The sequence below is a fragment of the Epargyreus clarus genome, unplaced genomic scaffold (genome assembly GCF_041222505.1).
Source record: "Epargyreus clarus isolate Ecla_fem2 unplaced genomic scaffold, WU_Ecla_fem_2.2 ptg000002l, whole genome shotgun sequence".
NCBI classification, from domain to species: domain Eukaryota; kingdom Metazoa; phylum Arthropoda; class Insecta; order Lepidoptera; family Hesperiidae; genus Epargyreus; species Epargyreus clarus.
The window spans coordinates 4,309,315-4,453,493 of record NW_027332210.1 but is presented as its reverse complement, the minus strand read 5'-3'; the positions used below and the strand labels follow the sequence as shown (position 1 = coordinate 4,453,493).

Sequence of the window (144,179 nt, the reverse complement as noted above, 5' to 3'; positions counted from 1 at the left end):
CATCACTTAGAGGTATGAAAAATATATAGTAGCCGATTCTCAGACCTATTGAATATGCATATAAAATTTGGTGAAAATCGCTAAATCCGTTTCTGAGGAGTACGGTAACTAACATTGGGACACGAGAATTTTATAAATAAGATTTTACAAGAAATAATATTAAAGAATTAAAGAGTAATTTAGACCTTCACTGATGATTTCCAGCACTACCATTTAGACATTTAATTATTAAAGAAACATGACAACAAAGGTACCTGCAAAAATATATTCTAAACCTTTCAAAATAACCACTTTATTTATAAGGAAAATATCATACGTTTGAAGTACAAGAATTCTACACACAAGTCAGCATTCTGTCACAATTCTGCGGATTTAATATGACGTTATGAGAAGATATTATGTAGTATGAAAAGATTTCCGACTGTTATGAGGTTTAAGTCAGTATTTGCGGTATATTTTGCCTCATAAGAAGTTTACCTTTTTTGTCAAAAATAACAAAAAATAGAAACTGACTTGAAATAGCTACAAAGTGAATAATTTTAATTTTTAATATGAAGCTGAAATTATGAGCAGATATTATGTAGTATGAAAAGATTTCCGAGTGTTATTAGGTTTGAGTCAGTATTTGCGGTATATTTTGCCTCATAAGAAGTTTACCTTTTTTGTCAAAAATAACAAAAAATAGAAACTGTCTTGAAATAGCTACAAAGTCAATTATTTAAATTGTTGGATGTTTAAAGGTGGTAGAACCCTTTGTTCGACTCCGACGGCACCACCGTCACGCATATTTCTACCTAATAACAGCAGTGTTAACCTCTGCTGTGTTGTCGTTTGAAGGGTGTGGTAAGGGAGACTTTTCCGAGGCGTTGCAACTTAATCCTTAGAGGTAGCGGCGCATCTGTGGTCAACCTAAGGTAGGAATATCTTATTCTATGTGGGTTTGATTACAGATGTCCATGGGTGGTAGTAGCCACTTACCGTCAGGTGAACTGCATGCTCGCCTGCTATTCCTATATCGACGGGTCCTACGTAAACTGGTACAAGTGCGTTTTTACAACTTTATAGTAGAGCGATTTGAATGTTCTAATGCGTGTAACTCTAACATTATTCACGTATAATGCAGTTTTTTTTTTCAAAAGGATTCAATTATACAATTTTAAAATTTTAACTATGTACGTTGAATAATTTTAAAGTTACACGCATTAGAACATTCAAATCGCTCTACTGCAAAGTTGTGAAAACGCACTTGCACCAGTTTACGTAGGACCCGTCGATATTATATAAAATAAATATAGTTTAAAAAACTAAAAAACACGCTTTTATGTTAAAATCAACTAAAAAGCAAAAAATAATCTTCAATCTAGGAATCAATTAAGGAACAGTAAATAGTATAATTGTGGAAAAAGTGTGGGGTGCTCCATTTGTCAGGTTCGAAAAGCGCCCCACACTTTTTCCACAATTATACTATTTACTGTTCCTTAATTGATTCCTAGATTGAAGATTATTTTTTGCTTTTTAGTTGATTTTAACATAAAAGCGTGTTTTTTAGTTTTTTAAACTATATTTATTTTATTATTTTTAGTATTTGTTGTTATAGCGACCACCATCATGCATCGTTTGTAAAAAAATCAAGTGTCTATCTATTACGGTTTAAGAGATAAAGCCCTGTGACTCAAGAACAGACAGCGGAGGGTTTCGTTTTATCCTTTGAGTACGGAATCCTAAAAATCATTCTACAAGATGGCATTATAGATATGTTTCAGTACATTTGAGTTATAGGGAAATAATATTATTATTTTCCAAAGCTAAAAATCAATCTAGTAACTTTGCCTGAACGCTCCATAAGGCGCTTTCTCTCGCCTCGAAAATCGTTAATCCTGAGGATATTGATAAGGACAATGGTACAAAATTATTAAAATCGTGTATTTTCATCGGTCCTCAATAAATCTACAAAGTTTGAACGAAATCTGGCCGTTTAAAGTGGGTCAAAATCGCGCCCAAAGAAGTCGGTTACAAACATACAAACAAACATACAGGTGAAGCTAATAAAAAGCGTGTAATAACTAATATTATGTATCTTTCTTAGAAATGAAAATAAATTCACTGTTTTATAAGATTGTAAAGATTATAAGATAGGTTTTGTAAGCTGCGGTACACATTGGCGGCTTAGTGGTAAGCTTGGAGCTTACAGATAAGCTCTGCGCTATCTGTAGCACTACCATGAGTTTACAAAAGTATTACTCGCTAGCGACTGCGTAAAATAAATGTATGAAAAATTGTACAGCGCCTCTGGTGTTTACTCGTAGAACTAATTTCCGTAGTGTGAGCCACTACGTAACTCGATACGTAAAAAACCTATCGAAATCAAATCGCTAGCGAATGTCATTATGATCTATTGCCATACAAATTCGGTCCCATGAGTCATTAATTTGACAGACGTTGTCAAGAAATACCGTAACGATAGTAGTTATGTTTTTCACTAGCAAAATGACAATAGTTTTCTATTTACAATTTCTATAGTGGCGTTTCTATGCCAACTCATGGTAGTGCTACTGTATCATATTCTTGCCATTCAAAGCTCTGTAGCTTCTGTTTCAGAATTTTCATACTTATCTATAATGCTTTTGGTTATTAACAGTTAAATAAGTAAGCTTCAAGCTTGCTTTAAAATAATTTTTATAATATTTATTTATTTACATGCCAACAGCAACACACACAATACATTATATAGGACTTAGAAGTCCACTATACTAGTACCTACATATAATAATAAGGCTCGTATGAGTGCCAATTATAGGAACAACGTTTGTATATTTGTCCGTAGCAGACATGTAAGTACTATTATAAATGAAGTGTGTACTATATGTCTGTATTTTTTTAATAATTAATTTAGTTATTTGTGTGTATCACAAAATATTCATTTCATTTCAAATAATGTAAAAATTTCATTTTTATGTCGTAATGCGCAATCGCCAGCGTAATGGACTATGGCTTAAATCCTTCTCATTATGAAAAATATCGTACCCCAGCAGTGGGAGAACAACAGGTTTATGTTGATGATAATGTAAATGAGTTTTAAAACTGATATCGCGAGTTTTAAAACTCGTTATTTTGAATTATGGATGATAAGTCGCCGAGTCTGACAGAGCATATTTTATAGGAATTTCTGAATTTCTGCTGTTGTTACAATGTTTATTTTAAGATAAATGGTAAATCGTTGTGCTATCTTATTCTGAAAGGCATTTAATGTTTATATTTCTGTACGTAGCTATTATATAGCTTTATTTATGATGAAAGGGAAGGTGGTTGTCTTTTGTGGTTCGACTCCAGCACCACCGCCACACTTATTTCTGCCTAGTAATAGCAGTGTTCCTGTTGGAAGGGTGTGATAAGGGAGACATACTTATCCGAGGCATTCCAACTTACTACTCATGGGTAGCTTCTCATCTATGCTCAACCTCAGGTTGATTACAGATATCCATAGGTGGCAGTACACTTCACCCACATATATATTATAAATATAACAATTACAATGAAACTTCATTTATGTACAGCACACGTTTTTTTATTTAACCTTATGTGGTCTCATAACTATCTATTTACAATTACCCAAAATTTCGTGAAATAGTGAGAAACTAGTTTTACTATAAACATTGTTGAAGTATATTCTCATTGAACATCGCAAAATTTTCAGTCTGAACTGAATTCTCGGCATTTAATCCAACTTTTTAATATTACCGTTTAAGTACGTGATTATTAATTTCTAGTACGCACATAACTTTGAAATAATTAGAGGTAAGTGGCTGGGATTTGAACCTGGGACCCCACGATCAAGTAAAGTTCCACTAAGCTATCACTACTTTTTAACTTATAATACTCGGTACATTTAGTCCAATTTTAATATCACCTCGCTTTTCTTTCATCATTTTCTGTAACGTTAACTTTTTCTAAATGTATTCTACCAAGGACGACCGCGACGCCCACAAACTCAAATAACACTATCAAATAATAAGATCCTGTCTTCTATTTCTAAAAATAAATATCTATTTTCATTTCCTTTTAGGGATGTAAAGTCCTTCATATATTTTACATCAAGGAGATTTTAATAAAGGTTTCAAAAGGGTATGTTTGCGTTGGGATGTTAATTTAGATCATATTGAAGTCCTCTAAATAAAATAGGTTTGCTAAATAAAGCCGCTGTGCGATGAGAAAACTGAGTAGGTACACTTCATGTATTTAAATCATCAGCGAATTCTGCGAAATAATAACGTCGAGACTCTTACAATCATAAGCTGTTCTACCATCTTCATGATTTTTACGTTATTATTGCTCGTTGCTCTATTTTTTACATTGAAGATAGTATCACAATAGATATGATGCCTTTCTGAGCGTGGAGCGTTTTTGAGAGTACTTTACGACCAAGTGAATATTAGCAGGTAGCATCGTAACACCGCGGACGAGTGTTAGCGTATCCGTGTTCCCGACAAAAGGCGTCCCGTGGAACACTGTGAGGTTTTAGCCGGTAGGAGTCCGGCATATCCTCTCCGCTGCCCCCGCAGCTGAGAGGAACCCATGAAGGGTTTCCCCACGAAAATAAGACAGCGTCGTAGCTAGAGTTATGAACGACCCGCAAAATTTAAAATTTACGCCCCTCGAGATCGAGATCCAAGTTTTAAAATGTTTACGACTAATTACAAAGCTTTTATTTAGTTTCACCTGTCCCGGTGTCTGTAATGAAATCTTGCAAGCTAAATTTCATCCACTTCCCATTATCCGATTGAGCTGAAATTTGGCATGTATCTTTAATAGATATTTACATAGAATCATTTATACATAGAATCTTTTCGTATATTAGTACGATCTGTTTACTTTCTCAGAAAAATGCATCCACCTGATGGTTACACACCTGGTACCATATGAGCTAGCAACGACGCTGTGGGCAAATGCCTTTTTAATGAGGTACCAAATGAACTGTCATTGGCATTCAAGGACATCTGTAACACATAGGTACTGCACGTGCACATAGCAAACACTATCGCTATTCAGCTATTCAAGGTGGTAGAACCCTTTGTGGTTCGACTCCGGCGGCACCACCGCCACACCTATTTCTACCTAATAACAGCAGTGTTAGGCGCTGCTGTGTTCCAATTTGAAGGGTGTGGTAAGGGAGATAGACTTTTCCGAGGCGTTCCAGCTTAGTCCCCAGGGGTAGCGGCGCATCTGTGGCCGACCTCAGGTAGGAATATCTAATCCTATCTGGGGTTGATTACAGATGTCCATGGGCAGCAGTCACTTACCATCAGGTGGACTGCATGCTCGTCTGCTACTCTCATATTATAAAAAAAAAAATCTATGCTAGATTTGTTTAAATCTCATTTATTTAGAAGTATGTTAGATATTTGTGACAAATATTGTACATCTACAAATACTACTATTCAGCTATTAGACAACATATAACATATCTGAGCTATATCTGATGAAACTTCCAACACACCACGTTAATCAGCCTAGCTTCTCGTACTAATCGAATTCAGTTCCATTATGCGAGTTTTCCCATTATCTGCAATTTATTATCTCCGAACGTACCGCGGTTGGGACTTGCGAGTTGCGAAATCAGGCCTTTTGTATGGTAAATCGATGTCTTACTGTATTTTTGCCTTTTAGCAGAAATCATTCCTTTATTTTTGAGGATTTTATCAGCTTCTAAACTGGCATTTTTAAAACTCGTTTCTAACTGATGTCGGTCACACGTGCAGTAACTCCTTAGGACTAAACTAGATTAGTCTAGGTCCCCTAAGTTAGTGTCTTTTTACCTGATGGTTAATGAACACTGCCGCCCATGGACATGTGTAAACAACTCTACATAGAAAATTGGTCCTACCTGAAACCAAGGCCGGATTTAAGGGAGGGCAACCGGGGCGACAGCCCTGGGGCCTCCACAAAAGGGGGGATTATTATTATTATTTCACAGTTTTAGTTTCTATCAGCTACAATTAATATTTTCCTATTTCCTACCTAATATTTTACAATACGTATATCTTTGTCGTAAGCGTAAAAAATGGTGGAATAATAACTGAATCCTCGCCCTCACGTGTCCATGCGTCATTCACGTTGTTTTGTAAATAAATACGCAGATAATACTCGTATGAATATCTGGAGATGACGTAAACAGTTCAGCGGTTCACATTATCTGAATTAATGGATTGATGGCCAAGTGCGTTCTGTACCCTTACCATGAGTTTTTACGTTTTGACAAATATGACTATTTTGGTATTTGTTTACGTATTGGCCCATACTATTTCCAAGTTCTGACACAATCCGCTAGGGGCGCTGATTGGAAATAGATAGTATGGGCCAATACGTAAACAAATACCAAAACAGTCATATTTGTCAAAACGTAAAAACTGAATAGAATTTGGTGTCAATAAAGTGGTACGCAAAGAAGCAGTGATAGGCTAATGGTTTAGAAACTCGGCTTCTCCAACGAGGGGTCCGAGGATCAATTCCTAGGCACCTCTGATTTTTCAAAGTTATGTGCGTATTAGAAATTAATTATCACTTGCTTAGAAACGGTGAAGGAAGACATCGTGACGAAACCTGCATACATGAGAGATTTATATAAAAAAAATCTCAAAGGTATGTGAAGTCTACCAATACCAATAATACGCACTTGGCCAGCGCGGTGGACTATGGCCTAATCCTTCTGATTCTGAGAGACCCCTGTCCAACAGTGGGACAATAATGGTTGATGACGAAAGTGGTACGTACAATCATACAGAGAGTTTTGTTGCCAACAAATTACTGTCCCACTGCTCGGCACGGATCTCCTTTTAAAATAAGAATTTTAAGCCATAGTCCACTACGCTGGCCAAGTGCGAATTGGCAAACCTTACATTCACTTGTGAACTTTTTTATTGAGAACTCTTAGGTGTGCAGATTTCCGCCCGAAATTTCCCTTTACTGTTTAAGCAAATTAAAATGTAGTTCTAATACGCACATAACTTGAAGAATCTAGTGCGTGGAATTTGAATCGCAGATCCTCGATTGAGAGGACAATGCTTTACACGTCTTTATCTTATATATAAAATTCTCGTGTCACAATGTTAGTTACCGTATTCCTCCGAAACGGCTTTACCGATTTTCACCAAATTTTATATGCATATTCAGTAGGTCTGAGAATCGGTTACTATCTATTTTTCATATCCCTAAATGATAAGGGTTGTTCACCCTTAACATTTTTTTATTTATAAGGCAACACAACGTTTGCCGGGTCAGCTAGTATAAATATAATTAATAGATACTTTTAAGCTCGTAACACAAACGAACCTCATACCGTGCGACATTATTTGATTGATGTGAGCTGTTAATAACAGAGTCAATAAAATAAAATTAGTAGGTACATGGGGACAAGCGCTAAATTAAAAATCAATACAGCCTGAGAGGTTGTAACTGGTGAGCCGTGGATTCATCAATTGAGACAATGTTTTGTTTTCAAAGTAATATAAAAGTAAGAATATAGTATACTAAAGTAAATAAATATTCTAAATCCGGGCACGCACGTCTGATTTTTCAAAATTATGTGTCATCATTATCAACCCATTACTGTACCACTGCTGGGCACGGGTCTCCCCTCAGGATGAGAAGGATTAGGCCATAGTCCACCGCGCTGGCCAAGTGCGTAATGGTAGACTTCACATACCTTTGAGATTTTTTATAAATCTCTCAGGTATGCAGGTTTCCTCACGATGTTTTCCTTCACCCTTTAATCTAGTGATAATTAATTTCTAATAAGCACATAAATTTGAAAATCAGAGGTGCCTGAGATTTGAGCTTTGGACCCTTCAATCGAGAGGCCGCGTTTCTTAACATGAGGCTATCATTGCAATTATATGTATTAGGAACAAATTATAACTTCTTATAACGGTGAAGGAAAACATCGCGAGGAAACCTATATGTCTGAGAGTTGTTTCAAAAAAGTTCAAAGGTCCGTGAAGTTGTCTTTCCTAACCGCACTAATTCGTATTACAGGTTCCATGTAAGTCGAAATCCAAAACACCAGAATACCAAAAAAAAAACCAAACACAGAACCTGCTTCTATCAAATTTTCTTTGAAAATCTCCAATCAAAACCCATTTTCAACTGCTCCCTAATTATTCCATAACATAATTGTGCCCACAAAATATCATAACAGAGTCATTTTTCTTGAATCTAAGTACCTCAGCACGCGTTAACCCTGTTTTTATGTTCTAATTAAGATTCTAGTATCCATTAACAGACCTATAACTGTACTGGATCATGTAAACGGACCATAAAATTAGTTGCTATTAATTCAGGGCTTATTTTTACACAAATAATAAATGTCTTTAACATTGTCTTTAACACTTAACATTGTTAATAAGGATTACATGTGTGTGTGGTTGCTATTTACACATATGACACACAGAATAACTAGCTAACACTCAGACCAATTTTAATTAATCAGTATTTCATACCACGACTAAAACACTGTTTAGAGATGTCTAAGTCCAGCGGGGAACTTTAAGAACTTCAATGGAAAGGTAATTTTTTTATAATAAAATTCATATGACTAAAGTCATTGCCTGGAAAATAAAAATTAATATTATAAAGTTGACGAGGCACAAAACACCTTACCAAAAACACATTTTCTGGAAAAAAAACATTAATAGTATATAAATAATTAAACAACAATCTCGTAATTCATTGACACGTGCAGTTAAAAGAGTATTTACAATCCGTAAGGTTAATTCATAGATAAGTATAGATATCTCACCGCCTAGTAATTAAAGGAAGCCATTGACTGACACTTGTCAGCCATTGAACGGCTGTCATGGTGTAATTTACGCGGAACAATGCCGACATGTGCAGTTAAGTGGTGCAAAAACATGAAATCTAAGAAAAAGTGCGGAGAAATATCGTTTCATTCGTAAATGCTCTAAAACTACATTTTTTTAATATTTTTCAAACACGAAAATAGATGACAGTGACGACTTCAATTGTAAAAACTGGTGACATTTTCTTGTTAGGAAAGAAGAAGAACAAAGAAACATTTATTCGGATAATTGCAACACAAATGAGATACTATAATAGAGAGAGACAAAAAAAATAAAAATAACCTAACACAAAAGAAAAAAGAAAAAAATAATAAATAAAACAACAACAAAATGACAATAAAATGTACAATCAGTTATTACAATACTATGTGTTGCAACGACCACGAAAAGGGACAATCTCAGCATGTGACACGTGCAGGTAAACTGCGTCATGGCTCTGATTTTCAGTTTGCCCCCTGCGTCTGGGCTGCTCGGACGGCTGACTCACACATGCCGTCTGTGCCTTTTTATTTGCTAGTCTTTTTTATCGTTATGATTCATAGAATTTGTGTTATTTGTGAATTGTTAGGAGTGAGTAATCTTTACTAATCTATGGATTAATTAGACGCAATATATGTAACGCATCGTCATCGTGATGATCATCAACTCATTATTATCCCACTGCTGGGCACGGGTCCCCTCTCATAATGAGAAGGATTAGGCCATAGTCCACCGCGCTGGCCAAGTGCGGATTGGTAGACTTCATAAACCTTTAAGATTTTTTTTTATATATCTCTCCGGTATGCAGGTTTCCTCACGATGTTTTCCTTCACCTTTTAAGCAAGTGATAATTATTTTCTAACACACACATAAATTTGAAGATATGTAACACAATACGTCTAAAGGTATAATTTCTAACATTTCCAGTAGGATTAACTCATTCTTAAACTCCTTACAAATTTCATGTTAAATATTCAGGAAAGGTATTAGCAATTAATTAGAAAATCAGTCTACCATCCTCTTTGGATTCTTAATGAGAATTTGTTAATACGAGCGACGGAATCCCTTATTCTATATGTATGTATTGTTTAACTTGTATTTACTGTGGTACATTTATGTGATAAATATGCAAAAATATTTTTTAAACACAGACACGTATACATTTTACAAATAAATAAGTTTACGCAGAAATTTTAGACAAAATAATAAATAATAAACGCTTTCTACACTCACAGCCCCACACTAGGATTCCCTGTGTCGTGGGTGCCATGGACACACACATAGACAAATACACAAACACCCGGACCCAGAAACAGAAATCTAAATTCATAATTTTAGATATCTGTCTGGCCGGGGATCGAACCCGGGACCCTTTGCGCCACAAACCGGTATGGTGGCCGCACCGACACGCGGGTCGTCAAAAAATAAAAAAATACTTATAAATAAATACAGAGCGAGCATTGGCGTGACTCCTACTATTTTCAATATCTGAATCTACTTCCAGTATTGGTAGACAAACATATCGACATAGTCTGAGCTCATTTATTTTATCTAGAAAATTTCGCAATTCTATACTTGAACATTCAGCTGTTTCGATTAAACCGTTGGCTTCCCAATAGTTACCAAAATGACATTGCAACCAGGGCCGGATTTAGAGGTCTAGAGGCCTTGGGGCAACAAAGGAGTGGAGGCCTCCTGGCCCCAAATTATTTTCCGAATAAAATGTACAATTTTTTCAGTTGAGTTTTTCAATAAATATTTTATTGTGAAACGCAGGTAGATTCTTCTAGTATTCATGTTTGTACAAAGTACTGTAGATAAAGGTAAAATAGCGAAAAAAATATCAAAGGAAAATATTTTTTTATTTTTTTTACTAGTGTTTACTAGTCGGAATTAAAAAAAAATCCGACGTCTCTATTGTGGAGGCCCCTCTTTTGTGGAGGCCCCGGGGCTACCGCCCTGGTTGCCCTCCCTTAAATCCGGCCCTGATTGCAACTCATCTTCCTTATAATATAGTACCTATAGAAAACGTGTGTTAATTCGCAACAAAAACTTATCTTGCTTTACCTTTGTACATAAGGCTGACAGCCCATTGGTTACTTACTGTCACCTCTACGATAATTGCATATACATAATTATTACATATACAGGGTGAATTTTTGAAATAAGCCTTCAGGGCCAAATCCAAAACTATAAGGATTAGCGAAAAATGCTGAAAGGAGTTACGAGGCCGATTTTGATAAAAACTAAAACTGCATCATTACTTTTTTAAAATAACTTTTCCCTACCCGGGAAACGAACGAGTTCATTTTGAAAAAAAAATACACCCTCTATATTATTCCACTATCTCTTAGTGTTGCAGTGATCAAATTCTGGAAAGTAATGATAAATGACAAAGTAAAGGAAAAGCCTCATTTTTAAGAAAACCACCTGCGTATACCTATAAATAGTCGCCGAACTACTTTTGATAGTCGTGTAATCGCTAAATCATGTTACTCAAGCAATAGTGAACACTGCCTAAAAGGTTGTCCTCTACAGGTGACCTTCTAGGAAAGGTGTTACTTTGCACACAGGCAGACGTAATAGCTTTTTACGACACACACACTCAAAGGTCTAAGTAAAGATTAGCCTGAAAAGTGTTCAGGACACATGTACATAATACTGTAGATCAATGACAGAAAGTATACGAGTACGGAGTACTAATGGTACTAATGGTATCAAAGTGCTCATGTTTAACTAGTGAATTTATTTTTTGAAGTATAAAAAATTGCTAACAAGTAATTTAATTAAAGAATCAAAAACCCGACTGCACTAAAAAGGCTGAAGTAGAATTTCCAAAAATAGTGAAATAGGCGTTTCATTATTTTTATCCAGAAAGCCAAATACAAAGTTTCATAGTAGGAATCTGTTTCGAAAACATAAGATGTTCAAACAAATAAAATAGGATAATACTATTTTATCCTCGTAGTGCTCCTCGTAATAGTATTTACGCTATATAAAGAACCTATGTGCAAAATTCCAGCACGCTAGAGTTCAGCGGTTTCCCCTTACGTTGATGTCTGGCAGAACAACTTACTCATTTAGTCTGACAGTCATCTCGATATATATTTATATGTAATCACCTTTCAATTTGTTTTATTTTAATACCCTACTCTATAGGCTAGGTTAACTTTTTTAAAACGTGTTTTAATATTTCGGAAAAAAATCCACCATTTACTCTATATAGAATATATAAATTCAGTAATTCAAAGTTCCACTCATTATTTTACCTCGTTCTACCTCTAACGAGGTAATTTCAGTATTTTTATCCAACAAGTCAGATACAAAACTTCAGTGTTTGCTTCAAAATTGACGATTGTTCAAATGAACTTTTTACCCTTATTTTACCCTCTACGGGGTTGATTTTTCGGTAAATAAGTGTGTCCTTGTTCCTATCCAGAAAGATTTTATAGTAGTTGCTTCAAAATTAAAGGATTGCAAAAAAACTGTCATTCCCTATTTTACCGTCTTAGGGGTAGAATTTCCAAAAGGTCTTTCTTAGTACCCTAGATACCCTACTCGATGGGTTCGGTTAACTTTTTTTTGAAATAAGTTAGTATTTCGCGCCAAAAATCCGCCATTTTGATTTTTTCTAATGTGGCGACCTCCCGCTACTTGACAAGAGATGGCGCCACGAGTATTCTGAATCACGCTATCGAAGTTTTCTAAGAATCTGGCATATATACAAGTTCCGAACCGAGACTGTCGGAGCACGGCCGCTCCCCGGGCATGATCACCTAGCCCGGTGGGAGATCTCCCTTTGCCAAACTAACATCGATCTAGGGACACTCGGGTCATTGAGACAAATATAATGACACCTTAATTGTCGACATTCTCCAGCCGTTTGTAAGATTCGACCAAATAAAGAAAGACAAACATAACCCTTCCTTGGCAGTCGGGTAAAAATGACTCGCTTAAATGGAAGAAAAATTCACGGAGAATAATCTTAAAGTTTTTATTTCACACAATTTAACATCTCTGTGTCATATGTAGTATTTAAGGCAAGATTTGCTACTTATTGCATGAGCGGTATTCTAGGCATAGACTATAGACCAATCTCTTTTTATGACAATTTTGCAAGGCGGCAGAATACTCTGTGGTTCAACTCCGGCGGCACCACCGCTACACCTATTTCTGCCTAATAAGAGCAGTGTTAAGCGCTGCTGCGTTCTGGTGTGAAAGGTGTGGTAAGGGAGACACACTTATCCGAGGCATTCCAGCTTAGTCCTCAGTGGTAGCGGTGAATCTGTGGCCGACCTCAGGTACGAATCTAATATTATCTAGGGTTGATTAAAGACATTGTGCGTCAGTAGCCACTTATCATCGTACATGCTCGTCTGCTACTCCTTTATTATAAAAAATGAGTGTAGGTAAATCTGTCCACAACAAAGTGATAAAATGGGCTTATCATAGCCCATAGCGGTAGAAAATATTCTTCAGACATATTTCCTCCTTCATTAGTATTCTGCGCCCGAACGAAGTTCAATGCCAGGCATTCAACCCCAATGTGGATGCCACCTGATCACGCTCGTATCCGAATTATATCCTAACTAATATTATAAATTCGAAAGTAAGTTCGTTTGTTTGTTACGTTGTTATGCCTTAATTACCAAATTTCCCACTGATTCTCACGAAATTCTCTACACACTTTTTGGCGAATAGCTGAGTCGCGATATCGAAAACGCACGGTTTCGCGACTTCTTTAATGCTACATCGCGTTTTTTTATCTTAAGTTACTGTTTTGATTGTCCAAAATGCGACAACATTCAAATCAACGTCTTCTTTCTGGACAGCAGATAAATCGTCAATTGCCTATGTACACGCATGTCTGTTGAGGGCCTTAACCAGTGAATAAGTCAACCAATAAATAGTCGTACGTCTGCTCCAGACCTTAACCAGTAAATAAGCCCAGTTTTTCATAAACTCATAAAAATGCCATGAAAAGTTACAGATACCTTCGAATTTACGAATGACTGAACATTGCTTCGTGCGTACAAAGTCCAAAGTGAAAAGGCCGTCTTAAGGCCCTTTGTGAATCTGCGAAAGGGATTTTTGTAAGGTTTTATTGGAAGCTGTTTGGGTATGACACTTTGAATGATTTAGAAAATACGTGTGAATGAAAATATATTAAATTAGCTTCACCGCCGTAATAGTCCACCTAAACCCTTCGTACTCTGAAGGGTCTGTATCCAGCAATGAAGATAAGTCTTTAACTAGAAGGTGGATTAATAAAATTGAAGGTGGTAGAATCCTTTGTGGTTAACTCTGGAAGCACCACTGCCACACCTATTTCTTAATAACAGCAGTGTTCAGCGTTACTGTATTCTAATAGAAAGTGTAATACGGGAGTGTTTGTCCGAGGTGTTCCAGCTTAGTCCTCAGAAATAGCAACGCATCTGTGGCCGACAGGTAGGACTCTTGTTTTATTGGATTGATTAGTGATGTCCATCAACGGCTGAAAAGTTTGAAAAGCCATGGTGCCCGGAATTTGATTTTCGGATCCCAATGGGAGGCTGAGTTTCTAATCACTAGGCTAACCTTTTTATTTTTTGATGAGGTTTTCGGGATCTTTCCTGGTGAGCATAAGGTATGCCACATCATCTGGTGTTCACGACGGTATGCGACCACATATACCGCCGTCCTTCCCTGGGTCGCTGGCCGGGCGATTCGAGCTTCCATTCTTGCCGCCCGCTATCCCGAAAACCCCCCTTTAGTCGCCTCTTACGGCAGGGGATACCGTAGTCCTATTCTAATCCCAGAACTACAGGGAACACTAGGCTAACCTAGGTCCGTATTACTAAACATTATTATCAATCCTTTGTTAATCCATGTGAATACTAGAGAAGGGCTTTATTGTAAAGGGATGAGGTTGTCAATTATGCAGGCGGGATAGACTACATTGCGAATAATGGATTTATGTCTAGATATATAACGTTAGTAGTAGAGATGTGCCGAGTCAGGTCGACTCGAGTCAGTACTCGAGTACTTACATAATCTCGCATACTCGAGTACCAATAGTGATACTCGAGTACCAGTAATACTCGAATACTGACGATACTCGCACACTACAACTACTACTCGTATAAGTAAAAACTTGTTTAATTTTGTGTAGTGAGTGGCGTTTTTTTTTTTTGCTCTTCCGTGCTATTGGACTGTATGTTGTGCAAAGTACTCGACTACTTTGTGAATACTTTGGACTCGAGTACTGACTCGATTCTTTTTTATATGAGTACTAAAGTACTCGAATACCAAAAATGGCCGACTCGGCACATCATTAGTTAGTAGAATTGATGCTGCTGTAAATCTTTGTAAGCAACATCTTATTACACACATAAATATGTCAGGATTTACTTTGTGTTTGTATTTTTTTATAATATAGGCTTAGCAGACGAGCATGAGGTCCACCTGATGGTATGGGCTACTGCCGCCCATGGACATCTGTAATCAACCCCAGATAGGATTAGATATTCCTACCTGAGTTCGGCCACAGATACGCCGCTACCCCTGAGGATTAAGCTGGAACACCTCAAAAAATATGTCTCCCTTACCACACCCTTCAAAACGGAACACAGCAGCGCCTATCATTGCTGTTATTAGGCAGAAATAGGTGTGGCGGTGGTGCCGCCGGAGTCGAACCACAAAGGGTTCTACCTTCAAAATTATCAAAGCATAGTAGAAACCTCTTAGCCATTAGTCCTTTGCAAAAAAGTAGAAAGATACGTCCTTGGCAACTTTTTGCCAAAGTTCGCATAATAAATCGAAAGTCCTTTTAAAAGGAGTTTTATTATTCCCGACCCGTCTCAAGTTCAGTGCCAGCTCGACCCCGACCCGAATAGCCACTTCCTGTCCGCGTATACAATGATTTACGACCTCCCTAAAATAGACTAGGCTAAACCCTTTTTATATCTTTTAATAAATCTACCATTTATCTTTAAATGTATTCGATCTGGTAAAATTCTAGCGTTACTGTAAGTTACTAGATTTACTATAAGTTACTGGGTTTCAATTTCTAGTAATTACTAGGAAAACCATACTGTTAATTAACAATTGCTAGTAAATTACTTGTGGCAGGGTATATTTATGGCCGTTCCTGTAGTCTCTAGACTAGAATATTGTAACGACAACCTCTGCCTAAAAAGGTGACTAAAATAGGGTATTCGAAGTTGCGAGTGATAAAAGTGGGAGTCAACCGCTTAATTTTATTACAACATAGTAGAAACCATTTAACTATGAGGGCCCCCATAGAATAGAACAAAATACATTGCCTAAAATGTATGCAACGTCTTACCAAAGTTCGCATAATAAATCGAAAGTCCTTTTAAAAGGAGTTTTATTATTCCCGACCCGTCTCAAGTTCAGTGCCAGCTCGACCCCGACCCGAATAACCACTTCCTGTCCGCGTATACAATGATTTACGACCTCCCTAAAATATATATTAGGCTAAACCTTTCTTTTATATCTTTCAATAAATCTACCATTTATCCTTAAATGTTTTCGATCTGGTAAAATTCTAGCGTTACTGTAAGTTAGTTTATGTAATCTTGGAACCAAATGGTGTGGTCTGAAGTAGTTCCAGCTCCACATTTACCATTAGGTTAAGTTTAACATTGTAAAAATCATCTTTTTTTAAAAAGATGTGTTATGGAGTTTCTTTCGCCGCTTTTTCTCCATAACGAATCACCTTGTGAAGTGGTGGTAGTTGTATTGACATTCAAAAAGTGCTCTGTAAAGAACGTATTTTGAATTAAAAAAAAATGATTTGATTTTGATTTGATTTGAACCAAAATAGAGTTACGGTATCCCCTGATTTGTCTTGAGAGTGGATTTAAGTTATATATCAAACTCGATTGTTATAACCATTGCATAATTTCTTATAAGAGAATACATATTTGGGGTATAATTTGCGGGGTGTTACTATTCGGGATACGCAAATAAAAGTCGCTTTTGAATCTCAACGTTTACTCGACTTGAGTTTTGTGCGAAGTGAAAAAAACATGGAGGTCTCTGTGTTGCCATAGACAGTGGACAACAAATGGAGACTAACCATAGACAGACACAATACAAATGAATATTATAAATCAACTAGATAATATAATTAATTACACAATAACACTCTAAATTAAATAATCAGTTGTATAATAAACATTTATAAATATCTGTAAAATAATATAATAAAGTTAAATAATTCGGTACTACAGGTGTTATATTATTCTAGATCTAAATCAATTTCACACAGGCCCAGCTGCGACCTTAATTTTCACTTTCTGCTCACGAATATACTGATTTACGGGCTCCCTTGTAACATGTATATTAGACAAAAACCCTTCTTTTGTATAATTTAATGAATGGCCAATCATATCGTTCAGAATTAGAAAAGGGTTGGGTTTGAACATAAATTACCGTTAGTAAATAATCTTTGCAAATAAATTACAAATAATAATGATATATTTATAAACTCTTTAGTGTCCTAAAGCTGGGCACGGGACTGTCCTCAAAATGAGAAGGATTAGGCCATAGACCACAGCGCTGGACAAGTGCGTATTATTAACTATTAACTACACATACTTTTGAAAACTTTTATTTTAAAAATCTCTCAGGTGTGCATATTCAGGGTGGTTTGCAGGGTGTATGTTTTTTTCTAAATTAACTCGTTCGATTCCCGGCTAGGGAAAAATATATTTCAAAAAACGAATGATGCAGTTTTAGTTTATATCAAAATCGGCCTCGTAACTCCTTTCAGCATTTATCGCTTATCCTTGTAGTTTCTGATTTGGCCCTGAAAACCTATTTGAAAAATGTACTTGTACCACCCTGTATTTTATTGTACCTACTCGGATATATACGAAATACATTTTCAAATTCCTAATTTTGCTGGATACTTTAGTATTTTTGGAGAAAAATAGGCTTTGCCATCGTTTACAATAGTTTCATCCTAAAAGGCAATGTTCAAGAATACCTAACATCTGGATGTATACAGAGTGACCAAATATGCCGGAAGTCAATAGTTACTGGAGCAATAGCGCCGGAAGTCAATAGTGTGTTCCGGTCAATGGAATCAAATTAATAACGCTTCTGCATTAAGGCCGGCTTCCTCTTATTGATGTTTGATTACATATAGTGATGCTCTGGATCCGTAACTGTACCCGCGGATATCCGAGGAAAAGGAAAGATCCGTATCCGTTACTTTTCTCGCGGATCTTTTACCTTATTTATTTTCAATTGATAGGATGAAAAGCTATCTACGTGATCAGGTATTATAAACTATTAAATGCCATTCTGAGTATTTTTTATTCCTTAAAATCTAATATTTTACACCTTTATATTGCACACAATTATCGTAGTAAGTTACCATACCAATCGACAGTATGTAACTTAAAGATATTAACTAAAGTAACTATCTTTATAATGAGAAGAATATTATAGAAAGTTACATATCTTATTGAAAGAAATCAAAAGTGTAAGTAGATTCAAATACTGGACCTTTAGAATACACAAAAAATACTTTGAAAATTAATCAGACGAAGTCACGGGTAACAGCTTACTTGTATTATACAGGGTGGACACCATCATCTACACTAATATTATAAAGAGGAAAGCTTTGTTTGTTTGTTTGGTTGTAATGAATAGGCTCAAAAACTACTGGACCGATTTTAAACATTCTTGCACCATTCGAAAGCTACATTATCCACGAGTAACATAGGCTATAATTTATATGAAATATATTTGATAAATAGATTCTGAGGTGGTACAAAGTTTGTCGGGTCAGCTAGTACGACAATAAATGAAAACACAAGTCCTACTCATTTCTTTCTTCCTTGTTAATAAACATTATATAATAATTAAATAATTAAAAAACACTTAACATGGAATTGAAAAAATCAAAGAAACTTAACAATAAATGATGGGGTAAAAAATTTAACGCCATTTATAAACATCTGTTCACTTTTACCTTTGATAAGAGCGGCAACACCGCAGTGTCATCACGTAAAATCTTTTGCTGCGAGTGTGATCCTTGTCCTAGGAATAAGGTACAATATGCATTTCGTTAATTTGACGAATTTGCAACATTGAAGTTTTATTACGTCTTGATTTATAATGTTTTTGGGATAAGGCAAAGCGTGTAGAAAATTTGAAAAATGGAAAAAGATCCTGTGTCTAAAGTACTAAAGATATTTGATTGAAAATGTGTTTGGAGGCTAGGGAGATAGATAGGGTCATGTGGTTAAATTTACTGTCAGATGAAAGTATCCACCTTGTAAATATTACCAGGAAGTGACTATTCGGGTCGAGGTTGAGCTGACACTGAACTTGAGACGGGTCCGGAATAATGAAATATCTTTCAGTACTTTGGACATGTGGTCACATAACTCATGTGACATAAACTAAAGGGCAAATAGACGGCATGTCCCAAAGTTAGGTAGCATATGCCTCTGTCCCTGTAGTTTCGGGAACAGAATAGGGCTACGGTATCCCCTATCTGTCGTAAGAGGCGACTAAAAGGGGCTTCCGGGGTTGTGGGCGGCAAGAGTGGGAGCTCGAACGGTCCATTAAGCGATCCAGGGAAGGACAGCAGTATGTGTGGTCGCATACCGTCATGAACACCAGATGATGCGGGAGGAGCGAAAACTGCTCCCCCAGGGCAGCGCCCGATCGGGGTATCGCGCTTGGAGGACTCCGGTTGCGTTCCTCTGGAGATCCCGGAGTCCTTTACGCAGCGCCGAGGACGGCCACCGGGGGGTTTTAATGCGGTAAGAATCCCACATAACTCTGTGTCGCTCCCACGGCACCGGGTACATTTCAAAGGTATCCCCTCAAAAAAAAAAAGGTAGCATATGCCTCTATTTCAAATTATTTACACAATCGTCATCAATCAATTATTGTCCCACTGCTGGGCAGGGGTCTCCTCTCAGAGTGAAAAGAATTAGGCCATAGTCCAAAAATGAATTTATGCATTTTACGTTAAAGATACAGTCACTATATATTTGTGTGTGTTTGTATATAAAGAAAAATAATCATCTTTACAAACAGCTTCCATTATGTAATTAAACATGAATGAGAGGAAGCCGGCCTTAAATAACACATATTCATTGACCGGAAGACACTATTGACTTCCGGCGCTATCGCTTCAGTAACTTGACTTCCGGTATGTTAGGTTATTCTGGCGTATACAGCCATATGTTACATCCTAGAACATTGCTTAGCCTTTGGAGGATGAAACTAGGTAATATACATATTACATTGGTCTTTATTTAAACGGTTATAATTACCTTTGATAGGTGGTGCTAAACCAGATCGGAGATATCCAAATTTCGGGCCAGCAACTTTTAAGCTTTTAAAAAACCGCATTCAAATCCATCCATCCGTTTGAGACCACCAGTGTACGACACCACAGTATCGTAGGTCTCAAACCTTTTTTTTTTTCGTGGGGAAACCCTTCATGGGATCCTCTCAGCTGCGGGGGTAGTGGAGAGGATATGCCGGACTCCTACTGGCCAACCCCACGGTGTTCCTCTGGACGTTGGCGTTTGCCCACGTCGTGGCCCGTCTCAGTTCGGGATGGAGCTGGAGCTACTCCATCCGCTCATCTTTGAGGTGCACGCGGGAACACCGCGCGCGCCACCTCGAGGCTTAATGGTGTTTTTGACGTAGGACACCCCCCTACCTGTCTGCGAGGCATTGGTGTCCTACACCAATGCCTCGCAGCGTACCGTCGAGACACTACTGCCGCCCGACACGGGGCAGACGCAGCGTATCCCACCCGCCACTGGAGCGCTTTGGCTTCACCCGCTGCTGGATTACAACGGGCTACTGAGCCCCCCCACCACGACAAGGCGCACTCCAATTGGGGGAGGGGGGGGGGGGGTCTGAAACCTAACCTAACCTAACAATACCTAACATCTGGCTATATTTTTTTTTTTTTTTTTTTATATTTGAACCTGACGATAAAGCAGACGTGCTACCTGATGGAAAGTAGTCAACGTCGCCTATGGACATTTGCAACACCAGAGGAGTCGCCAATGCATCGCCGGCTTTGAAGGAGAGCTCTTTTTGCACCTTTTTTGAAGAGCCCCATGTCATAGCGCTCCGGGAATACCTCAGAAGGAAGTTCATTCCACATTTTGCACGTCCGTGGCAAGAACGTCCGCGCAAATCGAACCGTGGAGGACCGCCACGAGTCCAGTTGGTGTGGATGGAACTTCATCCTTCGGCGAGTGGTGCGATGGAGGAACGGTGATGTAGGCACCAGGTCAAATAGTTCCTGGGAACACTCACCATTGTAAAGCCGGTAGAACACGCAGAGGGAACCTATGTCCCTCCGTAAACTTAAAGGTTCTAGCCGATCGGAAATCCTCGGATCGTTGACGATTCGTACTGCGCGTTTCTGTACGGAGTCAAGTGGGTTAAGTTGGTATTGGGGTGCTCCTGCCCAGAGATGCGAGCAGTACTCCATGTGGGGTCTCACTTGCGCCTTATAAAGCAGAAGGAGTTGCCCCGCAGTGAAGTACCGCTTCGCTCTGTTCAGAACGCCCAGCTTCCTTGATGCCAACTTCGCCTTAACGTCCAAATGACCCCGGTATTGCACATCACACGATATGTCAACTCCTAGGATCCCTATACTTTTATCAATGGTGAGTGGAATTCCCTGGAACCGTGGCGCTATGACGAATGGGGTTTTTTTAGCGGTGAACGCGCAGACTTGCGTCTTCGTGGGGTTGAACTCAACAAGGTTAAGTCGACCCCATGTCGAGACCTGCTCCAGAGAGTTCTCGATTTCAGACACAAGTCGGATTCTGCTTTCCTCCACGAGAGTCCGAGAGGTGTTTGCACGGCCTGTGTACACAGCATCTCCCGTACTATCATCTGCATAGCAATGAATGCTGCTAGATTTTTGCAACATGTCATTGATATGCAGAATGAATAGCGTGGGAGAGAGGACAGAGCCCTGGGGCACGCCAGCATTAACAGGCTTCGTGTCTGAGCAGCACCCGTCAACTACGACTTTGATTTGCCGCTCAGACAGAAAACTGGCTGTCCATGTGCACAACCTCTCGGGAAGACCGTAAGATGGAAGCTTCGCGAGAAGGGCCCTATGCCAGACCCGGTCAAAGGCCTTTGCGATATCCAGGCTAACCGCCAACGCCTCACCATTACTCTCAACGGCTTGCGCCCATCGGTGTGTGAGGTACACCAGAAGATCACCAGCTGAACGGCCCTTGCGGAAACCATATTGGTGATCGCTGATCAGCTGGCGATCCTCGAGGTACCTCAGAAGCTGGGTATTAACCACACGCTCCATTACCTTTGAGAGCAAGGAGGTTATCGCAATAGGCCTGTAATTAGCCGGGTCACTGCGGTCACCCTTTTTAGGAATCGGGTGAACGAGGGCTACCTTCCACGAAGACGGTACTTCACCTGTGGTATAGGAAAGCGAGAATAAACGCGTTAAGATGGGAGTCAACTCGGGAGCACACGTCCTCAGCACCACTGCGGGGATTTCGTCCGGCCCACTCGACTTCTTGACATCAAGGGACAATAGAGCTCGCCTGACAGCTTTCTGCGTAAAGCGTATATCAGGCATAGAACCCTCACACCGCGGGATGGTAGGCGGTGTGGCCCCCTTGTCATCAAGAGTCGAGTTTGAGGCAAAGAGGTTGCCCAGAAGATCGGCTTTCCCCTTTGCCGTGTGGGCCAGAGAATCGTCTGATTTCCGCAGGGGCGGTAGTGAGGAGTGACAGAAATTACCCACGACAGCTTTGGCCAGCGACCAGAAGGCTCGACTCCCGGAGGGGTAACCAAGTAGTCGCTCGCCAATTCTGCCAATGTGCCTAGACTTCGCCTTGGCCATATACTTCTTTACTGAACGGGAGGCAGCGTTAAGTGCGGTTCGTAACTCGGGGGTCTTCGGATCCTTGCACGCGTGTGCTGATGCCCAGGCTTGGTAGGCCTCTTGCTTATGACGTGAAGCCTTAGCGCAAGGCCCATCAAACCAGGGCTGACTCCGCCCACCGACGGACACGACAGAGTTTGGAATGAAGCATTCCATACCCTGCCGTATGACGTCGGCCACAGAGTCAGCGCACGTGCTAGGATCACCCGAGACGAAGCATAGCTGCCTCCACGGGTACGAGGCCAGGAATTCCCGGAGCCCGTCCCAATCTGCTGACCTGTAGTGCCAAACTTGTCGCTTCCCCGGTGGTCGAGCCCCCGTGGGACGCGACAAGGGCACAGAAGAACTTACCAAGCAATGGTCAGAAGATCCAAGAGGAGCCTTGACCATCACTTGGTAGTCATCAGGATAGTTGGTTAACAGAAGATCCAGCAAAGACGCAGTATGGGTCTCAATATCAGGTACCCTAGTATGACCGGGTACGACCTGGGAGAGCCCATATGCCAAGGAGAAGTCATACGCAGTTCTTCCGGCGAAGTCCGTGATTCGGGAGCCTAGCCATTCAATATGGTGGGCATTGAAGTCACCCAGAATGACCAACTCCGCCGAAGGGCACTGCTGCAGCATTTTGTCAGTCCCCCACTGGACGTGCTCGAATAGTCGAGTTGTCTCAACATCTCCGCTGTAGGACCTATAAAGGCACGCGTAGACGCGGGTCTGCCCCCCAATATCCACGCGCACCCACAACAAGGATAGGTCCTTGTCTTCGAGGCAGCTGAGACGGCGGCAGCAGATATCATCCCGAACATACACACATACCCCGGCTCGACGCCTGAAGGCATGTTCTAAACTGTAGCCGGGGTAATTTAAATACGATGTTTCGCCCGAGGGCGATATCTGCGTCTCCGTCAAAAAGAGAAAAGCCGGCTTTGCCGTCTCAAGGTGGTGATGGACGGCATCCAGATTGGAATGGAGCCCCCTGATGTTGCACATGTCCACAGTAAGTGTGGAGGAGGTCGCCGCTGAGTAAACGTTTCCCTTATTATTCTGCCTTTTCATTCTGGTGGTATAAGAAAAAGAGGAGGAATTTGAAAGGACTTGCGATGCTCCTTCGACGCCTCTCGGGACAAGGTGCGGATCCCGTAGCGCCGTGCTCACAGTGGTAATGTGGGATGCTGGCGCGGGGGACGGAAGGGCCCCCGGTCCCCCCCGTGCACGACTACCCGGCTCCACTCCGGTCTCTTACTCCGGCAGGGTAATCGTGCAACGGGATTTTTCGCCGGTTGGCGGGACAGCCTCCCGGGCCAGAGGTTATATACGACACGGTGGTGTCGTAGCTCATGATGATGATGAGATGATGGATCCTAGTTATCCTACTCATTAAACTTATAACACCCCTCTTTTTCCGTCCGTGTTAAAACAAATATACTCCACATAACATAAATAATTCTCTCCTTTTAAAAATACATACAGCCGAACATAGAACCTTCTTTTCGAAGTTGGTTAACAAAAGAGTACCATCTTCAGTATTAGTTAAGATAATAGTCATTTTATTTAGATTAATTGCTGCACCTGCGCCCCACTATCCATTATATCCTGAAAGTAATTAAGAAGAACCTTCCTTTGCATCACTAATAAGCTTTTTGGTTCATTAATCAACTCTTAAGTTGCTTTTGCATGATCCAAATGCATCGTAGATTATGCCTGATAAATTAATTATGATTGAATTTTTATAACATCTTAATCGACAGATTAATAATTATTCTTCTCTATATTCCATTTTATTTATTTAATATATAAAAGTTACCAATCGGTACTTAGGTACCGGGGTTTTTCGACGAGGGAATACATACCTAATATTTTAAGGAATTTACAGTTTTTAATGCGAATGAATTTAGACATTAAAGAAATTAATTCTCATTTATTAATTTAAACAAATCTTATGACGATCGTCAAATACTTCACAGTAAGAGAATCCATATACATTTTCGTTTCCCCAAAAATTATTAAAGACCCCAGGTAACATGTGGTATTTCTAACGAAATGTACGTATGAAAGGGAATTTTCTCGTATGGAATATTTTTCATCTCATTTCTCATTTTGTTAGATGGCGTCTATTCAAACAAGTTTTTATATTACCTTCGACACAGTTTCTTTTTGATGGTTATCCTTGGCTTACTCGTAACTTGAAAGACAAACAAAGCCTTGAATACCCTCCTCATTAAACCTTACTTATTTTTGTTGATTCCTAACTTTTCATCTTAATTTTATAGTTAGACTCTTAAACTTTGACTATTAACGGGCTCGTTACAAAAAAAAACAAATATTGGCAAAAAAAATGCCAACTATTTGAACCAAAAGTATCCCTCACGCTAGAACCATGGACTCTTACAAAATTACATTGAAATCGGATGAATGGTTTCGGAGAATAGTGTGTACGAAAGAACCAGTACGATTCAGTAAGGAAGGTGCTATTATATAACAACTATTTCTAGCGTTAAGCAGTTCTTGCGTTTCAGTGGAAGGATGATGATGCCGGCTGACTGATGTATGAGGCGAAATATAAGCCCTTAGGAGGGGCAATAATTCTGTGATTAACTTTTTTATATGTAATATAGGAGTAGTAAACGAGCATGCAGTTCACCTGATGGTAAGTGCCTTCTGCCGCCTATGGAGATCTGTAATCAACCCCAGGTAGGATTAAATACTCTGAGGTCGGCCACAGATGCGCCGGTACCCCTGAGGACCAAGCTGGAACGCCTCGGAAAAGTATGTCTCCCTTACTTTAAACAGAACACAGCAGTGCTTTACACTGCTGTTATTATGCAGAAATAGGTGTGGCGGTGGTATCGCCGGAGTGAACTACCAAGGGTTCTACCACCTTTAACTTTAGGTAGCACCCCTCTTCTGCATGGATCCGTTTACAAGTCAAATGGACTACATATTCATTTTCTACTCCAATCTTAAACAAAACATTAACCCTTTTGCTTTAATTAAATTAATAATTAAGCTTATAAGATGAAGGCAGACATTATTTATGTAAAAAAATTGGACACGCTGTTATCAAACGAAATATATTGAGCGCCGACTTCAGAAATATGTACTAAACCAACATTTATTTCAATTATTTTTTACTTTGTAGTGACATAGAAGTCGGTTTTATTTTTTTGTTAAAATTTTTTTTTCACCCTTTTTAGTGATGATATGCTAACGTTTGTATTAATATTATGTAAAATTGTATAAATGTGATCATGAATAAAGGTAAGGTCTGAATAGATACGGACCCACCCGCTCGCAGGGCGCTGCCGCGCCCTTCTCGCTTAGTTTTATATTGTCTTATATGTTCCAACCTAACCTAACCAATTCAATACGAAACACTATAGGCGAAGCTTTATGAGATACTAATTATTGGCTAGGTTAGGTAGGAACAGATAAGTAAATAAATCAAACTAGGTGGTAAAACTCTGCGAGTGAACCGGTCCAATTTACCTTAATTCAATAGTTAAGAAAATAAAAAGGAGTTGATGGTCAAATTTTTCATCATATATTTCTGTCTAGCTACTTCATTACAACAAATGTCTAATCTATATACTTTACATGGGAGGCACCTCTGCATCATCAGGATTGAAGAATTGAAGGTCATATCTTCCATCATATGTCTCTACTCAAAGACCTTATCATATATTCGTAAGCTCCAAATGCCTAAGTTGTACGATTGAGGCAGGAGGCACTTCTGCATTATCAGAGTTGAAGAGTAGAAGGTCAAATTTTCCATCATATATCTCTACCTATCAACCTTATTGAATATTCATAAGCATCAAATGTCTAACTTGTATGGCTGAGGCAGGAGGCACCTCTGCATTATCAGAGTTGAAGAGTGGAAGGTCAAATTTTCCATCATATATCTCAACTTATCGACTTTATTAAATATCCATAAGTTCCAAATGCCTAACTTGTATGGTTGAGGCAGGAGGCACTTCTGCATTACCAGGGTTGAAGAGTTGAAGGTCAAATTTTCCATCATATCATGATAACCTAGACACTCAATGTTCATTTTAAGTTTCATGAGAATTGAGTGGGCAGAAAGTAAGTTGTCATAAAATATGTAAAAAGCAGGGGTAGTGAAGATGAGTTCCACCCCCTAACTTAAATTCTAATCATCAGAGCGTATTAATGTTAAGGTAGGAAAGTACCGCAACGAAACACCCTTTCATATGAAAAAAAGAAAATTAAAATTGGTTAAGAAATACTCGACTTATTCAAGTTTATATGAAATCGGGTTTTTCCAATTTTCCGGGAAAACTGGCGGAAATTTTCAAATTTCCTCGAAATGGGACCCCCTGTGAAACTAGCCGCATACAATGGTGTATGAATCATGTCGATCGGTCGCGGCATCCCGAAAAAATCGCCGAACAAACATAAAAAAAAAAAAAAAATATATATATATATACGGTCGAATTGAGTAACCTCCTCCTTTTTCGAAGTCGGTTAAAAATACACGTCAACCCGTCTTATAACATCTTGACTTAATAAAGGTGGAAGAATCTACAAATTTCAATTTTAAAGTTTCAAAATTGAACAATCTACGGATTCGACTGTTAATAAGATGGTACTGTAAACGAAATTAAATTCCGTGAAGTCTGGGAGCGGATTATTTCAACTTAACCCTTACATTACAAATAATATAGCGATACTTTGTGATGTATCTAAGACAGTATTTCCGGAATTTTCGTAATCCGTAATTTCCGTAAATTTGCAAATTGAAATCTGTATTTTATGAACATAATATACGAGTATGTAACAGGAATGAGTAGTTGCAGCCCAAGAATTTCATTAACTAAGACAGACTGTACCCCATTTTATGTGCCACTGCTGGTCATAGGTCTCGCCCTACAAAATTGGAGAATCTTAGTTTATAAATGTGAAAACTGTTAGAAATAACAAAATAATCAATTGAATGGTAAGTATTTGAAGGTGGTAGAACCCTTTGTGGTTCGACTCCGGCGGCACCACCGCCACACCTATTTCTACCTAATGACAACAGTGTTAAGCGCTGCTGTGTTCTGGTTTGAAAGGTGTGGTAAGGGAGACATACTTTTCTGAGGCATTCCAGCTTAGTCCTCAGGAGTAGCAGCGCATCTGTGGCCGACCTAAGGTGGGAATATCTAATCCTATCTGGGGTTGATTACAAATGTCCATGGGCGGCAGTAGCCACTTACCATCAGGTGGACTGTATGCTCGTCTGCTACTCCTATATTATAAAAAAAAAGTAAACAAAACATCGCAAGGAAACCTAAACCCTGAGAGTTCTTTATAAGAACAAAACTACTCAAAGTTGGTCTAATACCATGGACTAGAACCCTCTCATTCCGTGGTGATATACACTTATTCTACTATCCCGGGCCTGAACCAGTGCCCAACAGAGGGATAAAAGAGGTTGATTTCGAATAGAATACTTAAACTATGAAGTCTACGCGAACGAACATGCAAGAAAATATAAAGTTTTAAAAGCAACTAGCAAACATGAGGGTTTGCTAGAAATTTCCCACTTTCAATATTTATTAGGTACCTACTTGCTAGCAGCTTGCTACGTCGGAACTTTATAAATTTTAATATGAAGAATACGCAGTAGATTGTAAGAAATATTCGTAACTTTATCTAAAAGTAAGGAAACAGCTTACTAACTTACATAATTGTTTAAATTTGTATAATTGTAGTAGTCTGAGAAAGTCTAATACAGAAACTTTCTATCTATTTCGATAGTCAAATATCCTTATATCTAAAATCGAAAAATCTCTAGTAACTTAACTCTCGAGGTCTCCTAAACCCTATGTGATTTTTAGGGACTTTGGCCAATTAGTCCACCCGTAGGTCGTCAAAAAGCTGACTAGCTAAACAATTACTAGTTAAATAATTCTAAGTCTGTAGACTAGCCCTATTGACACCTGTAAGTCATATAAGACATGGCATCTTCCAGGATAACTATAAATGTAGAATACTCTTATGTATTTTTAAAGACGTCCCTATGTTCTATTTTGAACAACAAAATATATGTGAAATACGAATCTAATTTCTTGTATTCTCTCCTTCCCTTCCTATGTACGAAATTGAAATTGACAAGACAATTGACATTCGTGATAGGCGACGGAGCTGATAAAAGTAATAAACTTCATTTACACATCTGAATAGGGATTCAAATGTATAAATATCATAAATGTCGCACATCGGTACAATTTATTACAGCAGTATCGAGAGAAACCAAATGTGTTAATATTTCATAAATTATTTTTAATTATAAATAATTTATTTATTTCACTAATACACAATATAACAATTAAAAAAATAATACATAAATAAATTACTGAACTATAAACTATTTATTTAAACATATTAAGCTAAATAAAATGAAACAGTATTAAAAAAAAAGAGAAACTAAAGCACAATGCAAATGTAATTCTACACTAATATTATAAAGAGTTAAACTTGCTTTGTTTGTTTGGTTGCAATGAATGGGCTCAAAAACTGCTGGACCGATTTTAAAAATTCTTTCACTATTCGAAAGTTACATTATCTACGAATAACATAGGCTATATTTTATATGAAATATATTTGATAAATAGATTTTGAGGCGGTACAAAGTTTGCCAGGTCAGCTAGTCTTCCATAAAGACAATTTAACTAGTGCCATCTCCTTAGTGACTTGAATGAACTCATGAATATAAATATCAGGCCCTTAGGGGTTACTATTTAGCATATGGAAAGGGTAGTGGAGATTTTACAGATCGAATCGGTATGAATTAATTAGACTGAATTATATTAACCCTTGTTTTTAAACCCGACTCTTTGTTTAACTCTGTATTATAAACCGAACTCCTGCATATGATATCTAATTGAAAAGGTTCTTAAAAAGCACGATGGCTAGCAGTGGGATAGTAAGGGCTAATGAAGATATAAATCGATGGAAACATAATTTATACACACGCTACACTTGCCACAAGTGTTAAACTTGCAGCAAACTTCAAACATCAACAAATGCACGAACATGTGGGCGCGTCGCAAGCGCTTGCGCTAAATTCTGTACGATTTGCTAAAAAAATGACGCTATCAGCTACAAGCGCTTGTAACACTACACGAATCAAGTCACAGGCTCTATCCTTACGTTTGAATATGTAAAGGTTTGTTTAGGCTTGGCAAGCGTGGATGTGACATTAAATGTGCGATATATAGTGGAATCTGGTTTCACTTCGCAGGCACCACCGCCACATCTATTTCTGCTTAATAAAAGCTGTCTTAAGCATTACTGTGCTTCACTTTGAAGATACAGTTAAGGGAGACATACTTATACGAGGCTATCCGACTTAGTCCTCGGGGCTAACACCGCATCTAGGGCCAACCAAGGAATATAATCCTATCTGGATTGATCACAGGCGCTGTTCGTGTTGTGTGTATACTTCTATATTAACAAAATCTCCTTCGCCAAAGAGTACTGTGTACGAATGACAATTTCGGCATTGCACTAGCTTATCCGGTCACCCTGATTTATTTTTAGACCTGGCCTCTAACACCTGATCAATATTCAGCGACACTTTCGCTATTGTCTCAAAAAAGGGACACAGCACGTGACGCTTTTGTGTGATAGAAAATACCATACAGATTTTGGACCTCCATTGTCCGGATAGGGTGGCTATGTGAATAATTTATTCGGGACATTCTCGTTTTTTGCGGCTGTGTTTTGATCCCGGGTTATGTTATTTTTGAACTGATATTTTTATTTATAGACGACAATAAATGTATGTAGAACTATATGCACATAATCTTTTACATTGCAGTTTTTTTGATGTGAAACATCTATAGCCGCACGTAAAACCGATTTCTGGCGTGGCGACGCATGCCTTGGCGACGCGTCGCCACGCTATACGATGGTATGTATATGCAGTAGTGTGTACGGTGTGGCGACGCGTCGCCATGCGCAATCGAATTCAATAAATAGTCATCGTTATCTGGAAAAAAATCGTAATATTTTATTTTATCATTATGACATATTTAGTTCCTATCACAATATGTTATTTTCTGCATATTACTTTTACAAAATAATGTCGATGTTTCACATCTACCAGGCGTCCCGTGACGGCTCACATTTTTTTTATAATACAAGAATAGTCGACGAGCATGCAGCCTATCTGATGGTAAGTGGCTACTGCCGTACAACCCCAGATAAAATTACATTTCTATCTGAGGTTGGCTACAGATACGCCGCTACCACTGAGGAGCAAGCTGAAATGTCTCGGAAAAGTATGTCTCTCTTACCACATCCTTCGAACCAAAACACAACGCAACTGCAGTTAGGCTGAAATAGGTGTGGCGGTAGTGCCGTCGAAGTCGAACCACAGAGGGTTCTACCACCTTCCAATTTCTATAAAATATGTTGCAAAATTCATGTAATAGAATGTAACATGTAACACATCGTATGTTTTTATGATATGTAGTTGATAATTTCAAATTATCTATTTTTAGTTAACTCAACTTCTAGAAACGATATAACAAATATTGCCAAACCAATACCCAATACAAATAAATACCTTATTCGGATTGGCTTATGGAGAATATACCTTTATCTCGGGTGAAACAAATAAATCTTAAATAGGGATTGGGCTGTGGACATGACATTTTGACCTTTCTGTATTATTTTGGTGATGGAGCCCTTTTCAGCCCTTCTGTGCACAGGTTGTAAGGTAACAAATGTAGGGAAATTTATTTTTGGTACAATATATGCGGTATGGCCAGTAAATTAAATGTGGACAATTGGACATAATTACTTTCATCATAATTATATTATATTTTATTGCAATGTTACTTAGTTTGAAATAATAAATGTTTATTTGATATAGATGATATTACTTATTTTAATGGACCGCCCTCAAAATAGCCGACGAAGGTGAAGGTTTGAAGGTGGTAGAACCCTTTGTGGTTCGACTCCGGCGGCACCACCGCCACACCTATTTCTGCCTAATAACAGCAGTGTTAGGCGCTGCTGTGTTTCGTTTTGAAGGGTGTGGTAAGGGAGACATACTTTTCCGAGACGTTCCAGCTTAGCCCTCAGGGGTAGCGGCGCATCTGTGGCCAACCTCAGGTAGGAATATCTAATCCTATCTGGGTTTGATTACAGATGTCCATGGGCGGTAGTAGCCACTTACCATTAGGTGGACTGCATGCTCGTCTGCTACTCCCATATTATTAAAAAAAATCAAGTTGATATTTGCACAAAAAATCACAATGTTTGTACAAAACAAAGAGACTAAACGGTTCTATAGAGCGAACATTGTCAAGATTTTTATACAAAGCCTTTCATTCCACAGCACACTACCTCGTATTGATTTGCGTTAGTTATTTTATATCAGATCAATATATTACCATTTACTAGTAAGTCAAGTATGACACTTTCACTCAGTCTAAGTTAACCGAACCCACGGTCTAACTAAACTATACCAATATTATAAAGAGTAAAACTTTGTTTGTTTGTTTGATTGTAATGAATAGGCTCAAAAACTACTGGACCGATTTTAAAAATTCTTTCACCATTCGAAAGCTACATTATCCACGAGTAACCTAGGCTATATTTTATATGAAATATATTTGATAAATAGATTTTGAGGCGGTACAAAGTTTGCCGGGTCAGCTAGTGTTGTATACTCGTAGTTAATTTTCTTTGTTCCTACAACCTACTAAATAAGTCCGACTGTCGCAAGTTCGCATGGTAACCCTGTTGCATGAACGATAATGGAATCACAACATTGTCAAAGCGTCAATGTATACGATAATGTACATACATGAATAACAGATTTTACCGCAATACATACGTTTTAATATTCTCAAATATTTACTTTTGAAATATTCACTTTAATTATTTTTTACCTAAAAGGTTAAAGGTAATAGAATCAGTATATGTCGATCAGTGAGGTACCGGTACACCTATTTCTAGTTCCTAGTTCTTGGGTTTCGGTGTAAGAGCGTTGATGCTGGCTGACTTAACATATAAGGCTGCCATCTTAGCCCTTAAGAGTGACAACACATCTGTAATCGACTTTAAATACCTTCGAATTAGCTGGATATTTGTTATGATCAGTTTAGAAGGTCGATATCTATAGATATCTATCCCCTTGTCTATTCATTTATCTTAATATCTATTTACATTTACATTAATTCACATGCCAAATGTAAAAACCGCTAAGTACAATAATAATTAAAACCATGGGATTCGGTGCTTTTTTTTTAGGAATTAAATATATCATAGATACAATTTGTATAAGGACGCAGTTTAGTAAAAGCGTGTTATATAAATAGAAAACAACAAATTCATACAATTTTCCTCTAATCAAACCAATAATAACCTAAATTGACAAAAATAACTCCACATGACAGACACGATGCGGAAAACGTAATATTACAATTAAATGACGCGTTATTTTTACGACCGCCATTTTAGGATCGATTATTAGTCAATTTTTGGCGCGCAGCTCGGCACCTATCGGTCACAATGTTGTATTGTGTGTCTAATTTTAGCTATACACCCATTGTTTGCGCTAATAGCATCTGGTTACTAACTGACCTTAGTTATCTGTGGACTGTCTGTGATTACTTCAGTGTTTAATTGACGCATGACAGGTGAGTTACAGATTTGATAAATAAATTATAGATAATATAAAAATTGATAATACTACAATTCACTTTTTTTCCTCTTTTATAGTTATGAAGCCTGAAATCTGTTTGTCTTTCCTGCTTTTAAAAAGCTATATTACTTTTGTACACAAAAAGAAAATATAATTTAATTTAATAAAATACCCATAGTGACCTACTGAAGGTTTCCATGCAATCCATGTCCAAGTTAATAATGTATGTTATGTGTACTTAATGACAGTCAGACAGAATTATAAAGGAGTGTTTTTTTTATTTATAGGCGAACGTTATATACTTACTTACTTATTTATAGTTACTTATAGGCGAATTATATCTAAATGATGAATTAAGATTTCTGTTCTCGTTCTGTATATTTGTGTACTTTAATTATGTACAAATTATGAAAATTTTGAAAGACGTGAAAGCGTAACGAGCTCACATTCTCATTTATGACATTAGTTAATCCGCATGCCATGACATATAGTAGGAATTGCAGCCAGTACCCTTACCATGACTTTTTACGTGTCGACAAATATGACTGTTTTGGTCCAATCAGCGCCCCTAGCGGATTGTGTCGGAACTTGGAAATAGTATGGGCCAATACGTAAACAAATACCAATACAGTCATATTTGTCGACACGTAAAAACTCATGGTAAGGGTACAGAAGTAGTAGAAGTATATTGGTATCTTCAGCTCTATTAAACCGGGAAGCTACATGGGATACAACACGTAGCGAGCACAAATGATGCAATAAGAAAACGGCACACGACTACCCTTTCCATATACGGAACCATTGACGCAAAATGTTGTCTGTATCGTGGAAGGATCAATGAGACGATCCATCACTAATAATTGTAATGGACACTATTTGTAGCTGAATGCTTGTATTGTTTGGATTAATACGACTGCTAGAATTTATAAGACTACTACAAAACATTGATATGACAGCTCTAACGGATTAGAAGGTTAGGTGGTAGAACTCTTTGTGGTTCGACTCCCGGGCACCTCCGCCTCAGCTATTTCTGCCTCATAATAGCAGTGTTAAGCGCTGCTGTCTGGTTTGAAGGGTGTGGTAAGGGAGACATACTTTTCCGAGGCGTTCCAGCGTACTCCTCACGGGTAGCGGCGCATCTGTGGCCGATCTCTGGTAGGAATATCACTTATCATCAGGTGGATTGCATGCTCGTCTGCTTCTCTTATATTAAAAAAAACTAAGGATGGAAGAGGCGGTCCGTCCGGAGCCTTCGTTCCTGTGGAGGTATCGCACAAAAGCATTATAAGATTGTTAACTGAAAGGTGGTAGAAGCCTTTGTGGTTCGACTCCGACGCTACCACCGTCACACCTTAGGGGTAAGGAGACATACTTTTCCAAGGAGTTTCAGCTTAGTTCTCAAGCGTAGCGGCGCACCTGGGGCCGACCTCAGGTAGGAATATTTAATCCTATCTGGGGTTGATTACAGATGTCCATGCCACTTACGATCAGGTGGACTACATGCTCGTCTGCTACTCCTATAAAAAATATTAATTGTAGTCCAGCAAACAATCTAATTAGTAGCAAAGACAATTAATTTAAAACGTACTAGCTATTCTTTTTAATCTTCATGGTATATACAGATAATTAAAGAAAAACATTTAGGAAGGACAGGTTCGTAGAAAGTCTCACATTCCTTAATATTTTAGGCAGAATTAAGCCACTGTTTTTCTTACTTAATTTGAAGGCTTCCTGGGTTTCTTATCCAGTTTCCTTTACGACGCATAAATCTAGCTGATCTGGGCACCTTTACAATCTTTACTGCGAAAACGTGAGAGACTAAGAAACCAGAAAAAAGGTTCTAAAGAAATCTTTTGTTTAAATGGATTCGAGATTGCACATGTAGATGTTATTTTAAGTTAAAAAAAGTGTTATACGTTTATTTATTTACTCTTTATTGACCATATTAAAAAAACGTGGTACAAAAGGCGGCCTTAATGCTAAATAGCATTTTCTCCCAGTCAACCTTAGGGATGTTCATACAAAATTAAAGGCGGTACAATTACTAAAAGTGGAAAAAAATAATAAATAGGAAGTTAAGTTGTGATAGCTTAGTTAAAACTCGGTCTCTCCATTGAGAGGTCTGAGTTTCGCATCCCACACACGCACCTCCAACTTTTCAAATTTATGTGCGTATTAGAAACTAATAATCACTTCACTAAAGACTTCATCTTGAAAACCCTATACTTCTCAGAGTTTATATAAAAAGAAAGTTGAAGGTGGTAGAACTCTGTGGTACGACTTCGGCACCACCGCCACACCTATTTCTGCTCAATATTTCAGCTCAATAGCCACAGTGTTAAGCGCTGCTTTGTTCTGGTTTGAAAGGAGTAAGATAGGCATACTTTTCCGAGATGCTCCCAACTTAGTCCTCAGGGGTTGCGGCACATATGTGGCCTGCCTCAGGTAGGACTAGAATTTTGTCTGTGGCGGATATACGCTTACTTTTTCTTTATCATAAAAACAAAAAGATCAGCGAGCTAATAGCATATCTTAAGTCATAAAATATAAATCATAAAAAGGCAAAAAGTCCTGTATAATAATGTAGATTATATGTGCACGTAATACCGCTTATTATTCTGTGCAAAGCTTTCCAAATTCATGTTTGATGCCTGTTTAACAAGCATAAAGTGTCGTATGTTATAAAGTCTTTCACGGAGAAAGTGGAATAAAATATGACGATGTTTTGGTGTTCAGGAACCACGGATTCTTTTAGCATGATTAGATTTATATGATTTTATGTATTAGGAAGCTTATACACGAGCGACACTTTATGTCTACGAGCTTTGCTGATTTTCCCCGATTGTCGTCCAATGTCGCCGGCAATGTTAACCATTAACTACAGTAGTTAGCAACAGTCGAAAATAGTCGAGAATATTCATCGACAGGCTGTGCCAATCGCCAACAATCGTCTACATGGATGACCTCACGTACATATAATAGCACACTGTCCCTCGTGTGTTACCTTCCTAAGATAGGTCTAGTTTATGTGTGTTGTTATGTGGTTAATAATTTGAAAGCTTTTTTTTATAATATTGGAGTAGCAGACGAGCATGCAGTCCACCTGATGGTAAGTGGCTACTACCGCCCATGGTCATCTGTAATCAACCCCAGATAGGATTAGATATTCCTACCTAAGGTCGGCCACAGATGCGCCATTACCCCTGAGGACTAAGCTGGAACGCCTCGGAAAAGTCTGTCTCCCTTACCACACCCTTCAAACCGGAATACAGCAGCGCCTAACACTGCCGTTAGTAGGTAGAAATAGGTTTGGCGGTGGTGCCGCCGGAGTCGAACCACAAAAGGTTCTACCACCTTCGAAAAGGAAAAGTATAAAGGTGGTGGTTCTACTCTGGGCGCGCCACTGCTATAGGAAGTTATTTGTGTTTAGGTTCTGCTGTATTCTTCTGTGTAGAAAGCATACTCGTTTGCTCCTTTTATAAAAGACTAATACCTACGTCATTCGTGTCAGTACTTAAGAAAATCGTAAAATATTCAACATTTTTTATATCGTCCCGTCAGGTCAATTAAGGCAAAAAATAAGGTCTGCTAGCAAAAGTGACTGATAGCTCTTATAAGTTCCCGAATTAGGTACTCGTCTTACGTCTTTTTTTTTAAGTAAAAACTTCTTTAGTGGTGTTGAGCACTTTTTGTAATGAGTAAAAAATATTAAACTCGCGTCAAACATGTGGCCTGATCGAAAATTCGTAAGACGGCAAACAAAAAATCAGCATAGAAAAAATATGTCCATGATGTTAGTTTCATTTTTATTTATTTTATTTTATTATTCAGGTTAGGTTTCAAAAGTTTTTACGTTTGCCGAAGCTTCTGGAGTGCAATCCGTTGATTTGTTTTTAAGTAAAAAAAAAACCATTTTACCATATAAAATTTTACATTATAAAAAAATGCAGATTTAATATGAATTTACACGTTCTCAATTGTTTTCATTGAAGTCAGTAAGTGGCGTACATGGAAACAATTGTCAGCAAACAAATTGGCGACGTTGTAAAAAGGGCGCCAGGTGAAATATTTATCATATTATGTTTTGTTTGGGTACGATCGCTGGCGACGTGGCCCTGTTGTCCAGGTGAAATAGGTGCCTAATACTAGTGTATTGAGATTTTTTACTCTTCACTACTTTATAGTGAAGAGTAAAAAATCTGTTAATAAACAAAAGAGATGAAGAAGAAGAAAGAGAGAGAAAGAAGAGAGAGAACCGTTTTCTCTTTGCCTAAAAATGTATGGGTTTGAATACATTTGGTCTCACTTTGTATTTAATATATACTTATCCTTACCCATAGCAATTTTCCAAAACAAATTGACAACAATTTCACAAAATGTATCTACGTACGTGAAAAATATCTCACCGTTCCATCTTAGCTATATTCCTCGAAAGCAATTTAATGAAAAATATTTTCCGGTTTAGTTCCAAATCGAGTGTCAATTTTTCAACAATCGTAACTTATCTAACCTATTTTTTATGTCTGTTTTTATTGAGGCAACTATAACTATAAAAATATATATAAAGCAGGAAGTAGGTAGATAATACTTCAGTTTCGTCAGGAACCAATTATTGCCCCACTGCTGGGTACGGGTCTCTTCTCAGAATGAAAAAGATTAGACCATAGTTCACCGCGCTGGCCAAGTGCATATTGATAGACTTCACATATGTATCTTTGCGATTTTTTCTATAAATCTCACAGATGTGCAGGTTTCCTCACGATGTTTTTCCTTCACCGTTAAAGCAAGTGATAAGTAATTTCTAATGCGCACATAACTTTGTAGCAGTGAAAGCCTAGTGGTTAAGAAACTCGGCTTCTCCCAGGCACGCACCTGTGATTTTTCAAAGTTTCAAAGGTGAAGGAAAACATCGTGAGGAAACCTGCATACCTGAGAAATTTATAAAAAAAATCTCAAAGGCATGTGAAGTCTACCAATACGCACTTGGCCAGCGCGGTGGACTATGGCCTAATCCTTCTCATTATGAGAGGAGACCCGTGCCCAGCAGTGGAACAATAATGGGTTGTTGATGATGTGACATGACTTTGAAAAATCAGCACATCTGATTTTTGCCCGGGGATTGAACCTTGGACCCCTCAATCGATAGCCCGAGTTTCAACCACTAGTCTATCAAGCAAAGTTTTAGTATAAACAATTCAAATATATTTTTAAAACAAAAAGCTGCAAATACGTACATGTGAAAGGAACAATTTTGATTAAGGCCTGCCAAATGGCCTTACACAAATAGAGACGGTCTAATTAACCTAGCTAACACACTCGTAAGGCTTTAGGCTGTAAACCACGCAGCCATAAGATATTACACAATGAAATAAATTACATTCCTACATACGGATAAACAAAGACAAATTGTGAGTATCCTCATAAGCTTATAGGTACGAATAAATACATTTCATTTTATAATCTAAATATATATAACTCAAAGGTGACTGCCTGACATAGTGATCTATCAACGCACAGCCCAGCCCCAAACCACTGGACGGATCGGGCTGAAATTTGGCATGCAGGTAGTGTTATGACATCCGCTAAGAAAGGATTTTGATCAATTCTACCCCCAAGGGAATAAAATAGGGGATGAAAATATTGCGTAATAACGCGAGCGAATTCGCGGGCCTTTTGCCCGTGTTATTATAATCTTATAGTATGTTTTTTGAGTACTTACTACACGTAGATTTTTTAATTAAAAAATTAAGTTTACAAAAAATGTTTTAAGCCGCCTTCATTGATTTTCAATTTGTCCCCAGGCCTCAATAATGTACGGGCTGCTACTAGAAAATATGGCGGAGTACATCCGCCAGACATACGGTGAGGAGAGATGGGAGGACATCCGGCGGCAGGCGGGGGTGGAACAACCCTCGTTTTCCGTGCACCAAGTCTATCCAGAGAACCTTATCACGAGATTAGCAAAGAAGGCACAAGAGGTAAGTTTCCAATTTCCAAAGTAATACTTTTTTGTCATAGATTAGTAAAGATTACTCACTCCGAATAAGAAAATGTAACCAGTTTTGACAATTGAAATAGTTGCGAAAAAAAATTTGCCACGTCTCCGTGCTAAAATGTCCCTAAAATATTTGAGATAATTATTTATTTAATATGTAAATTACGCAGTATTAGCAATTTATTCGTAAATTTTCTCTAAAAATTTTTTTATTTGTCAAGAATTCAAAAAAAAACTTACAAATAAGCCGTTTGTGGCTTCATTTAATTTCAAGGCGGCGAAGTATCTTTACTAATCTATGTTTTTTGTAAGTAGTTGTTGTTTTTAAGTAGTAGGTACGAGTACGTATTCCATTATTTATCCTGGTATAAGCATAAACAATAATGACTAACTGTAGTGCACCGCAAATCAAATATTTTTAACCAACATTATTTTAAAAGAAACAAATGTTTTTACATCCATTACAATGTTTGCGCGCCTTATCAATAATCAAACTATCTGATGTTTTTACACATATAAATATTCAAGTAAGCATTTCATACATACTTAAATATAGAATTCAAAAAAGGTTTGTTTTGCTATACTTACGTAGAGGCCGCGGAAAACTGCTAGTCCGCTCTGAATATAGAAATGAATCGCGTCGCCATAGCAAATATTATAACCACACCTGCTCGCAACAACTTCAGAGCAGACTAGCAGTTTGGCGCGGACTATAACCTCGTGTAGAAATATCTAAACATAACATAATCTATATTTTAATCGTACAAGATGGATACTAAAAAGAATCATCATCCATTCCATATAAATAAAAAATAAAATTCGTCAATGAATGACTCATTCAATTTCTGAATTTAGAAAACTATTTATAAAAGCTTATGAATAAAGCAATGCCTCGGCGTTGATGAGTTTTTAATGTTTAGGCATCGATATATTTAAATATGGAATACTTTGAAGTGATTTTGATTCACAAAAGCGAAAAGTAGGATAGGTTATGACCACGGGGGGCCTTTTTTTTTTGTTTACGAGGGGGAAACCTTCAAAAGGTACCCAGTGTCGTAGGAGCGACACGGGGTTATGTGGGATTCTTACCGCACTAAAACCCCCCCGGTGGCCGTCCTCAGCGTTGCCAAGAGGACTTCGGGATCTCCTACGGAACACAACCGGAGTCCTCTGAACGCGTTGCCCCTTCGGGCTCCTCCTAGGTGAGCTTCAGGACTCACCACATCGTCTGGTGTTTACGACGGTATGCGACCACACATACCGTCGTCCTTCCCGGAGTTGCTTGCTGGACGGCTCGACCTCCCAATCTTGCCGCCCGCAACCCCGGAAGCCCCCTTTTAGTCGCCTCTTACGACAGGCAGGGGATACCGTAGCCCTATTCTAGTCCCGGGACTACAGGGACAGACCACAGGGGGCCTACCACCATCTTTTAAAAATCATCATAGTTCAGGAAAGTTTTAATTAGTACCACGGCCTCCTTAAAACAGTTTTGTTTTACTCCTGCCGAGTGATGTAAAAAATGAGTAATTTGTCTATTCCGTATCCAAAAGGAAACGAGACATCGAAACTACTCTTTCACACCACGGTCTTGATTGTGTTTCGTCATACGCAGTTGAACAAACTTAAACCCTTATTCATTTTTCGCTTATCCATTGTATAAAACTAACGAAAATTGTCAAAACGAGAATGAATAATTTCGACCGACATTATACAAAACTGCTTATTGTAATATTATGAAAACAATCTTACTTTAACGAGGTCGTGGTACGAAATTTTAATGTATGATTAAAATAATATAGTTTTAAGAGATGGCAGTAACCCCCCAGTACTCTACATTGTAGCGGCACGTTATTAATTTCAATGTATTCAAATTTTAGCAGTCAACACAAACAGCCTTGTCTGTCTAGTCTGAGGTTCGATTCCCAGGCGTGCCTGATTTTTCAAAATTATGTGCGTATTAGAAATTAATTATCACTTGGTGAAGGTAATAATCGTAAGGAAACCGGCATACCTACCTGAGAGATTTATAACAAAGAAAAAAATCTCAAAGGTCCACCAATACAGCGCGGGGGACTCCTAATCCCTCTTATTCTGAGAGGAGACCCGTACCCAGCAGTGGGACAGTAATGGGTTGATGACGATGATGATTGAAATTTTGCGAACCAAAGATCAAAATTTGATAGTTTGATCTTTACTATTACCTCGGAACAAAAAACTAGTTTTTATTATTTCTACACTTAAGACTACAGTTTTTTGCTACGGGTAAAAGCACATGCTGTACAGTACCCTTACCATGAGTTTTTACCTTGCTTTTCTCTTCTATGGTATTTACGTTTTGACAAATATGACTGTTTCGGTATTTGCTTACGTATTTTCCCATTACGATCAGCGCTCCTAGCGGATTATATCAGAACTATAGTGTTAGTAACGTAACATTAAATGTCTAAATTGACAAAATGGGGCTTTATGTTTTGTCTCTCTTTTATACGAACATGTAAAGGACACAAAAAGTTCGTCGTCACTTGAGCACTTATTGTTACGTTTACTCAGTGGTGCGCTTTCGACAACTAATTCAACTGAAGCAAACGGAACAGAATAATGGATTGAGTAAACGTAACGTAAAATTGTAGGAAGTTTTGAAAACTCGTACTAAGGGTACTTGAAAGGAAAGTAAAGGTAAGGGAAAGACAGACTATTTAACGGGCGCATATAATTTTTTACATAACATACATTAGACACGCGTTTATTTTTTTGTTATATACGCCTATTTAGCAAAAAGTATTAATAATGAATTAAGGTATAACCTATATTCAATACGTAAGTTTCTATAGCCTACAACTAAAAAAAATCAACTAATAATATAGTAATTACTTAAGTGCAAGTATCGTCGTCAAAATTTGAAGACTTTTTGAAAAAAACAAAACATACCTAAAAGTTTCTGACTGGTCGTTTGCATCTATATATTTTATATTCATTGTTGAGGCCCATTTCTATTGGAGGCCCCGTAACAGGGCCTCCTGTCCTCTCGAATCCTTAGATATACTCGTATATCAAATTCGAAACTGGTCATCACTTAAATTAAAGTTTCCGAAGTGTGTTACATTATTTTATTCTATCAAATTCATCTAGTTATGTCATCTGCGTTAAATTTAGCTTTCATTGACATTAATAAACGCAGACACGTGACATATCGACCATTTCAAATAAATTCGGCGACTAATTGACGAAGTAGGTCGTGATCTTTCTCTACGAACGTTTATTTATTTATTTATTTTTGTACAACTTAAACTAAGGGTTACAAAGGGTAAGTGTCTATGGTTATTGTCATTCCTGTACTTACTGTGAACCTTAACAATTTTAATATTTAAAATAATAACTATTGTCTATGTCTTGTCAAAAAAACGCAATAAAGATGTCAGTGCAGCTCGCAAAAGCTTTTTACTTACAAACTCAAAAACTCGAAAATATCTAAGCAATCTCACAAGCATTCATCAATTACAGTAAGCTTAATGCCTAATGGCATTCTCTGCCAGTCGACCCTGGGTGATGCCGATAACATGTGGTAGGCATAAACAAGAAATACAACTGTAAGAAAAAAAAAACAATATCTACATATAATAGTAATGAATATAAATAATATATACAAACGTTCAACACAATCGTTTTGTAAACGACTTCAAAAAAGGAGGAGGTTTCTCAATTCGACCGTATATATATACATATGTATATATATATATATATTTTATGTTTGTTCGGCGATTACTTCGTCGTGTATAAACGATTTTGATGTATTTTTTTGTTGGAAAGAAGACATTTCCAAGGTGGTCCCATTATAAGGAAATCAGGGCCTGATGATGGCAGACCAAAGAAATCGAGGTGCACTTTCAAAAATCGTAGGGGCGACCAGTGCGTTTGTAAGTTTTTTCAATAAGTATTTTTAATAATATAAAATATTATTATAAACATTAGTAAGTCATCACTAAATTAAAAAAAAAATAAAAAAATAAAAATTTTTTACCAAAAAGTACAACCGACTTCTGTGTCACTAAAAAGTAAAAAATAATTGAAATAAATGTTGGTTTAGTACATATTTCTGAAGTGGGCGCTCACATTGGACACGCTGTTTACGCCGTTATTCTAGGCGGTTCGTATCAGCGGCCAGCCGCCTGAAGCGGCGTAGAGCGGTTGGACCGCTCGAAAACGTGTCAGCTCCATTAGCAAAATGAACGCCATTGAAGTAGCTTGTGTTATCTATTTTTATTACCAAAATCAAGTAAAACGAAAGAAAAATACAAAACGATACTGGCTTCATCGAAAATGGTCAGTTTACTATTGTTGCGATTTGTTTGATATTTTTTTCGGCTATGTAAGAATGAGTGTTTCGTCATTTGAATAATTACTCAAAGTCATCACGCCATCACGCTATCAAAGGACAAAATACTAAATATATCAAGATTCCTTTGTCTACGTTGGTCCCATGAGTACGGAACCCTAAAACTAAAATATTACATTAAAAATTATCACCATCAATGCGTTTGTAGAAACGAAACATGTAATATATCACTTTAGCTTTCAATCAAATATATACTTGCCTAAGATTAAACTGTTATAAAATTATGATTCTAGTATATATTTTCGACAACTTGATCGTCGGCCCATTAGCTCAGTTGGTTAGAGCGTCGTGCTAATAACGCGAAGGTCGCGGGTTCGATCCCCTCATGGGCCATTAAGTATTTTTACGTAATATTTTACTTTTTCTTTTAGTGAAAATTAATAATAATTACATTTCATATAAATATAGTATTTATAAATAAAAAAGAAAAAAATAACAAAACTATTTAAATTTTTATGATTATTTTTTTTTTCTTTGAAATACAGGAAAAATGATTCACTTCATTAAAATAAATGTATTTTTTTATGTTTATTTTATAATAAATTTTAAAAGAGAAAAATAAGGCACAAAAATGCTTGCTGGTAGATGGAGATGCTGGGATTTGAACCCAGGACTTTCAGCATGCGAAGCAGACACTCTACCACTGAGTTACATCCCCGGGTATCTAACTGATTGAAATTGTTGAATAGTATCAGTAGAGTTACTTTTACTTTACTGTTGTTACTTTTATTTTATATAATATTCAATCCTGTCATTGTAATAAATATACCTACAATAATTTCTGTTATTAACTTATATTTTATCTTCAAAATTATTTCCATAATATTGAAGATAAATTATATTTAAACATAATAAATTTCAAATATAATGTGTCTTGAAAGTTTATTTATTAAATTTAATTTAAAAATAATATTTGGTTGAAAATATTGATTTTAGACATAAAAATAAAAATCATGCGCCTGGATTTTAACTATACTTATAAAATGTAACCTAATGTTAATTAATGCTGCTACCTCTAATATTTTGTGACGCCCTCTCAGGGCATCACATATTGCTTATATATTCTTGTAAGTTTTATGTGTATCGTGCAATAAATAAATAAATATATTCATTTGAGGATTGCTCAATTTGAGCTATTTGCTATTGAATGCAGGCGCTACTAAACAAACAATTTTTATTTCGGTTCTTACTATTTCATTCTTACAGGCGCTAATACTAATACTAATAAACATTTCTTTTTAGGTTTTAGGAATATCAGAAAGAGAATTCATGGATCAAATGGGAGTATACTTCGTCGGTTTCGTCTCACAATATGGCTATGACAGAGTTCTCTCAGTTCTCGGTCGACATATGAGGGACTTTCTCAATGGACTTGACAATTTACATGAGTATCTCAAATTCAGTTACCCAAGAATGCGTGCGCCTAGCTTCATATGTGAAAATGAAACACGACAAGGATTAACATTGCACTACAGATCGAAAAGGCGCGGTTTCGTTTATTACGCAATGGGACAAATAAGAGAGGTGAGATTTTTTTTGTTATTTTTTACCCTTTAAGCAACAATAATAGTTAAATATGTCTGTTAAAAAATATTTACCTATATTTGAAACAAAATCTTCCATAAATTAATACTACTGTGGTATGAAATAAGTGTAAATATTATAAATGTCTTCTGTCTTTTATACACTTAATCAAATAATATTAATAAATAAAATCACAAAATTAAATTCACAAAACAAAAATAATCCTAAGTTCTAAAATGGAATTGGAGGTGCCGGGTATCGATCCCGGTACCTCAAACATCCTACTAATATTATAAAGCCGAAATACATTAAAATACAAGTGTGGCATTATGAAATAATAATAGCATTATCAATATGTTCTGTCTTTTATATTGAATAATAATAATAATAAATAAAATTACAAAATTGAATTAAAAAAATATAAAAACAAATTCGCACTTTGTTTGGAGGCGCCGGGTATCGATCCCGGTACCTCTCGCATGCTAAGCGAGCGCTCTACCATCTGAGCTACGCCCCCGGTGAGAACATTGACGAAAATACCCTATAATACAAGATAATTATAATTATTGAAAATTAATATTCTTGTACTTTTTATATAGGTTCAAAAAATATTATTAAAAATTGCCAATATTTTGTAGCAATGACTTACTTAACACAAGAAGTAATCAATGTAAAACGTTTAAGTACTTTTACGAAATTCTACTTAATTAAATCACAAAATAAAAATTATATACCTACTTGTTCCATGAAGAACCAAAATACTTTAAATTTGATACGCCATCTATCGACGACTTACAAAAACTTACATAAAAATTTGCCATAAAGAAACATTCAGGGGTAGCAACTTTTATGGTTATCGTTAGACAAATCGAACAGAGATCCTCTGTTATACGAAAGCTTGAAGGTGGTAGAACCCTTTGTGGTTCGACTCCGGCGGCACCACCGCCACACCTATTTCTACCTAATAACAGCAGTGTTAGGCGCTGCTGTGTTCCGGTTTGAAGGGTGTGGTAAGGGTGACAGACTTTTCCGAGGCGTTCCAGTAGCCACTTACCATCAGGTGGACAGCATGCTCGTCTGCTTGATCTACTGCTCGATCGAAGGGTCTGAGATTGGAATCCCAAGCGTGACCTGTGATTTTTCAAAGTTATTTTAGGAATATAAAAATAAAATACTGTAAATTTAAATTAACTTAAATTAAGTAAAATTAATTAAAAAAATATTTTTATGAAATAAAGATATCGTCCAAAACTCTTCTGCACTATGCACAGAACGCTTGCAGCGAGGTAACCCTCGCTGTAAAGCCAAGCTATTTTTTTTATACAAGCTGCCTGCCCATTGGTCACCCGAAGAGAGGATAAGCCTGTGGGACATCTTTCATGAAATGCTTCATGTGACGGCGTAAGACCTAAATTTTATGTGGGCAAAATACATTTTGCGGGGCCCCCTGTCACAATACAAAGTAAACAGAGGCGGACTAAGATCGTTGGAGGCCCGGGGTGGAAGTTGAACGGAGGCCCCTAGTCTTAAAAGTTGATTTGATTTGTCACCGGAAAAACCCGTCACTGGATTTTTCCTTTTTTTGTTTTTTTTTTTTCGTTGACCGCTAGAAACTCGAGCCCCCTGGGGCGCGAAGCAGTGGGCGGTGGCCCACGTCGCCCACACCTTACGCCGCCTCTGGACTCTACGTCTCAGTTGCAAGCGCAAAATTCATAATCTTTTATAATTGAAGAACATTTGTGGCGCTTGAGAAACTGAGCGCAGTCGGCTGCAGCCCCAACACTACAACAAATTCTTTACAGAACTGTTTTTGAACATCACTATATCTACCGCCACATCAAAAGGTGTTTCGTAACGGAGAAGAAACTGCGACAATAACTCAATAAAACATATCTTAAAAAAAATAATGTTATCTACAATTACTTTCTTTTTCGACCAATTGAATCTTATTTGCAGGTCGCCCGTCACTTCTACCACAAGGAAATGCGAATAGAGCTGCTACGTGAAGAACTGTTGTTCGACACGGTCCACGTGACCTTCCAGCTGACGTTCGATAACAGAGCGTTCACCCTGGCGTCGTTGGCGATGACCAGGGAGGAGAAGCACCTGCCTATCAGCGCTTCGGTGCTGTTCGAAATATTCCCATTTTGCATCGTCTTTGGGTAAGGTCTCGTGATTTATTGGAGGAAATCCGTTCAGGGTCGTGGTTCGACAAGGAATGGAATAATTATCGAAAGTTCGATAATGATGATAATACTAAAATATCGATATTTTTATCAATATTGAACCAAAACCAATAGAAAATTGTCATATTGAAAATAAAAATATAGATACCGAAATTTTTAAGTTATTCCTGTAGTAGTATGTAAAAATAGGCTTCCTAATTGAATATCGTGATAAAATTCGATATATTTTAGGCATTATATATAAATATGTATATCAATAACAAACATTAATCTTTATAAATATTGATTTCACCTACTGGAATCTATGTATGTATCTTTAAAGTGAGACTGTGTGCATAGCGCTTACATTATACATTTTAATGCCTGTTTTTAGATCAGACATGGTAGTTCGCAGCATCGGCAACTCTCTAATGGTGATACTACCGGATCTGGTGGGGAAGAAAATCACAAACTGGTTCGACCTAGTGCGGCCGCTTATTGCATTCAAATTTCAAACCGTAAGTTTTATGCTCCAAACATCAATCAAAATGGTTTATATAAGTTTTTTATCTATTTATTTATCGATACTATTATACGGGGTGTTTTTAAGTGGGCGTTGATGGCGAAATCCGTAAAGAGGTAAAGGAAATAACAAAAACTCTCAACGTGGTCAAACGACAGGCTAAAACTGTATAATTACAAACCGAATCCTATCCAGAAATTAAACTAATTTATTTTGGACAAAATATACCTTTTACACTTGCACCATCGGATAATATATATACCTATAAGGATCAAATTCTGGAAACAGTGAATTTTTTCTAACTTTACATTACATATTCTGAACAATAACATATCCGAAATTATGTTATTATTGTGTTCCAATACAGGTACTCGACGTCTTAGGGATTATATCGATTATTATTCTTAAGTTCTAGTAGTTTTACTTAATTTTATTCCCAGATCTTAAACCGTACGAACAACATCTTCGAGCTAGTGACAGTGGAAGCTGTGATGCACGAGAAGGCACCGGATAAAAGGAATGAACTCCTCCGATTATCAGACGAGTCGGATGGCACCACTGAGAAGAATCTTAGATTGAAAGGTATAGTAGAGATTTATTTCTTTAATTAAACTGTTTACTTACAAACAATTTACTTAAAATGAAGCAAACATACAAAATTGTAACATAACTTAGCATCAAGAATAGGTTCTGACAATATTTCTAACCAATCATCCATAAAGTAGTTACAAAAATGGAGATTTGTAAAGTGATAAGAAACAAAAACAGGGATAAAGTTATAAATAAAATGAAGTTAGCGTGATAACCTGTTTGTTCATCTTTTAAACCTAGAAGTTAATAAAAAAAAACTAAAAACAGTGTAAAAGGCAATTAAGTTTTTTCGGCAAAATCGCCTTCATCCTTGATCGAAAAATACAAATTATAAGCTGAAATCTGCAAAGTAATCAAAAATACACAGGATAATGAAAATAAAAATCCCTTTTCCATCAAAAAGTCAGATTTAATATACTCGTTGCCCAATTGATATGGGCAGGGATTATCCCTAAGGGAGCGCCGCTGTCACGGTAGATCATAATTCCAATCTCGTCCTTGACTTAACTAAGTTAACAGAACTAATTAGGAGGATTTATAGGGATTATGTCTTTAATAAAGGATACTGATACTGAGGTTTGGTTAGTTAGTTTCTGTTAAGTTCTGGAGAGCTATTTGAAAGGCCTTTAGTGTTTTTGAGGCCCTGGGGAAACGAAAGAGCAGAGGCCTCCAATTATTGTCCGAATAAAAGGAACAATATTTATCGCCAAGTTTTTCAAACGTGTATTGCCAATAAATACAATTATGTCAAAAAAAAGAGTGTAGGTAATAATTATTTAGATAGATATTTTGTCGGCAAAAATGTGAAAATAGATTGTTCGGAAAAAACGTTGTACCGTAAAAATTTTGATATTTTTATCTCTATTGTTGGGGCCCCTCTCTTAGAGGCCCTAGGGCACTAGTCCGCCTAATCCGGCCCTGGCTATTTATACTTAAAGAACAGCTTCACACACACATTAATAAGTTGAGCGTCGGGTGAACACTTAAAAAAGTAATTTAAGTTTTTAAGTTTCTTTAAGTTATTATTTTATCAACATTCTGCGAAGTTAAGGTAAAGTCCACCAGGAAAGATGAAACTTTTCGAGTCTTAAAACTTATGGCATCTGCTTACTATCTGTTTTATTTTTTCATAAGAATTTAAACGCTCTAATATTCAAGAATCTAATTAAAATTTTATTTTTTGTGCAAGAGCCTTTCTTAAATGTGCCCTTACGGAATCTGTGTTTGCGCGCCTTTATAACCCTCTTATAACCGAGGGCGTCCTCTGGCGGTGACTCTGTTTCTAAACTGGTTTTACCACGTGTACAAAAAGTTTCCTTCCACACTTAAAAGAGATCGCTTAATCCAACCAAAGTTGGGTTGCTTTGTATTCTTAATCAAATCATTTTGTTCCACTTTTCTTCATTGACTGCTGCTCAAAATAAGATCAATTTTTAATAATATACTTCTTACCTATTGCATATAAATAAAGATGCATATTGTGTATTAGAATTAATTCAAATTAAACCGAATTCATTATAAACAAAGCAATATTTTTAGAACAGCTAAACTACATATTTTATAGAAACGGTTATTCTGCCGCTAAGTAGGTAACAAATATTAATTTAGTTGTAAAATAAATAAACTATAAAAAAATGGTATCTATACCAATAAAGATGTTACAACATCGCCTATCGCTTACTCGCTCGTAATGGAACCAGTGCTTAATACAAAACCTTTAAACAAACGCCGTAAAAGTAAACACGAAAAGTATCTTATCGCGTGAGGCAGCTCCGTAATATTTACAATTTTCTAACAAATTTTCCAAGGTAAACTGAACTTTACTTTGTATAAACAATTTTACATTTATAAATGTTGTAAAATCGACTAAATTGCCATTAAACTTGACTTGCCTCATCAATCATGTCAAAATTTTAATAAACAACTTTTCTATTGCTGTCTCGAAATTTGTATTTAGTCATTAGGTTCAGTTAACTATTTATTTATATAAGTTAGCAGAAAATTCAATTTATGTTTGAATTATTTTAGCGAAACAAAAATAAGACTACCTAGGTATATTATATATTAACTAGCTGACCCGGCAAACGTTGTGTTGCCATATAAATAAAAAAATGTTAAGGGTGAACAACACTTATCACTTAGGGGTATAAACAATAGATAGTCCGATTCTCAGATCTACTGAATATGCATATAAAATTTGGTGCAAATCAGTAAGCCGTTTCGGAGGAGTACGGTAACTAACATTGTGACACGAGAATTTTATATATAAGATAACATTAGCAAAATGACTCAAAAGGAGATTTCCCATCTAGCCTAGACGATAATGACTGAGTAGCGCGAATAAAACTTCCCTATGAAAGTTTAAGTTATGGAAGTAATTCAGAGCATTAGCACGTATCAGTGACGCCATCTGTCGACGAGTTGTGGAACATCGCCAACTCTGTACATTTACTGTACTCAGAAAAGACACGCTACCAAAAAATACTATTGGTTTTATGAATAGTTTAATATTGAATTAATTAATCTCGCTACGCTCCTATGCTGGATACCAATTATTTATATGTGACTTGATGGCATCGGGCGCATCCCAGAAAAAATATTAAATTACCCGAGATGCACAAAATTTACCATTTCGATGTAGGTACATATCCTTGCAGTGCGTTTGATATCGGACCAAGCAGATATGAATTTGTGAACCTTTTTTAAGTTGAATAATCTAGGGTCATTCATATTCTATGGCACACACCCAAAGAATCCTAGATAGATGACGAATTACAATGTGTTACAGGCATGACTCCGAAGAAGCGCTTTGCGTATGACGGAAGACCATTGCCTGATGTAATAAACTTACATCTGAAAGGTAGACCCACAAATAGACTCACAGGCACTTGGCTTCAAGTTCATCGTATACAAGACGTTAGTCATGTAGCACCTCACGATTTGCACAAAATTTGTTTCAAACTTTTTAATCTTAAGGTCTTAATAAGGTAATCTTCTGAACTTTGAAGTATAGAATCCTCATGGTTGGATTTGTGAAGCGTCATCGCCTCTCCTAGTCGTTCTTATGAGCAGTCAAGCGCTGCCTGGTTTAAAAACATGATAAGAAATATTTACAAGAGGTACCTATATGAACCTACTCCTCAGAGGTAGCCACGTATGACCTCAACTAGAATTCCTATTGAATTAAGGTAGCTTACAGGTGTTCTTGGGAAATACTGACGCACATAGAACACCTATTTCTGCCTAATAACAGCAGTGTTAGGCGCTGCTGTGTTCCGTTTTGAAGGGTGTGGTAAGGAGTCTCCCTTACCACACCCTTCACTTTTCCGAGGCGTTCTAGCTTAGTCCTCAGGGGTAGCGGCGCATCTGTGGCCGACCTCAGGTAGTCATATCCAATCCTATCTGGGGTTGATTTCAAATGTCCATGGGCGGCAGGAGCCACTTACCATCAGGTGGACTGCATGCTCGTCTGCTACTCCTAAATTAAAATAAAAAAACATAGGCCTTCGTTTTCAAATAGATTAATGTCATAAATTTGGAGGCAAGTTGTACATAATCATAGGTAATCTGACCCTATAAATACAAGAAGACGCTGCACGTTTTTTGATTCACATATGTTTATATGCTACAGAAGCACTTTCGTCTTACACATTTTGATTTTTGTACAGACACGCATATTAATCTTATATACCTATATTTACCTAATCACTTTTAATGCGAGATAAGGTAGGGTTTGTAGCCAAGCAATTCATTTATATCAGGAACCGATTTAAATATTTCATTTTAATAATATCTATAATTCCTTCAAATAGAGATTACAGAATATCCAAAGAGAACATTTAAAAACTGACAGACAGACGGACAGCGGAGGCTTAGTAATAAGGTTCCGTTTTTACCCTTTGAGTGCGGAATCCTAAAAATGTGTAAGCAATTGCCATGTTCTAGTTCTAGTTAAGATGAATTTCTCTATCACAGATCAATTTGTGTGTCAACATCTTAGAAAATGTAAATAAGTTTTTAATAAACTTCGATACATACTAGGTAATTCAATGAACATATTCTGGGAAATATTTGAGTGTAATGGATTCTTCTAGGTCAAATGATCTACATGGATAACTGGCGGATGATGATGTACCTTGGGACTCCTGTTATGCCGGACCTCTCGGCTCTGGTCTCCACTGGGCTCTATATCAATGATTTGTCTATGCATGACTTTAGCAGGTATGTCTTATATTCCACTACCATTGCATTATTTTTAGTTAAGAGTCTTAGTATGAATCAGCATCGTCAAGTTTGGATTGGTAGTCTTCACACATCATCAACATGAACGTAACACAGGCTCTCTGTTAGATATTAGATTTGTCTCGGTGTAAGAAGAATTAAGCAATATTCTAGCACTAGTCCAATGCGAATCAATCAATTATAAACATTAAGAGCACGAGTCTAAAACAAACGTTTCACACTCCTGCAATGCGCATTGAATCAGTATAGTTTAGTATCTCCAGATCTTCTCGGTTGTAGGAAGAAGCCCTCGCCAGCGATAGGACACAAATCGCAGTGAAAGATTTAGTTTATCAAACTTTTAATAGCTTTCAGAGATTCGGCGTATGCTGTATTATTTTGAAACTATTACAATTCCAGAGATCTCATGCTAGCCGGCACCCAGCAGTCAGTGGAGCTGAAGTTAGCGTTAGACCAAGAACAACAGAAGAGCAAGAAGTTGGAGGAATCGATGAGGAAGCTGGACGAAGAGATGAAAAGAACTGATGAGTTGCTCTATCAGATGATACCGAAGCAAGTAGCAGATAGACTGCGGAATGGAGAAAATCCGATTGATACTTGTGAGGTATGTTCAAAAAGTTAAATAACTACTTTACAAGATGCTAAAGGTTTAAGTACAACGCCACATTGTCACCTATTTCACTAGTCTTACAAAATTTTCCTTTTCTTTAATCAACTTTTTTTTCTATTTTCCTTATTAAATTTTTGTAATTTTACTTTTGAAACAATACTTATTATACGTATTAGCTTGATAATCTATCTTCAAGTATGTACGAAATATTACTGAGTAGGTAAGTAATAATTTTATGTTTTTCAACAATAATTCTAGTTGGTAAATTTTATGGTTAAACATAACAGCGCTCATGGATTGTTATCCGAACTGTGATGTGATTGCTGATGACTGGAAGCTGATCATGTCTGTATGCTTGGAGTTCTGTGAGTTGTCTGTATGTTAGATCTGTCTAGTTAGTGTAAGTGGCCTCGGCCGTTCTAATTAGATCAATAAAATAAATAAATAACTATAAACTCATTCTTTCCATTATTAGACTTATTGTTGTTAATACAGCAATTTACATAAAAAGACGCAATTTAAATTCACATTCAATATTTTATTCATTGAAAATAACTTTACAATTGACAACGTATGTAACATTTTAAGTTTCAGCAAGAATTTCTTCAAAGTTAATGCACCCTTTTATTATCAACTGCATCTACGTTATACAAAAGGAACCTAACGATATCCGAAGTAAAATTTTCATCCAAGTTTCGGAATATTTTAATATCTAATAAGTGAAATAAAACAACTTCCAATATTAACTTTCCCGACAGACCCAACTTGCATACGTAATGTATTGATCAAGTTTTATACCAATACATTACATTACAAGTTACAAAGTTTAATAAATAATTTACAAGATATTTCTAATTTCATAATCCTAAAATATATTGTTATAAAAAGGAATCGCTTCTAAAGTTGAATTGGGTGTGACGCGTTTTATTTTCTGCGACGTAACTTCTATTTCGTTTAAATTTGAATCCATTTTTCTATTATTACTTTTTATCTGATTGTCGAGGGTAATGTTTTTTGAGCGTATGTTTTTATCTCCGTCTGATTTTTGACATGCCCTACAGTCCAAATGGCTTGACGGATTTTAACATACGAGGTGTCATTCGAATCGTCTAAATTGTGGGAGTGGCATAGGTTATATTTTAAGCAAGATTTCGGGATTTTTGTTTTTATAATAATTCTCTAGTTATTAAATATCATCATATATAATTTCAAACTCTAGACACTCGTATGCAAAAGGCGATCCAAATTCTACTTATTTATCTTATGTTCTTACTTCCAGATGTTCAACAGTGTATCCATCTTGTTCTCTGACGTGGTGACCTTCACGGAGATCTGTTCTCGCATCACTCCCATGGAGGTAGTGTCGATGTTGAACGCGATGTACTCCATCTTCGACACTTTGACTGAGAGGAACCGAGTGTATAAGGTATGCTGAGTAACTTAACATCCAAAATAATGTTTCTAGACATTTATTTAATAAAATACGATCTTCCCGCAAATCTTTTCAGTTTCATGATCCGTAAATATGTTTACGACACGACTTTTTACGCAGTATTCTATAAGGATTTGTTGTGTTATAAGTCCAAATCCAAATCATTAAATTAATTTCTCAAAATTAATTCATATACTAAGAACACTTTATAATCGTCAAGGATTTACCGCCGTTTCGGATGGTTTATGATGGACATGTAAAGATGCACATACAAACACGGTATAAACACCTAGAAGATATGTAGATGTCGTTTGACATCTGTCCTGGCCTGGGATCGAATCCAGAACCCTCTAGATTAAGGACCGGTATGGTAACCAATCTGAGCCATTAGTCGTCACCACCTCATGTATTTTTGCAGTTCCTAATTATGATAAATGATTTAATCCATTAAGATTCCACTATTTTAGAGTCACCACTAGTTTAAGAGTCCTCAAATCATATTTCAGGTAGAGACCATAGGAGACGCATACATGGTGGTGTCAGGGGCGCCGGAGAAAGAGGACAATCATGCGGAGAAAGTGTGTGACATGGCTTTGGACATGGTTGATGCTATCACAGACCTGAAGGATCCTAGTACAGGTATTCCGTTGATAAAGGTTTTTAAAGATTTAAAGATTTTAATTAATTTATTAAGAAATTAATTTTAAGCACAATAACAACAGTAGGATTACACTGCTGAATGAACAAATTAATGTGTCCAGCTCTCCTTTACTTCATATTTTTACCAACAATCAGTAAACAGATGATTATTCGCAGATTTAATGCGAATAATTAATCTATAACCTTATTATCACACAACTGTCATCAGTTGTTTACATTTCATTGTGGAGGGGAGGGTTGGATACCATTATAAAAGGCATGCATTAGGTTGACAGCGTCACTTAGCGATTAACCGTCGTAGAGTCAACTTACCCTGATGATGCTCCGTTTTGGAGCGAAACACGTGTTGGTGGTGGTATGTATGGTGGTGTATATTTTTAATTTTTGCATCTGCATGCATCCTTTGAGGGAGGGAGGGTGGTACATACTGCATGGTTTAAAATATATACCATCATACATATTTGTAGCGGATTGTTGCGAAGTAGTTTTTAATCTTAACTTAATAGCATGGATTTCCGCAAAGTAACGCCTGATACAATTAACTATTTAAAGATTTATTGAAACAGTAAGTATTTTCACAAAATGTACATTCGTAAGCAACTGCAATAGTGCCTAAGTATAGTCCGCGTAAAACTGCTAGTCCGCTCTGAATATTGAAATGAATCGCGTCGCAATAGCAAATTGTATGACTACATCTGCTCGCAACATTTTCAGAGCAGATTAGAAGTTTGGCACGGATAATACTGTGTTGAAGCCGGTAACGCCTCCTCTGGACACGAAATAATAAAATATTCAAGAATCAGTTTTCTTTTGCATTACATTACTTACCTAGTGAATATATTTATCACCTCTCTTGTACAATTACAGAAACAACTATATTTTACAACTGTTTGTAATTTGACAGTTATATTGGTATTGCTAATAATTATAAAGTTGCACTCTGTAAGGACGAAAACAATGGTTTTAATTGAATTTTTTGACATTTCCAACAGAACGCTGTTGTATTCTTATTCGAAAAGTCCGGGAAAGTATAGACACACTAGGCAGTCTAATTTAGTCTTCCAGCAATGCATCCGTGGCCGACAGCGACAAACCTTCAATTTGTTACTTCTTTATCCTCCATCAAGTCCTTATTCGATTTATTTATATTATTTAAGGGTCCCATCTATCAATAAGAGTGGGGGTCCACTCCGGAGCCGTGGTCGCTGGTATCGTGGGGCTGAAGATGCCGCGCTACTGCCTCTTCGGGGACTCCGTGAACACCGCCTCGCGCATGGAGTCCACCTCCGAGGCCATGAGGATCCACATCTCACAAACAACACAGGAACTCCTGTCACCGTCTTACAAGGTCACGGAAAGGGGCGAGATTCAGGTTAAAGGGAAAGGTAACTCGTTAGTCGTTAAATATTTAACGGTTTTAATTAATTTTATATTGACATTTACTAAACTAGTCAGACACTGTTTTGCGACTTTATGACTCAGTCTCATATGAATAAATAACATTGGAATTAACTATTAAGTATTTACTTAATACATTATTAAATAATTTAATTATTAAGTAATTTTTATTTAAAAATTCTGTCCCCGTACGAATTTCGAGGTAACAGTACTTACCTATACAAAAAGATTCATACGTAGAAACTTATCGATATGTTTTTTTTTTAAGTCAACACACAATAATACAATATAAAGACACAAATATACGTATGCTGAAATTTTGAAATTGGTGTATGAAAGAGAGAAACATCAATATCTCCAAAAGGAACACGAAAATCATATTAAATTTTCTTATTTTGTAAATACTTAAGAATGATGATACAATGAGTAATGTGTACTACTCACGCGACAATACTGAATTAAAAATAAATGTTATATTTCCAGGTGCAATGAAAACATACTGGCTAGAAGGCCGAGAATCACGTCCATCACTAACGAAGACCATATCACCACAAATCCAACCAGGACAGGAGTTAGAATGGGAGCGAGCGGCTGACGTGAGAGACAGTATCGCTGAACACTCCGCTCAGCAAATGAACAACAAGGAAGCAAGTTTCCAGAACCATCTCCCAAACTCTATCACATCACCACCAAACTCCTTAGTGAACAGTGCAGGGAATCTAATGACATTTCAGCCATCAACTCCTACTGTGAAGAACTCTCAAGGTCAGCTGTCAACTGCGCCAACTGTGACGTCACCGGCGGAAGAGAGACGGATGTATTCGCCTGTCACTTTCCAAGATGTTGCGCGGCGGAGTATTGCTAATTCGCCGAATAGGACTGAGAAGGAACGAGGTAACATTTGTTTAACTTTATTAATTTTGATATTTACTTTTTAATTTATTTTGTATATGTCATAATTTTTTTTTATCCATGTGGGTTTTTTAAAGATTTACTTTAAAATAACCTCTGTAATTAAAACAAACGTCCCTCTTCTTAAATTTTTGTAATTATATTTTTATGACTAGTTTCACTCTTACCAATATAATTTAAATCTATAGAATCTGTTTTTATTTTTTCATGCTGCTAATTAATATTATTGTCTATATAACTTAATGAAATGTATTTTTGGTGATTATTCTCCATAAAATATTCTTTAATTAATAATAATAACCTTCCAGAATCTAGATCAACATCCGCCAGTGTGGGTGGCATATGGAATGATCTGGAATCCTTGGACCCCCCAAGGACTTTAGACAGCCTGAATTCTTCATTCTGGTATAAATCATTTTTATTAATTTCTCTGCATTTCTTATACATAAATGTGAATTATATCTTATTCTGCAATTTATAGAATACCTACACATAATCTTTGCAATGTTAAATTGGCAGTATCGTAGACATTTCACTTTGTAATTAATCTGAATAACAGAATAAAGATCTAACTGAAGGCGATAAATAATACTTTACTGACAAGGACTAAGTTCGAACGCTTCTTATAAATACTTCTTCACTTCACGTCTTCCAAAGTCTAGTTGTACTCTGATAACATCAACACTTCTTTTAGTACTAGTAGATTCACTCACTTTTTTTATAATATAGGAGTATCAGACGAGCATGCAGTCCACCTGATGGTAAGTGACTACTACCGCCCATGGACATCTGTAATCAACCCCAGATAGGATTAGATATTCCTACCTGAGGCCGGCCACAGATGCGCCGCTACCCCTGAGGAATAAGCTGGAACGCCTCGGAAAAGTCTGTCTCCCTTACGACACCCTTCAAAACGGAACACAGCAGCGCCTAACACTGCAGTTATTAGGTAGAAATAGGTGTGGCGGTGGTGCCGCCGGAGTCGAACCACAAAGGATTCTACCACGTTATTGTGGTAGTATCTTTAAATTATTCAAGTTTGTAGTCCCATAAAGATGATTTCACCAAAATACTTCCAACTCCTTAGTTACAGTTCGACGTCCCCTTGCAGAGTCGGCACCGCTCCCGCTCCCAAGGAGTGCCCACAGGACTCTTCGGTAAGTTTCAAATTAACTTTTACGTTACTCAAAACATTTCGCTTTTCTAATTTCTTTAGTACGTTTTAAATTAAATTCTTAATGAGTCAAACAAATCGTATTCTACACTTCATAACCTACAGTACGATTTAGCCTTATTTTTGCCAAGGCCTCACACAGATGAGAACTTACATATCCGGACCCAGAAAAGGTAACAAAATCTAGATACAGATGTCCATCTACCGAGACACATGGATGAAGGACCCTTTGTTAATCTTTACTCTTATGCATTTCATTCTTTTATTTAGTAAATGCCATGTGTTTTGTATGATTAACATGGTCTTATTTTTTTTCTTTCAGCAGCAAACCTTGCAGCTCTTAGCGAGTCACTCCGCGCCACCGACTGTCGACATCCGCACCGAGGCACCGCAACACATACCAGAAGACTTAGGTATCATATTTTAGTTACTTTTGTCTTAAAATAGACAATAATATGTTTAGAAGATTTTGAAACACTTTAGGGGGTGGCTGTTTGGTATTTTCCAAATTTTCAAGCTACTTAAAATAAATTCTTACCAACTACACTAAACCTAGTACTTCTTATATTCTTACTCCACAAAATAAAGTATAGATTACGATTGTGATTTTTAAGATGGTTATAAATTCTGGGGGCGCTAGAAAATAAATTGATCCATAAGACAAAATGAGTGGTTGAAGACAAAATATATTTGAGAACTTGAATTATAATAATAAAAAGTCTTTCGTATTAAAATGTCTTATTAGGAGAAGACACGCAAGAAAATCCTCGTCTTTTCTATTAATTAAAGAAAATACATGAAAAACTTTTCTTTCCAGAAACCGACACAGAATACCAAGACGCCCACGCTGAAATTCTACACGTCTGCACCGAGAATACAGAAGCGAGCAACCCCAAGCAGGGCAGAGTGGGGAGATTTCGCGCCCGAATAGCACCGGGACAGCATAAACTGTGCTCATCCTTGAAACAATCCAACAAGGAATCTGTAAAGGAGAAATCCCAAACGTTACCACCGAGTAACGTACAACCCCATGGTCACCATCATACGAAGAATGTGAACCACCATCAGTGTTGTGGGGCATTCGGCAATCCGCACGTCAGACATAAATCTGGCAACTCTAGCTGTCACCTTATTTAATCTGTTTCACGCATTTTGGTCCGACAAGCCAGATCATAATAAACGTGTTCCCATCGTGTTCCTCTAACCTAACCTAACCTAACCTAACTTACGAGGTTGGCTATATTTTAGTATTGGTAATGTCGAATATTACATTGTCACCAGTAAAGTAAGATGCGAATGAAAATCACAAAACATTTTACATCTTAAAATATTCCAATTTACGTCATATTACGTGTTAATATTATATGTAACTCAGTCGCACATCTTAGTAACATTATTGGCGTATTACAAGTGCGCAGAAAGTACGTCAGCAATAAAAACAACAATTTCTAAATTATTGAACAATCTTAATAAAATTTGAATTTGCTGTATTTGTTTCATGCTATTGGAAATGCTATTGGCAAAGTCATGTAAATGGCAACATTAAAATCAATACGAACCTCAGCTGTTGTGTCAGCTTTTTAGACATTCAAAATAAGGAAAATTTAAGGCCCCAAGTATGTGCTTGTTGGGAGAATGTTCCATGGGAATGTTCCCACGTTTATTATGATCTTTGTCGGATATCCCTTGCAAGGGAAACTTTAATAAGTATCTGTTAAAATACATTTTCTAAAAAGCGTTGCACTTACACGTTTATTAGTAAATTATCTTACTGTATTCGAATATCAATGACATTTGGATGTGATATGTGTATCTCTTGGCCTAAAAGGTTTTCAAATAACTTTATTTCCCGCGAAAAAGAAACTAATATTGTCTATGAAAATACAAATGGCCGTACAATCAAGTATTAAAAATAGTTTACATATTAGCTATACATTAATTTGAATAAGCGTATTTATATAAACCGGAGTAGACATTTATTTTTAATTTTAAGTTGTTCAATGTCGATCTCAAAAGTACATGACATCCCAAAGCATATTCCAAAGAAATTTCTCGATTTCTGAACTTTAGTACAATAGAAAAACCGACTTCACTAGTCAAATAGCCAGTTAGTGAAATAGTTCAAATGAATAAAAAACAAAATATAACCTACGTAAAAATATAATGGGAGGAGGTTCCAAAATATATCGAGAAACGGGTTTTTATAAGAAGTTTAGTTTTTTATTTTTAGTGACGTGCAAATTAATATGATATTTGGAAAGAATATTATTTTGAAATGACATATTCCTTACTTTTTTTAAATATTTGTACAACGATTGTTGTACAAATCCAATCAAGTTGATCAATCAATCATCCAATCAATTTCCAGCAGTATTTTTTATTTAAAATATTTTAACTTTAAACGTAATCATTATATTTATTCATAGAAAGATTACTATTTACTTTTAAAAGACGCGAAACATTATCAGAAAAAATAGTCTATAGTCATAAAACAAAACCAAAGATATACAAATACTAGATAAGTTAAAAAATATTCTTCAAAATCAGAACCTTCTCCAATTTTTAAATCGATCGAAATTTAATCTCCTTGAGAGCTTTACACGATGACAATAGTTAAAAAATATATTGAAATTATCAAAATATTTTGATGCTGTTTAACGGCTATTTCTACAAACATTTTAATAGATGGATGGACATATTTTGATTTAGATATTAGGTGTATTATTACCTAGTTTTTTTGTATACAAAGTAAAGAATTATATTGTATATTTTTAGATAATTAAAATAATAAATCGTTACTCAGTAGCGATATTTATTGTACATTGTAAGTGGTTCTGATATTATTATTTATTTTTTGGTTAAGTTTACTTGTCGGATGTTTTATTCAGTATTATATTAATGCAAATGTTTAAGTTGTGGAAAGTCAATATTATTTTAAACTATATTCAAAATATATTTGTCGTACAAATAAATTATTTTTAAATAGAATTTAATGTATGCATAATACTCACGATAACTTTAGCCATATCGTTATACAATAAAGTACAATGAATCAATCATAAACACTTTACTACCTATAATAAATAAAAAATTACAATTAGTAATATAAAGTCTCCAAATTACCACTTTCCAGTTAATTATTAGCGATTACTTTCAGAAAATAAAAGAAACAAAAATTCGTTACAAATTGTTTCAGTACTTACTACAAGAATAAGTTTATTATGAACAATAACAAGTATGTCATATTAATTCATATTTATTTCTTAAATAATGTTATTACATTGCTTTAAATCATATTACCAGACCAAATATTTTTCAGTTTCTTTTCCAAAAAAGTAGCCATTAATACCAAAATGTTATAAACTTAACTAGGCTAAAATGAAGTAAATTGTATAAAATATGTTGTGAATCACTATAGATAATTATCAAATAAATATAAATGTTGTCAGTCAATTAAACATAGATTTAAATTGTTAGATATGCCCTTTTATTGTAACTATAAAAAAGATTGCCGAGCTATCTTTATAGGCTGATAGATTTATATTCTATCAAATACTTTAAAAGTGCTGAATGCTTACATAATTATATTTATTGATATAAAATTTGAGGCCTAAATCAAATTTTGCTAGGACAAACCTATTTGCTCGCTTTGACGTGGTGTTTGATCAAGGCCTAAATTTTAATTAAAATGATAATAAGTGACATGGGAGCTTTGACCATTTCTGTTAGAAAAGCAGATAGTAAGAAACCATGGAACTCAAAGATACATGGGAATGTTCTTAGAGACGTTATTTAGAAAACAAACTTTAAACCAAACATTTAATAGTTCAATATATTAGGACGACGAAGAAATAAACACATTTAAATTAGACTTACAAGAAGCCGTTACGTGCTGAAGAATAAATCGTTTTTTTCAATCGAGGCATTTACTTTCTAGTTCAGATTGATCGAGTGCGCTCACTCGTGTCGTGAATAGATATCGATATCATAAATATGGGCATATCTAGAAATTTAAATCTATGCCATTAATGGCTCTAGCTGACTCGCTACTTTTAGCATTGGCGATTGCATCGATGCTACATCGCGTTTTTACTACTTTGTTTAATTCATCGCGGTAATAGAATTTTTTTTGCGACTGATTTTGTTTCATCGCGTTTTTGGCAATCAGCTGTTGCATCGAGCGTCCAAAAGTTACAAGCGTTGAAACATGTGCGGAGTGAAGCATCGTTGCATCTAACATCGCAGCGTTAAGGCCCCATTGCGGTTCGAATCCGATGGCTCCACCGCCGCACCTATTTCTGCCTAATAACACCAGTGTTAAGCGCTGATCTGGTTCTGGTTTGAAGGGTGTCGTGAAGAGACATATTTTTCCGAGGCGTTCCAGCTTAGTCCTCAAGGGGTAGCGGCGACTTCAGGTAGGAATTAGATTCCTATCTGGCGGCAGTACTTACCATCAGGTGGACTGTATGCTCGTCTGCTACTCCTATGTTATAAAAAAGTAACTAAGTTTTATATCGCTAATACTAAAAGTAGCATGTGTGCTAAGGCCCTAAGTAATACTTTATCTAGTCGTTTTGAGATTACTTATGAATGTTGTACTTATTTTGTGTTTACTGTTATTATATCGATGTACTGTTACCTACACTTTTAGATATTATAGATCGTTATTGCGAAATCGAAGTATTAATAATATGTGTAATTTATTTTTTGTTGATATTTCACGATTGTATGAATCTGCTTTGATAGATGGTGGAATCTTTTAATTCTTTGCCGTGTCAGTGTCACTATTGTGAAAATAAAAGGCATTGAAATAAATATGGTGTGATTTATTTCCTCTAAAGTCTATATAACAATTTAATTATTAGTATATTTACTTACTCAACGTACAAATATTTATGATTCACGTTCTTAGTTATTTCAATATTGAAATTATTTATTTGTTAATTGAATTACAAGTTAATTTGGTCTAAACTTAAGTGTATTAAAATAAAATAATACTTACCTACATATAAAATACAACAAAAAAATGTATTACATCGGCGTGTCACTACCGTCACCCATTAAGTACGAGTATTTATAAGATCTATTTTCTTACACGCGCCAAAAGTATAACTTTAAAAAGATGTCAAAGTCTCTACAATTTAGCAAATTACCAATGATGGACAAACGAAGAATTGGACAAGCAAGAATTACTCATTTCATTCCGAGCCATAAATTACTGCCGCTTAGTAGCTTCCTACTTTCTAACTTACGCAAAGAATGAACTCCAGGAAATAGCACCGTAATACTTATAAATCAAAAGAAAATAACATTTAGTAGATGTTATTTAAGTGTATATTAAAATTATATTTTATCATAATAATTACAATTGACCAAGCTATTTTTTTTCATAGGTACATACGCGGGCCCAAATTCCAGAACTCCATGACTTTAAAATTAATATAAGTTAGCTCAGTATAAATTGCAATCCAAAATGGCTTCTCTATTTACTTCCCGCTTGTACTTTATAATTTTTGAATGAAAAATACGTATATACTTACAAAAGCCCACATTATTATATAACAATATTCATAGAAATAAATTATACCAACGCTAGATAAAGCGAAATTTAGAGTATTATCAAATATTTAATGCACACAATAAGTTTACATCTACTTTTATTCAAAACAGATCCCAATATCTTACGTTCCCATCCCTTTAAGACAGTCCTGGCATTACCTAAAACCTACTCAAAACTCAATTCAGTACCCTTTAGGTGCTCCTCTGCCCACTGATCAAACCTACGCGACAGATCATCTGACATATAGTTCTTCCAGTCACCAATTTCCCCTTTCCTGATAAATCTCAGTTGAGTTTGCTCCAAATAGCTCTTCCCAAAAGACTTTTCCAAGATGGCCTCCAGATTCACAGCTCGATTCGTCTTCATATTCTTGAATGAGAGGTGATCGCAGAGTTTATCAACTTGCTCCTCACTTATGTTTTTGCCCAGGAATTTGGCTGTCTTCCTGACCACATTTGGTAAGTCCCGCTTCATTTCCTCGAATTTGATGAAGAGCAAGTTTGGATCGTGACGTCTGTTCCAGAAACCTAAGGAGATAATCGTTAAGTTTTCCGATAATGTTTTAACTATATGGTATTGTAAATAAAAAAGATTTAATCGTTAAGTTTTCTTATAATGTTTTAACTATATGGTATTGTAAATAAAAAAGATTAAGAGATAACAAAGTAAAACAAAGTAAAGTAAATCAATTGATAGGCGACAAAAATGGTATGAAAATAATAACTTTTCCTTTAAAATCCCCAGTAGAAGTAACATATCTGCCTAAACTTGATTAAATTTTACACAATTTATATGTTACACAAGAGCCGATGTTATCAAGAAATATAACATACCAAGTATATGATTCCAAACAGGTCCAAACGGTGCTCGGTCTCTCATAAAGATGTCACAGAACTCTTCGAAAGTTCCCTTGAGGCCATGCACCAGCGTGCAATAGTGGTAGTACGACACTACCATGTCTTTGGGATTACGCGATGTGTATATGACCTAAGAGAAAATTTTGGAATGTTACACAGGCTTCTGTTCTTTGTAATTTAAAAGTGCAAGCAATATCAGAAATTCGCGGGACTCTTTTAGATATATCCCTTCAAATGCAAGTGAAAATTTGTGGTTCGACCCCGGCGGAACCACCGTCACTCGTATTTCTGCTTAATAACAGCAGTATTAAACATTGCTATGTTCTCGTTTGAACTTTGTGGTAAGGGAGACATACATTCTCAAGCATTGCATGCAACTTACTCCTGCGTTTAGCAGCCCATCTGTGACCGATCTTAGGTAAAATCTAATTTTAGTTGGGGTTGAAAACTGATGTCCATGAGCGGTAGCCACTTACCATCAGGTGATCTACATGCTCATCTGCTACTCCTATTATTGCCATTCAAAAAGTGCTCTATAAAGAACCTTTTTTGAATAAAACAATGATTTGATTTAATTTGACAAAAAATATGAATGAATACTTATATTAAGCAGAACTTAGGAGCATCATTTATAGTCTCACCTTAGGCTTAGCGGATCCATCATCTTTCTCGATTTCAAGGGGAAGCAAGTCCCAGGGCAAGTGGCTTCGTATATACCGAGGATGGGGGAGACGATACTTCACCAGATCCACTGAAGTGCCTTTAACAGACTCGTCATGCCACTCCGCGTGACCATCTACCATGATGCAGGAGAGCTCGACAAGGGGACAACGGATCTAAAGTTTAAAACTCAACTAAATTATCATCACTCATCACTTGATTAGTATATAAATCTGCTTGCAAAATCAGAATGTTCTACATCTTGTAACTAAAGATGACGAAATTATCCGTTTCTTTGTTACAATAGTTATCTTCTATTTTATGAATATAAAGAGAGAATCTTTTATTTTATTTCATGTAAATTATTCACAAAAAATCGATAATTTAAGAATTTGGTGCAATTTACATTTGTTTTTGTTACGGGTGTTATTTATTAAACTTGTAACACATACTTGTTGTAAAGATTTGGCGCCTTCATAGTCTAAATCGTGTCCGATCAGCCACACCATCTCCTGAGCCCAGGTTGATCCTAAATGATAAAACCAAATTGAGTAAGCGACAATACAAGGATTTTCTCGAGCCTTAATTTTAATATAATAATTATAGTTTAAAAACTAAAATCCACGCTAAAATCCCACAAGGGAAACCGTTAATCCTGATTCCTGACGACCCTAATGAAGTGAATGGGATAAAATTATTTAAATCGTGTATTGTGACACAGATTAATAAATAGTTACTACGTAAATTGTGATCGGTTCTTGATAATTGTTAAACATTTTAAATAAATCGGACCGTTCAAAGTGGGTAAATATCAAAGACTCCGTTACATACATACAGGCCAAGCTAATAAAAGCGTTGTAAAAATCATGTAATTTTATCGAAACTACAATTCTTTAAGAATCAAAACAAAAAGTGCGTATACTTCAAAAATGAAAATATAATAATAGTAAGAGTTCTAAACATACCAGTCCTAGGATACGAGCACATCCATACGTCACTGTCCAAGACCGTCATATCCAGGATATCCTGACCAATAGTCATATAATCAGCTGGCAGGATGACCCGGCCCGGGTTAATTTCAACCATGCAATCCTTTTTCTCGAACATTCGGTCCAAAAGCTCACCCGTTTCGGGATCTAATTTGGAAAACGATAATTCTGGTCTTGTCCTCATTTTGTTACGATTAACGATTGTATTTAGATGTTTTAAACACTTTTCACATTGGAAATAGTTTTTCCAATTCACGTCCAATTGGCTTGTGTAAAGGAAATGCAATGATCGCGTGCGTTGCTTGTGGCTAGTGCATTTTACTCAACTCTCACAAAACTGGAGTGTTCACTTTCCTTTACTGCATTCTTTAATGAAAATAGTCAAGTAATAAATTTCAGTACCTATACAGGCACATTATACATTAAATGGGTATCTATGTGAAGTAAAACGATCCATGAACGAAGAGAAATGATGAGAAAGCTACAACTTTTTACGATAAGTCACAAAGAACTTTTATGTGAAAAAATTTGAAACAAACATGCACTTAACTTGAAACGCTCGATGAAACGAAATAAATTAATTAATTTAAAAAAATGTATTTGTTATTTCTTATGCCAACGCTTCTTATATTGTGTCACAATAATTAAAACAACAATTTATGTATGAAAAACCAATCAATTCATATATTTAAACATAGAGTAAGGAGTAACAGCCTGTATAAGCTCGCTCGCTTCCGTGTTTTTCTCCTACAAACCACTTTCAGTTTCTAGCTAAGAACCCGGTGCATTATGTTATGATCAGATTAATTATCGGACATTTTGCGTAGAACCTGACTGTATATTTAAAATTGTTAAATGTATTGTGTACATAGTAAAATTCCTGTTTTAGTTTACCTATTCCAACCATTTTACTCAACTATCAAAAATCAATATACTCGTACTGTTAAATCCTGTAGATTTTAGACTTTACTCTATTAGTGTATAACCAAATCGAAATAAATTAAACTAGGATTTAAAAGTGATAGTAATAAAGCGGTGTCTTTTAATAGTCTATTTTCTGATTAGTCGATTTTTAGCATTTAAATTAGAAAATATTTGTCCTTATCGCTATATGTTCTACAAATTCGCATTTGGGCAGCGCGGTGGACTATTATAGTCTAAACCCTCTGTATCTGAAAGATGACCCATGTCCAGCAATGGAATAGTAATGGGTTGATGACGAGTCCTTATCATGTAAAAAAATTGAACGATTACAATATGCTTTATTGCAATTAAATTTTTAGGTTTATAGGAGATGGCACTCTTGGTACTTCGACTGCGACACCAGCTGCGCATTTTTTTCTGTTTTCTAGTAGGTATTCCAGGTATTCCATGTCTGTTTCGTTTTTTGTAGTAAAGCAGATTTGTTTATGAGGCGTCTCGACTCAGTTCCTAAAAGTTCCCTCCATATCCGTAACTCAATTTCTTATTCATGCCGTTATTTAAAAATAAAGTAATAATTGCGATTTTCATTTTTATAAATTGATAGAGTTAAATTTTGGAGAACACTAAATTCTAGTGATAATTTCATTTCATTTCATTTCATTTCATTTGGTGTAGGTAGGTACATCAAAGAATTTACTGTTAATGCTCAAACGTTATAAGAAAATATTATTACTGAACCATGAAAGAAGTGATTTATTTCTTGTAAGGTGCATGAATATGCAGTTATACCCGCAACACGCAAAGTATAAGATACCTAATGTGTATTTTTTGTTTCAGAAAAGAACATGATCCCAGAATAAAAAAGAAGTATGAAAAATATTATAGTCATCGTCAGACTTTTTTAAGTCTGAAGCAAATAATACTTTTGCATACCTACATACATGTATAAAATGCAATCAATAATATTAATTTATTAAAAATACTTTAGAGCGTAATATACAAAAGAAATGGCCGCCAAATAAGGCGCCATTTTCCTAATTTTAGAAAACTACCCTGTAGATGTCGCACTAAGCACTTTTCTGTTTATACCAAAAAATAATTATGAAAATTCACTATGCTCTAACATGGCTCTAACTAAAACTTTCTGTATAATATGTGTATATATATTGTATGAGCTCTGTATGTCTACTATTTTTTTTTTAAATTGAAGCAGTATCGGTCATACACTTCCGCTTAACGCGATTATCTATGCATTGAGTCAGATTTTAAGATATTAGTTAATATAATGTAAAAAAACTGGTTAACACAAACATTCGCCCAAACTGCAGTATATTCATTAGAATAGTAAATAATACTAGTTAATAATTCTAGTAAGAATATTGTCCCATTAATTCAGCCAGTACAAATAAAATGTCACATGTCACATCACTTCGTACTTCCGGTTCCGATTTCCTGTTGATTGTTCGTAGCCCCCCGCACTATACTTCAAATATTGTAAACAAAGAAATCAATAATGTCCAAAGTCATAAACGTAAATTCCAGCTTGGCCTATGAAATACTACTGTATCTAAACTCATTTTATTTGGGCATGTTTATAGTTTGCGAGACCGCTATGGGGATATTAAAAGTGATAAATGTCACGTACCCCGAAGATACCTTAGCGACTGAGGTAGGGATATTTTGTTCCCTGTGCATCATTGAAACATTACGAATATTCTTGGGGCGAAGAGGAAATCTAGCGAGCAAAAGTAAGGACGTCTAAATCTATAATCGTGTGACGAATTTAAGGTAGTCTAGACACTGGCCGCGTAAATCCTTTGCCTGTAAGAGTATTAAAATCGCTTAAAGAAAACAGAGTATAAATAAATAAATATACATAAGGTTTAAAAAAAAACAAGTCTCATATAGTGTTAACCATGTCAACACTCAAAATTAAATTTTCATATAATTATTATGGGTTTTCAAGGGCTTAATTACTGCTATTAACTCCTAATTTTCATTTAAACCTCTTGAATTTATGGTCTAATGTTGTTTCTACTTAAATCCTATAATGAAATCTGAAAAACTTTCATTTAATTATCATCAAACGAATCAAATTTATTGAAATTAGATTATTCTTATTATAAAGTGAATTTTATCTTTTTCAGAGATACCTGTATTAATATCAGTTCTGCTCACGATACCATCAGGGGTTGCTGTATGCTACTTCCTCATATGCCAGACATACATTCTTCGACTCGAGTACATTTGGTGTTTGGTCATGTTGCTGTTCCACGCCCTTGAATTAGCCTTTGCTTTATTATACATCTTTACTGTATGTCAATCTCAAAAATATGATTAGTTCATAATAATAATTATAAGTTTAAAAACAAAAAACCACGCTAAAATCGCACAAGGAAAATTGTTAATCCTGATTCCTAACGATCCTGATGAGGTGAATGGGATAAAATTATTAACATTGTGTATTGTCATCGGTTCTTGATAATTTTTGAATATTTTTAAATTAATCAGACCATTCAAAGTAAGTAAAAATAGAGTTCAAAGATTCCGTTACATACATACATACAGGTCAAGCTAATAAAATGTGGTAATAAATTCTTTAACTGCCAAATGAATGATGCCAAACATTAGATGGACTGGCTAATATATGAAATTTTTAGATACTTAATTATTTATTAAATACTTAGGAATAAGAGAAAACATTTGTGACAGCATATTGTGAAATTATTTTGCTTCCGTCCTTTGAAAAGGGCTAAATCTGATTTTTTTTGTCTAGCTTAAGTACATATATAGCCTACAATACACTGGTCTTTGAAATTAATTACATTACTATGTTCTGTTCTAATTTTAAGCTACATTATGAATCTCAAAGCATTTAAATTTTCATAACTTTTCTTATGTATTTGCTTTTGATATTATATTATTTATAAACTGTTAAAATAACTATTACTATTATGTAACAACATTCTCTATAAATGCAGTAGAATCATGATTTTCTTACATTATAATAATACAATTTTTAAAACACCAAGTAAATAATATTAGATTAATGTTTTATCTATATTTAATATATTTCTTACAATAGTTATTTTACTCCAATGCAGGGTTATAATAAAAACTATAACTATATATAACATATTAGGAACAAATGATAAATAAAACATTCCATTAACTTAATTCTTTTATTCTATTACTACAAAGTTTAAACTTAGAACTATTCTTGAGTGGGTGGAGTTATATGTTCTGGTAATGGCTGGCATTCGATTTTGGTGACCTTAAGGGCACAGCCTTCTGGTAAATTCCGCTCAATATATTCCAAGTAAGTGTCACAAGTAGATCCGGTAAGTCGTATTAAATGAACAAATCGGAAGTATGTTCTAATTTCATACTGCACTCTGTGTTTTTTGTAAATGTGAACACATCTTAATAATGTGTGTCTCTCCTTCTCAGATTTTCTTAGGGCCCAACTGTAAAATAGAATACTAGTTATGAGAAACATTAAGATTTAAAACATTAAGAATTCAATATTTAATCAATACTTGGTAATATTTATAACTATATGTTAGTAACCACTATGCACGTTTGGTATCATAGAATTCCATGCAGACAATAAATACCCAAAGTAATTGTGTCAGTCATGCTACGATCTACTTCAGGGCATGATATTATTAAGAAAAGCACCTTTGTTGTTGTGTTTGTGTTGAATAAATAGTGTTAAAGGCCACTTTCAATACTCAATAGTCATTTACTTAAATAAAACAACTCTCAATTTTCTTAAAAAATGAATATACCTAATCCTGATATGAGAATTATTTAGACGGCTAACCCTTTCTAGCAAGATTAAATTAAATAAGAAAATATTTATTAACAAGTAATCTTAAAAGTGCACAGTAGTTTTTCTTCAGAAACCCTTCAGGGTTATGATAATAATATTATCTTTTTTTTAACATACCTTTTGGAAACTTCAATGCCTAAATGCGAAGCTGCAGCAATACAGAACCATGAATAACTCAACAGCACAGCGGGGTCAATGCCCCGCATCTCTAGCTCCACCCTTTTATACAATTTGTCCAATTCGATGGTAGATGAAACATTATCTATAGGAGTTTGTATTGGTGTTATGGTGGAAGTTATAGGCCTTATTGCCGCTAAATTGGCGGTAAATGTGTTCCGGACGACAGGCGCAGTACGCAAAATACCCTGAAAATGTTATTTATATAAATTATAACTAATAAAATGAGGGATTTAAATTCTCGCTCTGTAACACTTACCCTGACTATATTCATGTTGGTTTTGGCTTATGATATAATGATCGTTTGTTATATTAGAATTTTGAACGTAAGACTAGTTTTCTACATTTATTTTGGACAACAACTGCAATTATATACAAAGTTATAATAATAACCTGAGCATAATCACAATTTCTAACCTTAACAGGATTGACAACTTTGACAATTGTATCAATTGTAAGTGGTGTCAATTGACAGTGACATTAGGGAGGGGATGTTATGAACTAACTATTTATTTCGATCCGTAATGAAGGTAAAAAGGTTTTGCTGTATATTTAATCAAGGTTAATGTGATAAGGTTGTAATAACCATAAAATTACAGTGGTCTTTACAATGTTAAATAATGTAATTGTACTTTGCTAATTCTTCCTTGGTGAGAATAATAATTTCGGATATCAACCAATCCAACTCACTTGCCCTTGCACAGCATACACTTTGCGAATGAAATGAAGTGCTCTTGTCTATTTTTGCACTCACTCAACCATTACTACAAAAAATATTATATTTTTTGTCACGTCACTGTCAGTCTGTCATGAATTTATAAACAATCAATGTGTCAGAATCCGTCTATCAGATTATTGTTGTTTTATTGAGCTGAATCATCTGAATTTAAAACTTAATCTTTAATTGTAAAAAATAATGAAACTCGACTAAAATATGTAAATTTTAAGTTTTTACGCAACTTATAATTAACTGAAAATGGTTGGCCATTTGATGTTGATGAAAATGCTGCATTGTAAGCGGGTTCGTCAACGGAATAAGAAATTCAGATGTTCTTCTAGTGATGACATAGAACCTGAGCAGGGGTCTTCTGGGGATGTTTCCGTGAAACAAGAACGCGTTGACAATGATTCCCAAACTTGTAGAGTGTGTCTCAAAGAAGGTTTAATACCGATTTTTGGTTCAAATGGAAACGAAGATTTTGCGGAACCACTACGCATGTTTGGTGGCATAGAATTCCATGCAGACGACGAATACCCTAAGTACTTGTGTCAGTCATGCTACGATCTACTTCAGGGTGCGATATTATTAAGAAAAACGGCACAGATATCGGACGAGCGGCTTCGGCGCCCATGCGAATTCACAGAACACGAAGAAAAGTTTAGTGATAATGATAACCATGATAACGATGACCACACAGAAGATTTGCACATCCGCTATGACTATCCAGAACAGAAAGCTTTGAAACAAGATGTATACAAGTGTAAGAAATGTAATTTAGATTTTGATACCTTCAAAGATTACGCTGATCATAGAATATCCCCTGAGCATGAGAATATGAGGCATGTGTGTCATATATGTAAGAAATCTTACACAAGTTTATATTACAAACGACATATGGCTCTGCATAAACCGGAAAAGTCATATATGTGTGATATTTGTGGCAAAGAATTCATCGTACAGGGTCAGTTTACTCGGCATAGACTGACCCATTTTTATGATCTTCCATATAAATGTTCCGTATGCCCTTACAGAGGGAGGTTTTCGGAGTCCCTAAAAATGCATATGAGGTCACATACAGGAGAAAAACCATATCAATGTTCAGCATGTCCGTCAAAGTTTGTGAGCAAAAGTAATCTTAACAAACACATGTGGACGCATAAAACTGACCATGATTTCAAATGTGAGGCGTGTGGTAGGGGGTTTTACACTAAAAGAAGCTTAGAACTACATTTCAAAGTAGATCACACAGGTATAAAGGACCATGTGTGCAATATTTGTGGGAAGGCATTCGGGTATCGAAAACAAATGATGAAACATCAACTTAAGGTACATAAAAGAGAGAAATTCAGGAGTGGGAGATTGCCATTGTATTTGCAAATTGAATCTAAGGCACACCGAACTGACCAAGAGAATCAAGATCCATGTTAATTTTTGATATAAAATTGCACAATTAGTATAAGAATAATTAATTATAAGTATTAAAGAGTCATTATTTTAAATTTTATTTGTTTAGTAAAGTAATATGTTATGTATGATCTTAATATGTAAAATGATCTGTTAATGTTGGCTTGTTTTTCTCAATTAGTGTCTTATAATCAGAGGTAATCTGGAATGAAGCACAATTAAGGCAAATAATTATATTGTAAATAAAACATTTACAGTAATGTGTATTATTTGGTAATTAGATAAAAAGAACATACCTGACACCTTGTTATCTATTTTCATTTATAAAAAAATATTAAAAAAGTCATCCCTTTGATTGACTTTTTATACTAATACAAAGAGAATATAACCACCTTGAAAAAGTGATATACATGTAAGCCAACCAAAGTTTACTACCAGCAAGAGCAAGATGGGACTTCGTACCCACCGGTCTGTTATATGCTGCATCTGCGTTTGCAATATAGGGGGTGGGTAGGGATTATTCGGGTCTCGAGGGTACCCTCTTTGTTCAGGCAAATTCTCAAGGGAGTGAATACTCCCCGGATTTAAAATATTCTTTCATAATAATACAATATTATTAAATAATATTATAATATAATGAGACAACATTAAAATTATACCAACCCTGCTGTTTAGCGAGGGGTAAGTTTACTACCGTGCCAATTGCTAATTTAGTTAACACAACATATTTCAACCATTTAATTTTGATACAAGTGCAGTTCCATTCCCAGCTTTGGATTGAGATTGGATAATTGTAGAGGCGATTTCTTCTTAACTACATTATTTTTTTCAAGTGACTATTTATTTGTGTAGCAATAATATCTTTGGTAAAATTAAAAATGAAACAACGCCATCTACAAACAAAACAGAACTTTACTTTTGAAATCGGAACCGTCAATTTCAAATAATCATTTATTGACATTTGTAATGCGAAAACATCAGATCAAAAAAGTCAAATACAATAAAGAAATCAAGTAATTCATGGCAAACGAGGCAGAAGAAACTATAAGAAAGCTCTCCACTCACAAAGGCGTAGTCGGTATAGTCGTGGTGAACGGCGAAGGTATACCCATCAAAACAACTTTGGATAACCACGTCTCCGTGCAATACGCTGGTCTTATGAGCGCGTTAGTGGACAAAGCAAAAGCTGTTGTCAGGGACCTAGACCCTTCAAATGACCTAACGTTTTTAAGAATTAGAAGCAAGAAGAGCGAAGTAATGGTCGCTCCCGATAAAGAATTCATTTTAATAGTCGTGCAAAACCCTGTTGAATGACGAAGGCTTTGGCTTTTCAGTAGATGTACGAATTGTCTGAAAAGTTCTAATTTTAGATGTATATTAATTTTATTGTATTCATGATAGCGTTTTTTGTTCAATAATCTTAGTTCAATCAAGTTAATTGTTTAGTAGCTGTTTATTATATTTTTGTTGGAATAAAAACTATTTTAGTCATGATCATTATTATTTTAGCTATTTTTGTCATTAGATCTCCGTCACTTACATGCAAAATAATAAATTAACGTTATGGCGCAACGTTATGGTTATTTATTTCGCCATGTATCAAATAGGTCCTGTAATATGGCGCGTCCACTTCAATCTTAATCTTTAATCTATGGCAGCGTCAAATGGTGTTTATTATAGTTATGTTCTTTGAATGGTGTTAGACACCATATCCAAAGCATAGTAACTTCTCAAGGGTAATCGAAATAGTGGGATGTACCCATAGCATTGTTGCTATGATAAATTTTAAGTAAACATTGGTTAGGGCGCTTTTACCGTTGCACTTGTTTACGCCTGCTTGTGTGTGCTATACACATATTCCACACACACACCTTCCGAAATACGTCATATGTCCATGTCATTATATATTTTTTGATCATTATTCATGTCCACTTAGCAAATTGTGCACAAAAATAATAAAGTAAAAGTCGATGACCCCGGATATACCCGTGTACACCGGGCGGTACACGGACTTATGATATTAAAATCACCGTGTACCATTAGCGTGTATCATGAACTTGTGAGAATGGCAGTTGGCATACGTTTAGTTTACTGGTCATAGACAATGAATAACGCAACATAGTTCACACTGTTACAGAAAAATATCATCCTACCGTCAATAATAATAATTATTGTGTCAATAAAAGGTACACTGTCAACATTCACATTATCGATATTATGTGTGCAGTTATTTCAACATTTATGAAACGATAAAACACAAGGCGTTTACTCGCGCGACAAGAAATGCTTTCTTGTTATGTCGATTATGCCTGTAATATATTATATTGTAATAACTTCTATAAAACATAAACTTTTGTCATCATAACATACACGGTTGGAGTCTCGCTTTACAACAGTTTCAAATAAAACAACATAAATAAAGTCAAAACATTTATTTCAAGTTTGAGAAACATGTAATGTTTCACACACCAGCACTCATTTCTCACGTCACTACAATTAACCCTAATACTGGAATGGTTCACCAGCCCCTACCCCCACGGTTACCAAAACCCCTGCCTCTAAAACCACCTCTATTACCGAATCCCCGTCCCCCAAAGCCTCTATTCCCGAACGAGTTTCCATTACTATTGCCTCGGAAACCGCCTTGGTTTCCAAACCCGCCTTGGTTCCCAAAGCCCGGGTTTCCGTTGCCTTGGTTTCCAAACCCGCCTGCAGCGTAACCACCGCTAAAACCCATCCTGGGACCGTTGGTACCCCATCCTCGTTGATGAAAGCCACGTTTCGGTCCATCCGGTCTGTAAACTGGTGTGGTCGTCTCACGACGTATGTTGTAGTCGCCTGCGTCCATTACGCAAAGCGCCCTTAGACAATTAACCACCTAAAAATTGAAAGAAATTATACTATTTCCATTTCTTTATTTTCTCGATGACATCGATGCCTACGAAGTCGAACCATGAAACTTTCTACCAACTTCACAACATAACTAAATGCATTAGGCGGTAAGTCCTCCCTTGTTACTTTTAGTTTAAGGTATTTTAAAAATAAAATAAATATATAACCGTAACACAACACAGGCACAAGGTAGTGATAGCCTAGTGGTTAAGAAACTCGGCCTCTCGATCGAGGGGTCCAAAGTTCAAATCCCAGGCACGCACCTCTGATTGTTCGAATTTATGTGCGTATTAGAAATTATTTATCACTTGCTAAAACGGTGAAGAAAAACATCGTGAGGAAACCTACATACCTGAGAGATTTATTAAAAAAAAAACTCAAATCTATGTGAAGTCTACCAATACGCACTTGTCCAGCGCGGAGGACTATGGCCTAATCCTTCTCATTCTGAGAGGAGACCCGTGCCCAGCAGTGGGACAATAATGGGTTGATGATGAACACAACACAAACCAACCTTCTGCTCGACAGGTGTGAAGTTCAAAGCGGCGTCTGGTTCCGAGGCGGCTCGCTCGACCAGCTTCTCTATAGCTGGTCGTAGCGCAGTCACCAGAGCGGCGGACCGCGGCGACATATCGAAGTTCAACCAGTTGTCCAAACAGACCACGTTGTCCACCTGGGGAGTAGAGATATATATTATAGTTATTATTACACATAAATAGTTACGTTCGTCAATGTATACAGATTAAATAATGTTTTAAAAAAAATACCGTGATGTAAAGGCATATTGGACGATCAGGTTCTATTTTTAGGGATCCGTACTCAAAGGGTAAAAAGAGAAACCTACTACTAAGTCTGCATTGAGTGCCCGTCTGTCCTTTCGTCACAAGGGTCTATCTCTTGAACCGTAATAGATAGACAATTGAATTTTTTATTATATGTTTTACGGTGGCCGCTACAAACTACAAATACTCAAAATAATAAAAAAAAAATGGTGGTCGCTATGGCGATTACGAGCATTGTGTTACACGAGGTTTGAGTATCACTGGGAGTGCCAAAGCCACTTCTAAAGATGCGTAGCCATGTAATAACGCGAAGTTCAACTCCTGGTGACTAGCTGGCCTACCGGTGGCCACCCTCACACACTCACCCACTCCACCTTCCTGCTGGCGAACAGCAGCACGTGCAGGGGCGCCACCATGGTGGTCTGCTTGCAGCAGATGGCGCGCGTGCGGACCTTCTCGCCGAACACGAACAGCGGCGATGCGAACCTCTGCTCCAGGTTGCTGCAGTTCACTGATGTCTTGTGCACTAACGCCGGTTTGCCTTCGGTAGTCAGTACCTGGGAATGATGTAATCATTTATAAAATACATAGTATTGTACGCGCCAAGTACTAGTCCGCACTGAATATAGATGCGAGTCGCGTCGCAACAGCAAATTGTAGGTATTAGTGGGACGAACACAGCGCGAGACCAGGCACCCTCCGCTGCTCTCGCCCACACTACTTTCTACACTCACATCCTCACACTAGGATTCCGTGTGTCGTGGGTGCTATGCACACACACATAGACAAATACACAAACACCCAAACCCAGAAACAGAAATCTAAATTAATAATTTAGATGTCTGTCTGGCCGGGGATCGAACCCGGGACCCTCAGCGCGTCAGACCGATATGGCGATCGCTCCGCCACGCGGGTCGTCGTCTAACCTATATAACATGAGATTATAGCTTTGACGTTGGTAAAACCCTTTGTGGTTCGTCTTCAGAAGCAATACCGTCACGATTATTTATCCCTGATAACAGTAGTGTTAAGTGCTGCTGTGTTGCGATTTACGAGTGTGGTAAAGGAAACGTCATAACTCAACGTATAGTTCGCGCAAAAATGCTAGTCCGCTCTGAACATAGAAATGAAACCCTTCGCCATAGCAATTTGTATGACTACACCTGCTCGCAACAACTTCAGAGCGAACTACCAGTTTGGCGCGGACCATAACTTAGTACTCAGGGATAGACCGACCTTATATAATCATAATTGGGGTTGTTTACAGCTGTCTCTGGGCGGCAGTAGCCACTTACCATCAGGTGGACTGCATGCACGCTTCCATGTATTTTTCCCCGCAATATAATAAAAAATAGTCTCACATTTTTTGGGTCTAAATGTTAAAAAAAATTGTGACATTTTTATACATAATTTCTAAAACGCTATCTACTCACAGCCCCACAGTAGGATCCCGTGTCGTGGGTATCATGGACACACGCGAACACCCAGACCCAGAAACAGAAATCGAAATATATCATTTATATATCTGTCTGGCCAGGGATCGAACCCGGAACCCTCTGCGCGTCAGACCGGTATGGTGATCGCTCCGCCACGCGGGTCGTCTTAGTTATAAAAAATATAACTTACCCGTCTCTTGCCCTGATAGAGGCACACATTAGGGTAGAGCCCCATGCACATCAAAGCTATAACTGTGTCCAAATCTGGATCGGGCCCATTGGGGTTCCAGCGTTGCGGCACACAGCACTCCTCGGAGAATCCTATGGCTGTGGTTAAGATATCTGTAAAGAATGGACACTAAATTATAGGTTAACCTATATATTTTATAGGTTGGTTGTTTAGAAATATTTTAGGTGGTAGAACCCATTGTGATTCGCCTCCGGCGGTACCACCTCCACACCTGTTTCTACCTAATTACATCAGTGTTAAGCGCTGCTGTGTTCTGGTTGAAGGGTGTGGTAAGGGGTAGCGGCGTATCTGTGGCCTGTCTCAGGTAGGAATCTAATCCTATCTGGGGTTGATTACAGATGTCCATGGGCGGCAGTAGCCACTTACCATCAGGTGGACTGCATGTTCGTCTGCTACTCCTATATTATAAAAAAGAAGGGGGCCCTGCCAAAAATGGAATGCTGTGACCAATTTTACATAGTTTCTACTTGAAGCCGATCATCGATGCATTGCCACTTCCGAGGTCTTACATGGTCACCTCATAAGCCCACACCCTTCCACCTAAACGTTAAAATACTTAACGCTACAAATAAGTACGGCGGTGTTACCTGTGCGGCTGAACTACACCTTAGACTTAGACAAACTTAGACTTTCGTTATTACAAATATCTTTAGAAATGTAAAAATTAATTGTAATTTGTATTGTGTCTCTTTTGTATTAACTGTAGCGGAAACAGGGGGCGGAAGGGGCGGTCCACCCGGTCTTTGGGGGCCCCCCGAAGGTAGTCAGCGAAAAAAAAATGTCGCCAAAGTCAAACCATCACTGAAATACGTATTTGTCGGCGAATACTACAAATACGTATGTACTTACAAATATGTATGTACTTGTACATACATATTACACATATTACTTGTACATACATATTTGTATGTACTTGTACATACATATTTGTAATTTTGTGAAATAAAATTAACTTTTTAAACTGGGGGCCTCATTCAAAATTTCCGCTCCGGCCTCCGGTGATCTTAGTCCGCCACTGTGTGTTGAAGCCTTAATGACTATATGACCAATATTTACTTGTAAGTTGGTTTTTAGCCTCATAAGTAACACGTAAGGTTGTCTGCTGAACTCCCTTCCACTCGCACCACCTTATTTCAGCGTCGTCGCCTTTAGCGTGCTCTCTTTCCCACATCTGAAACAGATAGAATAAGATAAGTAAGTAACATGAAAATAAAACACATGAAATACGAGGAGTATTTCATGTGTTTTATTTTCGATTTTAGAGGGACAGATGTAAAATAAGAAGATGTGTGTTAATTATAAATTGCAATTTTTTAAATTGCATTTTATTTTATTTTTTAATTTGGATATAGTCTAAAGTAAACTCTTTAATAGTACATAGATGTTAAAAAGATGGAGTTTTCATTTTTGACATAATGTTCTAAAATAATGCGCGATGCCCAACGGGCTCTACCCTGCGGGAGCAGTTTTCGCTCCTCCCACAGTGTTTACGACGGTATGGGACCACACATACCGTCGTCCTTTCCGGGGTCGCTTGCTGGACGGTTCGAGCTCCCACTCTTGCCGCCCGCAACCCCGGAAGCCCCCTTTTAGTCGCCTCCTACGACAGGCAGGGGATACCGTAGCCCTATTTTAGTCCCGGAACTACAAGGACAGCCCAGAACGAAACCCAGCACCATTTTTTTTTCATATTTATACTTAACGATAAGGCAGACGGGCTGCCTGATGGAAAGCAGTCACCGTCTCTTATGGACATTTGCAACACCAGAGGAGTCGCCAATACATCGCCAGCTTTGGAGGAGAGCTCTTTTTGATCCCCTTTTGAGGAGCCCCATGTCATAGCGCTCAAGGAATAATTCCTCAGGAGGAAGTTCATTCCACATCTTGCGCGTTCGTGGCAAGAACGTCCTTGCATACCGAACCGTGGAGGACTACCACGAGTCCAGTAGGTGTGGATGGACCTTCATCCTTGGGCGAGTGGCGCGATGGAGGAATGGTGACGTAGGCATCAATCAGGTCAAATAGTTTCTTAGAACAGTGCTCCGCAAAGTGTGTACCGCGGCACACTGGTGTACCGTGATCATTAGTTGGTGTCCCGCGGGAAATAAGGTTATCTTATACAATTATTTAATTAAGTAAGGGTAAGTAAGCGTTTTGTTTCGTTCATCTAATTCTTTGGTTACAATAAATATTTATTAATATTACTTAAAAACAATTTTTTTATTTGTGGTATACCTCCAAAAATTTTAGTTTTCCTAGATGTACCTTGAACACAAAAAGTTTGCGGAACACTGCCTTGGAACACTCATCATTGTGAAGCCGGTAGTATTACCTGAAAAGCGTTCAACATAGCGACATGGTCGGAGGCCCTGTCGCCGGCCAGGGCCCGCTGGTGGCCGGACAGCCGGCGCCGGCCCTCCACCACGAAGATCTCCGGGAAGGTGGTGGAGTTGGCCGCCATCGTGGTCAGCGCGTCCCCCACGCCCAGCACGAAGCCCAGCACCATCATCTTGCCCAATCTCGGTTCTGGAAATTAAGCATTTTCCTTAATCTTATATATAAAATTCTCGTGTCACAATGTTAGTTAGCATACTCCTCCGAAACTGCTTCACCGATTTTCACCAAATTTTATATGCATATTTAGTAGCCCTGAGAATTTGATACTATCTATTTTTCATACCCCTAAGTGAAAAACGTTGTTTACCCTTATCATTTTTTTATTTATATAGCAACACAATGTTTGCCGTTTCAGCTAGTGTAATATGACTTTTTTTCAATCGGGCCAAGTAGGACTATGTCTATTGTCATTGTAAAAATAAAACTACAAATAGTTAAAACTATAGTATAAAATAAATATTAATATAAGTTATGCATTGTTTATTAAGCTGAGTAACTGAGTAACTCAGCCAAATGTGTCGAGGCTAAAAAAACAAAGATGTGCTATCTATTTATTTTATTATAACTGTAACACACACATATACATTTACCTGATATTTTAATTTGCATAACATTTCGATGAAGAATGTTCCAATATTTAGAGATGATTTTTGATTTAAGAAATAAAAATCCAAATATACATAAGCCATAGGTACATGCTCCCACACACAGACGCTCACATACACTCAATAGCTTCCTCCCTCCCTTTCTTTCTCTCTATAGAGATATGACAGAGATAGCTATGTCCTTCTTTCTCTCTCTATCTCACTCACAAACACACACGCACAGACACATACATACTTCAATTACTACAGAAAGTCTTACCGATGGGCAACTTGGCCAGTATAATGCCAAGTGGTGTCAGAGCATCTGTAGAGTCCAAACAGCCCAGTTCTCGTAGCAGCGCCTCTGCCTCGATCACGACGTCTAGCGGCGGATGTTCTGGCGCCTTCGAGAGGAAGTGGCTATATCGTTTTCTCTCTCTCTCTCTCTCACACACACACACACAAACACAAACACACACATACATACATACTTCAATTCCTACAAAAAGTAATCCGTACACAAAAACAAACTCACCAATGGGCAACTTGGCCAGTATAGTACCAAGTGGTGTCAGAGCATCTGTAGCGTCCAAACAGCCCAGTTCTCGTAGCAGCGCCTCTGCCTCGATGACGGCGTCTAGCGGCGGCGGCTCTGGCGCCTTCGAGAGGAAGTGGCCGATGTTACCCAGCCGCAGGAGTTTGATACTGGAAATTATTAAGCAATATAAGTAAATATTAATAAACATTGTACAACTTTACATAGTGGCAAGCAGTGATAACCTAGTGGTTAAGAAACTCGGCCTCTTGATCGAGGGGTCCGAAGTTCAACCCCGGCAATCATCATCATCAACCCATTACTGTCCCTCTGCTGGGCACGGGTCTCCTCTTACAATGAGAAGGATTAGTTAGACCATAGTCCACCACGCTGGCCTAGTGCGTATTGGTAGACTTCACAATACCTTTAAGATTTTTTTTTATAAATCTCTCAGGTATGCAGGTTTCCTTACGATGCTTATCTTCACCGTTTTAGCAAGTGATAATTAATTTCTAATACGCACATAATTTCGAAAAATCAAAGGTGCCTGAAGATTTGACCCTCGGACCCCTTGATCGAGAGGCCGAGTTTCTTAACCACTAGGCTATCACTGCCATAGTATACATTACCTTAGCGCAAGTTCATGTAGCGGAGTCCTGAACATTTCAGCGGTCTGGTGTTCTTCCAGCTTGTCGAAGCGCGCACGGGAACACAGCGTGAAGCATACACCGGGACGAACTCTACCCGCTCGCCCTTTGCGCTAAAACAACAAAAGCAAACATTATATTATTATTTTATGATTTTATTTATTTTTGTTTTTTTTTTATAATATAGGAGTAGCAGACGAGCATACAGTCCACCTGATGGTAAGTGGCTACTGCCGCCCATGGACATCTATAATCAACCCCAGATAGGATTAGATATTCCTACCTGAGGTCGGCCAAAGATGCGCCGCTACCCCTGAGGACTAAGCTGGAACGCCTCGGAAAAGTCTGTCTCCCTTACCACACCCTTCAAACCGGAACACAGCAGCGGTTAACACTGCTGTTATTAGGTAGAAATAGGTGTGGCGGTGGTACGGCCGGAGTCGAGCCACAAATGGTTCTACCACCTTCAAATATTATTATATATTTGTTGAAATGAAGTTTTATAAAAGTGCTTGTGGTTGGAGTTGATTGGCAAAAATTGACATATGGGAAAAGCGTTACACACCTTCTTGTAACTCTGCCACCGTTTCTTCCTTTCATATCTTTTTCTATTATACATCTCGCTCTCTCTCTCTCCCTCTCTCTCTCTCGTCTGTGTGTGTGTGTGTGTCCGTATGCGTGGTAAGTATATGAATACTTATGCAATGATACTACCCATGGACATTTTGTTAGCCGACTAGGAAAGTTGAATGGAGGCCTCCAGTGTAAAAAGTCTGCGTGTTATTCGGTGACCTGTTTCTTCGCTGCCTGATACACATTTCATAGATTGTTTGGTTCTGACGACCTTTTAGCCTTTTAGCCTTTAGCAACTGTGTTTGGAGGCCCCTCAGGATGGGGGGCTCAGGGCGGACCGACCCCTTGCGCCCCCTTAAGCCGCTAGAGCATGGGACAGTCACTGTTATAAGACAAAATTATGCTAGGCAAGTTTGGCGAATGTATTTCGAAACTCAAAGAGCTCAAATGTTACGACAAGAACATGAATGTAAAACCTAAGACAGTTCGTAAAACTGACAAATGGGATAAATTCTTTACACCTCACCTGTTCAAGGTTCGTCCTACTGGCCCACACCGTAGCGTACGAGGTCATGTTGTTGTGCGACGTGAACAGTTTGATCTTCGCCTTGCACGAGTCTATCACGTACACCACGTCGTTGATCGTGATCGACGTCTCCGCTATGTTCGTTGATAGGATGACCTGGAAGGAAATTTGGTTAAATGTATATTTATATTGAGTTTTGTGTTGATTGTTTACGTATTTTATTTTTATCTAGGTAATAAACTCATGTTTGTATTGATTCAGCTACCTTATTTATAACCATAAATTTGAGCAGCTTTTTACATACACGTTTGAGCGCTGATCGCATTATTTTTAAGAGTAGTGCCTTACAGCAACTAAACGCAAAAACGCGATGCAGCATTAATGTAGTCGCTATAACGCACCTTTATTATACGGCGACAGAGTGTAGAACGGCGAAAGAAAACATTGCAAAGACACCTGCAATCTGCATGTCATCATGCCATAATAAGGATTTTAACAGTTGGATGCAGCGATCACATTCCACACTCCGCACACGTTGAAACGCCGGTTGCAGCTACTTTCGTATGATGCAACAACTAAACGCACAAAACGCATTAATGCAATTGTTAAAACGTGCGTTTCACTTACCGTAGTCAAACGCAGCGAGTCGCCAAAACGCAATGAAGTAAGTCGCCAAAACGCGATGCACAACGATGCAATCGCCAAAACGCGAATCGCTAAAGACTGCACGTATTCTAGGTCGATATATGGTTTGCTAGCTACCTTAGTGATCCCGGGCGGCGGCGTGAGGAACACCTTCCTCTGGTCCTCCCTGGGGATCTGGCTGTGCAGCGGCAGCACCAGGTACCGGCGGCCGTCGCCGAACTGTCGGCTCTGCTGTAGGTACTTCATCAACGCGAAGATCAGGTTCCAGCCGGGCAGGAACACCAGGACAGCACCGTCGCTGCCCAACGAGCTTATGTGGACCAGGATCGCTTCTATCAACTCGAAGCTTAGCTGAAAGATTTTTTTATGTTATGTTATGGGTGTGACGACCCGCGTGGCGGAGCGGTCACCATACCGGTCTGACGCGCAAAGGGTCCCGGGTTCGATCCCCGGCCAGACAGATATCTGAATGATGAATTTAGATTTCTGTTTCTGAGTCTGGGTGTTTGTGTATTTGTCTATGTGTGTGTCCATGGCACCCACGACACAGGGGATCCTAGTGTGGGGCTGTGAGTGTAGAAAGCGTTTGTTTGTTCATGTTCAATCCTATATTTGTCTATTTGTTCATATTAATTACAATAGACATTATAAAAACAATGTATAAATAATGTAAATGCGCCAAATTGCTGCCCCGAGTCAAGTGCGAATTGTCTACTAACTACTACCTTAATTTTAATAATGAAGTTTTAAGCTTTCTTCATAGGAATTAGATATACAGGGTGAATTTTTCAAACGGGCCTTCAGGGCCAAATCCGAAACTATAAGGATTAGCGAAAAATGCTGAAAGGAGTTACGAGGCCGATTTTGATAAAAACTAAAACTGCATCATTAGTTTTTTAAAATATCTTTTTCCCTAGCCGGGAATCGAACGAGTTCATTTTAAAAAAAAAAATACACCCTCTATATTATTCCACCATCTGATAGTGTCGCTTATAAGGATCAAATTCTGGGAAGTAATGTTATGTGACAAATTATAGGAAAAGGAAAATTTTGAAGAAAATACATATTTTTCCATACATTGCCATACTAATCCTTAAGGATTATACATAACAAATGATTAACGTGTAATTCCTTAGAAACATACGTAAGTCATACCATTGAAGAATTTGTTGGTTAATCAACTAATTATTCGATGTTATAACCGTGACATACGGCTTAGTATGAGTAAGTAATAGTTTGGCAAGTAAATTACCGCCGTTTTTAGGATTTATTTTTTAATAAAAATAGATAAGTGATTAAATAGTAAATTGTTATTGTTTGTTGTTTATAACTACGTTTCAACAGTAAATATAATTTTCTATATCTCTTTGTTTAGTTATCACTCGGATTTGACTCGAAAAAGACATTCTCGCAAATTGTCAATTTTACATCTGTATTAAACGAAACTCCGCTCATAGCAAGTGAAATCTATTATTATGTCCTAAAAGTAACCTTAACTAAGTCGGACATAAAAATATAAATTCTTGAAGAATAAAACGTCCATTTCGAATGATTTGAAACATTAAGCCAAAAAATTGTTAATACGCGAAATGTTTAAATTGATGAATGGCGGGAACTTAACTGCCAAATTAATATAATAAAATATGTATTTTCTTAAAATTGATGCTTTCCCTTTAGTTTGTCATTTATCATTACTTCCCAGATTTTGATCCTTATAAGCAACACTATCAGAAAGTGGAATAATATAGAGGTGTATTTTTTTTCAAAATGAACTCGTTCGATTCCCGGCTAGGGAAAAAGTTATTTTAAAAAGTAATGATGCAGTTTTAGTTTTTATCAAAATCGGCCTCGTAACTCCTCTTAGCATTTTTCGCTAATCCTTATAGTTTCGGATTTGGCCCTGAAGGCCCGTTTTAAAAATTCACCCTGTATATACTAATATATAAGACATCTGCCTTATATTTGCATTACATCATATTGAAGCAATATCTTCAAAATATTTATTAATTTTATTTCAAAATATGTGTCTATTTCTTAGACATTAAAATATAAAATTCCAAAGTCTTTTCTTTACATGCATACATATATTTTTTATTAAATGAATGATTTTACAAAAAGTACTTTATACCTCAAAAAATAAAATCCGAAATTTATTCTAAAAATGCAAAGTTAATTCAATATCAAATGTTTAACTCACATCTTTCTCTGACAACTTGGACATAGTCTGAATAGTCTGTTGGGAATAGTTGCTACCCAGCTGTGCATTCTTATTCAGATCTTCCTCTTGTTCTTCAGTGCCATCTGTGGAGCATAACATAGCATATTAATGTTGACTCCAATTAGATCCAATAAGATTCCTATTTTTTTTTTATAAATAATAACAAATGATCGTGCAGTTTTACTGATGGTCAGTGTCAACTGGATATCTATAATCAACCCAAGATAAGACTTAAGTCTTAGGTGCGTTCGGCCATAGATAATTTTCATCTGACTGAGTTCCAACGCCGCGGATAAGAAAACTGCAAGTATTAATTATTTAGGTGGAACCCTTTGTGATTCGACTCCGGCGACACCAACGCCACACCTATTTCTACCTTACAACAGCAGTTGTATAAGTAGCCGAACTCAGGTAGGAATATCTAATTCTATTCTGTTTACGCATGTTCTTGGGCGGCAGTAGCCACTGACCATCAGGTGGACTGCTCTTCCGCTATACTCCTATATATATAAAAAGTATAGGAAATTCGACAATGTGCTTACAAAAAAGGTGGTAGAACTCTTTGTGGTTCGACTCCGGCGGCACCACCGCCACACCTATTTCTACCTAATAACGGCAGTGTTAAGCGCTGCTGTGTTCCGGTTTGAAGGGTGTGGTAAGGGAGACAGACTTTTCCGAGGCGTTCCAGCTTAGTCCTCAGGGGTAGCGGCGCATCTGTGGCTGATCTCAGGTAGGAATATCTAAGCCTATCTGGGGTTGATTACAGATGTCCATGGGCGGCAGTAGCCACTTACCATCAGGTGGACTGCATGCTCGTCTGCTACTCTTATATTATAAAAAAAAAAAAAAAAAAAAAAATCTCAAATACCACATCAAAAATTAGATACATCGTTAATAATAACAGACCTAAATCTACCAATTAATCAACATATAATCGAACTGATAAAAAACCTACCATCATCATCATCATCCTCATCATCCCTGGTATTATTAGCTTTCTTGCCAGAAGCCTTCCGTTTCCGCGTGTCCGGGGGAGGCACGAACTTGGTGAGCTCCACGCAATCCTCCAGGAAGTACTGGTTCACTGGGTATGTGCGACCGGGTACCTGGGATAGTATATAGGTGTTGTGAGATAAATGGCCAATTGGTCAAGTGATGACTTGGTAAACACGTAAAAAATAATGGTTTTATAAATATAGTGAAATTATTATTATTAGGGATTATGTTCGTCTGGTTTCACTTTTTGCCATTTTTATATATTTCATAAAGGAAAAGTTTTTACTATCAAATTACTAAAAAATATATTTCCATAAGCAATAATCCTCTTTAAACAACGACTACAATTACTGCTTACTTAATTAATTATTTACTATTCAAATCACCTATGACTTTAATAATTAAGGCAGACCAATGAACAAAACTTTTTAAATATAAGTTTTCTTTTGTATTCATATTTATGTCTGTATAAATAAATAAATAAAAAATTACAAATAGGTTAGGCATATCGCAGACATTTACAAATGAATAGATCTGCTATAAGCCCGAAATAGATACACCTACTACAGGTCAACTTTTAAAACTGGTTTTCAAGCTACTACAGTTCTCAGCTACATTACTCAATCTATATAATACTAATATTATAAAGCGGAAAACTTTGTTTGTTTGATTGTAATGAATAGGCTCAAAAACTACTGGACCGATTTTAAAAATTCTTTCACCATTCGAAAGCTACATTATCCACGAGTAACATAGGCTATATTTTATATGAAAAATATATTTGATAAATAGATTTTGAGGCGGTACAAAGTTTGCCGGGTCAGCTAGTAACTCATATAGACACTAACTAAAACTCACCTCAATAACGGGACAGTTCCCGAAATATTCAACAAAGAGCGTCGTATCGACTGTGGCCGACATGAGAATAATTCTCAGATCTGGATAAGTGTGCGCCATGTCGCGGAGCAAGATCAACGCAAAGTCCGTATCGGCGTCTCTTTCGTGCACCTAGAGAGAGAAAGAGAGAGAGATAAGGACTATAAGTATGTATGAAAAAAATGTAGTCTTAAAAATGATATTATTTCCTTAGTTTGTCATTATTGTCCACAATTTGGTCCTTATAAGCGACGTTATCTGATAATGCAATAATTCAAGGAATGTTTTTTTCATTATGTTTAAAATTAAATCATCCGATTTCCGAACAAGAAAATCGTTTTTTTTTATCTAATGTTGCCAGTTTTATGTTTCAATTAAATAATACATTTTTTAATTGTCATCAAATCAAGCCATGGGCCTCGTAACTTTTTTCAACATTTATTGCTTATCTTTATGATTTCGGAATTCTTTAACTACCCACACTTGTAAAATTCACCTTGTATGTATTAAGAAACAGTAACAAAAATAAAAATTACATACTATTTGTATTATGATACATAATTATAACAAAAATCAAAGTAAAGTTTGAATCTAAAAATATCTACCTCATCAACTAAGACATGGCTGACTCCACGCAAACCACCTTCCAGCTTCCTCAGCAGCACACCAACAGTGCAGAACATTATGGACCCATAGGGACGAGGTAGAACTGACTCGAAGCGCACCGAATATCTGTTATAGTTATTTTTTTAGATATAGATTAAAGTTCATTCACATAGAAATGAATAAGATAAATGCATCTCTATAAACATTCATTGCTATTGTAATTATTTACACATATACAAAACTACGACGTAACTATAAAATTAGAAATTATTTTATATTTACGTCGTTTATATCCTTAAAATATTTGAAGATATCATGAACAACAAATAAAAAATAAGGTAAAATACTGCATTTTTTTGGGTATAAAAAACACACATACATAATAAGTACTCACTCATGTATATTATTTACACTATATTAAAATAATGTGAAATCACTAATATGACAACTTACAGCTAATTAATAAATTATTAATCTTATGCCTAACAAATATCGAATTTTAACAAGTTCGCATATTAGAAATTATCAAATTTCTATCTTTCTTTTATCAAATTTATATATTTGTATATTATTAAATTTTTATCTTAAACGTTAAACTCTAATATAATAACTTACCCGACACTATTCCCCAATTCCTCACAGCGCTCATTGGCAACCCTTTCAGCGACGCTTACAGCTGAGATACGGCGGGGTTGTGTAACGCATATATTAGCCCAGGCGCCTTGACCGGACGCCACGTAGTCGTCTAGGATGAATTGACACACCTGAAAAAATAATTACGTAATTGTTATTACTTTTTTTTTCACTTTTACCTTCCTTCTCCTTTTATTATATGTTCTATGCTATCATCAATTTACTCCTTAAACTTCACTACTTTACTGTTATTTAAAACTGTTCTCTTATTTTAACCCTACCTATTTTTACTCATCCTTACTTTTACTCCTCACCTTAAGGTTGACTGGAAGAGATCGCTGATTAGCGATAAGGCCGCCTATTGTATTGTTTTATGTTTGTATGTTTTCTTTATTATTTCATATTATGGGTACAATAAAGTATATATTATTATTATTACGTAAATTTATACACACACGAAAATTCTCACACGCGCACACGTACAAAAACACAAGAGTCTACAGAAGTACACAAACACATAAACACGTACAAGTACACGTGTTTACCACATTCTTACGTCAGAGATCATACAGATACATATACAGAGATGGTATACATAGAAAGATATTATATGATAAAAGAAAAAAAAATTGCTTGTCCTGGTGGAATGGGCTACATCTGTAGTTAGCAAAATTTCTGATGGATAGACGATCTTAGTCAACTATACTTGCCAAGTTTAAATTAATATGCTTCACACACCTTTGATATTTTTCATTATAACACACTTATATATTTTTTTTCAAAATTTTCAATTAACACAGTAAATAAACTATTATAATAAACAAACCTGCGTAGTCTTGCCACAGCCAGTGTTGCCTCGTATAATAATAACTGGATTGTCGTTGACGGCTTCCATTATTTGTGAGCGCATAGCGTATACCGGCAACTGTTCTCTTTCACGCACACTTTCCTGCAAGAACACATAATTATAATACCTATTGCAAATTTGTCGATAGGTGTGGAACAGAATAGTGTTGAACTACGGACATTGTGGATACGATATTAAGGATATGGATATAGGAAAAAATATTATATTAATTTCTGATACGATTACAGATATGATATTACGTGCGTAAATGTGGAATGAACTTCATACTGAAGTATTCCCTGAGCGCTATGACATGGGGCACTTCAAGGGGGGTGCAAATAGGGCTCCTTCAAAGCCAGCGATGCATTGGAAACTCCTCTGGTGTTACAAATGTCCATAGGCGACGGTGACTGCTTTCGGTCAGGTAGCCCGTCTACCCTTATTGTTAGGTATACATATGAAAAAAATCAGATTATCCAGTTTTCTCATTAAATTTCTATATTATTTTTGTGTCTGCTTTAGGTACTATTAATTTATATAAACAAATAATTATAATTAATTAGCAACTAAAATAAATAACTATAACTTTATCCAAACTAAATAATTAAATGACAATTAATGTGAAGAAAAATAGTAAAATTCAATTTACCTGGTACAGTTGACTGTTCTGACAAATGTCGCGGTGATGTTTTTCTAAATCACTACTGATCTCGTCTAGGCTCGTAGTTGCTAGAGGTCCCTCATCTAAAAATATAAAATATATGAGTTAATAACTATAATGATATGGTAGTAGGTAGTCTCACATTTTTTTTTCATTGATAGTGACTTACATAAAGTCACGTGACTTCAATTTATATCTAGAGTATTGAGCATTATTACTTGCAATAATTTTTTTACTAAATTTAGTATGTACATATAACATAAATTTAGCTGCAATAGTACATGATGTTACGCTTGGCCCGGGAAGGAAATTTGAATGAAATTACAAATGTGTAATTTCGTAAAATCAAATTGTAATTGTAATATTGTACTTATTCGCAGAATAATACGTATTTCAGTGATAGATTGATGCCTGCGACCTTTATTTTCCGCAGATTTATACACATTTCACAGATTGTTCAGTTCTGACGACCATTTTCTAGCAAATGACATATCGTATACCAATATTTTGTCTATGTGAACATTTCAACTGTTTTTTAGTTTTGAAGGGTTAGCAACTGAGTTTGGAGCCCCCAGCCCTTCCGCCCTTCCTCCCTTAGTCCGCTAGAGACAAGTATTATAATACAACAATACCAACCAATGTTACAGCCGGTCCACGCGTTCCAGTTGGGCTGCGGCGGCGACCACGACACCACACCAGAGGGCGTTGGTCTCGCCTCCCTCATCTGTCTCACTCTGTCCACTTGGAGGAGGGTCACTACGTGGGAGTCCTCACCCTCTTTCGGAGTTGCGTTGTTCACGTCTACTGGGTCTATGTCCAAATCTAAAATAATAATAATATTTTTTTTAATTGAAACAATATAAACAAAGGTACAAGTGTATAATGGAAAACAGAGGTCCATATCATATTATACCTTACAGACTAACATATAGTATATAAATATATAATTTAATTGATATTTAAAAAGACGTATGTGGTAGGAGGACGTGGTGGAAGACGAAGGTGGTAGAACCCTTTGTGGTTCGACTCCGGCGGCACCACCGTCACACCTATTTCTGCCTAATAACAGCAGTATTAAGCGTTGCTGTGATCCGTTTTGAAGAGTGTGGTAAGAGAGACAGACTTTTCCGAGGCGTTCCAGCTTAGTCCTCAGGGGTAGCGGCGCATATGTGGCCGACCTCAGGTAGAAATATCAAATCCTATCTGGGGTTGAGTACAGATGTCCATGGGCGGCAGTAGCCACTTACCATCAGGTGGACATGCTCGCCTGCTACTCCTATATTATAAAAAAAAATATAAAGTTTTCTATACTCATAATTCTGTAATAAAATTTTGAGTAGTAGTTGCTAAAGAATACAAAGAAGAATACATAGCTATGTACTCGTCGCACGCATAAAAAAAACTTAATACATAATTGAAATGTGATCCGGAAATCAAACCCAGAACTCTTTATGTATGCCAGAGTTGTTTGTGCTCCAAAACTTAGGTATATGTATCAGAGTATATGCTTGTAGTTGTATTCGACTGCATTGGCTCTCTAACTTGAGGACTTGAATTTTGGCGCGAACTATAAATTTTATATGTGAACATTATAACTGTTTGCTTCGTCTCTTTCTAAAAATTTAGTATCTTTCTTGATACGTACCTTTCAAAGTATCTTCCAATTGGCTTTCAAGTTCAGGACTTATAGCCACAGGTAATGGTTTCATGATACCTTCGGAGGATCTGAAATTAAAATAATATAAATAAACAGTCATTGGCCGCAAATTAGCAAAGAATCAATATTCAGTCTATAAATAGCTCTTACACGCATAATCTCTTTTTCAACGGAAGTAATAGCGTGTACCTGGTTTAAGGCTGTATCTACTGTATCTACACTAATAAGTTAAATCGGTATGTAATTGAAATGGGATGGAAAATAGTATTAGAACTAGTATCAAAGCTTACGTGCTTATGTATAGTCTGCGTAAAACTGCTAGTCCGCTCTGAATATAAAAATGACTCGAGTCGCCATAGCAAATTGTATGACTACACCTGTTCGCAACAATTTCAGAGCGGACTAGCAGTCTGGCGCGGACCGTACCACAGCTTCGCATGACTTTTGTACTTCTTCATAACACATATTTTTTGTACAAAAACATTATTATGACACTTTATACTAGCAAAATTTTCAAAATAGGTAATCAATTCTTAACATATTTATTTATTATTATTTATTTATATATTTCATACGATACAAACCTGTCCTTCTTAAGCGTTCCACTGAAGGCCTCTAACACACCAAGATGGTACAGTTGTCGTACCAGTGACAACGCGCAGGACTTGCTCGCCGTTTGCTTGTTCGAAGCCGTTTCACGACCCGTCACGTTACGACCCAACTGTCGTACGAAGATCGTCATCTCACAGCAGAAACTCCTGTAAATATCAAGTTTTGTTGTCATAATGCTGATGGCTTTCAATTTTTTCTGTAACCAAAAAGTTTGGAGGTGAATTCTGTCGCACCACGTCCTGAACAGTCTAAGGGTAGCTTTCACCCAGAGATGTGCGAGGTAGCTAAGTTATGTGTGATGGATGTCAAATTTACCGATAGGATCAATTGATTTTCATCGAAGGAAAATCCAGCCAAATTCAAAACTTATTGGTAGACTGGACACAAATCTATTTACCTCAAACATCTCTTGAGGTAATACACCTTTTACGTAATATTTTAAGAGAACAACTGCTCCTAAATTTTACTATTTAGTGAGCAAAATGACATATTAAACAAGTCATTTATTATATTCATACGATCTTTTACGAAGTTTTTTATGAACATAATGTTGAAAGTGTCTTATGTCATGGAGCAAGATTTAAGTTAGAAGATTGATGTTATCAAGGCGTACAGTATCCCAGATTGCTCATGAAAATATTTTCTATGGTACTTGGGTTATGACCACATCTACAACAAAGAAACTTTTAGGAAATTTATTAATGTTTTGTGACATGCAAATTATGTTTGATTTACAGATTTATTGCAGTTTATGTTGTGCTTATTAACAAATTGTCCTAAAACCTATTGAATATTTAATAGAATTTAGAATATGTAGCCAGTTGGGTAATGGTGAAAAATTATAATAACAACTTATGAATTATAAATTAATAATGTTTTATTATGAATAATAACTGTTATAAATTATAATGGTTAATAACGGTTGGGAATAATTGGTTGGTTGGTGGGTTGGTTGGTTGGTTTATGAAGCACTCGGATGAAATTATCAAAATATAGGTAATTAACTTTACTAAATTATAAATAAAGTGATCGAAAATTCGCCTAAAATTAAATGTTTTTCAGAAAGCTAAAATAGAATATTTTTGTATGCATGCATTATCTAGGAAACTTACCTATATAGTTATCCTGGAAAAGTGCATGGTTTATTCTGGAAGTGTGGCCAATCGTACCATCAGTTTAAAGAGCTCTAACACACCTGTGTTCAAAACGAAATCTAAGACAATTATTACAGTAGTCATTTTATTAGCAGGTAAATCGAAAAACAGTATTTTTTTGTTATATATTTTAATTGAGTCCTTGTTTTTTAACATTGTGATTTATTACAAAAGAGTTATTCCTTTTCTAATAAACCACGACTATTTTTTTATATAGATTTTAATAAAGGTAGGGGTTATCTCCTACTCTTATTAAAATATAACTTGGTAGTAAAAATAATACTTTTTAAAGCTTTATTTTAACAAATTTGTGACATCATTACCGCAAATATGATGAAAAAATCTTTGCAACTCAGTATCATTTAATATTTGTATTACCCTTTTTCCCCTTTGTTATATTTCAAAGCCCAATTTTTTTCCACGATATAAAATCATCGGGCACAATCAGTTATAAACCTTCAGATATCAAATAGTCTGTTTTTCTAGATATCCTGCTAAATTATTTTTAGTCAAAAATGTTCCTCTTGTCTTAGATATGTTTTGAGCTGTTTCAAAAAGCTTGAGCTCTCTAAACTGTTTGATGAATAAAGAAGCTAATCTTGCACAAAGTTGCAAAATAGGCTTCTGTCAAAGAATTGTCTGGTATAGAATATTCATATACACTGCCATATTTTGAAGACTAAGTTAGGTCTATTGCATACAAACAATTGATCTAAGTTAGTCCTCAAAAGTGGCAATGTGTATGATTAATGAATTTCATTTAAACATACTTCATGTTGGTTTCAAATGTTTGTCACCAACATAACTTTCTTTTTTATAACGGCTTCCCACATGAATCCCATTAATCTCATACATTTTTTGAGGACAGCCCACTTAATTTTTAAGTGGATTGTTTAATCAATGCCGTCATCAAATTTATCAAGTACGCCACACACACTTCCAGAATGTGTGTGAAATTGCCAGCAGCCATTGATTTTTCAACTATTTTGAATAATCAGTGGCTTATATATAAGCTATATTTTATAAATACGATACGATGTGACATATACTTACAAACACAACATGAATGATAACTAAATATATAAATGAATAGTTGCATGTGAAGTCTACCAATTTGAACTCAGCACGGTGGACTATGGACAAATCTTTCTCACTTTGAGGTCTCCATGCCCAGTAGTGGGACAGTAATGGGTTGATGGTGATAATTACCATTCATAAAAATGTTATAAAGTAGTTAAAGAAGTATTTAAGAAAGCAGTTTAAAAAATATGACAATTTTAAAACTATGACTTATATGCAATGACTTCAAACATATTAAACAAAGACATTTATTGTGAAATTTTGCTAATTAGAATGCCAATTAGAATAAAATAATGAAATAGTGCTAAATTGTGAAAGCAATGATATTGAAAAGGCATTGGAACAAATGTTTAAGTTTTAAGTGTGATAAAGGTTTTTCACAAAACTTTTGAATTAATAATATGTTAATAAGAAAAAATAAGAATCATTTTAAAGAAAGCTAATAACAGAAATGATTTTATTACCCCACACTAACATTTAGGCTTAGCCTTGTTTATATGAGAAAGATCAAATCATAAACAAACAAATTAAAAATTATGCCAATATCATTTTTTATGACTTAATAGCATAATTTTTCACCTGTACAAAATGTCTTTTCCAATTTATTGTAAAACCTTATCAATGCTCATTATAAATAATCAATAATTATAAATAAAATCAATGTATCAAATGTTATGCCTGAAATTTGGCAAACACTGCTTTTTAAAATTTTGTCAAATTTCAATCTTTCATAGGCAAAAATTGCTGAGTTTGAAAATAATAGGCATAGTATAGTAACATCTTCACAGAATAGAATAGAATATATACCAATCTTGAGAAAATGTTGATTACAGTTGATAGCAACAAAACTGGAAACCATATATTATATGGTATTTTAATAGTGTGTTCTTAATTATTAACACAATAACGTTTCTGACTTTAATATAATGAAATAAAGCTATAATAGTTGTTCAAAGCATAAAAACAAAAATTAAAAAAAACTATAAAAGGAACATTAATGTAAAATTATTTCTTATTAAAAAAAAAATAATAATAATAGATTAATAATTAATTATTAAAAAAGAAAATAAAAAAATTGTGCCTTGAAAATATCTGAACTTTAAATTCAGGCTAGATCTTTACGCTTCTTCCTACAAACCTGGTGTGATCCGGGCCCACTGCTTTGTACACATAATCCGCATTTATCTTATTCACTTGCAAGAACTGATGCAGTTTGGACTTTGCATTCTCCATGGTCCAGTTGCCGTGCAAGCTGGCGTTCACGTCCAGGTCCTCGGCTTCCTCCACATTCTTCTGCTGTTGCATCCTGTCGATGTACGTGAAGTTTCTGCTCTCGCCACCGTACGCATGGTAGGCCTGACCCATCGATTCGGGGCCAGCTCCATCCTAAACAATAAATAGTTAAAAAACATTACTATTGACATGTCACCAACTTATTGCTATAACAGTGTTGGGCTTGGGTCTCCTCTCAGATTGAAAAGGTCAGACCATAAGAAAAAGTTTTCAGTTTTCAGTTTATTATAACTATTTTATACATTTAAAAATTGTTTTTGTCATAAAACATAATAAACATACATAAGTCCTTTTAAAAGATGGGCTGGCCTGAGAAACCTTTTGTGATAGTTTTTAGTCACTTAAGATTAAAGTTCCCCTTAGTGTTGCATGCTTCATTAAGCTCCAAGATCTGACAAGATATCTATATTTGACAAAGAACTTACAAGTACTATTTAGTTTAGAAAACTTTTAGAATATACAAATTTACCTGAAAAACTGGCCTCTGCTGCTGTGGTTCATCATTCTTGTTGGGTTCTTGAGTAGTCTCTGCTCCTTCCGCCTTCACTTGGACATCCTCGGGCACGTCACTAGCAGCTACTTCCCCGGTCCTCACGAGGAAGTTAATGAAGTCTCGTGACGCATTCTTCTGCGCTTCCTTCTTCGTGACCGAGTTACCTGCGCCTACGTACGTGTATCCTTCTACTCGGACTTCGCACAGGAAGCGTTGGCGGTGTTTTGGACCTGTAGAAAATTGCTTTTTTTTTTCGAAACATAACACACATAGCCAATGCTATAACACACACAAAAAGATGTGTGGTCCACATATTAAGTGAATACTGCATAGTATTGTGCCTATACACATTTTAGACATTACATTTTTAAGGTTATATTTACGGATTATAGAATACATTGCATAAATTGTTTCTATACATTTACTTCACTGATATACTGTATAGTGAAAACTTTACGAATATATTTATTTATAACTAAAGTAGCTCAGTTATGAAATATATTTTATGGTTAAGGTTATGGTTAAAGAAAATGTAAAGGCATAATAACGAAAAATATCCATTTACCTGTCGCACGGATGTCAAATAAAGGTGCTAATGTTGGAGATTTTTTAGCGCACCAAGAATAAAGGAAAGATTTCACATCCATGATAGTTTAAGGTCCCGGCAATAGTAGATTATAACATCAATTAGCACTACGATTAAATAACTGCCGAAATCTGAATCTTTACATCGGAAAACCACATGCAAGTGGAGCCTTTTGACGCACAAAGGATGAATAATCAATAGAAAATTAATTCTAATATTCTAATCACAAAACTACGCTAAATAACAATTAGCGAGAACAACAACCGCTTCAAAATAAAAATGGAAGGAAATTACATGACAACTTGACAATGACATTTCAAGAATGAACGAATGATCGATTTTTCTCAATTTAGTCTATGAAAACTACAGACTATAATTATACTCAAAAGGCATTGAATGATGTTTGAGACAGATTATAAAAAATCTACAACGAGAATAGAATTACTTCAAAGTATAAAAAAAATCGTAATAATAGAAAAAATAGCTTGAGCGTGTTATGTTAAAAAAAGGTCAAGATGTATAAAATTATCACAAATCACTGTCCAACGTAATTAGTAATCTCAGCGTACAATCATTAAATTTTCGAAAGGACATAATAGAAAATCCACTTAAAGATATAAATCACTTTATTAAAACACACAAAACATACAACACTCATACACATCGTATATCTTCTTAGAGCATTTATCAACTGCGTAGTTTCTAAATACTCTAAGAGCTGTTATAACTAAGATAAATAAGAGTATATGAGCGATTTGTTACATTTATACTCTAGCAGACACAAATCACTGATAAATACTCCAGGGATTTCCACACACAATTAAATTCTTAGACAAACTAATTGTAACATATAATAGCTTAAACATTTTAATGTTTTGAAAAAACAAAGACTATCCAAAATAGTATAAAAAATAATACAGATAATTAATTGCATGTGTAAAACCCTTGTAACATAAAATATACTATTATATCATATTTAGTATGTTATTGCTCTTAGAATTTACTTCGAAAATTCACAGATTTTCAATGATAATAAGATTCGAAACAAATAAATACTAAAAATATAAGATATTGTGTTTAGTCAGTATCTACAATGAATAGTTAATTATGACATTACTACAGATAAAAAATATTTAAATATCATTCTGGAATTTATAAGGAACCTGTATAATGATAATGTGATAGAAAGTACATATTGATTATAGCATTTTAAACAAAATACGCGCGAAAAACATAACCCTTCCTTAGCAGTCCGGTAATAAGAAAATATGATATGAACGATATGAAAAGTTGTCACTAAAAACGTACATAAAATAGAAATAGTGGACATTCTAATATTATATTGTCGGTTTTTATGAGATGCATATACTTAGAATAAGATTGCGTCTTTAGAACATAGATTAGTAAAGATTACTCACTCCTTACAAGAAAATGTACCCAGTTTTGAGAATTGAAATAGTTGCGTAAAAAAGTTTTGCCACGTCTCCGTGCTAAAATGTCCCTAAATTATTTGAAATTTTAATTATAATTATTTATTTATTACGTAAATTACGCAGTATTAGTTATTTATTCGTAATTTTTCTCTAAAAATGTTTTTATTTGTCAAGAATTCAAAAAAAGAGCTTACTAAAATAAGCCGTTTGTGGCTTCATTCAATTTCAAGGCGGCGAAGTATCTTTACTAATCTATGCTTTAGAATTACAATGACGTAAGGGACTAAACAGGCATTCTAGCGTTCAATTCCTTCTTAATCTGACTCAGACACTACTGCTACCTAGCGGAAATTATGGCAATTATATAAAACAATGCTACATTACGATTATCTGTTTCTTGGGTGCCATAAACACACACAAAGGCGGATACACAAACACCCAGACCCATAATAAGTGGATCATTCAAATATATGTTTGGCCGGGGATCGAACCCGGAACCCACTGGTCGTCAGCCATTCTGCCACGGGTGTCGTCAAATCCGTAAAGTTTATCATTTTTTTAAATATTGTTGTAAATAAGTCAGTTTGAAGATTTTTTAACTTACATCATTACAATTCCAAGAGCGCGAGATATGAATTATTTAAAACGAGTACATACATATTTAACCTACATTATAAGATAGATAATATTAGTTAACACATACTTACAAATATGAACCCTTCAGACTAATATCATATTACTAAAATAACAATTACTGGATAGGGGAAGAGCTGGAAGAATTACATTTACATTACCAAAAATGTCAAAAATTCTGAATAAAAAAAGGAATAACAGGATTAACTAAATATTGGCAAAAATGTGATGCTTAAGCGTATCCATATTATTTTAATTACTGTATTATATTATGGCTTTCATTCGACTGTTAGAAATCAATTATTAACCATTACTACCACACATTGGATTGGTGTCAACTTTGAGCAGATTTAAACCCTATGAATCCATTCGTTTCTGGTCTGGTCCATCTGATGAAAGGACTTAGACTTTATGAATCCAATAGTTTCTGTCTATTTGATGACAGGACTTAAATCTTATGAATCCAGTTATTTCTGGCTATTAGATGACAGGTCTTGAAACTTATGAATTCCGATGCTTTTAGTTATCTGATGACCTTATTTAAGTCATATAAATCAAACAGTTTCTGAGTATCTGATGATCGAATGTAACCAGCTAAAGTCAAGAACTGACTTTCTGATGATGGAGGACTTAAATCTTATGAATCCAGCAGTTTCTGGCTATTTGATGACAAAACTTAACTCTTATGAATCCAGCTGCTTTTATTTGCATTAGTTATCAGATGACCAGATTTAAGCCATAGGTATAAATCAAACAGTTTCAAATTATCTGATGATCGAATTTAACTTAATGAATCCATCTGTTTCTAACTGTCTTCTAGTATCGGCTTATCAGAAATGACCAGATACACTGTTGACTCTATAATAACAAATTAAATATCTGGTTCATGTATTACAAATATAGTAAAAAGCAATTATTTCTTACATGTACAGTCAATTTCGTAATTCAGTATTGCTAGTAAAAATATTTTTCGTAACTTAGTATGTTATAGTCCGCGTAAAACTGCTCGTCCGCTCTGAATATAGAAATGAATCGCGTCGCCATAGCAAATTGTATGACTACACCTGCTCGCAACAACTTCAGAGCGGACTAGCAGTTTGGCGCGGACTATATCTTTTTAATATTAAGACTCCCGTTATTACCAATGTTTTCAAGAATATTAAAAATAGGAATGTGTTTATTTTACAAAAATAACTGATAACAATTGGCAGCCCGGTTGAATTCGAGTACAATTTGTGCACTTGCAACACCGCGAGCGATAAGCGACTAAGATATTGTTTATAGCACTCTGTGACCTAAACCCGCATTTTAGCCACGCTTTTCCGTGTCGAAAGTAGCCGATTTTTAAACCGTACGAATATCAATAAACTAGCCTCGCAGTTGTAAAAAATAAACATCGCTATGAGGGTTTCATACTTTTAAATGTCATTTGATAACTAAAAGTTAATAAGGATTACTTTGTTTAAAGGAATCATTATGTTAATATTTTATTTTGGGTGTATTTACGTTCTTGACAATGTGTACCTATATCCTAAACAATTGCATCACTGCAAGTTTTATTGTTTCTTTTAATTGTATTTTCTAACTTCACGCCGTGCAATAATAGGCATATAAGGCCACGCGTATCGTAATGTACTATTATGTTATATATAAAATTCTTGTGTCACAATGTTAGTTACCGTACTCCTCCGAAACTGCTTTTACCGATTCTCACCAAATTTTATATGCATATTCAGTAGGTCTGGGAATCGGCTACTATATATTTTTCATACCACTAAGTGATAAGGGTTGTTCACCCTTAACATTTTTTTATTTATATGGCAACACGTTTGTTGGGTCAGCTAGTGTAAGATAATATTTTCAAAATATTATCATTCTCTATTTACAAAGATTATTTTTTTGTATTTTCTTTGATGTATTAATGACATGAAGAGCTGCAGGATATTATTGTCTGTGAATTTTATAAATACAAGTCCTATGTGTACTCTATTTCGATTTGTCTGTACTCATTTGTAGCTTCTAAAAGAAAATATCGCAAATCGTTCGCGGTGAAGCAAGTGCATTATATCCGTTCATTTATTACGTAAGATTTTTTAGACACCCTCCCACCCCCTAATAATAAAGTAAATAGCCTCAACTCCCAATGTTACTTACGACAATAATTTTCAGTACTTATTATTTCACTGTAAATATATGAAATAATATTTTACATTATATTGTAATATATTACATTTAATATCACTACAAATATTAAATAACTCTCATTGTCCCATAAATGCCTCACTGCGGGGACAAATAACTCAATATTTATTACCTATTCTTTGACTAAAAAAGTTACTAAAAGAATTCTTACACAAAATGTTACCACAGAAATTATAATATTAAATTATTATTTATTAATTACCACACTCTTTGCCTTAAAAAAATATTATTAACACTTTAATTACAACGACAAACTTTTACCACATTTCACCTTAGTCTTTAATAATCTTACGTAATAAACGAACAGTCTTCCGTTATTTATAACCAATCTATCCACAGTTTTTTGCCTACCAACCGATGTTAACAATAACTACTACAAATTCTCATTTCGACCTTTGATACGCAAATACCGACAGATCGAATATAAATAACGGACATCGATCTTCCTACATCAATACAACCTCTTCCTCGTATTCTCCTGCCGTTTCTGATACCACATGATACCGAGGACCACCAACACCATGACCACGATGGCGATCACCATCATTAAGAGGAAGGTCTTGACACCTGACATGGAAGACTTGGTATCCTCGACCCGCTCTCGGGGCGCTTCGTATGACGCGGCTGATGGAATTATGTGAGTGCGATCCTCGTCTTTGTTTTGCTGGGGATTAAAAAAAATATATAAACGTCAAATTGGTCGTGTCAAGTGTTTTTTCTTTTTTCTCTGTCGTGGCATCGTGCATTTTGCGCACAGGCAGGGGAAAATATATAATGGGACATAGTTTTATGTAAGATTGAATCAATTAGAAAAGAAGTACTATCATAAAAGTAATTTCATATATGTACATACTATTATTAATGGAGTAAACTAAATAGATAAGTATAATTATAATGTGACATACCTACTATATTACATATATTATATAATTTCCTATCATATTATATTCATATGACTGGCATATTGTAGATTGTTTTTTTTTATTTATTAAAATAGGTTTTACTCAATTATTTATTAAATTGAGCTACAATGAAACAGTAAAAAATAAATCCATTTGCATAAAGTCGAGTTGTAAAATTTCACTCGCACATATTCATCACAAATAAGGAAGGTAAATTAAATAAGAGTTTGTAACAAAAGAATAAAAATAATAAACAAAGTGTCAACTCACAGAATCAAGTAGATCGAGCTCGTACATCTTGATCGCGAGGATGTCGTGGTTGTCGCTCAGATCGCCAGTAGTGGCTGATGCACCGAAGTAGTACCCAGTTGGCAGTAGTACGTTCTCCACTCGTAAGCACTCCTTCCACGCGTTCTTTCCTTCTAAGTCCATTGATACTGAAACAAAAAAAATGTGAGTGGTCATTGTGTGAGATGTCTTTAAAATGCATGCTTAGCAAACGAGGATGCACTCCACCTGATGGTATATGGTGGTACTGCTGCCTGTAGACGTCTATAATCAATCTTAGATATGTCCTACCTATCCGCCACACATGTGTGCTACCCTTGAGGACTAAGCTGAAGCACTTAGATACAATGTCTGACTTACCACACCTATTTCGCAGAAATAGGTGGCAATGGTGCCCCTATAATCGTATCACACTTATAATATGCGTGAGTATTTGTGTGTGTGCGTGCGTGAGTGTGTGTCAGTATACGTGCACGTACGTGCGTTGGTGTGTTTGCGCGTACGTGTATGTATGTCTGCATGTGTGCGAGCGCGCGTGTGGGTGTGTGTGTGCATGTGCGCGCATGGGTGGGTGTGTGTACGTGTATCGCCGATACGTATGGGTGTTGGTGTAAGAAATATATGGGTGCTGGTGTATAATGAATGCCTACCAATAAGCGTGTCGTCCTTGTACACGATGGAGAGATATGTGTCGTGGTTGAAGTGGAGGTTGCCGTTGTTCTTGGTAGCCCATATATTTGGGTGTCGGTGCTAGAAATATATGGGTGTTGGTGTATAAATACCCACCAATAAGCGTGTCGTCCTTGTACACGATGGAGAGGTGCGTGTCGTGGTTGAAGTTCCTGAACTTGGCCTCGCAGCCGGCGAGCTGCGTGTGCGTACCGTCGCGGTCGTGGTCGTAGTGGAGGCTGCCGTTGTTTACCATCGCCGATATGTATGGGTGTTGGTGCTGGAAACGTTATATGTATGTTACTTAGAAGAATAGGTATGCGACTATCAGCTGATGGCCCGTATAGACTTTGCTAGGTTTGCTTGAATAGATTTTCCTAGGTAAGTTCTGCTTCGCCATTACTTCATAAGACGGTATATTATTTAATGTGAGCGGTGTCTGTAATGAATTTATCATTTCTTGGTATTGTAATGGACTTTACCCTTGTTAAAATAAAACAATTGGCCTGTAGTATTTTAACTTTAGCTGACCCGCTGGCTATTACAAAAATAACCTTCAATTAAAATAAATTCAACAATTTATGCCTCTAGATAAGAAGAAAATTTACGTTATTTACTACAGTCCTCAAAATTTAATAGGCCCATTTTGACACATGCCATCCTAATGTCATTAAAGTGTAGAACAAACTTTGTGTAAACGTATAACACGCAATTGGAAAGTCAAATACTTTTAAATATACAATAACGCAATAATTTGTAAACTACAACAATCAATAACATTTATAAATTGCATTACACATTTTAATTCATTCATAAAATGTGTCAAGAAACCAATTTATCCTACATCAAAAAGTATCATAGGGCGTCGTTGCAATGTTATATCAGTCGGATAATTTGGATATTTACGCCCATTTCCGGCTACAGCTTGCGGCTTCAAACCATTCGAAAGAAACCATACAACGGGCCTATAACGATTTTATTTGTTTTATTACATTTTCTCTTATTTATTTTCGTTGTCTTTCTAACCTAACCTAACCTAACCTTAACTGGCAGAGAATTCTTATAGCATTATCAAGCCTACATTTAAATAATAATAAAACTCACATTATGCGCTCCATTGTGGTTGCTGTACGTGTCCATGATGACCGCGAGGCCCTGGAAGTAGTCCTTGCTGCCGAACACAGGGCCGGGTTGCATACGGTCACGAACGTACCATATCGCGAAGCCGTCACCGAAGAGGTCCTTGCCTCGCCCGTGCACCTTGAACTGAACCTGGAGCTCCCAGTTGCGTGTGTAGCACGGCTGTGGAGAAAATGAAAAGATTAGTTTGTAGGTTTTTTTTATAATATAAAAGTAGCAGACGAGCATGCAGTCCACCTGATGGTAAGTGGCTACTGCCGCCCATGGACATCTGTAATCAACCCAAGATAGGATTAGACATATCTACCTGAGGTCGGCCACAGATGCGTCGCTACTCCTGAGGACTAAGCTGGAAGGCAGAACAGCAGAGTTTAACACTGCTGTTATGAGGCGGAAATAGGTGTGACGGTGGTGCCGCCGGAGTCAAACCACCTTCAATAATAGTGGTAATGGCGTCGCAAGCCCATGAGGTAGAACAGGTAATCGATGGAGCATTACTAGTTTATACATTTCTAAGGGGGGTGAGGCAGGCCGCAGGACGGAGACAGAAGACTGCCAAAAGTAGAAATCGATTTCCCCATTCTCCCCCTTGATAGTACTTCTAGTTTCAGTCGCCTGGAGAAATGTCGCCTGGAGAATTCGAACATGCCGCCAAAGTCACCTGTCTTATTTAGATACTCGTATATGAAAGTCAGATTCTCCGGAATGAGACGTTTTATTTTGGGCGCTCAATACAACTTTACGCTTCTGACTTTGTGGTTCGACATCGTTTGCAGTTATTACTACCGTGCCGATTTCTGTCTTACAACAGCAGTGTGAAATTATGCGTTCAAGTTTGACCGGCCCGGTCAAGGCTAAGTCTTTACCGAGGCGTTCCATCTTAGCACTCAAAGGTAGCAATGCATTTGTGTTTGTGACCGACCTCAAGTAGGAATCTAATCTGGGGTTCATTACGGATGTCCATGGGCGGCAGTAGCAACTCAGCATCGGGCGAATGCATACCCCCTTTACTACTACAATATTATAAAAAAACTCGTTTCAAAACTATATTCAGTTCTACACCTACATAATTTATTATTAACTACATAGTCATATCTATATACAATCACACGTGAATAAAACACGTGCAACAAATACTTTGTAATCTGAATAGTTGTCATAGTAATATAACACTTTAATATCAATTTCGTTTCGTAGTGAACGAAACTAAACAAAATAAGACGCCACAATATTTGGCAAATATTATTGAAGAGTCATGCTGATTATAAATGCGCGCCAGACGCCTTTCAATGACAATAATACTTTGGTAACAACCGGAAAAATAAATAGGTAAAATTAACTGTATCGAAAGTATTATACATGAAGAATAATGTTAACCGTATCGAAAACTATTATACGGCGAAAACTGTGGATGGTAATGAAAATTGTAGTTTGCATTAATTTTGATAAAGTTTATAGTAATTGTTTATGGTAACAATTTATTTCTGTTTTAGCAGCAGTGTTGCTGTGTTATAGATTAATTTCTTTAAGAGACAGCTTAGTTATATTAATCCTTCCAACTTAATGCTTCCAACTAGTACCTTCCCCGGGAGGTTCGGAGTCCGGGATCTCGATCTGGTGCTCTGGGATCTCCGACGGAACACAAACCTAGACCTCCGCGTGGTTTTCCTATCGGGCTCAGTCTAGGAGAACCTTTGCTAATACTACACCTTGCAGTATATACAACGGCATGTGGTTAGACATACTGTCTTTTTCGGGATCGCTGGCGGAGCAGTTTGACCTTCGCTAAGACCCCCTATTACCACAGTCTGCCATGGCTACTTAACATTAAATGAGACCACTTCTGATCACCTTTTACATCCTATTAATCACAGATGGGAATTTAATCAAAATTACTTACCACTGTGTTCCATATTGCCCCAGCCTTAGACTGTAAGTCTGGGGTCAGCCGAACATAGTTTGTGGTAACTATCGTGTTACCCAAAAAGTCCCAGTAAGGCACCGACATACCGCTACCTGAAACAATTTGAGAGTTCCGTTAAATTTGTTTGATCTTGATAATGCACTAAGTTAATGGGAAATTCGTTTTAATTTCAGAATATGTACTAATTAAAAATAATGTCCGACCGAAGTTTCGGCTTCGGCCATCTTCGGCCCAAACCAGACTTCGGCCAATATGAACCGATGTTTTTGCCGAAGTCGAAGTGTATGAGCAAGCGCTAAAATTGAAAGAATTGTTAAAAATACGAGATAGCAGAATGGAGATGACGACGGGCGAAATGCAAACGCAGACTCCATTGTGGTCTTGCGCCGCCGATCATGTTGTAATTCAAGTTATGTTAGGTGAAGTTATGTTAAGTTATAGTTATGGTACCATTTCTCTATCCCTGTAGTCCCGGGACCAGAATAGGGCTACGGTATCCCCTGCCTGTCGTAAGAGGCGACTAAAAGGGGGCTTCCGGGGTTGTGGACGGCAAGAGTGGGAGCTCGAACCGCCCGGCCAGCAACCCCGGGATGGATGGCGGTATATGTGGTCGCATACCGTCGTGAACACCAGATAATGTGGTGAGTTTCAAGCTCACCTGGGCGGAGCCCGACGGGGCAACGCGCATAGTGGACTCCGGTTGCGTTCCGTTTGAGATCCCGGAGTCCTCTACGCAGCGCCGAGGACGGTCACCGGGGGGGTTTTAGTGCGGTAAGAATCCCACATAAACCCGTGCCGCTCCCACGGCATAAGGTACCTTTTGACAGTTTCCCCCTCGTCGACAAAAAAAAAATTAATAAAATGGTATCATTTCTCACAAATTACAAAGTAGTAATTTTAATCGTCCTTAGTAGCTGTTTCCAATTCTGTAACTGATTTTTAGGGATATTGTTTCGGCGATTAAACAGCAAGAAATCGACCTTGGATTGTACCATTATTGTCTTGCGTTCATGTTAATCATTTACAGTGTTAATTTATGTATAAGACTCATTATGTATCATACATAAATACGTAGTGTACATATACAGTTCGAATAATATTTAACAAATAATGTTCTTCTGAATATGTGTAAAATCTTTTTAATTTTTTTTTCATTAAATGATTATTTTTATAAGATAGAAATTCCCATTGAATGGTAAGTGGACATCATGTATTGCCAATCATGGATTTGGGCAATCATCAATTGCATATAAGTCTACTACTAGTACTTACTTACTATACTTACTTTACTTATACTTCGTATTTATGTGTCTTTGATAAAACTTTAGTATGTTATTAAATTAACAAAACCTATATTAACAGATAGTATAATAAATGAATTCATTGGCATTTGCTTTTAGTATAATTAAAATTAGCTGTATCAAATAGAATATTAAGTAATTCATTAAATACAATACATTATCTAACTAAATATGTTAGGAAGTTTTCCCAAGAATGGTTTTTACAAAGTAGTATTGTTTATTTCATACTATTTTTTTTTACAACTTAACTTTTAACCTTGCTTTATGTTAAGACTAGTTTTTAAGTCAATGTCAGGTGTAATGCTGACTATCATGGTCATTGCTTTAAGGTTGCAATATTGTCGAAAAAATGTTATAATTTCTGTGGGTGGAGATTTGGAGAATTCTCTTAGTATTAACATTATGGTGGAGCCAAGGTCGCCCCTGACCAAGTTGACCAACATTATGAAGTAGAAGAAGTAGGAAACTGCTGGATCCAACGGGTAGGGGACCGTTTAGAGTGGCGGTAGTTAGTGGATGGTCTGTGTCCAACAGATAAAAACAAAGCTAAAAACCTGTGACCTTAAGTGCTGATAAATGGATGGATGGACTAACATTATGAAAATAAAGGGCTGGTTATATATTACTTATCCTTTCATATGACAAAAGTCAGGCGAAGTGATGCAACATGCGGCAACACTATTTTATAAAAAAAAAACTTGCTCTTGTGGGCTGTGCTACACAACTAACATTATGAAATAATCTGAAATATCAAGTGGTCATATATTTTTTGTCTTTTCCTGTAACAGAAAGTCAAATGACTGGTCCTGGAGGCCCTCAAAATGTCTGTAGATTCCTTTATAGATTTGTAAAAGCTGGTAAAAGTTGATCAACTTAAACTGGGGGCCTCATTCAATATTTTTGCCCCAGGCCTCCGACGAGCTTAGTATTCCACTGAGTCATCATCATCAACAACCCATTACTGTCCCACTGCTGGGTACGGGTCTCCTCTCATTATGAGAAGGATTAGGCCATAGTCCACCGCGTTGGTCAAATGCGTATTGGTAGACTTCACATACCTTTGAGATTTTTTTAATAAATCTCTCAGGTATGCAAGTTTCCTCACAATGTTTTCCTTCACCGTTTAGCACGTGATAATTAATTTTTAATCCTCTGAGTAGCAACACAATTTTTTAAAATTTGTTTCTTCTTGTATAAACATACATAAATATACAAATTGAATTATTTTACATTATGTAATAAAATGATAATTCAGAACACATTGATAATGATAAAGTCATTAATAATACATCAATGAGTCATTAAAATTTTGCTCAGTGATATTGGAACAAGATAACAAATATAAACATAACAATATTTATTGTTATATTGTTCTACATTGAGAATATTTTCAAATGATAAGAATGAATTACGCTTTTGTTTTCAATATTTTATATGCACAGTGTTAAGTTTTCATGTTGTTATTTATAACAAACAATAGAAATTATTGTCTTGTAATTAGAAACAACGGAAGGGAAGAAATTGGGAAGTCCCAGGTTTGAGTCCTATGCAAAATGTTCTGACTACAAGATAATAAAACAGACAGTAATCGTTTTATCATATATAATTATATATTTTATGACTCAAATAGGAGACGAGAATGAGAATGGGTCACTGCCGCCCATCTATAATCAACCCAAGATAAGATTAGTCGTACGTGAGGTCGGCAACAGATTAGTTGCTACTTCTTAAAATGTGTATGTGTGATAAAATGTGGAATGAACATCCTCTTGAGGTATTCCCTGAGCGCTATGACATAGGGCTCTTCAAGAGGGGTGCAAAAGGAGCTCCTTGAAAGCTGGTAGTATTGGCGACTCCTCTGGTGTTGCAAATGTCCATAGGCGATGGTGACTGCTTTCCATCAGGTAGCCCATCTGCCTTATCGTGAGATATACATACATAAAAAACCGAGGACTAACTCAGAATGCTTCGGATAAGTATATCTCCCTTCAAACCAGAACACAGCAGCGCTTAAAATCCATATTATACAGCAGAAACTACTAGGAGTTTATCACTTGCATAGTATTGCATTATGTTGATATAAGACTTCTTTCAGATATTCTTATGACTAATTAGTAAACTGATAAACCAAACTTTTATAAGATATAATCAGACAGGTATTATGATAATCAAAGCTCAAAGTTCAGAGATAGCAAAAATCTACAAATTTTTATGTTGAAAGGTCAGAGAACTATAGCCAAATATAGTCTATTTATAAGACAAAGCAGTTCTTGTATTTTGGTAGGAGGGTGTGGATACTGCCTGAGTTACATAGGAGGCTACTATCACAGACCTTCGGAGTGACAAACCATCTATGCTCAAGTTCAGCTAGTCATTTTTCTATATAGATTTGGGTAATCAAAAATAAATATAGAGAGAATAGACTGTACTGTACAGAGAATACCATCTTAAAGCTGGACCGTTTGCTACTTCAATCTTATACAAAAAAGACTATTTTTCGTATTAAATATTGACTAAAGAAGCTGATATCTTTACATAGAATTACAAAACAGTTTTTGTAAGTGTTCGCGCGCAATCACAATACAATATAGCCATTATTACAACAATGGAAGAGACTGGAAGTTTGGTATTTTATGGAGGGTAATAATAGCCAGAGTCGGCTAATCAAATATAATGTAAAGTCACCTGTACAGGTCACTAACCTTGGTACGGTTTTGTCAAAGAGTGCTCCCGCCTGATGTAGTCCCGTGTGTTCCATTCCGCGAAAATTGGAGCGAAAGCAAAGCTTACGAGAAACAGCTTAGATAACGAAAAGTTTATGATAAACATTTCCGCACTCTTAAAATAACCCCGGTTCAACTAATGACAAGACAAACGCCAAATCAAATCATGGCATTGGCATGGCATATGTAGCGCTGTCACTGGCAGCGGAGGGTAGTGTAAAGTGTTGCCACTTGCATATTTATATTTTACCACAAACAACATAGCTAAATTAGTTCACAAAATAAAAAAAAAACTTATTTATACACTTTGTATTTATTTATAAACTTATTTATATACTTTGTAATCTGTATGAAAAAAGGTAACAAGCTTAAATTGCCCAGTCACAAAATGTACGATGATAAATCTCAGAATAACAGTTCATTAAATGATACCCATACTTATTTTTATATTATGAAAAAATTAAAAAAACCAGATTATAAAATAAATATCTGCTTGAAACTTAAACATTTGAATTATAATTTTCAAAGGAATACCAATTCAATATGCTTTGACAAAATAATTTTATATTAGAGCAATAGGGAATATGCACATTTTTATTTTATTATTTTAAACCACTTATTACATTGTTTTAACATAGTAAAAAATATAAACAATTTTATTAGTGTTTGAAATATTTTTTTTTAAATTATATAAAGTATCAATAAAATTTGACACATTTGAACGCCGCCATTTTACGCGCTCTTTGAATGACGTCACGTAGCGTGATTTGTATTGATAATGATGATATGATAACTGTATGCACATAAAGGTATTATTAAACGTTTTCAGGTTTCATCGCTATTTACATCATGGGAAAGGCTAAATAACCACTTTATAAATATTTCCTAGAGTTATTGTGCAAAACCACTACTATAAATACACTATATAGTGTTTTTTTCTTTGCAAAAGATAATACGGAAAATGTGGTGCAAGATTATAGGAAACAGATAAAGTATCTCCAAAATCGCATTAACATTTGCATTTACTGTAACAAACAATAATTTTAGGTAAATAATTTTAAAATATTGCATTGATCATCTACTTAGGTACTTATCGACTTCTACATCAAAGGCTATCATTTGAAACACACAAAATACATTATAATTTATTATAATTTACAATATTATAAAGATAGGTGAAGATAGGTGATAGGCAGTAGCCACTTACCATCAGGTGGACTGTATGCTCGTCTGCTACTCCTATATTATAAATATTAACAAAATAAGTTATGATCAATTTAAATATTTCTGAATTAAATAATACCAGTTTATTCATTTTCTTATTCATAAAACCAGTTTATTCATTTTGCATATTTTAGGTAAATAGTCCGATTGTGCTTTGACAAAACTACTTTCAATCATTGTTCTTGATTATTTCTAATAATACTATGTAGAAAAATTGCACTAGGTAATAAATAACACTGTAGGAATATAGACAAAAACAATTTTTCTCTCAAACAGTTTGAATATTGACGCCGATAAACATCGTAACACGCTATGTGACGTCATTTTTCGATTCGACCAATGGGAATGCGTTTTGCAAATTTGAATTTCGCGCGCATAATTTACGATTTTTGATTAAAGTTTTAAACAATTTAATACGAAATAAAGAAGAAATAATGGTTTAGATGTAATTTCAGGACCGTAATGTACCAAGGAAAAAAATAACAAGCAAATCTAAATCACATGCATATTCCCTATTTCGGATCAACATACATAGTTTATATTAATTGGGTACTTGACAGTTATAACAATAAAATATGAAATATATCCAATATGATAGCTTATAAGTAAACATAAATTATGCAGTATTTAGTTTAATTTTTATTACGTTCTAAGTATTTTAATTTTTTAAAAGAAATTTTCGATTTTTTATCTGTGGATTTTAAATCCCAAAACGGCGACAGTGCTGCCTTAAATGTCATGTGACGTCACCACATGCATAATAAACAAGACAAATAAAAATGATATCGTTTGCTCTTAGAGTTGGTTGAATTTATGTTGTGAACCGAAATGAATCCACAGTATATTAAAGCTGATAGCGTGAATCTGCTTAAAGAAGATATACAATGCAATAAATAAAAATGAATACAAAAACTTCCGTGAAATAACCTATGGAAATCACAAATAAACAACGTAAGTAAAATATTCTTTATATTTACATTTAATCATTTCGGACAGTTAAAACATTTCTTAACCGATTTCCGATAGAAGAAAGGTTGTCTTTAAGTGATTATCAAGCTTTTTAAACTATACTTATATTCTTATGTGAACTGCTTTAAGGTTATTTATTGGTTATATTTATATTTTCAGATCTTCGCGACAGTCGTATAGTGACCACGCTATAGGGTATGTGCAGTTTAAGAGGCAGGCAAGTTTGTGTTTCATGAAAAGTAAAAGTTGTCCTGAATACAAGGTACATCAAAAGTCATGCTCAGTGTCCATGACTGTATATGAAAAACAAAGTATTATTAAATGTGATGACTGTCCTGCCTCCCAAGGAGGCAGCAAACATGCAGTAGCATTTTTAATGTGGAGTCATAGAAAGTGAGGAACCAAAAGTTTCAAAGGTGATCAGCACTCTGAAGTACATAAAGTTAAGGAAATGGGAAATAGTAGTTCTTTACTTGAGTAACCTACCCAACAAGATGAAGGCTGTTGCTGTTATTGCACTACAGTTGCTGTTATTGCACTACAGATTTCTCAAAATGACAATGATAAAAATTATATATCTAGTTGTTACAGAAAAAAAATTTAAAAATGAAGAAAGTACACACTCAAGCAGCACAAAAATTCAGCTTAGCAAGAACTTCAATATACAAGAAAATAACAGCTTCAAAATGCTTTGAGGTTATCTGTAGTAAATATTGTAAAATTTGTAAATGTAACATATAATGACAAATATATACAAAAGTTCTATGGTGTGTACTCAATAATAGACCCATATAAACCTAACAAACAAAGCAGTCGGTTAATAAAAGATTAAAATTAACAAATCATGTATTTTTAATTATACAGTCCTGTAAGTTAATCCGTGCACAAGTAATAATAACTCAGTCATCGAAATGGTTTGTTTCTTAATTACAGAATGAGACCTTAAAATAGAGAATTCTCGTAGACGTCTTTTAATTCATTTATTCTATTCTTAACTAATACTATTCTAACTATTCTTATCATAGACATCTTTATAATATATGAATACTTTAACTTGCTGTTTTGTTCTGATTACATCCGGGTTTGATGATTTACAGTAGAGGAATCACTCCTTATTCTTTTTTCTTATTAATAGTTCTATTACATGTTTGAATCCTGTCTGCAAGTTCTTTTAACGTTTATGAGATTTCGGTTTAGGAACGTGTATAAGCAAATTTGTTAGGATATTTAGCGATCGTACTTGTACACATCGTCACTGCACACGTCTTATAACTTGTCATTTTTTTCAATTTTAGTTTTAAAAGCTAAATAACTCCCTATTTTCTTCCGAGCGTTGTTTGTTTACAGTATAATGACGTTTCGCCATAAAATGACACTTGACCGCCTGATTTAACGCGACGTTCCGTTCACCGTAAAGAAACTTTGTTTTTTATTAATAAATAGCCCTTTTTTCGAAAAAGTGATCGATGAAAGGCATATATAATACGTATACTAATTCATTAAAACACTTTCCCAAAAAGTGTCAAGTAGCCAATTGTAAATAAGTATGTAAATTGTTGAATCTAATATTTTATTGCAATAAAACAACACTTTTATAATAGAAAATTAGTACAATCTTCTAGGTAGACTCTTTTTTTCAATTAATCAACATTTATGTTAACGGAATATTGTTTCAAACCTCTACGTTAGTCCTAATTTATGTTTGTAATAAAAGCTACACAAAGGGATAATTTCATAATCTGGCAACAGAAAAGTTACTGTCACAAAATTGAGTAGGATATGTAGGTAAAACAGAAGATTCAATCTATCTACTGACATCTATTGAATATTTCATTGAACTACGATAGAATCAATGACACTTTCTTAGTTCTAACCTTACATACTAGATGGCGTACTTTCATGTCTATGTTATTTAGAAGAAAATGTACATTTTGTAAATAAAAATTACGAATGGATGCAATTTATTATGATAAATGGCAGCAGTTTAAGTGCGTAATGTCGCCAACATTATTTATTGCATGCGTCGGGCTTAATTACTGGTGGTGCTTCTAGTAACTACATATTACGAATATTCAATTTGGATCAACCTATGAAAAATATATAAATAGATAGACACACCTATTTAGCATCTGATTAAACTCGAACAATATAAAATTAGTGCAAAGTTGTTTTAAATATAACAGAAATAAATATTATCTGTACATTGTTAAAAATGTGAACCGCTCAACCAGCAACCCCGGGAAAAACAACGGTACCTATGTGTGGCAACGGAACTTCTCAGAGGTATTCCGTTGGATGCCATCGGGGCAGTTTTAGTGGGTAAAATCCCACATAATCCCGTGGTCCCACAACTTCGAATACTTTTTGAAGGCTTCAAAAATGTCATCTTCATAGACTTACGACTTTACGTAGGTACGCTACGCTTATTATCTACCTTTCCCATAAGTATGATTGTCAGGGGTGGACGATGGCTGTAAAAATAATAATGAGTAGGTATATGCGGATTTTGTAGCCATTTCCAATAATTATTAGTTTCTCCTCACACTATCTATCAATCTACCAGCCTTTAAAGTCCATTGCTGGACATAGGCCTCCCCTAGTCTGCGCCACTCCGACCGGTCTTGAGCCGTCTGCATCCAGCCGTTACCCGCCGTCCGCTTCAGGTTATCAGTCCACCTGGTCGGGGGCGTCCTGTACTCCTTTTGCCGAGACGTGGTCTCCATTCGAGGACCTTCCTACGCCCGGTTATCGGTCCTACGAATTATGTTGCCACTTTTACAAATTTTGTGAATGGAGCGTAAAAGTCGTAAAAAGAAATTCACGTCAAAAGCATTGCTCACGTGTCATGGTAGGTATGTAATTATCCATAAGTGATGGTAAACACACCATTACGTGACATTAAATAAATTGCATGTACCTAGAGATATTTCCTGCGTCCATAAGACACTAATTTATGTAAATCTAGCATTTATGTATCTCTAGGAAGATAAGTAGGTAAAATTTTACTTAATTAGACATTTTTATTAACCATAATCATGGATATTATTTTTTATTTCATCCCAAAACGCAATCTATGAAAAATACTTTTTTAACCGACTTTAAAAAAGGAGGTTTTTCAATTCGACCGTATACTTATATGTTTTTTTGTATGTCATCTCCTTTTTTATTCCATATCTATTTTTTATATCGATCAGTGTTTGGTATGATAAGTAGGTATGTAGGTACCGCCAGATAAATATTATTTTATATCACGGCGTGCGTAAATTGACGTTTTACGCACGCTTCGCGTGCGCAAAACCCTCATTTCCGACCCCGTAATATAAAATTTTATACAACACGCGGACGAAAAATGTTTTTCTGACTCGTGTGATTGCAGTCCTCGCCTGCGGCTCGGCCTGCAAACTCACACTTGTCAGAAAAAAATTTTTCGTCCTCGTATTGTAATGTACTAATTATTTTTCGTTACTTTTCGTGAAATTGTGAAGGCAAATGATTACTCCAAACACAAAATTATTGAGACACATCTTTGATATTCGACACCATAGATCTACGTTCTACAGTTATCTAAAATCTGTATGTAAGATTACCCACAACCATAAATAACGGTAGAGTCCCATATAGCACAGACATACCGGCTCCGAGGACCACGTGGTCAATGCGTCGTAAAATAAAGGGTGTGTCACACTTTCTCCAACAGGTGATGGATGTACCTACTTTCACTTCAGTTGGCTACAATATAGACCGACGGTAAGGTCAAAACCGCACTTATGTCCGGTCAATGACATTTAAGTTGGCAACTTTTACCACCCGAATCCGTGCTTCTTATGCTTGGGTGTCGAACTTGGGAGAATTCTAGAAAAATCTACAGATTGCCATAGATTAGTAAAGACACTTCGCCGCCTTGAAACTGAATGAAGCCACAAACGGCTTATTAGTAAGTTCTTTTTTGAATTCTTGACAAATAAAAACATTTTTAGAGAAAATTTACGAATAAATAACTAATACTTACTGCGTAATTTACATAATAAATAAATAATTATTTCAAATATTTTAAGGACATTTTAGGACGGAGGCGTGGCAAAACTTTTTTACGCAACTATTTCAATTCTCAAAACTGGGTACATTTTCTTGTTAGGCGTGAGTAATCTTTACTAATCTATGCATATTGCAGAAGACTTCGGAGCTTTGTTGAGCATTGAAACAATGCACATAATATAATGATAGAGGTTATTGCGTGGTTAACAAAATATATTATACATTCCACGTGGTAAAATAGACGCTAGTCAAAAATAATAAACGATTTTTAAGAAGTTTGCAACGTTGACAACGAAAGATCTGAGATTGTAGGCAAATTAAGGTCTATATGGACCTTCATTATGTCCTTCATATAATCTGTCCTCGTGCATGCAAAAGCGATACAGATACAAAACAACATACAGATATAAAACAATCGTTTTCAGATTTATTGCAGATTTCATAGTCGCACTGCTGCAGTTGCCTGGCCTATTTATAAACAAATTTAATAAAATATTTGATGTAATCGTATAGACGTAGATATGTGTGATGTTGGCACTCTCATATGAGGTATGATGAGAATAATTATCAATTCTTTCTTTCAATCTTTTTTTTATAATATAGGAGTCGCAGACGAGCATGCAGTCCACCTGTTGGTAAGTAGCTACTGCCACCCATGGACATCTGCAATCAATCCCAGATAGGATAAGATATTCGTACCTGAGGTCGGCCACAGATGCGCCGCTACCCCTGAGGACTAAGCTGGAACGCCTCGGAAAAGTATGTCTCCCTTACCACACCCTTCAAAACGGAACACAGCAGCGCCTAACACTGCTGTTATTTGGCAGAAATAGGTGTGGCAGTGGTGCCGCTGGAGTCGAACCACAAAGGGTTCTACTACCTTCAAAACAAGCATTTGTTTAGAGTAATTTCGAAATTACCCCGCTCACAGATAACATAGGGAGGAGTTAGGAGGTTTTACTCCTTTGAATAATTTTGTATTTTTTGCATAAAGTTCGTAGAAAAACGAATATATTTCGTATATTGTTGAACTTTTGAACCCTCAAAACAAAGCTATAGTTACGCCCATAACAGACAGTACAATACGAATATTATTTACGATATAATAATGTCCGCGCCAAACTGCTAGTCCGCTCTGAAGTTGTTGCGAGCAGGTGTAGTCATACAATTTGTTACGGCGACTCGATTCATTTCTATATTGAGAGCGGACGAGCAGTTTTACGCAGACTATACACAAGCATGCTTTGATTCTAGTTCTAATTCTATTTTCCGTCCCATTTCAATTACATACCGATTTAACTTATTAGTGTAGATACAGTAGATACAGCCTTAAACCAGGTACACGATATTACTTCCGTTGAACAAGAGATTATGCGTGTAAAGAGCTATTTATAGACTGAATATTGATTCTTTGCTAATTTGCGGCCAATGACTGTTTATTTATATATGTAATATCTAATAGGAGGCAGTAGAATTCAACTAATTTGTCACTTCTTAAGGACATTTTAGTAACCAAAACAATAGGGTCGTCTCCACATAGCTTTGTAGTGCAAACCAAACAGGGATTTGTACAAACAAATTTTTAATGTAGCTGCATACGAGTAACACATTTTTTTATTTCCCTAAGTAAGTAATAAGTTTTTAATTAATGTAATAAAATTACAATCTTATTTTGGCCTTATGTTATTTGACAATAAAATGAATGATTTTTCACATTATTAGAAATTACTGAGTAATAAGTTATTAATATAAAAAAATCAAATTGTTAGGTAATTTTGACAACATACCACCATTATGATGGCCAGTGGTGATTGCAACACACACAGAAAAGATTGTTGGGCAAAAACCAAATGATCGTGCAATTCATCTGGTAGCCGCTGACGTTCATGAACAAGTGTAACTCGCTTCAAATGTCCTACATGAGCTCGATCACAGATTTGTCATAGCTTCCGGAGATTAAGTGATGAATCCTACAATTAATACCTTACTTCCTTTAAATAAAACACAAAAGCTCGATACGATGAATATTTTTCATTGCCAAAAAGTGTTAGTGGGACCATTATTTTGAAGAACTCTTTGTGGTTCGACTCCAGCGGCACCACCGCCACACCTATTTCTACCTAATAACAGCAGTGTTAAACGCTGCTGTGTTCTGGTTTGAAGGGTGTAGTGGCTTAGTCCACAGGGGTAGCGGCGCGTCGGTGGCCGACCTCAGGTAGGAATACCTAATCCCATAGACTTAGATTTTTTCTCTACGCCACCTAATCCTATCTGGGGTTGATCACAGGTGTCCATGGGCGGCAGTAGCCACTTACCATTAGGTGGATTGCACGCTCGTCGGAGGTGTTCCAGCTTAGTCTTCAGGGGTAACGGTGCATCTGTTGCCGACCTCAGGTAGGAATATCTAATCCTATCTGGGGTTGATTACAGATGTCCATGAGTGGCAGTAGCCACTTATCCCTGTATTATATAAAAATATATTCGATCCTTAAAGGTTTAACACCTTTAATATAATCGTAAGTATATAAAATTTTATCACTTAACCATTCCTGACTTAATGATGGTTGATAAGCATTTTAAACCTGGAAAAGAAATTTAATCTTACACCATCAAGCATTAGATATCACGGCACTTAAGAACAACTTGATTTTAGTATCAGGAGGAAATAGAGTAATTAGAGATGCATATTAATTCTCATGCTTAATATGGTTAGTACTAGTACGTTTCATTGATGGAGTGTTTATTAAGATGTTTTTTTTTTATAATTTAGAAGTAGCAGACGAGCATGCAGTCCACCTGATGGTAAGTGGCTACTGCCGCCCATGGACATCTGTAATCAACCCCAGATAGGATTAGATATTCCTACCTGAGGTCGGCCACAGATGCGCCGCTACCCCTAAGGGCTAAGCTGGAACGCCTCGGAAAAGTCTGTCTCCCTTACCACACCCTTCAAAACGGAACACAGCAACGCCTAACACTGCTGATATTAGGTAGAAATAGGTGTGGCGGTGGTGCCGCCGGAGTCGAACCACAAAGGGTTCTACCACCTTTCTTTTTTCTTTGTTTTTAGTTTATTTTCATAGTTATGTTTCAAATTGATTTTCATGCGTATGTTGTCTACCTTTTACGGTGTCACTGCTGGACACGGGTCTCCTTCGCAGTGGTTGAAATTCAGTCTCTTAATCGAGGGTTTGAAGTTCAAATTCCAGACACGCATCTGGTTTTTCATAAGTTATGTGCGTTTAAGTCTACCAATACGCATTTGGCCAGCGCGATGGACTTTGGCCTTATCCTTCTCATTATGAGAGGAGACCCGTGCCCAGCAGTGGGACAATAATGGGTCGATGATGATGATGGTAATGATGGGCGTAGAAATTAGTAATGACACTTGCTGAAACAGTGAAGGAAAACATTGTTATACGGTGAAGCTTACCATTACGCACTTGGCCAGCGTGGATAATGACTAAAATTCTTCTCATTTTGAGGGTAGACCGTAGACCTGTACCCTTACCATGAGTTTTTACGTTTTGACAAATATGACTGTTTTGGTATTTGTTTACGTATTGGCCTATATGATTTCCAAGTTCTGACACAATCCGCTAGGGGCGCTGATTGGAAATTGTATGGGCAAATACGTAAACAAATACTAAAACAGTCATATTTGTCAAAACGTAAAAACTCCTGGTAAGGGTACTGTGCCCAGCAATGGGACAACAATGAGTTGATGACGATTTGCAATGACCCTATAACATCATAAACTTACTATACCTAAGCCCATTTAACGTTAGGTGCCAATTTTTCTAATAATTTGGAAACACAGAATTATAAAACGATCATACACTTTCTTTTTACAAAATAAAGCTATTTCCAAATTGTCAATTTAAGAAATCACATAATCATAACACCACTTCTATACCATCGAAACAAGAAAGTTGTTACCTGTTTGACCCAGAAAGTCATGACCTAATTCCAGGAGGTTCCCACTTTTACCGTTGCCCAAACGTCATAACTTTCTATTAATGAAAGTGACAGATAAAACCAAAAGTGGAGCCGAGCCACCCTGAAGGCCGTCCACTCGACCTACGACACAACAAGTGGGTTGGAGAAAGTAGTGAAAGTTTCTATTTGGCCATGATCTACTCTTCACATTCTTATACTCAATTTACAATAGAGTTTGTTATGAATGAACTAAACGAGATTCTGTACTTTATAACATTGTGAATAAGGAAAATAGTCGCGGGATTCGCATGTAGGTCAGATTTACTTGCCGAGATGCAAGTAATGATTGTGTTTTAATGATGATTTCGTTTTAATCTTTTCCTTTTTGATTTGGTTCGTATGAAAGCGAATTTTTTATACTGTCGCCGACCTAGACTTGCTTTAGAAACAAGAAGGAACAAAGTTCGTATCATATGACAAATACGTTTAGTTTAAAGTTTTGGTCAATTTCAACTTAACATTACTTACAGAAGTCTCTTTCAGACGTACTTGATTGAATTAACAGTAACCTCTAATCAGATAAATTCGGTGTTAGGCGTTGCTGTGTTCTGGTTTGAAGGGTGTGTTAAGGGAGACATACTTTTCCGAGGCGTTCCAGCTTAGTCCGGAAGGGTAGCGGCTCATCTGTGGCCGACCTCAGGTAGGAATTTCTGGTCCTATCTGAGGTTGATTACTGATTTCCATAGGCGGCAGTAGCCACTTACCATCAGGTGGCCTGCATGCTCGTTTGCTACTCTCATATTATAAAAAAATGGTCACGGAAGGTAATGAGTATTTTATATCAGAGAGCGTAATTATTTAACCTATTGTGGCTTTATGACCAAAATTAAACTCGGAAAATAAGGCAATTAGAATATAGTTTAATTTTATTAATATTTATGTGGTTTCAGGTTCAATTATCCAGTAACGATGCTTAGTATCTGAAAATGAGTATTTCGAGTAACCGAAAATACTCATTTATGGATACTATGAATAGTTATTTCGAGGATCCGAAAATACTCATTTTCGATTATTAGGAATCGGTATTGGATCGTTAAATTTATTCTATAGGTAATTACTGATAATTATTATTATACGAGTACTAATAAAGGGTTCTAGAAACTTTTGTGGTTCGACTTCGGCAACACTACTATCTTTATTTCTGCCTTTTAACAGTAGTAGGGTTAATGTGTGGTACGGATTTACTGCTAAAATATTTTTTTAAATAAAAATAGGGAAGTACTACACTTTGTTCGTGTTGATCTTTTTTCCGTTAATATTCCTTGAAAAGTTTTAAATTACATTTAATGTTGTTGAGATATTTTAAAATCGATACTTCTGTTCGATTCGGATCAATTTAAAATAGAGCGTGCTACTTTTATCGATCTAATTAACGACGATATTCCCTGAGCAGTAATAAATTAAATTCAATGTAGATTGAAACGTTTTTAATTTGATACTTTAGTTTGATTCGGATCAATTTAAAACGGATCTGTTTCGGAAATTACCATTCCTACGCTCTAAATCGCCTGAGAAACTAATAAGGAATGTCTGTAAAAATTCCCTCAGGATGATAAGGTGTTTTGTTATAATACCCGCATGTGTCGATCTATTTTCCAACGATATTCTTTGAGCAGTGGGTACTAAATTAAGTCCAAGATTGTTTTTTAGTAGTTCATAGACTGGCGCTTCAGTACGATCCGGATCAATTTAAATAGATCCGTTTCGGATTTCAATTGCCATCCCTACGCTCTAGATCGCCTGAGAAACTAATAAGGAATGTCTGTAAACATTCCTTTAGGATGATATGGTGTTTCGTTATAATTCCCACATTTGGCGCTCTCCACACGCTCGTCGTCGCTTGCGCATTTTAATTTAGAATATTTTATAACATCACCAACTTTTCCATATTCAATGCGGAACAAAATAATGTGTTCCCGCTACTGATCCGTTTTATAACAATAAGCTTATGTGGAATTGCATACGAGAGTAATATTAAGTGCTAACACTGCTAACTAGTGCTGTTACGATTTTTCGGATCTGTTTTGAATAATGATTTTTCGGAGCTTTTAAACTGTTCTTAAGGTACCAAATAGATAAGTGTGTTTTATTTTTTTTAAGATTATTGATTTATTAAATTTTGAACAATTCACATACTGAGTGTATATCTATGTGTGTTCATAGAATTAATTTAAGTAAATCCATTTTTTTTAATTACCTTACAATACTAATATTAGCAGATTATACATAAAATATATAATGTAGTTCTTATTTCAAAAATACCTAAACGTTTAATATAGTGTAAATTAAATAAAAAAATACTCAATTTGGTTTAATATTAATTTAATTAGTTACTGTGATTAAAACTGTATTGATAAATTGATTTATATGGTATCTTATATTTAATCTACATAATTATTAGTCTATATTCGTACTTATAGTGATTATTACTCCAAAATAAAGCAATAGGTACCTACTTGTTTAACAATGAAAGAAAATTTGTTGTAAAATTGAAACATATAGTACCTACCTAAGCGGCCGTAGTAACAGTCGTGGGTATAATTGGTTTTTGGACAAGTTTAGAGTAACATGGTAGAACCTAAAGGCGGATTTGGACGTCTGGAGGCCCAGGGGTTACATAGGATCGAAGGCCCTTAATTATTTTGCGAAGGATTATTTCCGTTAAATCTTTGAAAAATGTATTGCTAAGAAATAAAATGATTTCAACGAAAAAGGTAAGGGCTGTATATCGGAAAATTGCGAAAAAAACGAGGCTCCAGGGCAGTCTTGCCTGCTCCAAATTTGGCCCTGATAGAAACAATCGTATTTTGACGCCGACACCTACGCCTATTTCTTCTAATAACGCAAAATAGGTATGATGAAAGAGCTGAAGTGGTAGAACCCTTAGTTATTCTTTTTTCTTCATTGCAGTCAAATTAAGTGCAGCTTGGTGCTAGTCTGAAGGGTGTAGTACTGGAGAAACACATATACGGTGCCTTCCAACTAAGTTTTGATCGGTGGCAACTGGCAACAGGTCACAGGGGTCATGACAAAAAACTGTCAAGTGCAAATCGCACTTGGTCAGTTTTTTTTGTGAGACCCTGCATAGATGTCTCTCTGCTGGGGGGTAGCGGGGAGGATTGGACTTTTAGAATAAATACTAAAGTTATGAAGTTAGAAAAAAGTGGTCTAATTTCACCAAATTTCCTCTATGACCTTCCCAAAATCTAATGCGATCAAACGAGATTGACGGCAGAGTCAACTTACCATGAGATAAACTCGTTTGCTATATCAATTCAATATAAAAATACATCCTGAATATTTTTTATTCACTGAATAACATTTTATTTAATTTTGTTAGCATATACGAGTACATCCTAAACTTCGAAAATTTTCGTCCGCTACCACAAAATAATAAAAAAAAAACTTGATTATTCGAAATAAGAACAGCTCTTCAGACACCGTCTGATATTCGTCTCATTAATCTAGGTCTTTGACCCGTCCGAAAGTGACGAGCGCAAAATGGCCGCCAGTGTTTGGGTAAATTGCATAGGCGGTGCATTTTAGAAGCGTCATGGCGGGTCGAAATCGATTAGCCGCAGAATCGATTTTTTGGACCACAAAACGATATGAAAATCGATATTAGATAAATTATACGATATGAATCGTTTTCGAATGCCAAAAAGTGATTTTTCTGATGCAGTATTTAAAAAAACATATTAAAATTGATTTTTCTTTTTCTTTCGTATTTTTTGCCAATTTCTGGCGGTAAATTTAATTTTCCATTTATATTTAAATTTTTATGATTTTTATAGAAATAGAAACAAAAAACACATATTTTATTCATTTAAACGTATTATCAGGGCAATAAATAAAATCGATTTTCAGTCATTTATCTTTAAGACTGTCCAACAAAACAAATTGAGTTGATTTTCCTCATTCGATCTTAAGTCTTCGCTATTTTGGTGAATCGATTCTTCTTACATTCGAATCGATTATAAAAATCGATCTTTTTCGGCAAAATCGCAATCTCTAGCGAGTAAATGCGCGTTTCTCCGCTTTCTATACACTTTCACTTCCGAGCGTACAGACAAAACGACTAACACGCTGTTTATCGGAACTCTGAGTCAACCGGTGTTTACAAATATCGATCGCTGACTCATTACTATCCCACTGCTGGGCACGAGCTTAAAAAGATATCATAGTTCATATTGGTTGAGTAAGGATTGGTAGAGATCACACCTCTTTGAGATCTTTTTAGAACTCTGTGCAGGTTTTCTCACAATAATTGAAAAAATAGCTGATAAATGGCATGGGGCTCTTCAAGAAAGGCAAGAAGTTCGAAAAATCTGCTGAAAAATGACATGGGGCTCTTAAAGAAAGGTGCAAAAAGAGCTCTCCTTCAAAGCCGGCGATGCATTGGCGATTCCTCTGGTGTTGCAAATGTCCTTAGACGACGGTGACTGCTTACCACCAGGTAGCCCATATGCCTTATCGTTGGGTATAAGTATAAAAAAACAGAGGTGTTTGGAATTTGAATCTAGGATACCAGATTCTGAGGCCGAATTTTAATAGGCTTTAAATGTTAATTATATATCGACCGTTTGTAGGGGAAATCTTTCGTGTTTTAGTAATTTGAGGTTAATAAAATTACACGGAAATCTATATTGTGTAAATTGTCACAAGGTAATTAAAAATTATAGAGTTAACTGTATGGAACTGGCCACGGATGCGTTGCTGCCCCTGAGAAATAAATTTGAATGATTTTTATAAGTCTTAGTGTAGTTTAAAGAATCAAAACATAGCAGCGCTTAATACTACTATTAATAAGCAGAAATACATATGGCGGTGCTGCAACGAATAACTAAAGGCCGGTGGCATAACAATAGGGTGGCAGGACTGGCAAAATGCTACGGACCTTGGCCTGACGGGGCCCCCAGACCAAGCGGCTGCGAGCTTAAAAATGACCAAGAAACAGGTCGCCAGGACCAAACAATTACCAAAGTATAGTCTGCGTAAAACTGCTAGTCCGCTCTGAATATGGAAATGAATCGCGTCGCCATAGCTAATTGTATGACTATACCTGCTCGCAATTTCAGAGCGGACTAGCAGTTTGGCGCGGACTATAAGTTCGTGAGCGAAAATTTCTAGGGCCCCTGCAATCAATTTGCCACGGGTCTTCTATGGTGCACTTACGCCACTGCGAAGGGCTCCACCTTATCACCCATTCATAACAGCAAAACATAAACTAAACCGATTCATTCACAAACAACAACTCTAATAAAATTTCACTTCAAACAGGTTTGATTTCCACAAATCTATGAAATTATTTATAGCACATTGATAGCGGTCAGTGACCGACGCGAAAGATATGCTTGAGAAAGTTATAAGTTAGCTGAATCATAACGCCATTAAAATATAAGAATAACGTTAACGTCAAAAGTATTGAGTCGTGGGTGCAGCGTATGGAAAGTTTGCTTTTATGGCTTGCGTGCAGTTTTTAGGTGTTATAATAGCGTAAGCAAAGAGTTTACAGAAATAAGTATTGAAATGATATGATATTTTTGAAGTGAAACCTTCTTTAGCGGCGTTGTGATGCGTAAAATGTTAAACTCGCGTCAGGACGTGTCCTGATCGAAAATTCGTAAGATGGCAAACCAAACTGCAAAAGTCAAGATGTCATGTAGATGTGGTAGATAGGATTAGATATTCCCACCTGAGGTCGGCCACAGATGCGCCGCTACCCCTGAGGACTAAGCTGGAACGCCTGGGAAAAGTCTGTATCCACACCCTTCAAAACGGAACACAGCACCGCCTAACACTGCTGTTATGAGGCAGAAATAGGTGTGGCGGTGGTGCCGCCGGAGTCGAACCACAAAGGGTTCTACCACCTTCAAACCACATTCTACCACACTACCACATCAACACCACAAAACTAGGAAGTGACCAGAAAATTATATTCATTATGCATTTAAAAAATAATTTATTCAATTGTTAATTGCCTGTAAGTAAATCAGCATGTCTAATTATACATGTTAAGTGATTAATCTTCTGTTTAAATTAATGTATAATTAAATTTGTCTTAGAAGGTCATTAAAACCAAGTTCAAGTTCAAATAAGCTTTATGTTTAACTGTACTTAATTGCTCTCGACTTTTTTAACTCTTGTCGTAATACACGTGTAGATTGTATGGGCTTCACAGAATAATAGAATGGACTTTATCCATAACTAAAACTATCCATAGTACTTCTACTTTTGAAGGTGGTAGAACCCTTTGTGGTTTGACTCCGGCGGCACCACCGCCACTTCTATTTCTGCCTCATAACAGCAGTGTTTAACGCTGCTGTACTCTGGTTTAAAAGGTTACTTACCTGTCCGAAGCGTTCAAGCTTAGTCCTCAGGGGTAGCGGTGCATCTGTGGCCGACCTCAGGCAGGAACATCTAATCCACCCTGGGGCTGATTACAGATGTCCATGGGCGGCAGTAGCCACTTACCATCAGGTGGACTGCATGCACTTCTGCTATTTATATGTTATAAAAAATAAGGTGTGGTAAGTAAGGGAGATATACTTATACGAGGCGTTCTGACTTCCTCTGGGGTTCATAAATGATGTCCATGGGCTGAAGTAGCCACTTACTATCAGGAGGACTTTTGCCACTTCAAATGACGGTAGGAAATACATTATGTAAGTGTGTGTTACCGAGAATCGAACCCTGAGTCACCTACATATCCGGTGGCCACTGTTACGATGACCACTGTTATAATGACCATCATCATCATCATCATCAAACCATTACTGTCCCACTGCTGGGCACGGGTCTCCTCTTAGAATAAGAAGGATTAGGCCATAGTCCACCGCGCTGGCCAAGTGCGTATTGGTCTAGACTACTTCACATACCTTTAAGATTTTTTTTTATAAATCTCAGGTATGCAGGTTTCCTCACGATGGTTTCCTTCACCGTTTAAGCAAGTGATAATTAATTTCGAATGAACCTCGGACCCCTCGATCGAGAGGCCGCGTTTCTTAACCACTAGGCTATCACTGCTTTGATAGCCTAGTGGTTGAGAGCCGAAATTCGTTATAATGACCATTTAACGTTATTAGGTATATAAGAAACTTTCATGTAGGTCACTCAAAGTACCAGGACCACATGAATACTAACCATTAATCCGCGCCCTGTGCGTCCAGACGGACCTGTCTAGCTGATTGCCAACCAAGTTGTTTCTAATTATGCGACAGTATATCTGATCTCATTGGACACGGTGGCAACTAACAGCGGAGGAGATTATCCACTTCACTTGATAATAATAATGAATCGTTCCACGTGAAACGACGTTTGATGGTGAAATTTAGAACTACCCGGTTTTACTTGCTTTGAAGTGATTTTACATCTTAGATGAGTAAAAAACAGATAGATCAACTAACAAGAAAATCTGACCAGTATTGAGAATTGAAATTGTTGCGAAAAAAAGCCACGTCTCCGTGTCAAAAATGTCCCTATAATGTTTGAAATATTTATTACGTAAATTGCGTAGTATTAGTTATTTATACGTACATTTTCTTTAAAAATATGTTTTATTTGTCAAGAATTCATAAAATATCTGGCAATTCAGCGTTTTGTGGCTTCATTCTATTTCAAGGCGGTGAAGTATGTTTCTATTTTACTCATCAAAGTTTTACATAGAGCGCATTTTCCTCTAGAACGTGATATACATGTGATAAAAGAATTTTTCGAAATTATAATTACAGATTTAGGCGCTGTGGTTTATGTTAAAGGGTATGGATATCACTGCTTTGCAAGAATATCAGCACAACTAAAAAATCATTTTCTGTTAAAGGTACAATTTAATCCAACATATTTCCTATTTTAAGGTCTAACTGTACTGTGGTTACATATGCCTATGGCTACTCATACCTGTATTTTCCCTTATTTTAACATTTATTAAATGGATCTCGAAACAAAAACATTGTTTAATTTACTGGCTCCCCTGGAAATTATCTTTTTTGAGTTGTATATTCTTGCAAAGCAGCGATATATGATGCGATGCATCCATCTAAAACTGTTACCTAATTAGAATAATTTATTACAATTAAGTTGTTAAGCGTTGCTGTGTTCTGGTTTGAAGGGTTTACTTATTCCAACTTACTCCTGAGGGGTACTAACGTATAAGAAGGATAGTAATCTGTTGTTCACCAAGTCTTTAATCTTATCTCGGATTGATTTAAGGTGTCTATTCGTGACAGTAAGCACTTACTATCAGATGGTCTGCATCATCATCTGCTACTTCAATTAAAAATGTTAAAGAATGCGGGTAAAACAGATCATTAAATTCGAGTCTTACAACTTTTATTGACTCTGTGATAATGATACCGGAAATCAAAGTATTCAACAAAATTGTCACATAAAACTGAAGTTGTTGAAGAACTGCTATTAATCAGAATTAGTAAGGTAGTTGTTTCACTTCGATGTTATTTTATGAGCGAGAATTATAAGGACATACTCGTAGTTTATGACATAGTGGGCGAAATTCCATTTTAATGAATATTGCAAAGTTGCGGATTATTACCACGCTTTTATAGATAACACTATGGTTCGTTAATATTTATTTATTTATACTTTATTGAACCAAGCATAAAGGCCGGGCTTAATGCTATCTACCAGCAAACCTTTGGGATGTGCAGAAAATAATGAAGGCGGTACAAACATAAAGGAGAAAAAATACTTACAAAATAATAGCAAAAGAAACAACATTATATAAATAAAAAAAGGTAATCAGTTCAAAAATAAATAGAAAATTAGTAAAAAATATTATGAAAACGAAAACCCGACTGCTTGAAATTATAACCTTTATTACTTCCACAATTTAGACGAATTCAATGATACCTCATATGTCCAATCCATCAAGCCATTTGTGCTGTAAAGTATGCCAAAGGATGAGATATACATACATAATACTCGTATATACGCTCGAAAAACATTACCCTCTGAAATTGGGTAAAAAGGTACAAAACTGAACAAAGGTCTGTCTTTTCAAGATTCCTAGCTTAAGATCTCTTCATGAACAAGTTTAAGTAGAAAGGAACATTTAGCTAATCAACCGATCGATATCGACTTTCGTAGCCAATCGATCCATTCTCGATCAATGTCGTTGATCGACATCGATCGATTCGAACGATCGACGATTCATCCATGATTGAGTTCACCATATATCGCTATTTATAACCGTATTATTTTAAAATGTTTTCTACGTCAACTGACTCGTTCGATCGATAGCTTCGATAGATCGACCGAAAACTAACAATATGACGATCGACGTTGAAAGTTCATTTAACTGATCAATGTAGAACGATTATTTCAAATGAACAATCATATCCATAAAATAAACTGCAATCAATTCCTTATAATAAGTAAACAGTAAGGTGGTAGAGCCCTCTGTGGTTCGATTACGGAGGTACCACCGCCACACCCATTTCCGTCTAACAACACCAGTGTTAAGCGCCGCTGTGTTCTGGTTTGAAGGGCGTGGTAAGGGAGACATACTTTTCCGAGGTTTTCTAGCTTAGTCCTCAGGGGTAGGGGCGTATCTCTGGCCGATTTCAGGTAGGAACCGAATCTTACTTGGGGAAAAACAAAAGGTATTCTTAACGCCGAGAGAAAACATCTTCCACGGCAAAATGAATCAAAAACATTAAGTCAATGCCTCTCGTGTCTTCCTGAATTCCTTAGCCAGTGATCTGCATACACGGAATTTCTGCGCTATTAATCTCCTGTGAGGTCCTAACCATTAAAATAAACTAGCTTTTTAATAAGTACTGTACGTTTATGTTTGCCTGGTAGAAGCTTGTTTCGAGATGTCGCAAATTATTGTTTGAGAGACATTCCGAATTTTTAAGTTATACATAAATACAAGCGATTTAAGTGCTAAAGGCAAAGACGAAATCTTTGTGTCGACCGAGGTAGCATAAATCTAAGCCATATTGTCATACCAAACCAAAGTTTTGATAATACTTCTAAAGGTGGTAAAACCTATTATGGTTCGACACCGGCGGCACTACCGCCATACCTATTTCTGCCTCATAACAGCAGTGTTAAGCGCTGCTGTGCGCTAGTTTGAAGGGTGTGGTAAGGGAGACATACTTTTCCGAAGCTAAGTCCTCAGAGGTAGCGGCGTATCTGTGGTCGACATCAGGTAGGAATATCTTATCCCGTCTGGGGTGATTAGATGTCCAATGTCCATGGGCGACAGTAGCCACTTACCATCAGGAGGACTGCATGCTCGTATGCTACTCATATATTATATAAAAAATAATCGTTTCACGCTTACCCGTTTGCAGTGGAACTGAAGACTATAGCGAAGCATCATTTTATAGCGTTGCCAAGGAAACAGCTTCGATTAAACATCGATTGATTGCTTGAGAATTAGCCATATTAATTGTTAGCGAGGTCACTAACCTGACGCGAAACTATCGAATAAAAAAATACGGAATTTGTGTATAGAACGGATTTTTTTCAAATAGGATGGTTTCTTTGAGAGTTTTACAATGATATCCGAAAGGAAATATCAAGTAGAAGTAGTTAGTAAAAGAAGCAGCTGAACTTCATGAGTCCACCTGATGGTAAGTAGCCACTACCGTGCCTGGACATCTATTATAATGTAACAGCAGGCAGCAGGAGCAGGCAATCCTGATGGTAAGTGACCACTATCCCCCGTAGACAAAATTAATCAATCTCCGATAAGATTTGTTTCCTGCATAAGGTCGGACTTAGATGCGTCGCTACTCCTGGGGACTAAGCTGAAATGCCTCGGAGGCTCTCTCTTACGCTATCCTCTAAAAGCAGAACAGCAGCTCTTAACACTGTCATTACGAGTATTAAACAGAAACAAGTATTGCTGTGGTGCTTGCCAATCCCAATCTAGTAATATTTTTCCTGTTTTGTCTCAAGGTATAATCTATTTGCGGCTCATCTTACACCATTTACCTAAATATATATTGCTATTTTAAAGGAATAAATGTTAATTGTTATTGTACGCTGAACTCTGAGTAATTTAACTCTTTGTTCTCTGAAACAAGAGAACAGGAAGGCTCTCAGCCAAGTAATGTTGAACATCGTACTTGTTTTTAATTTGGCAGATAAAATAAAGCTCTTATAAAAATAAAACTTCTTGAAATGCAAGCATTAATGGAATGTGGAATGAATACAATGTGCCGCCTTAAAAGCAACTCAATATCTGCATTTTTCATCATTGCCGGACAAATTAAAACAGCCACGTTAATTCCTGAAAATTCAAAACATTCCATTGTTTTCTGAGCATACTAAATAAACAAACTGAGTTTAAAATAAGCCAACATTTATCAATTTATAGTAGTCGGAAGTATTCCCTTGCGCTTGTCAATTAACTATGTTAGATAGCTATTATCGCATACTTCTACGCAGCCTTTTGATATGTATATGTATGTTACATAGGTTCGCGCATAGATATAAATAACCAGGCGTGCAACAGAGACAGGTGGTTCAGGTTGTGTGAACCCGCCGGCTCGGTGTGACCGCGAAATTATTTTCAAGACTACACCAACCTCAAGCGAACACACACCACAGTACGAGCCGTATCCGCACACACGTCTCACTACTCGATTGCTAATGTAGTAGTAGTCGTGAGAAACTTGCCGATGTATACCCAAACGACTCATAAACGTAATCATAACACGCCAATTTAAACTTTACTATACAGTTTTGCAGTTTATAATTGAGTTATCGCAAAAAGGTGTTTATGTCTTTTATTATACGAGCGGTGTATGGTAAAGTTGCTATCTTGTTCGTAATGTCCGCGAACGGAGGTACATTCAACTTTTAGCCCAGTAAACTCTCAAAGTTCGTTCACCCACTGCTTGTCAACTGACGTAAAGTGAGGGAGACGGCTGGTAAAACAGATAGCGGCGTCTCTGTTGCGCGTTATGTTCAAGTTTAGAAGTTTTTATTGAGCGTTTGGCAGTCGAAATATGTAGTTGACTCTTGTTCGGTTTATGATCGCCTGGTACTATTGACGGTTTACGTTGGCTACATCGATAGATAACGTAACTACAATGTTTGCGTGTCGATCTTCGATTTATAGAGATGCGCCGTTTTACAAGAAATATTAGTTATTGTTTCATTTTACTTAAAGCTGTAGTAAAATGGAAAGTACGATTTAATCACAAATTACAAGCATTCTCGTAAATGTATAATTTATGTTCTGAATGTACGAGAAAGCTCGGAACTATAAAGTTACTATAAAGTTTAAACGCGAAAGCTATGTTACGTAACTAGTTCTCATTGCTGACATTGCCGCTAATCTGTTTATTAAACGATAGTTAAAACCAATTAAGTAATATAAAGACACAATAAATCTTTTAACCGAAGACTTGTAGGAAATTGGAATGATCTTTTGCCTTTCTTAATATAAATTACATATAAATCTTATTCCACAAGCTTTGGCAGCTTGTATTTATATTTATCAAAGGAAGTTTTATATAATATAGGCGTAGCAGACGACCATGCAGTTCAACTGATGGTAAATGGCTACTGTCGCCTATGGACATTGGACATGTATTCACCCCAGACGGGATAAGATATTCCTACATGATGTCGGCCACAGATACGCCGCTACCTCTGAGGACTTAGCTTCGGAAAAGTATGTCTCCCTTACCACACCCTTCAAACTAGCGCACAGCAGCGCTTAACACTGCTGTTATGAGGCAGAAATAGGTATGGCGGTAGTGCCGCCGGTGTCGAACCAAAATAGGTTTTACCACCTTTAGAAGTATTATCAAAACTTTGATTTTGTATAACAATATGGCTTAGATTTATGCTACCTCGCTCGACGCAAAGATTTCGTCTTCGCCTTTAGCATTTAAATCGCTCATACGAGTATGTACACTTAAAAATGCGGAATGTCCCTCAAACAATAACTAATTTGCGACATCTCGAAACAAGCTTCTACCAGGCAAACATAAACGTACAGTACTTATTAAAAAGCTAGTTTATTTTAATGGTTAGGACCTCACAGGAGATTAATAGCGCAGAAATTCCGTGTATGCAGATCACTGGCTAAGGAATTCAGGAAGACACGAGAGGCATTGACTTAATGTTTTTGATTCATTTTGCGGTATAAGATGTTTTCTCTCGGCGTTAAGAATAACTTTTGTTTTTCCTTTTTACCCGACTGCCAAGGAAGGGTTATGTTTTTCGCGCGTATCTTGTATGTTTGTCTTTCTTTATTTGATCCGATCTAACAAACGGCTGGATGAATTTCGACAGTTAAGGTGTCATTATATACGTCTCAATGACCCGAGTGTCCTTAGATAGGTGTTAGAAAAAAATAAATAAAATGGCGGATTTTTGGCGCGAAATAGTAACACATTTAAAAAAAAAAGCTAACCGAACCTATCGAATAGGGTATCATATGAAAGGAAATTAAACGGAGATTATAAAAACATATTTGTATATATATAAAACAGCAAGATGACTGACTGACTGACTAACTAAATGACTTTTTCATTTTTTAGAAATCAAAGTACAGCCAAAACCACTCAACTTAGAGTTCTGAAATTTTGCACAAAGGTTCGCTATATAGCGGAAATAAGTACTAAGAAAAGCCTTTTGGAAATTCTACCCCTAAGAGGGTAACATAGGGAAAAACAGTTTTTTTGAAATCCTTTAATTTTGAAGCAACTGCTACAAAATTTAGTACTTGGCTCTCTGGATAGGAACAAGGATACACCTATTTATCCCCATCCGAAAAATTAACCCCGTAGAGGGTAAAATAGGGGATAAAAGTTCATTTAAACAATCGTCAATTTTGAAGCAAACACTATGAAATTTTGTATTTAGCTTGTTATATAAAAATAATGAAATTCTACCCATTACGAGGTAAAATAATGACCAGAACTTTGAATTACTGAAGTTTTATATTTTATGGAGCGTAAATGGTGGATTGTTTTTGCGAAACACGTTTTAAAAAAGTTAACCAAACCTATCGAGTAGGATATTAAAATAAAGGAACTTAAAAGAGATTACACATACATAATATAATATATACATATATATAACTCATCGAGATGAATGTCTGACTAAATGAGTAGTGTTGCTGTGATACAGATCAACGCAAAGGGAAACCGCTGAAGTTTAGAGTGCTGGAATTTTACTCATTGGTTCTTTATATAGCGTAAATGAGCACTACGAGAATAAAATAGGATAATATGTTTGAACGTATTTTGATTTTGAAGCAGACACCTACTATGAAACTTTGTACGTATTTGGCTTTCTGGATAGAAATAATAAAACGCCTATTTCACCGTTTTTGGAAATTTCACTTCAGCTTTTATAGTGCAGTTGGGTTTTTTGATTTTTTAATTAATTGTATATATTGTTAGAAATATATTCATATTATATAACTAAGGTATTATTTTAATTAATGATTTTGTGTTATTTTCATGATGTTATTTTAAGTGCTAATTTATATAATCACTGGCTGGCATAGATTAGTACTGGCTGGTACGATTGGCAAAAAAAGAAAAAGAACGCTTTGGACGTTTGAGTTGTATTTTACGCGGGAATAATAAAAGTTGTAAATTGGATCAAGAAATAGTTTTATTTTATTAATATCTATATTGTATAAATTATTAGTTCTTATTATTTTAATTAGTATTTAATTTAATGTTTTAAAGAAAAGCCTATGTATGATTGACATTTGAAGACACCTAGGATTTGTCAATAATAATTGTTGAATACATAGATTAGTAAAGATACTTCGCCGCCTTGCCACAAACAGCTAATAAGTAAGTTATTTTTTTGAATCCTTGACAAATAAAAACATTTTTAGAGAAAATTTACGAATAAATAACTAATACTGCGTAATTTACATAATAATTAAATAATTATTTCAAATATTTTAGGGACATTTTAGCACGGAGACGTGGCAAAACTTTTTTACGCAACTATTTCAATTCTCAAAACTGGGTACATTTTCTTGTTAGGAGTGAGTAATCTTTACTAATCTATGGTTGAATAATGACAATAAACCAAGGAATTCTATAAAATAAACCTCGCTAAGACTTCGGTTTAGTCATTACTTTGTAAGTTTGTTTGCATGTGTGAATAAAGTTAATTAGGGATAATTAAATATTTTGTTCTTCCATTAAATGGATAATGGATTACCGGCCTGGTATACAGTCTTATATGCAGCGGGTTCCGGGTTCGATTCTCGACCAAATAATATCTCAATCACGAATTTAGACTTTTGATTTTTTTTATTCATAGGAAACCTGGTAAGTAAGGGCTCCCTTTGTAGTTCGACTCTGGCGGCACCATCGCCACACCTATTTCTGCCTAATATTACCAGTGTTAAGCGCTGCTGTGATCTGGTTTAAAGGGTGTGGTAAGGGAGACATATTTTTCGGAGGCATTCCAGCTTTGTTCTCAGGATAGCGTCGCATCGGTAGCTGACCTCAGATAGGAATCTAATCTTATCTGGGGTTGATTACAGATGTCCATGGGCGGCAGTAGCCACTTACGTAGGTGAACTGCATGCTCGTCTGCTACTCCAGTGTTATAAAAAATAAGTTTATTAATTCGTAAAGATATAATTACGTATATAAAAAAAACGTGCGTTTCCACACATGAATATTCTTGAGTTCCATAACATTAGATGTTTGTTTTGCGTTTGGAAAAAAACGAAAGCATTGCATTATCCATTATCTCGAGTGCCCACGTACAATTACGAAATCCCACCGCATCGGACGAGAATCGAATTTATATTCACTAGAAAAACGTTCACACGTTCGATAAATGGCGCCTACATGAAATCGAGTGCTAGGGATGTGAGAACGAGTGAAAAAATCGATTTTTAGTAATAGTTTTTTCTCTCTTAAAAATAAATCGATTATTTCAAAAAAATCGGTTATAAATCGATTTTTGTAACTGAATTCAAAATTAGACTACGAAAAGACAGGTCACCAAAAGCCCATGAAATGTGACGATAAAAAAGAAAGAAAGTCATCGCAAAATTTGGTTTTAAATCGCAGGTCGACCATACACATAAAAAATCGATTAATTAATCGATTTCTATAAAATAGTCGATTATTACTTATTTAAGAATCGATTATTACACAAAAGCGATCGATTATTATAAAAATCGATTATTTTCCACATCTCCACCAAGTGTTCAGCTACCGACATAACAAGAGCCTTGACTTCCTAATCTCCTGTTTTATAAGTATTGGAAATGTATTATGGTATACAGAGGAGGGGTCTTATTAAGCTGGTTCTGTAAATTCCTCATTGTCTTTGTTTATGTGGGTGCACCGGTTTTTATGGTGGCCCAACTATTGGGCTGTTCTAATCATGGTCACTGCGGTCTTTGGGGTTATGCACCTATAACACAAATTTGTTTTTAAAATTATGATTTCATACGGAATTCTTTGTTTTAAAATAAACATATTAATATTATTGTCGTTTTTTTCTTTTTATTCATTGTCATTTATTAATGGCAGATTCAGTATACTTTTGTGAAAATTGTCAACTCTATGTTAAAAATAAAAATAATAAGAAAGCAAATGATACCTATGTAGATTATTTTTATTTCTTTTTACTAGTAAAGTGATCTTATGTCTATTATAATTGCTAATTATTTTTAATTTTTAAGATTAAGTATAGATTCTCCAATGATATTTATTATAATTTTTTTGTAGGATTTAAGTTCTCATCTAACGAATATTAAAATCCCACTTTCGTATTCGCATATACAATAGTGTATTCCCATATATTGTAACAACAAAACACATTCCCATAAAAATAAGAATATCATACATAGAAAGGCAACACAGTTGCTGCTACATAATTGTAGGAAGCGTCGATTGAAAGCCTCCGTTGAAACATTGCAATAGGAAGCCATTTCATACAAATATACTATACGTAAGTGAGCTCTCTCCGACTCATAGATTCCTAGTACCTCGATGCCTACTGGTGGTGTCTTCTGCTTTCCTTAATAACCATGCTATAAATAAAACAAACAAAACTAGCTCTTAAAGCTTCAAGCTAAACGCCATATTGTAAATTACAAATGGAGATTTGTTACTTAAGATTCCTTAACAATTTCTGGTCTTTTCAACTTTATTACGACTGTAGTAGAGGTGATGGGTATTGGTGAAGAAAGTTGTATATTTATGACGGCTACACACAAGGTTTTGCGATGCTGCGGTGGCCATCCGCATAATTGTTGGTTTTTGCGATTTCAGTGTAAAGGTGCCACAGGTATTTAATTTAATCGTTTATAATTTTTACTTTAGCCGTTAAGGTTCAAGGAACGTAATATTTTGCAAAGTTATGGCAACGATTCATCAATATTAAGCGTTTATTTAACTCGCACATCGTAAGTATTGAGGATTATGATATAATTTTTTTATGTTTGGATTTTATTTGGTGGACTTTCTGAAGCTCCACACTTTAATTAATAAACAGCATACATTAATATTTAATAAGTAGCTTTATGTATTTATTATCACGCAAAAGCAAATTAAGTACAATTAATTACAAGTTTGATCATATATTTTTGAAGTGCGACCTGTGTGACTAAACGTTCTAAATATTGTTTATTTAGTTTATAGTCCCTGAATATTATTATTATCTACAACTTTAACAGTGTAGTCAATTTAACAAAAATATAACTCGTCCACACATTTATTTACTCTGGCAACAAGAATGTCGTCCATTCGCTTCTTTCAACACGAACGTGGATAGAAAAAAACGCAATAAAAAATAAAAAAAGAAAACAACTGACTAGGAAACTAGGAGTTATTCCGAGTTATACAAAAACGATGTCATCTCTACCGCGGCTGGTCGTTGAACTTTTAGCCCAGTGCGCGCAGACTAGCTCGTCTCAGCAGGAGGAAGCGAGGAACGTGTTCGCGCCTATGTGTTCCTGGTACCGGCGATACCTCCCTCGCTCGGATTGACGTTACGGACATACCGGGCTACAATTTATCGTATCACCTTTTTATCGATTAGCCAACAGATCCTATGTATCGGCGTAGCTTGACAGACTATAAAATGGATACATGCACAGACTGTATATTGGATTTACTGGTCATAAGCATTGTCCTTGTATTAAAAATAAGTATAATGAAGTAGATAGAACAGAATTAAAATTTGTATTTTGCTTGCTCGGTAGCCCGTTTGATATTTTTTAAACAGGTTGGTCAAAAGAAAATTAAATAAAAATAATAAATACTTTGGAGCCGTTTATAAAATTAATAATAAAATAATGAATAAAAAAAATATTATTTTCCTGATGAACATTTAAGTTCAGACTGGAAGAGAACGGACAATTTATTTCATTACAATTTAGTTTTTTTTAAAGAAAATATAAAATTTTGTAGTAAATAAATAAGCAGTAAATAGCAAATTTTATTAAACCCTATTATTCATTAAAATATTATCAAAAAAATATTGTCATTGGCTATATTTTTATCATTTCTGCAATAAAAACAATGACATTTTATACGAGGTTATACATATATGAATAAAAACACATAATTAAGGAATTGGATTCCAGGACCTGCAACCATCGACAGTCACTTCTACTCCCACTGCTGGGCTATGGGTCTATAGTAATGTACTCCATAAAGCTGGCTCTGCGTGAGTCATCATTCCCGGCGCTCAAAGCCATAAAACGCCGTGATGAGTGAGCTATCGTCCTTCGAATGTACTTTGATATTTATATTATAGAAATGGTAGAACTACGTGGTTCGACTTCGAAGACTTCAAAGCTACAACTTTGTAGCAAGTTGCAGCAGAATTAAACCAGTTAAATTGCAGAATTATTGTAAATCGTAAGCTTGTTTAAATGACGCGTAAAAATAGATTCATCTTTCGGGCTCTTAGAAGACTTCGCAAGACCTTTCCTAGATTGTCTGTAATAAATGAAATAGTAATTCTAGGTAGAATAACCTTAGGAATAGTAATCCTAGGAAATCCACTACTAAATATTTTCGTAATTAAATTTCTTAGTGGACTTCTGTGATATCATTGGGAAGCGAACTAAGCTAGTTAGAAGTAGAAGCTAGCTATGTATACACATATACAGGGTGAATCTCCATAAAGTGCACATATTGAAACAGGTAAAATTAAACCGCATTTTGTCGACAAAAAAATATAAAAAAAATTAAAAAAATTTTTTTTTGAGTTTTACGACCTTTTGATTTTTTTTTTGGGAATTGTGCACCTGAAGTAAATAAATCGCTATAACTTTTAAACTAAGAGGGTTATCAGGTTCAAACAAAAATAACAATGATTGCCAATGATAGGCCGTACTGATCCATGAAAAACAAAACAAAAAAAAATCATCTTCCCAGGAAAAAAATATCAGATTAGTACAAAAAAGCATTTTTTTTAGGTAAAATTTTCAGTAATCATCAATTTCCTCAAAATAATCTAGGCATTTTATTTTTTTATTATTATTTAATGCAATTCTACGTCGTATTAGCTTTCAAACACTAAAAAAACACGCCTCTAACTCAAGTATAAAGTTTGCTAGGAACGTTTCAAAAAAGACGCGACGCACGTGCGCCCTAATAAAACTGGTATAGTCCGACCCATAATTAGATGTCCAAAATATAAAAAAAGGAAACTATCAAAAATATGTTTCAATGGTAAATTCATGGTAGTTTCTTATTTTTGACGATATTAAAGTGATAAAACAGTAATAAAATAAATCTTTAATAATTTAAAAAAAACTCTAGTTTGTATTAAAAATGTTATTTATTACCAACACCCTTAAGAACTGCCTTTGTTTAAGCGCTCGTAGGAAACTTTATACTTAAGTTAGAGGCATGCTTTTTTTAGTGTTTGAAAGCTAATACGACGTAGAATTACATTAAATAATAAAAATAAAATAAAAAGCCTAGATTATTTTGTGGAAATTCACGATTACTGAAATTTAACCAAAAAAAATTGCTTTCTTCACACTAATCTGACTATTTTTTTCTGGGAAGATAAACTTTTTTGTTTTTTTTTTTCATGGATCAGTACGGCCTATAATTGGCATTCATTGTAATTTTTGTTTCAACATGATAACTCTTTTAGTTCAAAAGTTATAGCGATTTATTTACTTTAGGTGCACAATTCCAAAAAAAAAAACTTCAAAAGGTCGTAAAACCCAAAAAAATTTTTTTTTGTTATTTTTTTTATTTTTTTTGTCGACAAAATGCGGTTTAATTTTACCTGTTTCAATATGTGCACTTTATGGAGATTCACCCTGTATATGCGTGAGCATATATATGTGTATACATAGCTAGCTCGTTAGAATATCGGCTTTAGATTTTTAATTATAGTTATCGTGCTATCAGGAAGAAGATTTTTGATAGATAGTTGTGACGACAGTTAAAATTGACCATGTCTTTATTAAACTTAGAAAGTTACAGTTATTTCAAAATTACACACAGACAAATAACTATTTAATTGTATAAATCTCATTCTAACACCCATACTTCCATGAGCTAAACGATCGCCCAAGAGCTCTTAGGTCTTAAACATAGCACTGTAGCACGCAGTAACTCTCAGCGTAGATAACACAGCCAGCTGCTAGATAAATCGCGGAGGGGGTAATGGCAACTCCATTAGATACCGCTCGGATTGGCAGGCGATAGGCCGAGCGCATGTTGGGCACAGACTAGACCAGGGGTTCCCAATCTTTTGTAACCCGTGGCGCAGTTACAAGTTTAATATTCTTTCACGGCGCCCTGTGCCCTGTCCTAGCTAACTATTTAAAGAAGACAGTCGAAAGAAATAGGTAACTACAATAATAGTAGTTACCTTAGGTTGATCGAAACGAATTTAAAACACCACAATATGAAATTGTACAATACGTTATTATAAAATAATTTAAACGGAAAACCCAGCTTCACATAGATATGATGTTGCAAACGGAATGAAATTTTTTAATGCTTTGGATGTTAAATTTCGATATTCATTTTGAATCGATGACCAAAACGCCAATATTTGTGGTGTCCAATAATTAGAGGATCGACTCACGGCGCCCCTCTTTACTTTCTACGGCGCACCAGGGCGCCGCGGCGCACACTTTGGGAACCCCTGGACTAGACTGTTTTGTCTATGTCAATTGACGTATTAAGTGATTAGTAAATTATTTTTACAGACTTTTACTACGTGTCGGTTCAATGGGGCAACTGACTTTTATATATTTTAACCACAGCCAATTAAGATAAGATTTTGTTTTAAAGGATGACAATGTGCAATTGGCTTATTGATATCATTATAAATCCTATATGGTAGACTCTTTAAGATAGCGCACCAATATTTTTTTATATATTATTATTTTTTATGTATATTAGTTTTTAGGTTTTCCGAAAACATATAAAACCAAAAGTTTTTAAAAATACTTCTGAAATTTATGTGAAAAGTCTACTAATTCGCACTTATATAAGGTGGTGAACTATAGTTCAAACCCCTCATATTTTGAAAGGAGACTAATGCACAGCAGTGGGAGAGTAAAAATATTTAGTAATCAGTATATATTATACCACGTGGTATTCAGTAACATTTTCGCGTAGA

At 36.1% G+C, this 144,179-nt stretch overlaps 8 protein-coding genes, 1 long non-coding RNA gene and 3 other non-coding genes across 13 annotated transcripts; 6 read left to right on the top strand and 6 right to left on the bottom strand.

Moving 5' to 3' along the window:
* The first annotated feature begins 39,234 nt into the window (after window positions 1-39,234).
* Window positions 39,235-60,225, top strand: Gyc88E (Guanylyl cyclase at 88E). Its single transcript, XM_073076141.1, has 16 exons — window positions 39,235-39,402; window positions 45,055-45,336; window positions 47,293-47,498; window positions 47,896-48,019; window positions 48,465-48,606; window positions 51,404-51,475; window positions 52,710-52,836; window positions 53,257-53,461; window positions 54,747-54,893; window positions 55,406-55,538; window positions 56,717-56,944; window positions 57,441-57,851; window positions 58,178-58,274; window positions 58,957-59,026; window positions 59,366-59,456; window positions 59,861-60,225. The coding sequence occupies exons 1-16, from the start codon at window positions 39,235-39,237 to the stop codon at window positions 60,178-60,180; spliced, it is 2,823 nt and encodes a 940-aa protein (XP_072932242.1). The 3' UTR covers window positions 60,181-60,225.
* Window positions 44,072-44,145, top strand: TRNAI-AAU (transfer RNA isoleucine (anticodon AAU)). Its single transcript has one exon. It is a non-coding gene; the product is annotated as a tRNA-Ile (tRNA).
* On the bottom strand, window positions 44,399-44,470 carry TRNAA-CGC (transfer RNA alanine (anticodon CGC)). The gene has a single exon. It is a non-coding gene; the product is annotated as a tRNA-Ala (tRNA).
* TRNAA-AGC (transfer RNA alanine (anticodon AGC)) lies at window positions 45,781-45,853 on the bottom strand. The gene has a single exon. It is a non-coding gene; the product is annotated as a tRNA-Ala (tRNA).
* A 4,473-nt stretch (window positions 60,226-64,698) lies between the features above and the next one.
* Window positions 64,699-67,418, bottom strand: St2 (Sulfotransferase 2). The gene is made up of 5 exons (XM_073078485.1): window positions 67,086-67,418; window positions 66,573-66,649; window positions 66,102-66,296; window positions 65,437-65,590; window positions 64,699-65,130 (listed from the first exon to the last, which is right to left on the bottom strand). Exons 1-5 carry the CDS (start codon window positions 67,291-67,293, stop codon window positions 64,769-64,771), a joined length of 996 nt encoding a protein of 331 aa, XP_072934586.1. The 5' UTR covers window positions 67,294-67,418; the 3' UTR covers window positions 64,699-64,768.
* Window positions 67,419-68,786: 1,368 nt separating this feature from the next.
* On the top strand, window positions 68,787-71,084 carry LOC140746353 (transmembrane protein 216). Its single transcript, XM_073078474.1, has 2 exons — window positions 68,787-69,781; window positions 70,181-71,084. Exons 1-2 carry the CDS (start codon window positions 69,547-69,549, stop codon window positions 70,372-70,374), a joined length of 429 nt encoding a protein of 142 aa, XP_072934575.1. The 5' UTR covers window positions 68,787-69,546; the 3' UTR covers window positions 70,375-71,084.
* Window positions 71,085-71,201: 117 nt separating this feature from the next.
* On the bottom strand, window positions 71,202-72,504 carry mRpS10 (mitochondrial ribosomal protein S10). Its single transcript, XM_073078460.1, has 3 exons — window positions 72,305-72,504; window positions 71,986-72,233; window positions 71,202-71,500 (listed from the first exon to the last, which is right to left on the bottom strand). The coding sequence occupies exons 1-3, from the start codon at window positions 72,317-72,319 to the stop codon at window positions 71,248-71,250; spliced, it is 516 nt and encodes a 171-aa protein (XP_072934561.1). The 5' UTR covers window positions 72,320-72,504; the 3' UTR covers window positions 71,202-71,247.
* Window positions 72,505-72,835: 331 nt separating this feature from the next.
* On the top strand, window positions 72,836-74,424 carry LOC140746324 (uncharacterized). Its single transcript, XM_073078438.1, has one exon. It carries the CDS (start codon window positions 73,022-73,024, stop codon window positions 74,192-74,194), a length of 1,173 nt encoding a protein of 390 aa, XP_072934539.1. The 5' UTR covers window positions 72,836-73,021; the 3' UTR covers window positions 74,195-74,424.
* Window positions 74,425-75,121: 697 nt separating this feature from the next.
* On the top strand, window positions 75,122-75,569 carry LOC140744940 (dynein light chain roadblock-type 2). The gene has a single exon (XM_073076667.1). The coding sequence runs from the start codon at window positions 75,191-75,193 to the stop codon at window positions 75,482-75,484; it is 294 nt and encodes a 97-aa protein (XP_072932768.1). The 5' UTR covers window positions 75,122-75,190; the 3' UTR covers window positions 75,485-75,569.
* Window positions 75,570-76,587: 1,018 nt separating this feature from the next.
* Window positions 76,588-99,419, bottom strand: mle (dosage compensation regulator mle). 2 transcript variants are annotated; one of them, XM_073078411.1, is made up of 23 exons: window positions 99,129-99,419; window positions 98,540-98,793; window positions 97,916-98,163; window positions 94,516-94,689; window positions 93,920-93,999; window positions 92,911-93,096; window positions 92,263-92,357; window positions 91,593-91,715; window positions 90,749-90,897; window positions 90,133-90,259; window positions 89,510-89,659; window positions 88,611-88,761; window positions 87,635-87,738; window positions 85,555-85,788; window positions 84,793-84,948; window positions 83,676-83,806; window positions 83,047-83,216; window positions 81,863-82,056; window positions 80,587-80,701; window positions 79,471-79,622; window positions 78,210-78,401; window positions 77,577-77,735; window positions 76,588-77,048 (listed from the first exon to the last, which is right to left on the bottom strand). In XM_073078411.1, the coding sequence occupies exons 1-23, from the start codon at window positions 99,208-99,210 to the stop codon at window positions 76,689-76,691; spliced, it is 3,786 nt and encodes a 1,261-aa protein (XP_072934512.1). In that variant the 5' UTR covers window positions 99,211-99,419; the 3' UTR covers window positions 76,588-76,688. The 2 variants fall into 2 exon arrangements, with proteins under 2 accessions (XP_072934512.1, XP_072934521.1); XM_073078420.1 differs by lacking the exons at window positions 98,540-98,793; window positions 99,129-99,419 and adding an exon at window positions 95,656-95,738 and having other exon boundaries at window positions 97,916-97,955.
* A 2,373-nt stretch (window positions 99,420-101,792) lies between these two features.
* LOC140746336 (vesicular integral-membrane protein VIP36) lies at window positions 101,793-112,565 on the bottom strand. Its single transcript, XM_073078448.1, has 6 exons — window positions 112,344-112,565; window positions 108,317-108,432; window positions 106,381-106,578; window positions 105,394-105,556; window positions 104,590-104,756; window positions 101,793-104,081 (listed from the first exon to the last, which is right to left on the bottom strand). The coding sequence occupies exons 1-6, from the start codon at window positions 112,468-112,470 to the stop codon at window positions 103,869-103,871; spliced, it is 984 nt and encodes a 327-aa protein (XP_072934549.1). The 5' UTR covers window positions 112,471-112,565; the 3' UTR covers window positions 101,793-103,868.
* Window positions 112,566-114,136: 1,571 nt separating this feature from the next.
* On the top strand, window positions 114,137-115,399 carry LOC140746317 (uncharacterized). Its single transcript, XR_012102757.1, has 2 exons — window positions 114,137-114,539; window positions 114,717-115,399. It is a non-coding gene; the product is annotated as an uncharacterized LOC140746317 (long non-coding RNA).
* The last annotated feature ends 28,780 nt before the right edge of the window (window positions 115,400-144,179 follow it).

Excerpts from the sequence above, each read along its gene's own strand:
- Gyc88E (XM_073076141.1), top strand. The coding sequence starts at position 39,235 with ATGTACGGGCTGCTACTAGAAAATATGGCGGAGTACATCCGCCAGACA. Across the intron at positions 48,020-48,464 it reads TTGCATTCAAATTTCAAACC|ATCTTAAACCGTACGAACAA; the intron begins GTAAGTTTTATG and ends TTTTATTCCCAG. Across the intron at positions 59,457-59,860 it reads ACACATACCAGAAGACTTAG|AAACCGACACAGAATACCAA; the intron begins GTATCATATTTT and ends TTTTCTTTCCAG.
- St2 (XM_073078485.1), bottom strand. The coding sequence starts at position 67,293 with ATGAGGACAAGACCAGAATTATCGTTTTCCAAATTAGATCCCGAAACG. Across the intron at positions 66,297-66,572 it reads GCGCCAAATCTTTACAACAA|ATCCGTTGTCCCCTTGTCGA; the intron begins GTATGTGTTACA and ends TTTAAACTTTAG. Across the intron at positions 65,131-65,436 it reads TGTTTGGAATCATATACTTG|GTTTCTGGAACAGACGTCAC; the intron begins GTATGTTATATT and ends TTATCTCCTTAG.
- LOC140746353 (XM_073078474.1), top strand. The coding sequence starts at position 69,547 with ATGTCCAAAGTCATAAACGTAAATTCCAGCTTGGCCTATGAAATACTA. Across the intron at positions 69,782-70,180 it reads AGGAAATCTAGCGAGCAAAA|AGATACCTGTATTAATATCA; the intron begins GTAAGGACGTCT and ends TATCTTTTTCAG.
- mRpS10 (XM_073078460.1), bottom strand. Across the intron at positions 71,501-71,985 it reads GGCATTGAAGTTTCCAAAAG|TTGGGCCCTAAGAAAATCTG; the intron begins GTATGTTAAAAA and ends TCTATTTTACAG.
- LOC140746324 (XM_073078438.1), top strand. The coding sequence starts at position 73,022 with ATGGTTGGCCATTTGATGTTGATGAAAATGCTGCATTGTAAGCGGGTT.
- LOC140744940 (XM_073076667.1), top strand. The coding sequence starts at position 75,191 with ATGGCAAACGAGGCAGAAGAAACTATAAGAAAGCTCTCCACTCACAAA.
- mle (XM_073078411.1), bottom strand. The coding sequence starts at position 99,210 with ATGGATGTGAAATCTTTCCTTTATTCTTGGTGCGCTAAAAAATCTCCA. Across the intron at positions 98,794-99,128 it reads ATTTGACATCCGTGCGACAG|GTCCAAAACACCGCCAACGC; the intron begins GTAAATGGATAT and ends AATTTTCTACAG. Across the intron at positions 80,702-81,862 it reads CTATGTTGAACGCTTTTCAG|ATGTGGGAAAGAGAGCACGC; the intron begins GTAATACTACCG and ends TATCTGTTTCAG.
- LOC140746336 (XM_073078448.1), bottom strand. The coding sequence starts at position 112,470 with ATGTTTATCATAAACTTTTCGTTATCTAAGCTGTTTCTCGTAAGCTTT. Across the intron at positions 106,579-108,316 it reads GGGCAATATGGAACACAGTG|CCGTGCTACACACGCAACTG; the intron begins GTAAGTAATTTT and ends TTTTCTCCACAG. Across the intron at positions 105,557-106,380 it reads ACCACAATGGAGCGCATAAT|CACCAACACCCATACATATC; the intron begins GTGAGTTTTATT and ends TAACGTTTCCAG.